Genomic DNA, 144,179 nt, shown 5'->3' on the forward strand with positions numbered 1-144,179 from the left:
AGAAAGATAGGTCATAAGGAAAACAAATCCAGAAATACAACAATACCCTGTGTTTGGCTGATTTAGGCAATCATGTCCATTTCTTCTCTTAAACGTCTCTCAAACTTCCACTCCTTTGCCTTAGTCACTTTACACACACAGGCCCAGTTCTGCAAACCTATGCACTCTACCTGAGGCACCTCCAGCTCCCCTTCTCTTAATTCAAGAGTAAAGAACCTCCCTCCTGGCTCCTACTCTTATTCAACTTACTTATCAGGGCTTGGGAGGCCAGTTTCACATCACTGCGAATTATCTTTGAAAGCCTCTATTTCCTAAACTGTGCAGAACTTCCTCATCTTAGCTTTGTCTCTGTTGTCTTGAACTATATTTGAGCCAATGAAACCAAGTTCAGGGTTTTTTTTTTTTTCCTGTACTTAGTCAAATCATGTGGCATGGTGTGTTACACGATAACCCCACTGTTCTGAAGCAATAGGACAACGCCCCTAAATGTCATAACTTATATCCTGCTAAGTTGTTTTATATACTTTATGAAGTTAAGAAATTCATCCAAAAACTTACTGAAAGCACATATAACATGCAGACAAATATTTAGAAAAATGAATAACTGATCAGCATAGAAAGAGGTAACTTTAAAAAAATGATAGCCTCTGGCCCTCTGGATCTCTACATGTTTGAATTAATGGAGCTTCTTTATGTGCCCTCTGAATGCTACTCTGGGGTCAAGCAGCTACTCTACACTACATCTTCCGGTGGCAAGGCGCAGGCCAGCTTAGAGACGGGCATGCCAGGCTCTGGCTGCCCCAGCAGCGGAAATTATTTTTTCTGTCCCAGATATCCCTGACAAACATAGTGCAGAGAAGAAGCAAGGCCAGTGGTGCCAAGGCCTCACATATCCGACTGAGTCACCTCCTGGGGCTCCTCAGTGCCAAGTTTCCACTGAAGAATAAGGGGATCTTTAGTTGAAGCTAAGAAAGAACTTGAGAGCAATTAATTCAGCCTTCCCCTTCCATGAATGAAGGTGTTCTTGCCTGAATTCACTGAAAATACAGTAAGAAAGTTCCTTTACCAATTTCATCCATGTCCCTACAAAGGACATGAACTCATCATTTTTTATGGCTGCATAGTATTCCATGGTGTATATGTGCCACATTTTCTTAATCCAGTCTATCCTTGTTGGACATTTGGGTTGGTTCCAAGTCTTTGCTATTGTGAATAATGCCGCAATAAACATACGTGTTCATGTGTCTTTATAGCAGCATGATTTATAGTCCTTTGGGTATATACCCAGTAATGGGATGGCTGGGTCAAATGGAATTTCTAGTTCTAGATCCCTGAGGAATCGCCACACTGACTTCCACAAGGGTTGAATCATTCTCAGTAAACTATCGCAAGAACAAAAAACCAAACACCGCATATTCTCACTCATTGGTGGGAATTGAACAATGAGAACACATGGACACAGGAAGGGGAACATCACACTTCAGGGACTGTTGTGGGGTGGGGGGAGGGATAGCATTGGGAGATATACCTAATGCTAGATGACGAGTTAGTGGGTGCAGTGCACCAGCATGGCACATGTATACATATGTAACTAACCTGCACGTTGCACACATGTGCCATAAAACCTAAAGTGTAATAATAATAATAAAAATTTAAAAAAATAAAATTAAATTAAAAAAAGGTGATATGAGAAATATGGAAGAGAAATGGAAAAGAAAGGGTGAGAGATTTGAAGAAAATCTTGCTGGGCTTTTGGTTAGAATTGTGTTATACCAGTAAAGTAATTGGAATAAATTGATACTTTATTGAAACTTTATAATACTAAGACTTTCCCACCAAGAACATGGTACTTTTTTTCCATTTATCCAAATGTTCATTTATGTCTTTCAGTAAAATTTTATGGTGTAACAAAAAAAAAAAAAAGAAAGCTCCTTTACCCAATTTCTTTATTATAGAGGAATCATTTTTAGGATAACAGCATTTCTAGGATGATAGCATAACTAGGGCCTGAGGTTAATCTTTAAAAACAAGAAAATGGCCAGGTGCAGTGGCTTATACTTGCCTGTAATCTCAGTGCTTTGGGAGGCTGACGTAGGAGATCACTTGAACCCAGGAGTTTGGGCCCAGACTAGGCAACATAGGGAGACCCTGTCTCTGAAAAAACAAAAACAAAAACACACCACCACAACAAAACAAACCAAACACATGTGCGCACACACACACACACACACACACGCACACACACACGCGCACACACACAAACCCCAAGAAAACAACTCATCACTTGTGCTTGTTATCCAACACTGAGACTGGGTACTAGCCACTTTTAGAGCTGGTGACAAGCTATAACCTGAGGGCACCCTGGCAGGTGACTATTTACAGGGAAGGGTTTAGTGCTTGAAAGAGTGGAAGAGCACATCCAAGACAAGCTAAAGGCAGAGGGAGTTCTAAAACTCAGGGTTCTGCCCAGCACTCCTGGGGGAACTTCACAGGCTTCACCTTCATGTACTTTGAAATCCAACGGTCCCAGCTAGTTTGGGAGCTCTCAGACAATACTGAATGTAATAAAATTCCAGCCAGAATGTTTTTCTGGCTTTGATTTATTTACTTTATTTTGGGAGGTGGAAGTGGAAGGCAGATGGAAGCTGGAAGTGAAAAGGCTGCTTTCGAGTGGGAAGCAGTTCCCTCCCCTATTCCCACCAGGGACAGTCCTATGTCATGGACATAAACCCCGGGAAGCAGCTGTGATCTCTCTTGGGAGAGGGAAAAGAGAATGGAAGTCTTCTGAGCTACAGCCCCAAAATACAAAATTCTCTCTAGGAAGGCAGCTTATGATGCTGCAGTTAAAATCTAAAGGAAGGAAACTGGATGTTTTTCTGAGTCCCAGCAGAACATCCTGGGCAGACTGGCATTGTTAACTTCTCTACTCATGGATGGGTCCCATCAACCCTCCTCTTGAAGCCATGCACCACTTGCATTAAGGACTTACCATGCTTGAGGGTCTTCTCGTAATCAACCTCATCCCTTTCTTCTCTCAGCAGATATTACTTTATTACTTATTCATGAAGAAAACAGATTATCTGGAAGGTTCTCTTTCAACTACCTCCCACCCATATGCTTACTCTTCAGGCCTTCAGTCCCAACAAGGTCTGTTTGATGTCAGTCCATAAACTCACATCCAGACAGCCACTTTCCTTCTTTTTGGGCTCTTTCCCCCGAAGAGATTGTAAATAGGCTCCAGTTTCTGCTACGTTAAAATGAGTCTATCTTGAGTCACTCTCCAGCTACCATCACAGCTCTCTTTTCAGATACTATTTTCTTTTTTTTGTTGTTGTTGTTGAGAGGGAGTCTCGCTCTGTCATCCAGGCTGGAGTGCAGTGGTGCAATCTTGGCTCTCTACAACCTCCGCCTTCTGGGTTCACGCCATTCTCCTGCCTCAGCCCTCAGAGTAGCTGGGACTACAGGCACCCTCCACAACACCCGGCTAATTTTTTGTATTTTTAGTAGAGATGCGGTTTCACCGTGTTAGCCAGGATGGTCCCGATCTCCTGACCTCGTGATTTGCCTGCCTCGGCCTCCCAAAGTGCTGGGATTACAGGCATAAGCCACCATGCCCGGCCTCAGACACCATTTTCTAAAAGTTATCTCAACTCTTACTTACTCATCAACCTACTGCAATCTGGAAACACCTCTTACAGTCACAGTCACAGCTCTTAAAAGCCAAATCCAGAAGACATTTTTCAGTCCTTATCTTACATTTGACATTTTTAAATGATGCTTTCCTGGGAATTTTCTATTCCCTTGGTTTCAGACCACCATACTTTTATCCCTCTAGTCATCCCATCCCCACCTCCTTTGCAAGAGCCTCTGCTTGGCTGTAGGTAAGGCTACTCCCCAGCCTGACCTTGGCTTTCTGCTCCTCTCATCGCGCACATTCTCCCTGATGACTTCAACATTTCTCATGGCTCAACTACTTCCTCCCTGTTAGTGGCACTGGCTGGACCTTCTTAAACTTCGCAATCATACATCGAATTATCTGCTGCTGTCTCCATACAGATATCGTCACAGGCAACTCAAACTAATGATGCCTAAAATAAACTTCCCTCCCCACCATGCCTAAATCCAATTCTTCATCTTAATGTGCTCTCTCTCAGGCATGGCAACATTATCCAAGCAGGCATGCCACAGCCTCCTAGATGGAGTCCCTGTCTCCAGCCTGGTCCCCTTCAATCAAATGCAACAGACACAGCCAACAACCGGTCTCTTTAAGGAACCTGCTATCATTACCCTGCTTAAATTCTCCACTGCACTGAGGACAGTCAGCATCCCTTAAGGTAACATACAAAACCCTACATCGTCTGGCCCCATCTTTTTTTTTGTTGTTTTTTTTTTGAGATGGAGTCATGCTCCGTTGCCCAGGCTGCAGGGCAGTGGAGCAATCTCAGCTCGCTGCAGCCTCCACTTCCTAGGTTCAAGTCATTTTCCTGCCTCAGCCTCCCAAGTAGCTGGGACAACAGGCGTGTGCCACCACGCTCGGCTAATTTTTGTATTTTTGGTAGAGACAGGGTTCCACCATGTTGCCAGGCTGGTGTTGAACTCCTGACCTCAAGTGATCCGCCCATCTTGGCCTCCCGAAGTGCTGGGATTACAAGCGTGAGCTAATGCTGCAGGCCCTACCTGGCTCCATCTATGTCCCCAAACCCTCATCCCTGGACACTTCCTGCCGCCCACTTTACATAGCCTAAGAGGGACATACAAACACAACACAGGCCTTCATCTCCGTGCTGCTGCTCACGCTGACCTCTGCTGGGAAGGGCTTCCCTTCACTAATGCTCACATCCTCAAACAACTCAGAAACCCTGTCCATACCTTCCTAGTCAACTCTCCTGCCTGGATCCCACACTCCTCGTCAGGGATCCTGTTATACATTCTCATTTACTCTGAGAGGATCATTTTATGAGCTCCTGTTTCTAACCTTGTGGAGGGCAGGGACTAGATTCCTACTCATCTTTATGCTCCTTGGGCCTCTGCCTAGCAGACATACTAGATACTTAATAAAGTTTAGCTAAACTGAGGCCTATAGGAGGGGCACTGTTATTCCTTACCTCTGATAAGGAACAGGAAGCTCAGAATGAGGTTACATGGCTTTAAAAGTCACCCAAGGAAAAGTCTAGGGGGAAACCTAGAATGCAAAAGCACACCAGCTAAAATAAGTCTTCTTGATAGCAGAAGGCCTCTCAGAGCTAAGCATGGTGGGAACAGGGAACATGTCTATGTTTTTCCTCTGTTACCCTAAGCCTGACAAAGTGTTACACAGTGCACAGCAAGTGCTTAGCAAACATGGGCTGGCTCACTATGATTGTGGAAACATCACTTTCATTTATAGACTATGTAAGAGTGGGTTTGCTTCTCTCCAGCAGATGGAGCTACAACCCTGTGTTATCTCCAGCTATGATCTGGGAACCCTGAGAGAAGAACCAGCCTTTTCCATCCAACCCTTGCCATGCTTCTTTTTGTCCTTTATCAGTCTCACTTAGAAACAGCAACAACAGCCGGGTGCAGTGGTTCATGCCTGTAATCTCAGCACTTTGGGAGGCTGAGGCAGTCAGATTGAGGTCAGGAGTTCAAAATCAGCCTGACCAACATGGTGAAACCTCATCTCTACTAAAAAATACAAGTTAGCCAGGCGTGGTGGTGGGCGCCTGTGATCCCAGTTACCCGGGACGCTGAGGCAGGAGAATCGCTTGAACCCGGGAGGCAGAGGTTGCAGTGAGCCGAGATCACACCACTGCACTCCAGCCTGAGCGACAGAGTTAAGACTCCATCTCAAAAAAAAAAAAAAAAGAAACAGCAACAACAAAATAGCAGGATAAATGTTTTCCACAGACTATTCTGAATGGACATAGATCTTTTTTAAAAAAATTTGTTCAATGCTCAATATACTTGCGTATCTTTTCCTTCCGGGACTTTAAAAAAAATCTGGGATAATTTCACCCAACTTGATTTACCCAATCTATCAAGTGCTAATCAGTGTCTCCACCTTTATATACTCTTCATAGGTCCTTGTTATGAAAGTCACTTATAACCCAAAATGTTCATCATACTCATCTCTATGTATATGCCCTATGTCACATGGGAAAACATTAGTTTACTAACCATCTCTCATTTAAAAACAAAACCCTTTGGGCCAGGCATGGTGGCTCACACCTGTGGTCCCGGTACTTTGGGAGGCCTAGGCAGGCGGATCATCTGAGGTCAGGAGTTCGAGACCATCCTGGCTAACACAGTGAAACTCCATCTCTACTAAAAATACAAAAAATTACCAGGCGTGGTGCTGCGTGCCTGTAGTCCCAGCTACTTGGGAGGCTGAGGCAGGAGAATCGCTTGAACCCAGGAGGTGGAGGTTGCAGTGAGCTGAGATCATGCCACTGTACTCCAGCCTGGCGACAGACAGCAACACTCGTCTCAAAAAAAAAAAAAAAAAAAAAAGTCTCTTTTGGCCAGGTGTGGTGGCTCACACCTGAAATCTCAGCACTTTGGGAGGCCGAGGTGGGCGGATCACTTGAGTCCAGGAGTTCAAGATCAGCCTGGGTAACATGGCAAAACCTCATCTCTACCAAAAACAAACAAAAATTAGCTGGAAGTGGTGGTGCACACCTGTAGTCCCAGCTACTTGGGAGCCTGAGGGAGGAGAATCACCTGAGACCGGGAGGCAGAGATTGCAGAGAGCTGAGACTATGCCAAGGCACTCCAGCCTGGGCGACAGAGCAAGACTCTCTCTCAAAAAAGAAAAAACAAAAAGCCTCCTTTAAAAAATGCATTTTGATGCCATAAATTTATCAGTTAATAGTTTTGGGGGCAAAAAATATTTTCTGACATTTCAATAAGAGCTATAGACAGTCCAGCATTAGTCATGACTCTGGACTAAGTCTGGAAATCTGGAATCTCTTCCCAGCTCTGGGAGGTACAAAGTTTTAAAAAATAAGTTAAGGTCAAAATGCTGGAAAACATTCAATTTATTTCCTTATTAACTCAATTGTTTACTCATAAACGACAGTAACACTTGGTGCTATGGGTCATGCACTGAGGTCAGAACAAGGAACAGAAGAAAATGAGGTAAATTGATAAATCTTTTTGCAGGCTGAGGAGAGAGAGAATGCTGGCATGCCTGCTCTGTGCTGGTTTTTTTTTTTTTTTTTTTTTTTTTGAGATGGGGTCTTGCTCTGTCACCCAGGCTGGAGTGCAGTGGCGCAATCTCGGCTCACTGCAAGCTCCGCCTCCTGGGTTCACGCCGTTCTCCTGCCTCAGCCTCCCAAGTAGCTGGGACTACAGGCACCCACCACCACGCCTGGCTGATTTTTTGTATTTTTAGTAGAGACAGGGTTTCACCGTGTTAGCCAGGATGGTCCCGATCTCCTGACCTCGTGATACGCCCACCTTGGCCTCCCAAAGTGCTGGGATTACAGGCATGAGCCACCACATCCAGCCCTCTGTGCTGGGTTTTATGATGTCATCCAATAACTCACAACTATGTAATTTATTTCCTTTTTACAGATAAAGAAGTGGGGGCTCACAACTATGTAATTTATTTCCTTTTTACAGATAAAGAAATGGGGGCTCAAAACTATGTAATTTATTTCCTTTTTACAGATAAAGAAGTGGGGGCTCAGAGCAGTCACGATTAACATGCCCCAAGTTATTCGTCAGTGAAGCGGAAATTGTGGTGTTCTTGTGTAAGTTCACAGTTTATACTTTACCATTATACTGTGCTCCAAAATATCTGATATTTACTTTCAAAGCATGTGTGGGAAGTTTACTATGACGATGCAGCGACATTGTCCAGAATCCAGTCCCTTGACTCTCAGGTCCCCAGAACACTCACTTCACGATTTTGTTGACCTCTTATGTCAACTTAAACCTAGCACTCTCTTGGCTGGCTTTCTCTGCTCTTCGTGGGCACTCCAAAGCTTCTGTACTTACATGCTACAATTCCAGTCATAGGAAGATGCTGAGTTCTTTAGTCCCAGATCCATATTCCTGAGAAAACCTGATTGCCTAGGCTCAGGTCATAACTCTGTATCTGTTTCAGTTGATTATGGCTGGGCCTACTGCCCCTCTGTATGGTGGCAAAAGTTCCCAGAGAGAGGCAGGGGTGACAGGGACTGTTGTCTCAAATGCTAGGCAGACATCTGGAGTGGTAACCACTACATCTGTTCACAGTGAGCACATCCTTGCAGGGAAACTGGGTTAATCATCTCTATTATTGAAACTCAGAGGTATAGTGTTTCTTCATAGGAATTTTCTTTCCTTATTTGAGATGGGGGTCTCACTTTGTTGCCCAGGCTGGAGTGCAGTGGTGTGTGATCTTGGCTCACTGCAGCCTCCCCTCCCGAGTTCAAGTGATTCCCCTACCTCAGCCTGCTGAGTAGCTGGGACTACAGGCATGGGCCAACATGCCTGGCTAATTTTTGTATTTTTAGTAGAGACAAGTTTTCACCATATTGGCCAGGCTGGTCTTGGACTCCTGACCTCAGGTGATCTGCCCACCCTGGCCTCCCTAAGTGCTGGGATTACAGGTGTGAGCTATCGTGCCCAGCCTATTTATAGAAATTTTCTATAGGTATATAAGTAATAATTTGAAGGTCACAACTAGATGCCTTTTCGTGTAACCGTATCTTGAATGGAACAAACATTTTCTTTCTACATAGAAATTATACATAAATAACCCAATGCTTTTTAATACCCATGAAAAACCATTAGCTCAAAGACACTTGCAAAATTGTATCAGGTTGTTTTCCTTGGTGTGTATTAAGTTTGAAGCAAAGGGGATTTTCAGATACCAAGACAAAGTAGAAGTCTTCCACCAAGTTGATATCATCACATTGCAATTTAATCATACGACACAACCAATTTTTTGATGTGTTATGCCATTCACCAAATACCAAAAATTTTTAGGAGAAACTTTACATCCTCAACTATACACTTCCAGCTACACCACCACCTAACATGGACTTTAAAAAGAATACAAAGTACGGTATGCCTTCTCAGTGCCTTGTTAGTAATTCAGTTACAGTTCTGCCAAACTTTCTTTAAAGGAATACAATTCTCAATCTTACACTGTTCAGAGCACAAGCATAGCTTATTGTATACAAGAGATGTGTATCAGTTCCCACTCCTCAGGGACTGTATGAATTTGGCTTTATTTTTATTTTTTTGACGGAGTCTCACTCTGTCGCCAGGCTGGAGTGCAGTAGTGTGATTTCGGCTCACTGGACTCTGCCTCCCGGGTTCAAGTGATTCTCTTGCCTCAGCCTCCCAAGTAGCTAGGACTACAGGCGCACACCGCCATGCCCAGCTGATTTTTTTTGTATTTTTAGTAGAACGGGGTTTCACCATGTTGGCCAGGATGGTCTTGGATCTCTTGACCTCATGATCTACCCGCTTTGGCCTCCCAAGGTGCTGGGATTACAGGCATGAGCCACTGTGCTGGGCCAAATTTGGTTCTTGGAAACCAAGGAGTTGATGTGTGCACCAGGCCCAGGGCTGAAGAGCTGCTTCTCACTAGATGCCTCTCTTGGTCTGGCTGCTGTATCCAGTCCTATCCAGGGTTAGCTCTGTTCCTCCTTCTTGTGGCATCTGTGTTTCTCTTTCTGCTCTGTCTCTCCCTATCTCCTAGTCCAAACATCCAGAGAAATTAATTACCTCCAGGAGATCGAGACCATCCTGGCTAACACGGTGAAACCCCATCTCTACTAAAAATACAGAAAATTAGCCGGGCATGGTGGCAGGTGCCTGTAGTCCCAGCTACTTAAGAGGCTGAGGCAGGAGGATAGCGTGAACCTGGGAGGCAGAGCTTGCAGTGAGCCAAGATCACGCCACTGCACTCCAGCCTGGGCGACAGAGCAAGACTCTGTCTCAAAAAAAAAATAAAAATAAAAATAAAAAAAAATTTATGACCTCTGCCCCTAACTGAACAAAGCCCTTCATCTAAGGCCAACTTTGGTTGTCAGCCTTAGCCAGACATCTGCTTCTGGTCAAATCAATGTCTTGTCCACAGGGAGGCCCAGTGCTGTTTCTAGTTTTAGCTGGATGCAGGGTGTCAGACATGGCAGGTACTACGGTCTACCTGGCGGGTATCAAAGAATTGGTCGACGTTCTCTCAACAACCTAATAGGGACCAATCATGTAAGGCCAGTAGTAAAGGAGTTTGAAGTTCCCTTTCAGGAACCAATTAACAACCCCAAAGAGACAGTGTCTAACATAAAAGAGCAGCCATAAAAATATACAGTTAAACATATTTAATAGAAATATTAAAATAATCATTACACTTCCTCTCATTGTGGAAACCAGGAAAGAATATGCCTTTTGTAATCAAAGTAATAATTTTTTATCATGCAAAAAAGTATTGTTATGACATTTGTTAAGTAGAGACTATATTTCAAAACAAGTTTATACAGACTTCAAAAGGTCTAAAGTCAAAGAGAAAGTGAAATATATTTAAATATGATTAGTTACATTGTATGCAGCTGGCACTCATATTCACAGTTTATAAAGTAAAAAAACTAAACTCTTCATGTCAGTTCTGAAATAGATGCATTTTCATTAATACATTCACTAGTTAGGTCTGTTCTTCTAAGACAGGAGGAAAGACAAGATATATGAGATATTTTTTAAAGAACAAACTCAACATATCCAGCAGCAAATTTCAGTTAAACTAAATTGGAAACCAATGTTCTGTGTAACCAAAGTGCAAAGTCAGTTCTCCAGCTCAGAAAGAACATTAAGAGTACAAACTGAAGGCTTAAGAGAACTTCAGAGAGCATACTGTGTGATTAACACATAAATATTAAAAATTATCCAATTTCTGATTTAAGAACCAAAATTATCCAATTTCTGATTTAAGAACCAAAATTATCCAATTTCTGATTTAAGAACCAAAATTATCCAATTTTTGATTTAGTTTTGATCTAGTCATTAAAACATATGCAGAGGTGTCAAAGGCAAGTAACATTACCACCTAAGGTTATTCAGAGGAACTGTGAAGATGTAGCACGGACCTCTAAGATGTCTTTCTAAAATCCCTTCTGATGGAAAGCTTATGGAACACTATCTGCCAAAAACACTGAAAGCACCAGTTTTATATTTAGATACAATGCTGAGTGATATAGTCACTGTTGTGATAGGTTTTTATTTGGGAAAATGGAGAGGATTCTGAAAACAGATTCATGGCTTGCATGCAGTGACACCATACCAAGAGCCTGGAGAAGCACCATGAAATCACCTCAACTCAACTCAAGTGGTGGGCCCACCTATTCATAGTCAGTGTTACACTAGCCAGCTCTAGGGCTCTGACAACATAATGAGTTTTAAGATAGTATAAAAAAAAAAGAACAGTTTATTTTAAAGCAAATAACTAAATTGTAGTTTAACTTAGCATAATTAACTGCAGCATATTTACTTCATAGCCCCTTAACATGTCACTTTTACCAATAAAGCTTTTTCATTCATATTCTAATCACAAAAATTTCTCAACAATTTATAACAATCTGTAAATCTGACCTTGCAATAAATAGTCATAAAACGTTATTTTTATTTTATTACTATTATTATTTTTAGAGACAAGGTCTCGCTCTGTTCCCCGAGCTGGAGTGCAGTGGTACAATCACAGCTCACTAGCCTCAAGTGATTCTCCAGCCTCAGCCTCCCAAAGTAGTGGGATTTCAGGCATGAATCACCACACCTGGCCTTGAAACATTATTTTTAAAGCCTAAATTCCAGTTGGTATGGTACCAAAATTTAGTTTAACTTCAAAATTCACAGTACTGCCGAGAAATGGGTGGGTCCTGAGGTTCCAGAGAAGTGGGGAGTGAATTCATTCCTGGTGGTTTTATTCTGGCAGCATGCATGGGAGATCACGAGTCAGAGGGCTGTGGCCTGGTTCAACACTTCAAGCTGTTGTACTTTTACTTCAAGTTGAAACTTTTAAAATACATCTGTCATATAGATGTACAAATATATGTAGATGCAAACATATATACACACTTTTTGACAAGAGAATGATGGTAATATACATGAACCATTTTTGTAAATAGATTCTATTTGGTTAAAAATATTCCTTCCATCAACCTATCGAAGTCCAGACCAACTATGAAGATAGGATGCCCATCCAGAAGAACAGGAAGCATTTTCTTCCTCACCTTTGGAAAGTAAAACAAAAAAAAAGAAAAAAAAAGAAAAAAGAGAGTATTAAAATTTCTCAATGTAAAATCTATATTTTAAAACCACTCTACAATATAAGCAAATAATGTCTTTTTTACTGATTGCATGCCTTTTTTGGGGGGGGTTCTTTTTTTTTGAGACAGGGTCTTGCTCTGTCACCCAGGCTGGAGTGCAGTGGCGTGATAAGACTTCAATGCAGCCTTGACCTCCCAGGCTCAAGTGGTTCTCCCACCTCAGCCTCCCAAGTAACTGGGACCAAAAGGTGTGTGCCACCATGCCTGGGTAATTTTCTGTTTTTTTGTAGAGATGCGGGTCTCACTGTTTTCCAGGCTGGTCTCAAATTTCTGGGCTCAAGTGATCCTCCCACTTCAGCCTCACAGTGTTGGGATTACAGTCACGAGCCACTGTACCCATCCATATGTCATTCTTTAGACACATTACTTACTAAATTTCTCTTTTTAAAGGATATACTGAATTTCCGGTTGAGCCAACTTAACAGCTAATTTTATATTTTAGCTTTAAAACATTGATAAGCAACATGAAGCAATCTAGAACTTAACATTTAAATGGCTTTATTAAAGAAATCCAGCTATGAAAATTATGCAGAAATGTTTATCTACAAACAATTCTACCAGCACATAAGAAATTCTCCCTCTATTCTGAAATACCATCTTCTCAGAACATACTTTGATGTTATGAATCAATGTCTGTTCTTGAACATTATTTATTCTTTCTCTATTAAACAATACCAAAATAAAATTTCCAGCACAACTAAATATTGTTGACAATAAGAGGATTTTAAAAAAAATTCTTTTAAAACAGAAGCTTATATACAACTTAGAATCTAAAACCAATAGATTTATGGTAAACCTTAAAACTGAACCAAAACAAACAAAAACCAAAGTTTTAATCATTTAAAAATCATGTTTATTGAGGTACAACCTACTTATAGTAAAACCTGCCATTTTCAGCATATAGCACTGAGTCTTGACAAATGCAGAGTTATGTACCACCACCGACCAAGGCCTGGCACATTTTTACCTCCTCAAAGTTCTCCCTGGCTGCTTCTCCCACTCCTGGGCAACCACTAACCTGTTTTCTGTCCTTATAGTTCTACTTTTCTCAGAGTGGCATGTAAGTAGAATCACACTGTACATAGTATTTTGAGTCTGACCTCTGTCAACTGGCATAATGCATTTGAGAATTATCCATGTTGCTGTACTGGCAGTGCATTCTTTTTTATTACTGAGCAGTATTCAACTGCATGGCTACACCAGTTTGTTTATTCATTTGCCAAGTGAAGGGTAACTGAGATCTTCCTCGTTTTTAGCAATTTTAAAGAAAGTTTCTATGAATAATTGTATACAGGTTTTTAATTAAATGTTTTGGAGATATAATTCATATACCACATAATTCACCTTTTTAAAGTGCATAATTCACTGGTTTTTAATATATTCACAAGGTTTGTACATAGGTTTTTGTGTGAATACTGGTTTTCATTCCTCTTGGATAAAGATTTAATTTGGTATTACCCTTCCAGACACCTTTCTGTGTTTTCATATGTATCTATCTATGTATGACAGTTTGACCTTAGGCAGAGTAGCATTTTCAAAATTTTACATGGGGAAACTTTCTAGAGTTAAAGCCATTTTATTTTTCTGTTCTGTCTGGTTTTATCTGTGTGTTATTTACAATCTGCTGCATAACAAATTACTACAACCTTAGTACCTTAACACATATTTATTTCACAGTTTTTGTGGGTCAGGAGATCAGAAATGGTTCCATTTCAAGGTCTCTCACACGGCTGCAATCAAGATGTTGGCATGGCTGGGGTCTCATCTGAAGGCTGGAGTGGAGAAGAATCTACTTCCAAACTTATGTGGTAGTTGGAAGAATTTAGTTCCTCAAGGCTGCTAAACTGATGGCCTGTGTTCCTTGCCTCTGGGATGGTAGCTTGCTTCAACCAAGTGTGCAAGCAGAGAAGACAGAGAGAGTCCGCTAGCAAGACAGAAGCCACAATCTCTTGTAATCTATCATTTTTGCTGTATTCTACTGGTTAAAAATAACTCATTAGGTTAAGCCTACTGGCTCTCAAGGGGAAGAGATTATACAAAGGCATGAATTTCTGGAGGAGGGAATGAGGGCAAAGAATTCTGAGAAGTCTGTCTTCCACAATCTGAAGAACTTCTAGAAAGTAGGAGGAAGCGATATTGCTTAGGGATGGACAACTTGGCACTGGTTGTGTTCCAAGTGAGGTAACCTTGTTCCCAAGAATAAAGAGAACCAGATGTCTGTAAATGTTTCCCTGAACTGAAATGCAGATTGTTGTATGTTCACCTGAAATGAATGGTGTAAGCTGAATATAAGATTTTTGACAAAATAAAAATTTTGCTGTGTTCTCAGATCTGGCAGGCTCCTGCCCTTGTGCAAACAATGTTCCTGGCAGCTATTCATCTCCTTAGGTAAATAAGAATTGAAGAAAAGCTGTGCTGAGACAGGGTGCATTTGCTCTTGCTTTGGAAGGTTGTTTTCTGATAAGGTTCTATATCCTCTGCAAATCAAATCAGGCACTTACAGTGTGAGTATGCATTCTCTTTCTGCCAGTCTGGAGATGATCAAAAAGCCTATAACAGCTCGGCCTATTTTCCTATTGGGTTGCTGGGCTTTTTTTCCTCTTTATTTACTTGAGAGTTTTAGACCTCTGTGTATGTATGGTGTACAAGTGACAATATTCAGATCTGTAAATTGTAACCCAGTCTGGGAGCAAAGAAGATACAGAAAAATGACTTTTACTTCCTGCTTGAGTAGTAAAATTGAGATTCAAATTTTGCATATAGAAGTACTATATGGCTAACTTATTTGGGGAGCAAAGCTGACTTACCATAAGTCTATCTCAAATAGAAATGAAACACTCAATTTGTGAAATACGCTGAGTTTTAATGCGTGTGGGGGCAGGGTGAATTAACATTTGCAATGCAAGGAGAGGAGCAATCTATACTTACCAGTGTCTATTTGACATTGTTTGGGGACTACTGCTACACTCTAAGTTATTTTACATTATAACGCAGAGTTGTGACACGCTACTCTGAGCAGCTCATGACATCTGCTTGAAATTTAAGTTGGGCCTCTAATATGTGTTTATTATAAGGACTTTGATGCTGCTTTTCAGAGTTGGGTAACCTACTTTACCCCCTAAGCTAATGTTTCCCAAATACACCCAAACCCACAGAAAGGAAAACTATTCCTCATAAACTTACAGCCAACATCATAAACATTTTATATCTAGAGCTGATGATACAGTCAGATATTTACCAACACTCATGTATATATGTAGAGTTTCAAGAAATAATTGCTTACCCTTACTAGATTCAACATATTCTAATGTTTGACATATTATTTTTATCTCTTAATTTTTTTTTTTAAAGATGGGGTTTTACTCTGTTGCCCAGGCTGAAATGCAGTGGCGTGACCAGGATTTTGACCAGAAGTTTGACTGCAGCCTCGAACTCCTTATAACAAACAATCCTGCTGCCTTAGCCTCCCGAGTAGCTAGGACTATGGGCACATGCCACCAGATCTGGCATATTTTAAAATTTTTGTAGACATACGGTCTCGCCATGTTGCCCAGGCTGATTCTGAACTCCTGTTCTCAAGCAATCCTCCTGCCTGGTCTTCCCAAACTGTTGGGCTTACAGGTGTGCATCACTGAGCCCAGCTTGTATTCTTTTGATTTAAAAAAAAATTCTGAATGTGATCCACCAAATTAATTTCACCATCCACTAATAGGTAGCAACCTGAATGAAAAATACTGTTATAAACTTTACACAAAACCAGAGATTATAAACATTTCCTTCCAAGGAAATGAAAGAGGCAAAAGGTACTTGTTTGCTCTGATGGGCCCTGTTTCCTTCAGTGCCAGGAAGAGTGGCTCTCAGACCTTTCTTCTGGTATCCCTCATGTATGCAGTGTTGGTTATTATTTTCAAGGCCTTGGTAACAAAATGCCCCTAGTGTGATCAGTCAGACTGACAGTCCGTATCTGTCATATGGTGGTAAGTTTCCTTTGCATGTCTTTCTTTCTTGCGTCTTAGATCTCTTACTTAGGAAATTTCCTTTTTGCTTGAAGTACATCATTAAGAATTTTCAATGAAGGCGGATTCTTAAAGTTTTTGTTTTCCAGAAGAGATCTTGGAAAATATAAAAGGTTGGCAGTTATTTTAGTACATGAGATAGTACTACACCAATGCTGTTGAGAAGTCTATTGTGAGGCAATGTGTCTTCTTTCTCTGGCTGCTTTTGAGATTTCTCTCTGTCTTTTTTAGGGGCAGTTTTACTCTTATGTGACTAGAAAAAAAAGATTTCTTCTTTTTTTTTTTAATACTGCTTGAGATTTTATTGGGTTTTTGATCCGTGGATAGATATCCTTCAACAGTTCTGAAAGATTTCCAGCCATTCTCTTCATATATTATCTGTGCTGTATTCTTTTCTCTCCTTTTAGAACTTCGATTAGTAAAAACATGTTTGATGTCTTTTCCCACTCTTGTTTTTTGTTTCTCCCATGCTGAATTCTGTGTAATTTCTTTTGAACTGTCTTCTAGTTTACATTCTTTTTTTTTTCTTTTTGAGACAGAGTTTTACTCTTGTTGCTTGGGCTGGAGTGCAATGGCACCATCTCAGCTCACTGCAACCTCTGCCTCCTGGGTTCAAGTGATTCTCCTACCTCAGCCTCCCAAGTAGCTGGGATTACAGGCATGTGCCACCGTGCCCGGCTAATTTTTGTATTCTGAGTAGAAAGGGGTTTCACCATGTTGGCCAGGCTGGTCTCGAACTCCTGACCTCAGGTGATCTACCCTCCTCGGCCTCCCAAACTGCTGGGATTACAGGTGTGAGCCACTGCGCCAGGCCTTACATTCTCTTTCTTAAAGAGAGAATGTAAGTATCTAAATCTGCTGCTAAATCATCATTGTTTTTCATTGTAATAAGGTCTCTTTTATGTACTCACATTGATAAGAGACAAGTAGTAAATAATCTTTAAAGCACAAACTAATTTAAATGTAAGTGTTTTCCTGTCTGTTTACAGGACTTAGCAAATGCACATCTTAGAGTTCTGGGTTTCTAATGTGTATCTCCTCTATGAAATTCTTTAAAAATATCTGTTATTGGTACCCCTTAGACTATTAGTCTCTTTTAGAACTTCTAAATCAATGGACCCTTAACTTATAGGAGCCACCTGGATGTTAGCAACATCTACATTAAACATGCTGAGTTTTTAAAAGAGGGCTGTTAGACATGCTAAGTATTTTGAGATAATACCATTGTTGTATTGAAAACTTTAATTTTAAAATGCAAACGTTCTTAAAGTCCTGGTTAATTTTATAACTATAAAATTAGTTATAACTTTGAGATTTCTGTCTTGTTTTTTATAGGGGCAGTTTTACTCTTAGATGACTAGAAGTAGATTTCTTCTTATTTATAACTATAAAATTAGGTTTACTTTTGTTAGAATAAATTAAAGAGAGTGAATTTGTAATTTGAATAACTATTTACTAAAAATATACAAGATGTATTCTTATTTGGGCCCTTGTGACAAAAATACTATTGTGGCCATAGAAATCTATCCTACAGTTTGAAGAACTGAGATTACTGTCAGTACTGAGAACATTCTACCTTCATCATTAGAAAGATTATGAAAAACCAGATTCAAACAAACTATCAATACTACTTATGAAGTATGTCTGTAAAAAAAATTAAGCCTGAGTCTTATCAGGCCTCTAGACCAGGGTTTCTCAAGGTATGGGCCCCAGACCAGAAGCATCAGCAACAAATTGTTAAAAATGCAGAATCTTGGGTCAGAAATTGGGGACCAGCAATTGGAATTTTAGTAAGTATACCAGATGATTCAGATGCCTGCTCAATTTTGAGGATGACTCATCAGTTTAGTTATTAGGATTTACAGGGGATAGGGGAACATGTTAAAGAGCACCAACTAGATAAGGTCAGTCAGTCAAAAGTAAGATGTCTGGACATTCTGGGCCTCCTGATGTCTTAGAAAGCACACAATACCATCTATGATGTATTTTTGTCCACCATCCCACCCAATTGCACCTGGATCTTCCTATTTATAGGCAATTGGAACAAGTTCAGTGTTACCCTGTAATGATTAAAACCCAAATATAGGACTGCTATAGCATAAATGACCACTTTCTTCAATTAATAAGTGGCACATTAAAAAATACATTTCTATATATAATTGTTATAGATAAAAAAATAACAAAATGGCCGGGCGTGGTGGCTCACACCTGTAATCCCAGCACTTTGGGAGGCCAAGGCGGGCAGATCACAAGGTTAAGAGATTGAGACCATCCTGGCCAACATGCTGAAACTTCGTCTCTACTAAAAATAGAAAAATTAGCTGGGTATGGTGGCATGCATCTGTAGTCCCAGCTACTCGGGAGGCTGAGGCAAGAGAATCGCTTGAATCTGGGAGGTGGAGATTGCAGTGAGCCATGATTGGACCACTGCACTCCAGCCAGGGTGACAGAGCAACACTACATCTCAAACAAACAAAAACACAACAACAAAGTAAAGCTTAAGGAACATCAACCAAATCCAATATATGAGCCCTATTTAGGATACTATAAAAAGACATTCACAATAACACAGGCAAAATGAACATAAACTAGGTATAGGTGACAGAGAAATCCAATAAACATTGAATTATTCACTGGGGAAAGAAATGATGTGTGGGATTTAAGTCTCTAACTCTCCCCTATTTACGCCAAAAGACTGTCCGTGAGTTGAAAACTATTAGAGATGCGTGACAACTCAAGAGAGATTATAGTGTCCTCCTTGTATGCTTGAAAATGTCAAAAATAAAAGTAATTTAAAACTAAAACAAAAACGAAACCATAATTCTTAAGATGCAGCTTGAATTCAGTTAACTACAGCAGTTGTATGTGAAGCATTTCAAAGAAGTTAATGACATCACAGTATTAAATCCATCTGACATGGAAACCAACTCTAACTACAACATAGGTTTTTGTTTTGTTTTGTTTTTTTTGAGATGGAGTCTCACTCTGCTGTCAGGCTGGAGTACAGTGGCGTGAGAGATCACTGCAACCTCCACCTCCTGGGTTCAAGCGATTCTCCTGTCTCAGCCTCCTGAGTAGCTGGGACTACAGGCGCATGCCACCATGCCCAGCTAATTTTTGTATTTTTAGTAGAGACGAGATTTCACCATGTTGGCCAGGATGGTCTCAGTATCTTGACCTTGTGATCTGCCTGCCTCGGCCTCCCAAAGTGGTGGGGTTATAGGAGTGAACCACTGGTGCCTGGCCTATGGCACAGTTTTAAAACTGCGTTTGCCTAGAAAGTGGATTGCTGTATATAGGCCAAGTGTTGGGCTATATGACTCCATTGTCTTAGGCTATTTGGGGTTGGAGGAAGGAAGAGGGGTGAAGTAGAAAAGGAACAAGCTAATAAATGTTTTTTAAAAAGTAGAATTTAAAACAAAACCACGTTCAGCTGAACACCAGAACTCAACACCAGGATAAAAATCCAATTTTCAAAGAGCTAGAAGATCAAGCTAAGCACTTACTGTATTTTGCTGAATGTTAAAATTATATAAATGTACTACAGTTGCCTCAAGATGTTAAAAAGTCAGCTTTTCAAATCTGGTCACGGCCTACTCATATGATAGACCCAATTCAAATGAGCAAAATTTAAAAGTTACACATACAGACAAATTCTCAACCACCAGGCTGTTTAGTTTAAGTTATAAGTCAGAAGTTCTAAGACTCTCCTTTTACCCACCTTGAGCAATCGCAGCAAGTTTTCCCTTTTCTTCAGGGCTGAGCTGCAACATTGTATTTATAACAGGAAGAAGTCTCTCTCTTTCACTACCTGGTTTCAAGAAAATGAACTGCAGCAAGACGTTCTTCAAGTATTCCAGGTTAGCTGCAGACTTCTCTCGCTCTTGATTCCTTTCCAATCTTCTTACTTCACTTTTGAGAAGCTGGTGTTAGAGAAATGAGTTAAAAATGGGCTTTAGGAGCTTCTGATTAAATATGGCAGACTGAACTCATGTATTTTTCTTCTCTTCCCCGCAAATTTCTCCCTTCCCTCCATATGGCAATAAAGGAAGGAATTCAGTTAACTACAGCAGCTGTATGTCAAGCATTTCAAACGAGTTTATGACATCACAGTATAAAATCCATTTGACATGAAAACCGGAACTCCAACTATGAGATAGTTTCAAAGCTGCATCTGCCTAGAAAGTGGATTGCTGTATATGAACCAAGTGTTGGGCTATATGACTCCATTGTCCTAAGCTGTTTGGGGTTGGAGGGAAGAGGGGTGAAGTAGAAAAGCAACAAGCTAATACAAGAGGAGAAAAAGTAGATGAGACACATCAAGAAATTCTCACGATAAACAGATGAAGAGGTGGAAATGAGTCAGTCCAGCAGCTTACCAAGTATCACTGACAAGAGGAGAGGATGCATCCTGTGTAAATACTGGGGTTCTTGTCTCAGAAGCACAGGGTATCATGGAAATTGGAGTTGAAAGCTGGGGAACTGATGGAAGATCTCCATGAGGAGCAACTAACTGGAGCCATGGGTTGGTACCAAGATGTTCCCTCTGCCTTCTACTTTCTATAGAAACTAAGCCAGTATGGCATGGGGCTCTGAAAATGGGCTGAGGGGAACATCTGTAGCCTCCACTAACCCCCTGCCCCTACCCTGTTCCTAAAGTCCCAGGCAGTTAAGACGTCCACAGTGAACGGCACTTAATCAAAAGTTCAGACACAGTGAAAATTCAGGAATATAAGACAATGTGAAACACTATCAGAGAAATGAGGCAAAGAATGATATAGAAAAGGTAATAGCATGTTCAAGTCTTTGAGGAAGATTTCCAGGTTGAAACCAAGCCATAGCTTTTAGTATATTTTCATTTTAGGTTAGACAAGAAAGTTAGAGAACTTTGTCCTCAAACCTAAGACCATTTAAAAAAGTGACAATAAAGAAGACTAAGAAATCATGAAGAGAGTATAAATTTATGAAAATATAACATTTGGCCAGGCATGGTGGCTCATGCCTGTAATCCCAACACTTTGGGAGGCTGAGGCAGGCAGATCACGAGGTCAGGAGATTGAGACCATCCTGGCCAACATGGTGAAACCGTGTCTCCAGTAAAATAAAAAAAATTAGCCAGGCATAGTGGTGCGTGCCTGTAGTCCCAGCTACTTGGGAGGCTGAGGCAGGGGAATTGCTTGAACCTGGAAGGAGGAGATTGCAGTGAGCTGAGATTGCACCACTGCACTCCAAACCTGGTGACAGAGCGAGACTCTATCTCAAAAAAAAAAAAAAAAAAGAAAATATAACATTTAAATAAGTCATTTAGGTTTACTGGGCTAGTTAGTGATTTGTTAGCTATGATAATGTTTTTATTAGTGGGAAAATGTTATTTTATAGAGATGCATACTGCAGTATTTAATGGTGGAATGTCATGATATATACAAGTTACTGAAAATAACTGAATTCAGCTTTAAAATAATCTGACAAGGATAGCTAGTGGCCTTGCACAGTGGCAGGACAGATCTATTAGGAGCAGCAAAGTACAGGGGAAAATCATGTCCTTTTCAGACAGCTATGAGTTTGAATTTTGTTCCACCATTTACCAGCTTCAATTTTTCTCTCAACCAGTGATGAGATTAAATAATATATGTAAAGCCCAGGGCCTGGGTCATAAGAACTCCTCAATAAGCAGTATGACTCTATTCTGAGGGGTGATTTATCAGTGAGCCAGGGTGGAAATACCTCATTTGAGTAATCCTCAACTGCTCTGCACCATTCCTAGATGTTTCTGGTGTCTACTTTAAACAGGAAAAACTTCCCATGCCACTTTGCCATCTCCACCTGAAAACTGTTTAGTAGTTCAGTACTATAAATATCAGCTGAATAATTTAAATTTACTGTTTATCTTTAGAATTCAAAGACTCACATCCATTTAAGTTTTATTTAAGCATATGTGAACAATGATTTGTGAATATCTCTCTAGTTTCTAAATCTATTACGGTTTCTTAGAAAAAGTAGGAATAAGAAATAATCTTTATGTAATAGGTGTAAAAGAAGTATTTTGGCTGGATGCGGTGGCTCACGCCTGTAATACCAGCACTTTGGGAGGCCAAGGCAGGTGGATCACGAGGTCAGGAGATCGAGACCATCCTGGCTAACATGGTAAACCCTGTCTCTACTAAAAATACAAAGAAATTAGCCAGGCATGTTGGCGGGCACCTGTAGTCCCAGCTGCTCAGGAGGCTGAGGCAGGAGAATGGCGTGAACCCGGGAGGTGGAGCTTGCAGTGAGCCGAGATCGTGCCATTGCACTCCAGCCTGGGTGACAGAGCAAGACTCTGTCTCAAAAAAAAAAAAAAAAAAAAAAAGGCAATATTTCTCACCATCAGGAATCTAATATAAAGATCAAGACATTATAGATGCATCTGCAATGTGAATTTTTCAACTTGGGTGCATGTGTACGGAGGGTCAAGAAAACCAAACTGGCAGTTTTCACGGTGGCCAGGTTTTCTGATCTCACCTTAATTTGCTCCATAAGGATTGCATTGGTTGCTTCTGTTTCCCGAAGCAGGCCATTTAAGTGATCTGCACTTTTTGTGGTGGAACTGAGCTTCTGAACCAACTCTTCTTTGGTAAATTCAGCATGCCATAATGGAGGCTCTGCAAGATGTTGTTCCAAGAATTAATTTTCAAAATCATAGATTACAGATGAAGATTCTAAGTAAGAAAAATCTAAATATGAATATCTTACTATGTGATATTTTATAGGTCTGCTTTCTTTGCCATTCATCTATTCAGCATACCTCAATCAACAGATTATATGTTGTAGGTGACACAAATAAAACAGTATCTCTGTTGTAAAGCATGTAATCTAACTGAATACAAGCCCTATGAGTCCCAGTTCTGAAATTTGTCAGAATTGTGTTTATAGACAGTTTTATTACACATCTTCTTCCCATCTATTAATATACCAAGATTTTATGTCATTTCACGTATAAGGAAAGCATTAACATTTACTGGTCACGTATCATGTTCCCTCCTAAGAATCTTCTATCAGGTGGGGTAGGTATCATTATTCAAACTTTACAGACGATGAAACAGGCTCACAGTTGACAGGTAATTTTTGCAGAAATCACAAAGTCAAATTGGCTTCTGGAGTCTGCTGCTGCTCTATCATGATGCCTCCATGTCACCACTATTAACTTTGCCTGAAGGAACCATGACTTGCAGTTTCTACCCCACGTGGTCAGTGACCATGAATACAAATGACCCTTACTCCAGGTGATCCTGAAGTCTCAGGAAGATGACAAACAGATTCCCCCTAAATTTTGAACAGTAATATTAATTACAGGTAATAACATATACCAAAACATCACTACAAAAATTTAGCATTACTTCATCAAGAGGAATAAACTGAAACTGTCAGTTTCTTGGAAGGGTGAGAGTATAGTTTATCTTGCTTTCTAATATCCACCACCTATTTGTGACTATAAACTTCCCACCACTTATTTATGGTTCAAGCCTAGGGCAAGACCTAGCATTTTATTTTAAAAAAGATTTGTTTAATAATTTTTCCATTTGGACAGTGTGATGGTTAATACTGGGTGTCAACTTGATTGGATTAAAGGATGCAAAGTATTAATCCTGAGTGTTGTCTGTGAGGGTGTTGCCAAAGGAGATTAACATTTGAGTCAGTGGGCTGGGGAAGGCAGACCCACCCTTAATCTGGTAGGTACCATCTAATCAGCTGCCAGTGAATATAAAGCAGGCAGAAAAACCTGAAAAGGCGAGACTGGCCTAGCCTCCCAACCTACATCTTTCTCCTGTGCTGGATGCTTCCTGCCCTTGAACATCAGACTCCTAGTTCTTCAGTTTTGGAACTTAGACTGGCTCTCATTGCTCCTCAGCCTGCAGATGGCCTAGTGATCATGTAAGGTAATACTTAATAAGCATCCATCCATCCATCCCATCCATCCCATCCATCCATCCATCCATCCATCCAATTAGTTCTGTCCCTCTAGAGAACCCTAATACAAACAGGTAGTGGAATATTGAAAGAAATTTTATTGGAGCAGCCCAAAAAAGTGTATGTAACTTAGAGTAATAGTAATTAAATAAGACAGTGAAATTAAATAAGAAAAACATATTTAGACAGAGTAACATACCAAGTTTAGTTGCGGGAGAATTAAGCAGCTGCTCTAAAGACTGTGTGTATGTGCTGGTGGAAGACACAGACTCAGTATCAGTTGTTTCCATGCCTTCTCCCTCTTCCCGGGTTACAGTGTGCATGTCTAGAAGTGGGAGGTCTGTGTTTCTCCTTTCTCGAAGGTTCTTCAAAGATTGTTGAGAGGAAACTGGGCCTATTAGATTTTTTTTAAAGGTTAAGTGTGAGATTGTTCAAAATCTATTGATTCGGCCTTACAGAGATACACAATAAAATGAAAATATCAAATGATAAGAGTAGAGGAATTAAGTAACTATAAGATAAGTGAAAGGTGTATGAAGAATTGCTAAAACATTTCTTAAAATTTAGTCATCAAGGCCGGGCGTGGCTGAAATCTGTAATCCTAGCAATTTGGGAGGCTAAGGTGGGTGGATCACGAGGTCAGGAAGTTCAAGACCAGCCTGGCCAAGATGGTGAAACCCTATCTCTACTAAAAATACAAAAAATTAGCCAGGCACGGTGGCAGGTGCCTGTAATCCCAGCTGCTGGGGAGGTTGAGGCAGAGAATTGCTGGAAACCAGGAGGTGGAGGTTGCAGTGAGCCAAGATCACGCCATTGCACTCCAGCCTGGCAACAGAGCGAGACTCCAGCTCAAAAAAAAAAAAAAAAACAAAAAAACAAAAAACAAAAACTTAGTCATCAAACTTTTAACTACGATAGTCATCTTAATAGAAGCTATAAATTAATTGCTACTAGCTAAGATAAACTGTTAGATAACACAGCTCATAATATAGTACTACTTATTTTTTATTAATTTAGAGTAGAGGGCCAAACTACTGCTAAATACTGGCCAAAATTAAAAAACTAGATTGTAGCAATTTTTCAGGATTAGGTATTTCAGATTGCTGCATACTTCTTGAAACATACTTGCTGAAATCTGCTTGGCAGACTCCTCAATCACTGCCCTTATACCTTTACCTCTGCAGCTTCTTAATTGTTGCTGCTCATACCTACAGTGCTCATACAGTAAGAGCCCAGAATCCAGGGCATGGAAATAATCAATTACATTGTCTAGCAAGACTTTCCTGTTTGCTGATAAACTGTAAAGTGTTTTTTTTTCTGAGACAGGGTCTCACTCTGTCACACAGGTTGGAGTGCAGTGGCACGATCTTGGCTCACAGCAACCTCTGCCTCCCAGGCTCAAGCCATCCTCCCACCTCAGCCCCACAAGTAGCTGGAACTTACAGGTGCATGCCATCCACCCAGATAATTTTTGTATTTTTAATAGAAATGGGATTTCACCATGTTGTTCAGACTGGTCTCAAACTCCTGGCCTCATGGGATCCAACTGCCTTGGCCTCCCAAAGTGCTGAGATTGCAGGGGTGAGACACCACGCCCAGTCTAAACTGTAAAGTTTATCAGGCCCTTTGACATGTATTGGTTTATTGACTCCCCAAAATCTGAAGTTCAGAGAAATTTAATGACTTTGCCCAAGGTCTCATAACTGAGTTAGAAACCAGAATTATAATCTAGATTTTTAAACTTCAGATTTCATTTATTTTGCATTTCATTAAGTTGCCTTAGTCCTGACTGCCCTTTCTGAAGCATTTTCCTGGGTTTCTGGTAAGCTGACTCCTTATTCCACTGCTGATTGCTAGATTACAATCTCTTGTGCGACCTTTGCCCTGGCTGATTACTTCCTTTGTTGATTCTTTGGCATATGTTAAATTCTTCTGAAGTTGCTTTTTTACCCTAATAAGTGACTGATAGCTGCTAATGCTCCAGTGACAATATTTCCCATGGGAAACCAAAACACCATCAACTTGCTACTAAAATACTGCATCATCATGGCTGACATTTTTCCATTTCTTCCTGGAAGCAGAATGGAAGATACTGGGTGCGGCTGAACTAAAACTCCAACTAGCTGTAAATGTGAAAGCAAAGAAGCTATATTGGTTATGCAATTCTACACATTCAGTGCCGCTTGAGTGTTTCTAAGTTCCTTGCTCTATCTAATGTTTCTATTTAAAAAGTAGACAAATTTGATGACTAACAATGGAGAACACGAAACAAATCTGGTGAATACTAGAATTAAGACGTGTCAGCCAGGCACAGTGGCTCATGCCTGTAATCCCAGCACTTTGGGAGGCTGAGGCGGGCGGATCACGAGGTCAGGAGATCGAGACTATCCTGGCTAACACGGTGAAACTGTGTCTCTACTAAAAATACAAAAAATTAGCTGGCCTGGTGGCAGGCACCTGTAGTCCCAGCTGCTCGGAAGGCTGAGGTGGGAAAATGGCATGAACTCAGGAGGTGGAGCATGCAGTGAGCCGAGATCGCGCCACTGCACTCCAGCCTGGGCGACAGAGCAAGACTCCATCTCAAAAAAAAAAAGACGTGTCATGAGACTGACAGAGCATGTTTAAGTCAGAGAAAAAGAAATACTCCTTTCCATTGAGGGTAAGGAATACGTCAAAGTCAGCATTCTAAGAGGTTATACAGGCTTCTGTAAGTATAATCAAGAGGGAAGGATTCAGATGATTCAAATATCTTTCTAGTAAGCAAATCCAAAATTCATTTATCAGATTTGACACTGGTGACACCTAGTAAATTTTCTTTCTTATGAATTTGTGAAGAATGTATTTAAGAGACATAAATACCTGAAAACATGAACAACTAATATTTCCATGTGTACATACATACTTCTTGTGGTCGGTTCATTCTTAAGCTGGAAGAGCTGTGCTTCCATCTTGGAGAGCCGCTGCTGTAATGTCTCCACTGTCTTTCTGTGCTCTTCCTGCAAATGTCGCACTTGATCTCGGAAGCTATTTCGAAGGACCTCGTTCTGGGATGTGAGCTGACTCACAGTCTGTGTATGTTCAGATTTCATCATCATGTTCTCTGATTGTATTGAACACAATCTGAAAGATGAGAAACTTAGTTACAGAAGATCTTTCAATTTTATATGCTGACTTAGCCTTTCTCAACTGGGTTCTGCAAGAGAATTAGCTCTAAGACCTCTACTGAATGTATGAATCAACTTCTCTCCTACATACCTACACTGTACTCATTGTGAAATAACTTGATGAGAACTGACACTGGCTGTCATCTAGTTCAAATAATCTGTTACACATTTCAGATGAAGAACTCCAGTTAAGAAACTGTGTTGTGTTGTCCAGACTAGGAACTTCTTTCATGGTTCATCAGAAAATAGGACTATATTTAAAGCATAAAATAATTATACTTTTAATTAGTTCACTTCTTCACATCATCGTATGTGGTAGCTCACATAAATGTAAGATTAATCTCCCTTTTATCTACTACCCTGAAAACATTAAAAAAAAAAAAAAACCCACACTCTTTTGATTTACTCAGAAAACTTTAGCGGACAGTATCCATTTTTGAGTCAATTAACATGAACCACAACAAACACAGACTTGGTTTACTATAGCTGTTTCAAATCTCACTGCACATGAGAATCACTGGAGTACCTTGTTGAAAATAGAGACGTCTAGTTTTCATGTTACACCCACTGAATCAGGATCTCAGTAGTGGTTCTAGGAATTCTCTACTTTTAAGTAGTTTTCAATGTGATTTTTATGTACTCAGCCTGAAACTAACCAGTGGGCCTACAATTCGGGAACCATCACTTTTAATGGTTTACCTGTAGTTTTCATGTTTTATATGTTTGGCTTTGGTAAAAAGTAAATAAATAAATAAATAAATAAATTTCCTTTTATACAGGGGATCCACAGAGTTCTCTCATAAAAATTAAAAAAATACAAAAGCTGCCAGAGAAAAAAGTAAAAGCCCCTTATTATTACTCTCATGCCTGGCAGGATAAAATCCCAATTCCACAGGTAGATAAACGTTGTTAACAGTTTAGTCTGTACTTTTCCAAGATATTTTTTCTACCTGCTACACATATGGGCACCATACAAGGTTTAAAACAGGGTTTAGTGGCTGAAAGGAGAAATGCAATAAAATACCATGTTTCAGGAAAGAAATCTTAATTACTAAGTTCATATTGATTAATGAATCTAGAAAATACTAGTGTATACACATTTCTCTGCAAGCATTTTGTTCAAACAATATCTACCAAGAAAGTGAAGGAAGAACCATCGGAGGTTACAAAAATAGTCTAAGCAGGATAAAAATTAGAGGTAGGGTAAAGTGTCTATTCTCAGGCAGTATCACTGACATTTATGAATTACCAATTTGAAAGCTAAATGCTTAAACCCCCCATCTGGAATCAGAATGATTGTGCTGACAGAAGTTCACTGTTCTGTCTCAGTTGTTACAGAGGTGTTTATATTAACTGTAGTCTCTGGGTAATACAGATATTCATTAGTTAGCCTAATTATCACATTCCTCTGGAACCATTTTCACAATCTGCTATAGAGAAAGTATGAATATTAAAACATTTTTTAAAAGTGGAGACTATATAAAGAGAAGGCTATTTCTTCATACTTGGGCACAGACAGTAACAATACCATTAGTTTTTAATATTTCTGAAGAAGAGGAAAGACTCCTAAAGATATCTCAAAATGCAATGAAAACTGACTGGCACATAGTAGGTGCTCAAAAAACACTTACTGAAAGACTGAATTACTTTAGAGGAATCAACAGTACTTTATTTGTGTTAGCAATGTAATTTGCAATAACTTTCCTAAAGAATAAGTGTTGGAGAATATCAAGCAAACATCACTATATATAAGATAATCTCATGGTAAACCCTGGTGATAGGCAGTTAGAAAACTGGTACATCTTCCCTGAAACTTTGGTTTACATGATTAACAGGCAAATTACACTGTTAACAGACAGAAGCCACAAAAAGCTAAACCTGCTTTCATTTTTCAGATCAGCATAAGATTAGGTATATATTATATAAGCAAATCTGTGATAAAATTATCTTAACACCCTTGATAAAAGATGCTCAATGAAGAATTCTTTTCCTCAGCCTAATACTCCTACTACCCAATTTCTTTATTACAGGAGTTGAAAACTTCTTGTTCACAATAATCTATTTATTTTGCCAATACTTCTAATGTCTATTTAAAGTATTATAGTGATGAACAAAATATGACAAATTGAAGACAGAATTGCAAAGATAAGTTGTATATTCTTTTTCAGTTAGCAACTATTTGGGTGTTTTCTTCTAGAAAAAAAATGCTTATGATTTGATACCTGGGTTGAAAAAGTAGCATGTTTTTGTTTGTTTTTTTAGAGAAACATCCTAGCCAACAAGGCTGTAGGAGACACAATACTGGATGAGCAGATAGACATTAATTGTTCTTAAAAATGCAAAATATAAAAGCAATGTAAAAGGCGAAGCTCTAAGGTAGATAAAGCAAAGTTACCAAGCCTTTAGAAATGTCTATTTTTTATTTTCTAATCTGCATTTATCTCAAGGATCAACATATTAGAAGTTTCAACAAAGAAATACATTGCTGTCTGGTACAGCGTTAGTGCTGCTAACAGCCTTACTTTTCCCGGAGTTCCGCCTCTTTGGACAGTTTCCTGCAGCATCTTGTTGTGCCTTTCTAGCAGTGTATCATGTTCAGACTGCAATGTTTGAAGTTCAGATACATTAATCTGTAAGTTATTTTGGCTATCTTGTAATTTCATTTTTAGCTGGTCAATCAGCATTTCCAGATGTTCCCTAAAACAGAAATACAGTTTTAAAATTTTTTGAAAAAGGTGAATTTGATTTTGTGGTTTCAAATATAGTTTAACCGTTCAACCTTTCAATGCCATACACTTGGATGATTCTAAAGGAAATATAATAGTCTGAAGAATTCAAGACTAGGATTAAATATAATACAAAAGATACTATAGCCAGATTTAAAATCTTAGGCACTACAGATTTACAAAAAATTTCTTCAAAATTTAGAATTTCATATTCAAAAAGGGGCATCAAAATAGCCTATTTTATGTTACAGGACTATGTCAGTTAAAGAAAAAACCTCACACTACTTTTTTTTTTGAGACGGAGTCTGGCTCTGCTGCCCAGGCTGGAGTGCAGTTGCGCAATCTCGGCTCACTGCAACTTCCACCTCCCAGGTTCAAGTGATCTTCCTGCCTCAGCCTCCTGAGTAGCTAGGACTACAGTCGCCCACCACCACACTGAGCTAATTTTTTATTTTTAGTAGAGACAGCATTTCACCATGTTGGTCAGGTTGGTCTTGAACTCCTGACCTCAGGTGATCCTCCAGCCTTGGACTCCCAAAGTGCTGGGATTACAGGTGTGAACTGCCATGCCCGGCGCACTCACACAGTTCTTAAATTGTTGTTATAAGAATGGTATGTCAGACCAAGTTACAGTGAAAGATAATCCCTGAAGAAAAGCAGGCCTTTTTAGACTTGGAAAAAACACTAGGTGGAAATAGTTAAAATCCTGATTCTGCCACAATGAGTACAATACACTATTAGTTTCTTTTTTTTTAATGTATATTATAAGAAAGTAGAAGGAACACAAAACATTTACATTCATATAATGTGAACTCAAAATTTAGGCATGGTCAAAAATGGCTCTTGAAAATGGTGACATTTATATTAATGAAATGTATCAGTATCTAATTTCCCCTTTATATAATGAGCTACTAGAAAGAAAATACCATGTTTCAATCTACAGTCTCTATATTTAATAGATTCCTAAATGAAAGTAACAGAAACATAAACATACAAAAATTTCAGAATAATTAGTCTTGTTTAGAACAGTAAGAGCCAGATGTAAAACTGCTTTGAATACTGAACCGCTCAACACAGATGCCATGGAATGCCCTATTTCTCTCTTACTCCCAGTACAAACAGGATCTGTATGCTAGTTTTAAAGCAGCATAAACAATATACCATTCAAATAGAACTGAAATGGTCATAAATAAGAAAAGTTTAATTCTAGACCAAAATTCAGTACTAAATTTAAAATTTTTGAAATAAGTGAAATATTTTAAAGCAACTTCTGTTTAACCTAAATTAATGGCAAATAAGTATACTTAGCATTTTAATTTTTACTTCTAAATTTTCAAAATTGGAAAAACAAATCATAATGTAATTTTAATGCCTGTATTTTCTACCATGACAAGATCTTATTAAGACAAGATTGAACTGTGAGCCTATTATCTCATATCCTGGCTTCACTGTGCACTTTAACATCTAATTTTAGAGTTTGCAACAGTGTCCTTTGTAATGAAGTTTCCCTGTTACTGTTTGCAGACACAGTGAAGCCAAGAAATTCTGTTCTCTTTGGTAACAATATACATAATTTCACAGTTAAAAATCATAATAGGATTTTAGGCCGGGTGCTGTGGCTCACGTCTGTAATCCCAGCACTCTGAGAAGCTGAGGTGGGTGGATCATCTGAGGTCAGGAGTTTGAGACCAGCCTGGCCAACATGGTGAAACCCCATCTCTAATAAAAATACAAAAATTAGCTAGGCATGATGGTGTACGCCTGTAATCCCAGCTACTCAGGAGGCTGAAGCAGGAGAATCACTTGAACCCAGGAAGCGGAGGTGGCAGTGAGCTGAGATTGCACCACTGCACTGCAGCTTGGGCAACAAGAGCGAAACTCTGTCTCAAAAAAAAAAAAAAAAAAAAAAATCATAATTGGATTTTCAATCTACTTGGTGAAGAACCTGCATTGTGGGAGGAAAACTCTGCATATTTAATTTAGACTTTACCTTTCTTGTTTAGCGCCCTCAGTTTCAGCCTGAGACACAGATTTATTTTTCTGTTGTTTTAGAACGTTATGAACTCGGACTTTGTAGCTCTCGAATTCAGAGGTCATAGTAGCTTGTTCTGCCTATAACATTTAAAAGAGAGAAACGTTTTCTATTGTAACAGGGTCCTTCTGTTTTCTTTCAGAGATTAACAAATTGAGATAAAAACGTGTTTTTGAAAATGAGAAAGATAGCTGACATTCTTTTTGGTTTCTTGATTAACCTTGCTAAAAAGCATACTTCTGTTGGCTTTACACTTAAAAAATTTTAATTGATACATAATTGTACATATTTATGGGGTGCATGTGATATTTTGATGGATGCATACAATGTGTAATAAGCAAATCAGGGTAATTAGGATATCCATTGCCTCCAACATTTATCAGGTCTTCATGTTGGGAGGCCTTACACTTTTTAAAGACCTCTCAATAATACATATTTTCTGATAAGAGATCCGTTTCTACCATGTCTTCTACCCTGGTAGATTAATTTACTAACCATACATTTTATAGTGACACTATGTACTTTTGGAACTTTATAAACATTTTCTCTTATGATATCTCCTCTTTTTATAAATTTGAGAAAAATTAACTCAAAGAAATTAAGTTATTTGAACTTCAGTTTTCAAAACAGGGTGGTTAAGTGTTAAGTTCTAGGTCTTCCACTTTCTTGAAGTGATCTGTAAACTCCCACAACAGTGTTGCCATGATTGCTTAAATAAGAGCTGCATCTAACACAACCACTGCACTGTGTCTGTTTTGGATGATGACAAGAAAGTAGGCCCCCCCACAGCCATGCTATTAAAATGTTATTTTATAATCATTTAGCCCTAAGAACTGTAACACTTTTCTAATAAAAAAAGCTTTATAAATAAGTGACACATAAATTGCAAAACAAGGTTGAAATGGAAAAAACATCATGTTTTTCCTTTTGGCAAAAAAAGTGATCCAAGTTACGATTAGGGTTGGCATGGGATTGGGGTTAGACCCAGATTAACTGAACAGGTCTTAATCTAATAAGTGCTCTTAACAACAAAATACTAAAAAGGGAGAGCACAGCCCTGGAGTAAACCAATGACTAGCGATAATAAAATCCTAGTGGCTTGCTGTGGCTGAAGAACGCACCTTGGCAGCACAGCTCTCTTCCTGTAGTGCTGTCACTCTCTGCTGGTATGCACTTAGCTTACACTGGTGCTGTTCCGCAGAGGTTTTCAGGTGCTCGTGGATTTTGTGCTTCTCTGATGTTATTTCAGCCAGCTGTATCTGGGGGTAAATCTTTAAATTTAGCTTTAGCAAATCCTATCTTCACTAGTTAAAGAGGTTTTCCTTAAAATACAAACTTTAGGTTTGAGACATAAGTACATATAAGGCATAATTAAGTAGTGAAATATTTTTATGTATTATTATTGAAAAAGTAGAGACAAGTAGAACATTTTCTCACTAAGCTATCTTTTCTTAAACCAACATCAATTCAAAAAAATGAACATCCCAGACTACATATTTAACATACAATGTTTAAATACTTCAAGACATTATATATATAAAAATATACACAAACATAGCAAACGTATAAAATCATTTTATAAACTGTTCCTTGTGACTGCAATATCATTAAGTTCAGATGCAGGCTTATTTTATTTTGCACTATTCTATAGTATATTACGAATTTCCAAATACGTGAAAATAATCTAGCTTGAGCTAACCAATATACTCCAGTTATATGCCAGATTTGATTTATTGTTGTAACTTCCTCAAAATGTTGAGGAATCTTTCTAGATATCCTTATAGGATAATTAATAAAATCTCTAAATGGTACTTCACTTCTACATGAAAAAACTTTTTTTAATCTTAAAAAGTAAAACCCTTACTTTATAGACTTCTACTTGCTGCTGGCTTGCCTCCAGCTCACCTTTTAAAGATGCTTGAAATATTAAGTGATCAGTTTCCTACAGAATGAGAATCTTGGTTAAATTTTTTTTAATGTTACTCACAAATAAATTATGAACAAGTACTAAAATAGGAAACTGAAAAATTAACGTACTGCTTGCTTTGAATCTGCCAGTTCCTTTTTGGCTTTCACAAGCAATTGCTTGATTTTGGTGTTTTTTTCTTCATATTGTTGTACTGAAGACTGTAATGAAGCTAGCACAAGAAATAATTTCAGCAGAAAAAGATGTAACAATTTTTATCAGTGAATTTAAATACATAAATATGTCTTCTTTGTATTGGCTTATCTTTAAGCCTGTTTTAGCTTTTTATTATGGAATACTTCAAACATATGTGACAGTAGTAACAACAGTGCCATAAACTCTACTGTACCCATCTCCTGGCTGTAACAATTACAACCCATAGACAATCTTAGTTAACCCAGACCAGGAAACAGCAAGGTACTTAAGAAATGTTGAAGTGAATAAATGTGGACTATAAACATCTTAATGGCAAATAGTTTTACACCCATTCTGGGTCCCCAGTAACATTTATCACTGTGTTAAACACCCGACTGACAGTGAAAGACTGGTGAAATAAACAAGTAATGCCCCCCACCAAATCAAGTTGTTATGATGAAATAATTAAAAGGTAAAGTGAATTTTCTTTAACTCACTTATTTCTTCTTGTAGGGTTTCTTGTTTCTGTTTTTGAATTTTTATTTCTTGCTCCAAATCTTCTATCTTGTTGTTTTTATTAGTTAACTTTTGATTTAGTTCTTTCATCAAACGTTCATAATCAGCTATTTCCATATTCATCAATGTGGTCTGTTGGGCATCCTGCACATTTTATAAGTAGAAGATTTACACAATAGTAGATCAGTTCATTTGTAAATTTTTTTTGTCATTTGTAAAATTGCTAAAATGATGCCACAGCAATAAATGGGTGCTTTTCTGTAATACTGAAATCGTTTACACTGTAACAAAGAAATGAGGAGTTGGATATTTTCTAGTTTTTAATTTCACAAAATATTTTCTAGTAGTTTAACCCAACTTTCTTAGTTTCATTTTATTTCATTATAACTAACTACAACTGACAGTTGTAGCTTGCGGAGCTCTTATTTATAAAATACTAATATGTCAAGTGGCTCTTATAGTACATTTCTTTTTAGCCTCATCTTTGAAGGAGTAAAGTCAGCCAAAGTTTTAAGTATAATACAAATTTCAAGCTTTGACATTAATTAAATCTGAATGTGTCATACAACAATCATGTATACAAAATGAAATGTCAAACCAAAATCTTGTAAATCAGGAGCCTAGATTCTTCTGAAAGGACTGGTACTTAGACAATTAAGTTAAATTTTCAATTTTTTGAGCAAATAATTTATAAAGCATTATTTTAGTACCACAAGTAACATTCTAAAACACTTCTTTTCAAAATGTATAGAATAGTTTAACAATGCAGGCTGAGTGCGGTGGCTCACACCTGTAATCCCAGCACTCTGAGAGGCTGAGATGGGTGGATCATTTGAGGTCAGGAGTTCCAGACGAGCCTAACCAAATTGGTGAAACTCCATCTCTACCAAAAATACAAAAAATTAGCCGGGTGTGCTGACGCATGCGTGGAATCTCGGCTACCTGGGAGGCTGAGGCACAAGAATTGCTTGAACGCGGGAGGCGGAGGTTGCAGTGAGCCGAGATCATGCCACTGCACTCCAGCCTGGGCCACAGCGTGAGATCGCAGAGAGAACAGAACAAATAGAACAACAAAACAGAACAATGTGAACATTACATCAATTTTCATCCTAGTGTTTTATTTTACCTTTTTAACCAGCTCTAATTCTTGCATGGTTTTCTGAAGCTGTTTCTTTTCCTTTTGAAGTTGTACCTGAAGTTCTTCAAGTTCATTTACAGTAGTGGCATGTTCCTGAAATTAAAAATAAAAACAACCCACACAACCCAACCAACATTAAAAAGGTATTTTTAAGGGGCTTTAAAATAAATCTGACAGCCTGGCGTGGTGTCTCACACCTGTAATCCCAGCACTTTGGGAGGCTGAGGCGGGTGGATCACAAGGTCAGGAGATTGAGACCATCCTGGCTAACACAGTGAAACCCCGTCTCCACTAAAAACACACACGAAAAATTAGCTGGGCATGGTGGTGACTGCCTGTAATCCCAGCTACTCGGGAGGCTGAGGCAGGAGAATGGTGTGAACCCGGGAGGTGGAGCTTGCAGTGAGCTGAGATTGCGCCACTGCACTCCAGCCTGGGCGACAGAGCGAGACTCCGTCTCAAAAAAAAAAAATAAAAAATAAATAAATAAAAAATAAAAAATAAAAATAAATAAATAAAATAAATCTGACATGCTAAAATACAGAAAGTTTGGGAATATTTCAATGTTTAAAACGTATACACCCCGAAATCACAGCATGGATTCTCAAATTTATGGTTGGTATTAAGAAATTAATGAACTCTGCTGTATTCATAAATGCTACTCTTTAGTAAGTCTTCCCTTCATTTAAATAATATTTTGGTAAATGCATCATATATATGTGAATCAATCTCACAGGATTGTTTTTACCTTTATCTTCTGTTCTTTCTGAAGTTTTTCAGCTTCTAATTCTTTGTCTATCATTGCTTTGGCTCTCTGGACTTCTAAAATCTGTACTTCTAATAATTTGGCATTAGACTGTAGTGTCTCAATACGAGCCAGGAGATCTTCATTATCAGAATTTATTTTTTCACACTGAAATGACAAATGATTCATTACTATAAACATGCAGAAAACATATACAGCAGAGGAAGAATGAACAGGTACATTAATGAGAATATTGGCATAGTGTGACAAATGAAGATTTCCAAGTCCATGCTACAGAATAATATTAAGAATCAGTTTTAAAATCTGTCATTGAAATACTAATATGGTAAACCTTACAAGAGATCAGGTTGCACTGGCAGAGCAAAGAGCAGAAATGAAAAACAAACAAACCCCCAAACAAACAAACAATTCTCTAGGGGAACTGAGATTAGAATAATAAGCAAGATAGTTGCTAGCTGTTTCGTCTTATTCTTCTCTCCTAAGTGGGAAGGAGGGTGAAGTGGGGGGGGAATAACTTCTGTTTCCGACTATATTTAATTTTTTATGCAAAAAGTATTGAGATTAAAATATACCTGTTATAGTTTTCATTTTTGGATTTATTAAAAAATTACCTGCAAAGTCGAATTTCTTAATTGTCTTGTAAGGTCTTCAATATGATGCTCAAAATTATCAGCACGTTCTTTTTCCACATCCAGTTGCTCTGACTGCTTTTCATATTCTAATAAAAGATTCTTCAATAAAAGAAGGATTTAACTTTGGCATATTATTATGCATTCAACAGGTCAGACTTCATCATCAAGCCACCTTAAGATTCATGAGTCCATTCCGGATGCTTAAAATATTTACCCAAGTTGAACAGAATACCTAACTGGCATTAGGTAATAAAATTAGCATATTTTGGGTAACTTTTAGTATTGGAGGGTGGGGGAAACATATGAAAGGAGAAGAAAATTTTAAATATAAACAATATAATAGCTCCAAGGTTAAATATTCTACTCATTAACAAAAATGAACTTCTGAAATGTAACCACAATTTAAGGATAGATAAAACGTTTTATAAACACAATTTAAGGACAGAGGATAAAAAGTTTAACCTGGATACCTAACTCTACCTGAAGAATTCTGATGAGAGAAATATTCCAGGCCTGACCTAATATAAGGTAAAGGTGCTAATGAAAGAACACTGGAAGACATTCATAGATTTAGTCTCTCACACTCTGCAGTGACACTTTCAGTATTTCCTGAAGAATCCAAAGCCAACTGAATTTTCTTTGATATTCCTAGTTGGCCTACTGAAGGACAGAATGATCAGACTTTTTTGCCACACACAAGCTAATTAGGTTATCCACCAAAATATGTAAATGAGATTCAGTTTCGAGATTGCATGTAGTTCTTTTTCTCTCTCTCTCCTTCCTTATAAATCCTGTTTTTGCCTTTGTTTCTGGAAAACTTCTATTTTCTTCCCATAAATGTGCCTGCAAAATTACTAGCAAAATGGTGTTTTTAAAAAATTTTTTAAGTTCAGGGGTACATGTGCAGGTTTGTTACGTAGGGAAACTTGTGTCACAGGGGTTTGTTGAACAGATTATTTCCCCATCCAAGTACTAAGCCTGGTACCCATTACTTATTTTTCTGATCCTCTCCCTCCTCCTACCCCTCCACCTTCTGTTAGGCCCCAGTGTCTGTTGCTCGTCTGTATGTGTCCATGTGTTCTCATCATTTAGCTCCCACTTATAAATGAGAACATGTGGTATTTAGTTTTCCATTCCTGCATTAGTTTGCTAAGGATAGTGGCTTCCAGCTTCATACATGTCCCTGCAAAGGACATAATCTCATATTTTTTTATGGCTGTGTAGTATTCCATGGTGTATATATACCAATTTTCTTTATCCAGTCTACCACTGACAGGCCCTTCGGTTGATTCCACGTCTTTGCTATCATGAATAGTGCTGCAGAGAACATACACGTACATGTGGCTTTATGACACAATGACTTACATTCCTTTGGGTATATACCCAGTAATGGGATTGCTGGGTCAAATGGTATTTCTGTTTTTAGGTCTTTGAGGGATCTGTTTTCCACAATAGCTGAACTAATTTACACTCCCACCAAAAGTGTAAGTGTTCCTTTTTCTCTGCAACCTTACCAGCACCTGTTATTTTTTTAACATTTTAATAGTAGCCATCCTGACTGATGTGAGGTGGTATCTAATTGTGGTTTTATTGCTAGCACACTGTTTATGTTTTCTTGCAAAGTTTATATTTGGAAGTTCCACTGAGATATTATGCGTAAAAGAGAAACGACATTAACCAAGAGGACTGTGAAGCCTGGCAGTGGCTTTCCTGAGGACCTGGACCTCTTGTGTCCTTGGCTCACCTCCAGAGGCTTCTCTGGTGTTTTTTTTTTTTTAAGATGGAGTCTCGCTCTGTTGCCAGGCTGGAGTGCAGTGGCGTGATCTTGGCTCACTGCAGCCTTCGCCTCCCGGGTTCCAATGATTCTCCTGCCTCAGCCTCCGGGGTAGTTGGGATTACAGGCATGTGTCACCACAACTGGCTAATTTTTGTATTTTTAGTAGAGACAGGGTTTCACCGTGTTGGCCAGGCTGGTCTTGAATTGACCTCAGGTGATCCGCATGCCTCAAGCCTCCCAAAGTGTTGGAATTACAGGCATGAGCCACTGAGCCCGGCCTCTGCTGGGTCTTGTGTGGCATTTATGCTCTTTTGGATCGTGCTTGCGAAATCTTTTTTTTGAGATGGGGTCTTGCTCTGTCGCCCAGGCTGGAGTGCAGTGGTGCAACCTCAGCTCACTGTAACCTCTGTCTCCTGGGTTCAAGCGATTCTCCTCCCTCCGCCTCCCAAGTAGCTGGGACTATAGGTGTGTGCCACTACAGCTAACTAATATTTGCAGTTTTAGTAGATGACAGGGTTTCGCCATGTTGCCCAGGCTGGTCTCAAACTCCTGAGCTCAGGCAATCTGCCTGCCTAGGTCTCCCAAAGTGCTAGGATAACAGGTGTGAGCCACCATGCCCGGCTCTTGCTTCCCAGATCAGATCCTTGACTAACGCACTTTTGTTTCTAATTCTCATTTACATATGGTCAATTATTTGACTCAACTGGTGGCTGACTGTTACAATCTGAATTTTAATTTTATAGTCTGTCCATTTAGTGATTTCAGTGGCAGAAGACAAGACTTGGGAATCTAGAATCTGGCTTATGTTCTATTTTTTTTGAGACGTTGTCTCGCTCTGTCGCTAGGCTGGAGTGCAGTGGCGCGATCTCAGCTCACTGCAACCTCCACCTCCCTGGTTCAAGCAATTCTCCTGCCTCAACCACCATGTCCAGCTAATTTTTTTGTATTTTTTAGGAGAGATGGGGTTTCCCCATGTGGCCAGACTGGTCTCGAACTCCTGACCTCAGGCAATCCTCAAGCTATGGCCTTCCAACGTATGTTTTTCTATGTTTATTTATGAGTTTGCTACTTCTTGGCACACATGCATACAGGGTTGAGGTATCACTAGGGTCTTTTCTTTTCCATAGAAAGAAGATTCTGTGCTTGTTTAGTATTTGGGTAGGCTCCTCTAGAAATCAGAGATATTTATCCTCTTAGTCTCTATCTGGCCTTCTTCATTTTTACTCATTCTGGTTCCAATTGCTGTCAATAGCTGTAAAAACTGAATTGCTATGCCAAGGCATAATAAATAATGGCTCCCTTTGGGAAATTCTGATTTTAATCAAGTATTATTCCTAAGGGGAGTCTTGGAACAAAAACGAATGCCATGCATACAAGAGTCTACTTTCCTTATGCAGGGTAGACACTTCTAAACATCTGAATAATTACAAATTATTGTCCCTCTAGAACTCCTGTGTGTTCAGATCTTTTAATAAACCGATACAAGTTATTACAAGTGATATGAACACTAAAAAACTAGCCAAATTAACAAACTCCAAAAATTACTCAGTATCTTTATAATGATGCATCCTGAAGAACCTAATAGAGCATAGGTATATGTGTTTTTTAAAGTGATAAACATTAATAAGCATTTCAGCACCTCTGGTTCTACCTTAAATCCTGTCACATTTTTATACGTAAGTTTATATTACATATGAAAATATGGTAATGAAATTTGAAAATTTAAATTTATACATGACAAAGAATTAGTATGCTTATATATAAAGATCTTATAAATCCATTAAAAAACCCATTTAAAATTTATATATGGGCTTCTTCATAAGAGCAAGTTACATGAGGAACTTGCTTCTTTACATTTTAAGAGACCCTATAATCTATTAATTTCTTCCAGAGGTAGACCAGACATATCAATTTCAAGTAGTTAAATCTATCAATCTTTTCCTTTGTAATTTGTTAAAATACTTTAGGTAGGGGTGCAGTGGTACAATCTCCGCTCACTGCAACTGCCACCTTCCAGGTTCAAGTGATTCTCGTGCCTCGGCCATCCGAGTAGCTAGGACTACAGTCACCATGAGTGTGTGTGCCACCATGCCCAGCTAAATTTTGTATATTTTGTAGAGACAGGGTTTCGCTGTGTTGGCCAGGCTGATCTCAAACTCCTGGCCTCAAGTGACTCACCCACCTTGGCCTCCCAAAGTGCTACAATTACAGGCGTGAGCAACTGCACCTGGCCTAAATTTAGTATCTAAAGTTTGAAAAAGTCTTTTGTATCCAGAAGTCAGTTAAAAAAAAGATCAAGTACTTCACTTCAGGTTTTTTAAAAATATTTTTCACAAAATTTTTTAACCCATCCAGAATACATTTTGCTATGTGGAGTGAAATAAAAACCTAATTCCTTAGAAGGAATGTCTTTCTTCATTGGTTTCTGTTTCAAACTTTACTGAGATGGTATAGCTTAGTTGATGAAACAATAGATCTGGAACGAGACTCCCTGAATTAAAATTTCAGCTCTGCTCTGTTACTTGTTCTGTGACCCTGAGGTTTCTTAAGAAATCTGAGTCTGTGACTTTGAGTTCCTTCATCTATTTATGCCTCAGAGTCCTCACTTGTAAAGTGTTGATGCTAATATACTTGGGGGTTGTTTTGAGAATGAAGTGTATTGAGATATGTAAAGTGCTTAGAAGAGAGCCTGGCACCTGTTTGTTGTTATGCGGAAGTATCTATCTCTTCTGCTACATTCATCTGTACCATTCTTGCATCAGAATTCTACCACATTACTGTAACTGTGATAAGTTTTAGTGTCTCTTTCATCAGTAGGATGTCACTTTTTTCTTTTCATTTACAAAAAATTTAGCTACTCTTGCTAGTTTTTTACTTAAAACTTAGAATTCTCTCAAGATCCAGCCAAAAAAACTCTACAATTTTTAACGAATTTGTCTTAGAATTTATAAACCAATCTGAGAACTGATAGTTCAAATAACAGTCATCCTATATAAGTTTTGCAGTTTTCTTCATTAAGTGCCAAAACTTCTCATTTAAGTGCTTCCTAAGATTGGATTTTATGGCTGCTGTGGGATTTTTTTTTTTTTCATCAAATCCTGCCTGATTACCACTCACTTTCTTCTCCCTTCCCACCTTACTTTTTTTTTTTTCTTATGAAGTATTTATTGATGATTCTTGGGTGTTTCTTGGAGAGGGGGATATGGCAGGGTCATAGGATAATAGTGGAGAGAAGGTCAGGAGATAAACACATGAACAAAGGTCTCTGGTTTTCCTAGGCAGAGGTCCCTGCGGCCTTCTGCAGTGTTTGTGTCCCTGGGTACTTGAGATTAGGGAGTGGTGATGACTCTTAAAGAGCATGCTGCCTTCAAGCATCTGTTTAACAAAGCACATCTTGCACCGCCCTTAGTCCATTTAACCCTGAGTTGACACAGCACATGCTTCAGAGAGCATGGGGCTGGGGGAAAGGCCATAGATCAACAGCATCCCAAGGCAGAAGAATCTCTCCTAGTCAGAACAAAATGGAGTCTCCTATGCCCACCTCTTTCTACACAGACAGAGCAACAATCTGATCTCTCCTTCCTTTCCCCATACTTTCCCCCCTTCTTTTCAACAAAACTGCCATCGTCCTCATGGCCGGCTCCCGATGGTCGCTGTCTCTTCGGAGCTGTTGGGTACACCTCCCAGACAGGGCGGCCGTGCAGAGGCGCTCCTCACTTCCCAGATGGGGTGGCGGCCAGGCAGAGGCGCTCCTCACTTCCCAGAGGGGGCGGCCGGGCAGAGGCGCTACTCACCTCCCAGACGGGGTGGCAGCCAGGCAGAGGCGCTCCTCACTTCCCAGAGGGGGCGGCCGGGCAGAGGCGCTCCTCACCTCCCAGACGGGGCGGCCGGGCAGAGGCGCTCCTCACTTCCTCCCAGACGGGGTGGTGGCCGGGCAGAGGCGCTCCTCACCTCCCAGACGGGGCGGCCGGGCAGAGGTGCTCCTCACTTCCTCCCAGACGGGGTGGCGGCCGGGCAGAGGTGCTCCTCACCTCCCAGACGGGGCGGCCGGGCAGAGGTGCTCCTCACCTCCCAGACGGGGTGGCCGGGCAGAGGCGCTCCTTACTTCCCAGACAGGGCGGCCAGGCAGAGGCGTTCCTCACTTCCCAGACGTTGGGCGACTGGGCAGAGGCGCTCCTCACATCCCAGACGATGGGCGGCTGGGTAGAGACGTTCCTCACTTCCTATACGGGATGGCAGCTGGGAAGAGGCACTCCTCACTTCCCAGATGGGGCGGCCGGTCAGAGGGGCTCCTCACATCCCAGACGATGGGCAGCCAAGCAGAGACACTCCTCACTTCCTAGACGGGGTGGCGGCGGGGCAGAGGCTGTAATCTTAGCACTTTAAGAGGCCAAGGCAGGAGGCTGGTAGGTGGAGGTTGTAGCAAGCCGAGATCACGCCACTGCACTCCAGCCTGAGCACCACTGAGCATTGAGTGAGCAAGACTCCGTCTGCAATCCCAGCACCTCGGGAGACCGAGGCAGGCAGATCACTCGAGGCCAGGAGCTGGAGACCAGCCCGGTCAACACGGCGAAACCCCGTCTCCACCAAAAATACTAAAACCATTCAGGCATGGCGGTGCATGCCTGCAATCCCAGGCACTCGGCAGGCCGAGGCAGGAGAGTCACAGGAGCCTGAGGCAGGGAGGTTGCAGCGAGCCAAGATCACGGCAGTACAGTCCAGCTTCGGCAACAGAGGGAGACCGAAAAAAGGAGAGGGAGACCAAAGAAGGGAGAGGGAGAGGGAGGGGGAGGGGGGAGGGGGAGGGAGAGGGCCCCTCTCCTTCATTATAAACAAAAAATTAGTATCATTTCCTAGCTAGGAGAAAAAACAGTACACCGTATGATACAGATTCTTGTTCCACTTCTGCTATTACTCAGTAAAGACACCTTGGGTAAATCAGATAGCCTCTCTTGGCCTCAGTTTACTCATGACTAAAGTCTTCATTTCTAAGGTCCCTTGGGACAATGACATTATCAGATTCAAAACAGAATAAGGCTCTATGTTCTACAGTAGTGTATAGGCACATTCGTTTTTAGGTCAGGGATTCCTAACCTAGAGCTCACAGAAACTATACGCAAGTATACATCCACTTTTAAGTTAACACTTCACATTTCTCAAAGACCGTATCTTTAAAAATAAAAGATTAAGAGCTACCTTAGCTAGTAATAAAACCGGTATACTTAAAAAAAATTCAGAGATTGTTACTTTATCATTGTACTTGTTTGGCATGGCTAAGATGTGTTACTGGTCACTAATGGTGAGATTTCACTTCCCTAACCTGTTCTTGAAGGCTTTCAACAGATCCCACTTCTTCTTCCACTCTAGTAGCCACACTTCTAAAAATGATCTGTGCAACACATATAATATGCAAGCCGTAGAATGCTGGCTGTTAAAAATGGGGTCCATTTTCAAATACAACATTTTTCTAAACCATGCACAAAAGAACAGCCCTACAGGGACACTCTTCCATATTGTATACATGCCGTTGCCACTACATTTGAATACTGGCAGACGTTAGTGGCTAAAGATAAACATTAGATAAAACATAGGTCTTCACTGAGCAGACCTGAAATAACAGAGCAATGAAGTACATTACAAATCAGCATCCCAGTACATTTTAAAAAAACAAACCAACAAGGGTGTCATGCCACCAGTCAAAAGGTACTTTGCTTAAACTGGCATTCTTTAACATGCATGTTGTAGTGCTAAGTACTTAATTTCATATAGCCACAGTTATTAATACTTTGCTAAGAGCTACCACCTGCTAAAAACTGCTGTTATCTCATACTGAGAATGCTAGTTCTATACCTTTGCTCTCAGGCTGTGAGGAAGGGGTGCTAGTCCAAAAGGCCATGGGATTAGATTTAAAAAGGCTAAAATTAAATCCTAGAAAATAAAGAATATTTTTTAACATTTTGGGAAACAAAATGAATATGCTTTTAAAACATAAAAAGCCAGAATCCCTCAATTTATACCACCAATCTGATTGTCTTACATATTCATTTATCCCTGTAGTTTCATTCTTTGCTCATTTAATAAATGAGCAAGACTGACATACAACATATAAAATGAGAACATCTCAATATCATGTTCTTTTTTTTTTTTTTTTTTGGAGACAAAGTCTCACTCAGTCAGGCTGGAGTGCAGTGGCATGATTTCAGCTCCCTGCTACCTCCATCTCCTATGCTCAAGCGATCCTCCTGCTTCAGCCTCCTGAGTAGCTGCTAATTATAGGCACGCACCACCATGCCCAGCTCATTTTTGTATTTTCAGTAGAAACAGGGTTTCACCATGTTGGCCAGGCTGGTCTCGAACTCCTGAGCTCAAGTGATCTGCCCACCTCAACCTCCCAAAGTGCTGGCATTCTAGGAGTGAGCCACCGTGCCCAGCCTCAATATCATGTTTTCTGAGTGACAAAAGAAACTGAACAAATGAAAATGAACACTTTAAAAAAAGACTCACATTAATGCGCATGATTCAAGCATGAGTCCGTATACTGTACTGAGTTCTTTTGCTCTGCCCTAGCATGATAGAAGTATCTTCCAGTTACTGAAACGTCTTAAACTAAGTTCTCTTGCTCTTTGAAACATCACCGTGAACTTATTAAGGGAGAAAAAAAAATTGCTCAAATATTTTGGGGGTGTTCACAAAGCATCATTTATATCCCAACATTAGTATCCTACAAAGAGTCTGCATCAAGCTAAACATTAAAAGAAAGAAAAACTGTGCTTAACTTAACAACAAAGTACTTACCCTTTTCTGGTGTTTTAAATGTGTAGTTGATTGAAGATTCTTCCGTTGGAAAGGAAGCAAAGAGATTTTTGACTTTGCTATCTGAAGACTGTTCCATATCAGAGTTCTTTGACAGTTCACATTTGTTAGGTTCCACTTTGCTTTCAGATCCACTCTGGGATACTGAACTAGTTTCACTATTGTTACTTTTCAAAGGTGCATTAAAACTAAATCCAGGAGAAACCACTGCTTTTGTTGTTGTTTCAGATGTGCTAGACACTTCAACTTCTGAAGTTGCATCTGCTACATCATCACCCTGAATAACATCTGTCCTCTCTCTTGTGGTTTCTTCTAATACAGCTACAGCAATTTTGCCACATGGTGACTCTCTGGGAGTGCTTGACCGAGAAACATGAGGTGTTATCAAAGAATCTTTTTCCTAGGCTGTTTTTGCTTCATGAAAAAAAAAATTTTTTTTTTTAAGCTTTCCAAAAAGAACATATTCCTATTTTATTTATTCTAATTTAATTACCCTTTTTTAAAAAATTATTATACGTTTGCTTTTATGGTATATGTGTGCAATGTGCAGGTAAGTTACGTATGTATACATGCGCCATGCTGGTGCACTGCACCCACCAGCTCGTCATCTAGCATTACGTATATCTCCCAATGCTATCCCTCCCCCCTCCCCCCTCAAAAATTTTCTTAAACGAGTCTGCAACATCCTGTAGTTTAAAACAAACAGCTAAATGCTCGACTTTTCTTTCTCCATCTGCAAAATCACATGCAGTCCACACCCATACTCTTTCTGTTCCTTTCATATTTTGCAAAGTCATGTCTGGAGTTATTCTGTGATTGGCACAAAGTTTTAATACTTGGTCACTTCTCATCACTATACGAACTTGCTTATTATCATAATTCTGTAAAATCTTTATATCACCAATGCCCCTTTCTTTCCATTGACCAACATCTTTATCATATCTGTAGAGTTTTGCCCTGTGACTAAAAACAACTTGTTCATTTTCCTCACCACTGGATACTTCAACTAGATCAGGTAAAGGAACAACAGGTTCAAAGTACTGTCCATCTCTCTCTTCTTCTTGAGTAACATCAGATTCTTCATCAGTGCCAACTGAAGTCCCACTCTGATTCAACTTGGCAGGAGACTTAGATGGACTCAAAGCAGATTTCAAACTCAAGTTAAATCCTGTTGTTGACTCACCAGAGTGGAAAAGATTTTTTCTCACAGGGCTACCTGCCAATGCAGAAGCATGTACTGAGCTACTACTAACACTATCATCCAAAGCATCTTCCCTTAACTCGTAGTTATCCCATTCTAATGTGGGCCCAGTGTTTTCAGGATTGGGTTTTATTGTTGTGTCTGAGGCACTGGCTGCATCTGTATCTGAACTCTTATCCTCTTCCTCAGTGACTTTTGTTTGATCATTTGTCAAAAATGTTTTGATATCTTTCAGTCCACTCTTCATTTCTTCAGCTCTCTGTATTAACTTGGCAGCTCTGCCAGTATCTACAAACTTATGGGGAGTTTGAAGTGGTACGTCTAACAGAAGCCGCTGGCATTCCTCAAATCTCTGCTTGAATTCTTCAGCCAGCTCTGGTGTTTTAAATTTTGCTGCCAACTGCTCTAGTTTGGCATCACCACCAGAGAAATCAATGGCTAACCAGATCCATGCTCTATCTGATCCAGAGAGAGGCTTCAGGTTCATTGTAGTCGTTATCCAATGATTAGCACACACTTTTAGTACTTGTTCTCTTCGCATCAGCATTCTTAGTTTGCCATTGACCTCATTTTTGAGAATTTTTAAGTTCCCCAAGCCCCTTTCTTTCCACTGACTTATCTCAGCATCAAATCTAAATAGTTTTACCCGCTGTGAATACAGAACTTTTTCATCTTCTTCTCCTGTTACAAGTTCTACTTTTTCAGGCATTTGAACTACTGGTTCAAAATGGATGTCATCGCTCTCCTCAGTCTTATAGGCATCATCATCTTTCTCAAAATCACCAGAAGTGTTTGCTTTATTGGCCATTTTACCGCATTGTGATGAGAATAATTTTTCTCCAGCACCTGAAAATCCCTTGAAATTGGGCTCTTTTTTGCCAAACTGAAATCCTTCTCCGGAAGTTGATTTTGCAAGATCTGCAAATGTAAGCGTGCTACTTGTTGTTTGGCCAACAATCACAACACGACCATTCTTCTGGCTACTAATATCCTGAGCCTGGAAGCCAGTATCATTTCCAAGAGGCTTTTCACTTTTCTTTTCTTGATTTCCTGGTTCCGAAATGCCAAACTTAAATCCATCAGCAGACACAGGGATGGAAAATCCTTCTTTGGTTGACTTAAATTCTGTATTAGAAGAACCCGGAAACATACATGAAGGTGAATTTTCTTGATCCACATGCCCAAATTTGAATCCTTGCTCTGTATTGCCAAACTTAAAAGCTTTTTCTGAGAAATTACTTTTAAATCCTGTTCCCACCTGACTTCCAGAAGAGTCATGCAACTTCATTTCTGAGCCCAACGTGAAAGCTGAAGGAGCTTCTGCAATAGGTTTATAAGTTGGTTTAGAGGCATCACAAGCCACACATTTTAAGAAAGAACTCTCATTTTGTACACAGCAAACACTACAGTCCCACTGTCCTTTCCTGATGAACAGTCCTTCAAATCCCCTCTTTGGAGCCTTGCTTATCTTGTTATCATGACTTGTGGGTTCTTTTACAATTCTGACAGCCTGATTTGATGCTGTGGCTACATTTGTTCCTGGGGCTTTTAAAATGCTCTGGGCTTCTTCAAACTTGCACTTAAAAAGTGCTGCTTCCTCAGGAGTTTTGAACCTAATAGCAAGTTGTTCTGGTTTTAGCAACTCATCTGCATAATCAAGGGCATGCCATACAAAAGATCTGTCTGATCCAGCATTTGGTGTCAATTTCATATCTGGACTGATGTAATGATTTGCACAGATTTTCAATACTTGCTCTCGTCTCATTAGAAGGCGAATTTTACCAGATGTTTTATGCCTCAGTATTTTTACATTGCCAATCCCACGTTCTTTCCATCCTTTGGATTCTACATCAAAACGAAACAATTTCGCGCGGTTGCAAAAGAATTCTTCTTCATCTTCCTCACCAGTTTTTACTTCAACCTTATCCGGAAGAGGTACTACAGGCTCAAAGTGAGGACCGTCATCATCATCATCCCCATGGGCACTTCCTCCATCTGTCTCCTGATTCTTGTTTGCTGTCTCTAAAGTGGGTGTTCCAAATACTGATTTCCCTGGACCATGGAAAGTAAACATATCATCACTTCGCCGAAAACCAGAATTCTTTTGCTGACTCGACCCCATGTTTTCTGTAAATGAAATTCCAGACACATTTTTGCTTCCAAAATTGAATGTATTTCGAGGCCCAATGGTTTGACCACCAGGAATTGGTTTGGGTCCACTATAGCCATCTCCTTGCAAGGGTTTATCTGAAGTCAGGAGACCTAAAAGGCTTTCACTGTTACAGTAAGCTGCAGGAGGGGGCTGTGTCACAACCTGTGGTGAGGAAAACGTGAAGTCACCATCATTTGATTTGAAATTTGAGTTAAATTTAAAAGGAGCTGGCTGTGTTGTGTGTGTTGGTGTTGGCAAAGATGGCCTTATTCCTTCACCCGGCATGGGCTGAACAAAATTAGTTTTCCCAAATTCTATAGCCTTAGATTCTGCAGATCTTGAAGCACGAGCTGCAACTGGAGGTTTTGTGAAATATCCTGGTTCTGGCAAAGGTGGATTTGTGCTTGTCTGTTGAACATTGTAATTAAAGGAATCATCACCCCTGGGCGATAGAATTCCTGTTGCAGGAGACTCAAAATGCAATGCAGGAGGACCATACATCTCCTGAGAGAACATACAAGCAGATGAGCTTTGCACTGGCGGTGTGTGCATCTGTTGCGGATAGGCATAAATATGCTGTTGGGGTGGAAGCCTATTCATGCCATAGACTGGGCCCTAAAAGACAGAAAGTTAAAACATTTTGTAGATTGTCTACAAAACTACAGATAACTAAATGCAAACCAATTCTCACAAACTTGAAACATGAATATGAAGTGAAGAAGATCTCATTAGGGGATGTAGTACACATCATTAACCCGTTTATGCCAGAGGCTGCAAATTTTCTGTGTGAAAAATCAGACCCTGGCAATGACCTTGAGCAGTAGGATATAAATAACTCCCATAAGCTTAGTGTTCCAATAATGGAGCACTAGGCATAAGTAGGTTAAGAGAAAACCACATTACTACAAAGATACTTGCATATATACTTGGCATATAATGAAAATTAATTATAGCATCTTAAAATCTACAGCTAAAGTCATAAAATAAATAGCTTCTTCATTCCTAAACAATTTATCAAATGATGTTAACAATAATGATGATGATGATGATGATGATGATGATAACATTCATTGAGCATTTATTAATGTGCCAGCTGGGCACTGTTCTAAGCACTTTACATTATTATCTCATTTTAATATCCCCAAAAACCCTATGAATTAAGGTATTATTATTATCCTCATTTTACATATGAGGCAACTGATGCATTGAGAGGTTAAGAAACTTGCCTGTGCTCAAAATAAGCAGAAGAGCAAGGGTCTAAATGCACCCCAACACTCTGTCCTCAAAGCTGTCACATTCAACTACCACTGTAATATTGAGTCTTCAATCAATTGTTATACATATAGCTGTATCAGGCCTGAAAGTACTTACCACATAGTGGGTCAGCAAGGGCATTACAGTTCTATTTCTGTTAAAACAGAATGATGAAGGATCCACCACCACCACTCCCATTTTTAAAATATTCTAAATATTCACACTTATTGTAACACAAAAATAAGGTGACTAAGAAGTATAATTTCTGTATTTGGAGATAAATTTAAAATATCTACATTTTAAGGGACATAAAAGTTTTAATACTGAACTACTGCTCTCTTGAATTTATTTGAAGGAACCCTAAACAATTTAAAAAGGAAATAATTATAAATGTATAAATTATTCCTTTGTTACCTTTGTGGGAGTAACATTAGCTGCTGGTCTGAGAAGATACCGGGAATTATATGCTGGTGACTGACTATAACATACTGAAGGGCCAGTAGTTGCAACTAAAAAAAAAAAAAAAAGAAAGAAAACACTGTTAAAGTCTATACTACAGTTAAGACTATCTAGGCAAGAGCTATAAATACAAAAACAATAGAAATTAAAGAAAGATTTAACTACATAAATTTTAAATTTCTATACATCAAAATACACCAATCAAGATTATCAAATGACAAACTAGAAAAAAATTGCTAAATATGACATGAAGAATAAGAGAATAGCATCACTGTGATCAACAAGAACAACTACCTCACAAGCATTCAAAAAGGAATAAAGAAGAAAGTAACTGTTGCCTTTTCTAAGAAAGATCAGTATGATGTGGAATTATGGACATTCAGTCACAGAAAGGACGTAAGGAACCAAGATGCCATCTGATGGTCAATGCATTTGAAGTGGGCCTAGAAAATCTGCAGAAAGACTAGGTTGTATTTTGTAAACTAAAGCTATTACTGAGAATGTTCAGCTCAAAAATCACCTGACAAATTCATGGAAAGGATGTCATAAACAACATAAAATGTGTTCCCTGGCTTAAAATAAAAAGCACATCAACACTCATGCTGATGTACAAACTATCTGCTCCCTCTGTTTTGTGTGTTTTACCAGGAAACAAAACGACTAGAAGGCACCCATGTTAACGGCAAAACTATCAATAGTCATTTGCTTGAACTGTTTTATGATAGTTTTACCAGAAAACAACCAAAAGACCTTTTATGCCTGTACATGGAAGAAGAAACAGAAACTGTGCCAAGAGGTTCCAAACAATTGCCTCTGGAAAGCATTGAAAAATCAAGACCGAGAAAAGGCTAGCCAGAAGCCCAAGTTTGATTTTGGAAACCTAACAGAGGTGAGGATAGCTATTTTGAAATTACTATGGGGAGGAAGCAGGCACAGAACACAGAACCACCTGACAGAAATGGCCCAAGAATCTTCAAGTCTTGCAAGATGTCTGTCTACATGAAAGCAAAAAGAAAAAATATAATTTTAAATTTAAAAAAAAAATCTTAGTCTGAAGTTTAAGTAGGGACTTTAATTGACTACTGACTCTAAACTGTGCGGAAAAAAACTAAAGAGCTCTAATAAATCTACTAAAAGTAATCTAATTTTTAAAAGCACCATATGAATAGACAATTTAGGAAAGAAATATAATAGGCCTCAAGGAACATGTTTTTGAAGTGAGCCTTGAAAATCCGCAAAATGACGAGGTTGCATTGTGCAAACTGAAGCTATTATGAGAATGTTCAGGTCAAAAAAATTACCTGACAAATTCATGCAAAGGATCTCACAAGGAACACAAATGTGTTCGCTGGCTTTTAAAAAATCACATTAACATTCATGTTGATATACAAATTCTTCTCCAACTGTTTTGTGTGAGTTTTACCAAGAAACCAAACAACTGGAAGGTACCCACGTTGAAGATGGCAAAACTACCAACAGCCATTTGCATGAATTGTTGAGCATGACTAGTATTAAAAAACCTTAAAAATTGATATCACTTTTGTTCCTACAAATTGGCAAAGGATTTTATAAACTAGTAAGTCAGCATTAGCAAAAGTGCGAAGATGGCACTATCAGATGCTAGTGGTAAGAGCACAAACTGAATATTTTGAATACCCTACAAAACTAGGACAGTGTCCTAGAATTTGTAATGGCATAAACCAGAAACAACATAAATAAAGGAACAGAATTTACAGTACTTCCATGTGATGGGATACCATGAACTCATTAATCTTCAAAAAACATTTAAGTTTAAAAATGCTCAGAACTAAAGTAACATTTAAAAAACAGGCTAGCTCATCTACACACAACATAATAACATGGTAACAATCTCATAAAAAATACTGTATGTATAGAGAAAGAACCAGAAGGAAATGCTCTCAAATATAAGAAATGTTAATAAGGTGGTTAGTTTTTAGTTTTCTTCACCCTGTTCAGTACTTCTGAGTATCTCCTATGAGCTCATTAATCTTTAATTTTAATCATCTTACTTTAAAAAAAACAAGGACCATCTTGATATATGTTTACTTTTATTAAGGAAAAAGAATCTATGAACACAGGAACAGAAATCAGGAGATCTTGGCTCTCGCCCTTTCAGTGCCCCAAAGCTGTTTTGTGAACCTGTAAATAATCCATTTGGAGTCTCCATATTTCTCAATTGTAAAATGAGGATGTGCTGCTTCTACACATTTCATAGGGTCATTGCAAGAATAAAATGAGACAATGGGAATGTTGTATTTACATGCTTGTATAAGAACAGAAGACCTTTTATGCCTGTACACAGAAGAAATGGAAACATGACCCACAAGGCACCAAATAACTGACTGCACACATCACTAAAAAAGCCCCAGAAAAGGCTAGCCAGTTCGTTTGTCCTCTTACAAGGACCTATATGATGTATAAGGTTTTAAGTAAACAAGGTTTGAACGTTAGACATTTCATATACTTATCTATGACTTATGACATTTAATAAGCTTGACTTCACAAAGATTTTCTGTTATTTTCCTTGTGTTGAGAAGATACTATCACAAAAGGCTAGTGGGGTTGCCTTAACTATATGAACCATCACACAAATGTGCTAATCTAAACTAGATTTTATTCTAAATCTTTCCTGGGCTAAAAAGAGAAGAAAAAAAAAAAAAGGGCACTACTACTACCGTTTCAGAAGTCTGTCGTACGTAAAAGGAACAATTTTGTTATTTCTGGCTGCCTGGGAGCAATGTATTATACTGGCAAGTGCTTTGGAGTTACACCACTGGAGTGTGAATCTTGGCTCTATCAATAACTAGCTGTATAATAATGAGTAAGTTACCTAACCTTTCTTGATCCCATTTCTTTATTTATAAAAAAGGGATTAAAATTACATTCACAAAGCACTTTTGCACATAGCCAACCCACAGTAAACACTATTAGTAACCTTAGTTCATTAACTGTTTACTGTATACTCTAATAAATGTCTGATACACACCCACGCCCACCTGCACATACACAAATGCTCATAGTAATTATGTAAGGCAAGTATTATCTCCACATTTCAGACAGGTTAACTTACACAGCTATTATAGTAAGTGATAGAGCAGAACTTAAAAACCCAGTATGATTCAGGTCCAAACTCCTTTTCTTTCTTTATATAACCATAATATTTCAAATTAAGTAAGATTTCCTATATAATGTCCTGCCTCTCATCATTATCATCAAAATAATTCCCCAGAGGTGTAGGTTCTTAATTAAGCATTTCTTAGTGCATAACTCTATCCACTAACATTTTTCAATTTAAGGAATAATCTCATCTCAGCTCATCTGAGGTGTGGATTAAGTGTTCTTTAAGCCTTTATATACACGTGATCACATACAGCTCGTTTTTTCTGCTTGGGGTTATAAAAATCTCCGTTAACACCAAATACAGCTTCTGAAGTAACATATAAACAGACGTTGACATGTATATTAACAAATATATATAAACAAGGTGATTTCACAAGTTATCTACTTAAAAGACGGAAGTAAAGTAGTTTTACTAAAATATGCAATTATCCACTTGCCAGCTCACCTGTTAGTGGAGCCCCATGAAATGTCTGTGACCCCTGATATCCACCAGGCACTGAGTCTGGTCCATAATTCTCTGTGGGCCAACGATGAAGGGATGCTGAGTTACTGCTATTTAGTTTCAACTCCTGCATTTCTTTCTATTGGAAGAAAAAAAAAAATCAAATAATTTTAAACATTTAATTATATCATGCCAGAAACAGTGCTGGGAAAGCTTACTCTTTTAAATTTAAATAACTGATTTTTTTTTTTTTTTTTTTTTGAGATGGTGTCTCGATCTGTCGTCCAGGCTGGAGTGCAATGGCACAATCTTGGCTCACCGCAACCTCCACCTCCTGGGCTCAAGCAATTCTCCCACCTCAGCCTCCCGAGTAGCTGGGATTACAGGCGTCAGCCAGCACGCCCGGATAATTTTTTGTATAATAGTAGAGATGGGGTTTCACCATGTTTGCCAGGCTAGTCTTGAACTCCTGACCTCAAGTGATCCACAACCTCAGCCTCCCAAAGTGCTGGGATTATAGGTGTGACCCACCACGCCCGGACCTGATTATATCTTTTGAAAGTTTCTATTTGCCAATGAGTTCTAGGTACCTGGTGCTGATTTTAAAATATGATTCTTAATTTGTTAAAAATTTATCTGCTCCCATTTTCATTCGTTAATACAAAACCTAATTCATTAACTCTCTCACCTAAACAAATAACCTCCTAAATGATCACACCTTCATTTCCATTCTGCACTTGCCTACATTAACCTTTCTGATGTTCACCTCCAGCCAAGACAATTCCCTGCTCAAAAAAACAAGTACCTAGAAACTAAATTTCTTTCCCCAACTTTCACAGTCCTCTAACATTACACTGACCATCCTTTCAGTGTGTTCTTTCTACACTGCAATCTGGACTACCTGACATTCCAAATCACCTCCCCAAATTAGCTTTTCACTTAACCCCGTGCTGAAACAAAATACAACTCATTCTCAAGGTGATGTTCAAATGCTCCACCAGGAAAGGGAAAAAAGTAACAGCTGCAGAGAAATTAATTATGTATATAATAATATGTCCAACACACTTAAACTCTTAATTTTTATACTATCTACACTGTTAGGTAAACAATATTAGTTCCTATCTTAAAATGAGAGAAAGGGATGCAGGGAATAACAGCTGGAATTTGAACCAGATCTGACTCCAAAAATGGTTTCTTAACCCAACTCTGCTGCCTTGACAAGACGGCAGATAGATACAATGCCGTCTAGTGTAGCTATGTGGCTACCTGATCTCTGCTGAAGAAAACTAAATGACAGCACCATACCCAACCCTAGAACCTACAAAACGTCCCCTTACAAAACAGACACTTAACAGGAAATTGTTTTTCCAAAGAAATTGTAGTGGTATCAGAAAACAGGTAAATTTTGAAAAGTTTCAAACTTCTCTGTATCAGCCCAGGAATCCGACCACTTCTAACAAGTGAGGTCAGGGACAGATCTAGCATGTCGGCTTTCTTTTTCCACAAGTGTTTCAAATAAAAATTTCCCAGAAAGACCTAACCATGAGGTCCAAAACCATCTCAATTTTCAAGCTAAATAAAATTTCCCCCACTCATCCATCTACAGTGCCTAGTCCAGATGCTACACATACACATCCAAGAAATAAGAAACTAGTGGAATCACCTAGAAAACTTTATGGTCACTGTTGGTATCCACACCAGAGCTTTGAATTTGCAATCACTGCTGTAACTGTAATTTTTAACATTCAATGTGATGAGAACTGGCTTCAATAATTCTCTCGTTTTTAAAGATAAGAAGCCAAACAGTCGCAAACGAAGTGACTGGCCCAAGATCATTAATTAATGGCAGAGTCAGTACTAGTACCAAGCTTTTCAAGCTCATGGACTAGTGCTCCACTATACTTCCACAGAATACAATGCTGGGAACCTGAAACCTGTGTGTTAAGTCAAAATTGTATGTAATTGTCATAGGCCACGACTACACACAATTAACATTCAAAATTTTTGTGCAAATTCAAAAATGTCTTCCCCACCAAATAGTATTCTCTTAAGTTGCAAATACTGCTGATCACACTGTAATAATCGCCACACATCAGCATATCTTTGATGTAACTTTAGCAGTATGAGTAATTTAGTTCTTGCCTGATAAGCATGAAAGAACCTACTTTTATTTCCAATTCCAAAAAAGTCAAGCTCCTTTGAACCCTATTGTTAAAATAAGATATATATACATAACTATTTCCTTACATAATTAAGTCAAATTCATATGGAAGTATTAAAATATAGTAGGACTTTTTGAAGCTCAGACCACTTTTCAATTCCTAGCTATACATTTGAAACACATGTAATCCACAGCTAATCTGGGAATGAACTCATAGACCAGAGTATGATTAGTACAGTGTAGCAGTTCGATCACTCAGGAAACTTCTCTGTGCCAGGAACTCTTATATTTTAAATAAAACAGTTTCTACCTTTGAAGGTCTCAAATTTTGTGGAAGATGAGGAGAGAGACACATAAAGTACTTTCAAAAATATGGTAAAGGGTTGGGCGTGGTGGCTTACACCTGTAATCCCAGCACTTTGGGAGGCCAAAGCAGGCAGATCACCTGAGGTCAGAAGTTCAAAACCAGCCTGGCCAACATGGTGAAACTCTGTGTCTACTAAAAACACAAAAATTAGCTGGGCGTGGTGGCGGGTGCCTGTAATCCCAGCTACTCTGGAGGCTGAGGCAGGAGAGTCGCTTGAACCTGGGAGGTGGAGCTTGCAGTGAGCCAAGATCGCACCATTGCACTCCAGACTGGGCAACAGAGTGAGACTCCATCTCAAAACAAAACAAAACAAAATATGGTAAAGGGTCAAGACCGAGGTATGTAGGCTGGGCACAGTGGCTCACGTCTGCAATCCCAGCACTTTGGGAGGCTGAAGCAGGACTGTTTGAGCCAGGAGTTCAAGGCCACCCTGGGCAACATGGCAAAATCCCGTCTCTACAAAAAATACAACAATTAGCTGGGCCTGGTGGCGTGTGACTGTCTGTAGTCCTGGCTTCGTGGCAGGCTGAGCCAAGAGGCTCTCTTGAGCTAGAAGGTCGAAGCCGCAGTAAGCTGTGATCATACCACTGTACTCCAGCCTGCACAACAGAAGAAGACCCTGTCTTTAAAAAAAAAAAAAGACCAAAATGTCCCCTTGCCATACTATTTGGATGGCAGGGGGACATTTTCACCAGCTTCAGAAAAAAAGTGAGAGAGTGGCCAGGGAAGGAATCTTGGAATAAAAAGTACAGCTAGAGAAATTAAGTGACTTACCTTAATGGCCTTTAGTTGTTGGCAAATCATTTTCAGTAAAGAATTCTGATCTTCTGCCCATCGAGGTGGTGTTTTGGGAGAATACTAAAAAAAAACAAAAATAACAAAACAGCATTTAAAACACTTAGAACAGAAACAATTTCACAATGAAATGATTCCATTCTTTCCTGTTTACCTTGTAACTTTTACTTGGTGATAGTGAATATTTGGTAGGAGATGGTGTAGAATGTTTTATTTCTGAATCTACATTTCGCAAAGAACCATTTTTATAAAGAGGACCTCCTTCACTATAGTCTTCGAGTTCCTGCATGACTGAATTAAGCATCTCTTTTACAGACTCCAGGGGCACAGGCAACTAAAAAGACATTAATTAAGGGCTTTTGTTTGCAAAAAATTCCAAAAGTAAAAACTCTAAAATGATATATTTTATCTTATTTACATTTTTGTCACTTTAATAAGCACTTTACACTTTAAATAATAATACACGTGAAAGTGTTTTTTAATTATCTTTTTTCTTTGTTTTTCTGTTGTTTGGTATTATTATTTTTATTTTTTTGTCTTTATTCTATAATTTTTTTCTTCATGAACACAGAAAAGTGTTGTACAATCTAACATCTTCTGATTCTAAAGTCCATGCTCTTTCTATTACTTCCGTTAACCATGATAATTGTAGAGGAATGTTAACTTGGAAAGCTTTTCCAAGTGAACAAAATAAGTTACTGATGTTTCCTAACTGATTTTCAATGGTGACAGAAATACAGATGCTACAATACACCAGACAACATAAATCCTAATAAAAGAGTAGTAACACAAATTAATCAACAAAACACTCAGAAGACTGAACATAATTTAACATCCTCATGACAATCTCAAACAGCTGACAGCAAGAAAACAAGGGCATTCATAATGGCTGATGAGGATGAGAAGAAATGCTCTTAAGTTGTCAGCAACAACTTTCAATTTCAGCAAAGTTCATTAAGAATCAGTCCTGAGGCTATATTTGTTTTGATTACACTGCTAAGATAACAAAATCAATGTCTTATCTTAGAAATCTTTTCTAATTCCCCAAGAAGTACTTTTTAAGAGCATATACCTAGATTCCCAAGTTTAAAAAGACACACCAAACCTAAGACAAAGCAAGCAAATATAAGCATTTAGACACACACATCCCTTCTGTGCATTAGTAACAACATATTACTGAGTATTTTTGAAATTACCAAAATATAAGACCAACGCAAAAACATTGACCAGTGGGTTATCAGTAAGAACGTACATACAACAACCTGCTACTTACTTTCTTGACCACTGAAAGATTTGAATCACTGTCATCTAAAATCTTTATTAGGTAATCCCTGGTCTTTCTCAGATAATTTTTGCATTCTTCTTGTTCTTCAGGAAACAGGGCATCATTTTCAATGTCTTCTGCCTTCCTGTGAAAAATCTATACAAATAGTGCTTTTATGAAATCATTAGGTTTTTAAGACAAAAAACTTTTAGCTTGGCCAGGCATGGTGGCTCATGCCTGTAATCCCAGCTACTCGGGAGCTGAGGCACAAGAATCGCTTGAGCCTGGGAAGCAGAGGTTGCAGTGAGCCAACATTGTGCCACTGCACTCTAGCCTGGCCAACAGAGAAACCCCATCTTTTAAAAATAAATAAATAAATAAATAAAACTTGTAGCTCAAGTACCACATCTACTTACCAGTGCGAGATTCCAATAAGAAACAATGCTTTTTATAGATTCAAAAGCAGTCATAGCATCTTCTATATTTCCGTTTACTGCATCCAATATAGCAAAAGTTATGTGTGCATCTTCTTCATATTCAACAATTTCTGATGCCTAAACACACAGAATAGTTTTTAGTCAAATTGTTTATACTCAATATAAAACCCAAATGATTTTCCAAAGATTTTATGTGATCTTAAGAGACAAACATCTCATTACTCTTCTCTGTCATATCTTATTTGTGAGAGCTAGTGAATTTAGAGAACAAGATTACCATTAAATAACAAGGCAATTAATTTAAGCAGTTTATAGCTCAATGTCTTTGTTTATAAACTGGAAATTCCCATCTCCAATAAATTCATAAAGGAACTCTGTTACCTGAATGTCTACACTATGAAAATGTTTAAACAGAGGATCAATAGGTTCAGGAATACTGTTCTTCTTTTTTATTATCTTCAACAATGGCAAAACTTTCTTCCAATAATGAACACTTCTCCCTATGTATTCTCGTTGATCATAAAAAGAATTAAGATCGCTGCCCTAAAAAAGAAAGTTAAAAGCACACAACTTTAAGGAACACGCATGATTAGATCTAAAGTTCATTTACAAGTTGTAAGAACTGGCTAAAATTTCAAGTCAAAACCAAATGGTACCTCAATAGTCATTTGTTCAGCTTCCAAATACTGTAATAACTAAACCACCTTAATACCAGTGATCATTCTACACTGACTTTTTTTTCTTTTTGAGACAGAGTCTCGCTCTGTAGCCCAGGCTGGAGTGCAGTGGCGTGATCTCGGCTCACTGCAAGCTCCGCCTCCTGGGTTCACGCCATTCTTTTGCCTCAGCCTCCCAAGCAGCTGGGACTACAGGCGCCTGCCACCACGCCCGGCTAATTTTTTTTTTTTTTTTTGTATTTTTAGTAGACGGGGTTTCACCATGTTAGCCAGGAATGTTCTCGATCTCCTGACCTTGTGATCTGCCCACCTCGGCCTCCTAACATGCTGGGATTACAGGCATGAGCCACCGCACCAGGCCTCTACACTCAACTTTTAAATGCTTCTAATGATACCACCCTAACGTAGCAATCCAAACTACTTTTTAACAGTTACCATTTTTAGATAGCTGAAACCTGCCTCTTCTGTAGTGTCAGTTTGTTCAAAAGGCTGACCATCTACACCTAATGGTGACACAAAAAACACCTTAAATATTTAGAAAGATCTATAATGGTCTTACCTACAAAGCCTTGTGCTAATTTTTTTTTAATTTTTCAGGCTGAATAATTATCAGAACTTAATTATTAAGGAATAACAGTAACAGCTCAGCTAATATGTAACATTCACTGTGTGCCAGGTACTGCTCCTCTAAGTGCTTATATTTAACTACATTAACTATTTTGCAGCAATAAAAAACACATCTGTCATAATATGACCAAGCTGCTGTTTTCAGAACAAAAAAACTTTCAATGAAAAGTTCATGATTTTAAAAAATTAAGGTAATGTTCTTTAAAAATGCTTATACTTTAAAACTCACCATTTTCTGAAGGCATTTTGCCCAATGTACAAGCAGAGCAGGTTGAAGGCCATGTTTTTCCTGGGCTCTTAGAGTGTTTATTTCATGCTGAACAAGAAGTCTCAATTTTGCTGAGTTTCCAGGTCTAAAAAATAGTTCAATTTACTAAAATTGCTTTCTAAATACACAGTTCAGCGCTTACATACATATATGTTAATGGGTCACATGACAAATTAAATCTTCACATGAGGATTAAATCCCTGGTAAAACCTATGCACTAAGTGACAGCAATATTTTTGTTTTACTACTTACACTGCTTTTCTGTGAATCAGAGTACAAACCGCATCCCACCAAGATTTTTGTCTTTCTGTACAAAGCTGTTTACACACAGGAAGGGGCAGGCATAACGGCTGATAGGAGCTGTGGTGAGAATTACATTTCTCCTTCAATTGTAAGTGGCTGGTATATACTACTCCAAGGAGAAATACCTGTTTTATTTAAGGAAAAGTTAAGTTAGAAAAAAAAAATTAAACAAAATTCAGAATATTTAATTTGTTAAAATCTTTGCTTACTTCAAGGTCTAAAATACATATTGATTCAGGTGCATTTGTTTCAAGCCTTGAGGTTTCCTGGGGCAAACGATGGAAAAGCTGTTTTAGCCATTTTCGGATTCCAGGTAAAGCAGGCAATGAATTCCACTGTAAGCCAAGCCAAGTAAGGTGCTGAAGACTACCATTATGTGCTCGAATAGCACCTGAATTCAAATTAAAAAATTGGCTTAAGGGTTTGAAATTTTTCTTTGTGCCATTAGTTTTGCCAACATAAGCAATTCACATTATATATATCTTAATTATATAACTGCTTTTCTATATCAAAGCTGGAGAGAATTCTATGTTAGGCAAAATCTCATGTTCTTATTAAATGCATTCTCACTTGATTATTTCTAGAAATTTTAATAAAAATAGTAGTGATGAAGAATGTTTAAGTCCATCTTAAAAAATGACACTGACTAGAACTCAATAAACCAAAATCAACTGACAAAAGCCAAATAAAGAACACCTAACCTAATAAGAAACCCCAAAACAATGGGTTTTCCTTTAAGTCATTAAAGCAATGGAACATCACTATATTAATCCATCAGTACAGTAAAGAAATCTGTTTTCCTATAAGAAAGTCAATACTGAAAAGGTTATGCGCAGTCAGGAGTTCGAGACCAGCCTGGCCAGCATGGTGAAACTCCATCTCTACTAAAAATACAAAAAATTAGCCGAGCATGGTGTCACGTGCCTGTAGTCCCAGCTACTTGGGAGGCTGAGGCAAGACAATTGCTTGAACCTGGCAGGCGGAAGTTGCAGTGAGCCGAGATTGCGCCACTGCGCTCCAGCCTGGGCGACAGAGTGAGACTCTGCCTCAAAAGAAAAGAAAAGAAAAGAAAAGAAAAGGTTATGTGCTTCTGGAAGCATAAAGAGGTATAATCTTTCTGTCATTTTGGCAATTTGCAAGACTTAAAGATGTTCATGTCCTTTGTCTCAGTAATTCTGTTTTTAGGTATCTCTATGGAAATAACTTGCAATGAAGACACTTTTTGTTGAAGTTTTTATCAGAGTATGATTATTAACAGTGGAAAAGTTGAAAACAACTTGGATGCCCAATAACAGAAAGTAGCAAGCAAATTATGACTACTTCATAAAAAAGATTCTATTGCCAATAAAAGTGATATTTATAGTTTTAATACAGAGACTATGGGAGAGAATTCATGAAGGAAGCAAGATAAATCATACATAAACAACCATTTAGATGAAAAATATGGCCAGATGCAGTGGCTCATGCCTATAATTCCAACACTTTTTGTTTTTGAGATGAAGTCTCACTCTGTCGCCCAGGCTGTAGCGCAGCGGTGTGATCTTGGCTCACTGCAACCTCCACCTCCCGGGTTGAAGTGATTCTCCTGCCTCAGCCTCCCGAGTAGCTGGGACTACAGGCACATGCCACCACGCCCGGATAATTTTTGTATTTTTAGTAGAGACGGGGTTTCACCATGTTGGCCAGGACGGTCTCGAACTCCTGATCTCAGGTGATCTGCCCGCCTCGGCCTCCCAAAGTGCTGGGATTACAGATATGAGCCACTGTGCCGGGCCCCATCCCAACACTTTGGGGGGCTTAGGCGGGAGGATCACTTGAGCCGGGCGTGGTGGCGGGCACTTGTAATCCCGCTACTTGGGAGACTGAGGCAGCAGAATCACTTGAACCCGGGAGGCAGAGGTTACAGTGAGCCGAGATTGCACCACTGAACTCCAGCGTGGAGGACAAGAGCAAAACTTGGTCTCAAAAACAACAACAACAAAAACTACATGCCACCCCCACAGCACCACATTCAAACTCCCCCCAGCCCAACCCACACACGAAAGGAATACAGGAAAATATTAAGTCATTATTTCTGGGTAATAAGATTATGGGCAATTTATAAGAATTAAGACAGAGACCGTTTCCTCTGAAACATATAACTTACCAACATCATATCTAGCCAAATCTTCAAGCTCTGGTTCTTGTACATCAATGTTTCCAATATCATCGCTACCAAGAAAAGATGTATCCTTAGGTGACTGACTAGAAAACAGAGCATCATATAATGCAGACTGCCCGCTTTTGTTGGCAAAAGATTCAACAACCTCTTTTAAAAAATCTTGCTTGCCACAACTTAAGTTTAGCAACATGTGCCCTGAAAATAAAATTTATTTCCATCACTTTAAAAATACAGATTGTATTTGCTCACATTGTCTCATTTGTATACCCAAAGGGGAAATAACATGATTATTGCAGACCTAACCCTCCAACCCAAAAAATACAGCTGGACAACAAAACGGGTGCTTATGTAGAAAATGAAAAGCGTACAGGTTTAATATTCTCAGTATCTACAGAAGACAGCAGAAGGGGGAAAAAAGACAGGAATGTGTATGGAAAATGCCAAACATATTTGCATTTTAGATGAAAAGGTCTGGATTTAAGTGGCCATAGGAGAACAGGGACAAGCTCTTATTCTCTGATCTGATACACTGATTTCTAAATCTGGCTGATCAGAATCCTCCTTTAAACAGCTTTTAAGAATTATTTCCGGCTGGGCACGGTAGCTCATGCCTGTAATCCCAGCACTTTGGGAGGCCAAGCTGGGCGGATAATGAGGTCAGGAGATCGAGACCATCCTGGCTAACACAGTGAAACTCCGTCTCTATTAAAAATACAAAAAAAAAGATTAGCCGGCCATGGTGGCGGGCGCCTGTAGTCCCAGCTACTGGGGAGGCTGAGGGAGGAGAATGGTGTGAACGCGGGAGGCAGAGCTTGCAGTGAGCCAAGATCACACCACTGCACTCCAGCCTGAGCGACAGAGTGAGACTCTGTCTCAGGAAAAAAAAAAAAAAAGAATTATTTCCAGGCCTCGTTCCCAGAGATTTTTATTCCATATGTTTACAGTAAGCAATCAAAAAACATAGTCCTCGGATAAAGTACTGATACATGCTATAACGCAGATGACCCTTGAAAACCTTGCTAAATGAAAGAAGCCAGTCACAAAAGACCACATACTATATGATTCCACTTACGTGAAATGTTCAGAATAGGCAAACCTACAGAGACAGATTGGCGGTTGCCAAGGCTGAGAGGTTTGAGTAAAATGGGGAGTAACTGCTAATAGGTACGGAATTCCTCATGGAGTGATGAAAATCTTCTAAAACTGATTGTCGTGACAATGGTAATACTCTATGAACATACTAAAAGCCACTGAACTGTACACTTTAAATGGGTGAAGCGTATGGTATACGAATTCTATTTCAATTGAACTTTTTTTAAAAACCGTCCTTCGAGTTAATTCTGCTGGGCAATTAGGTTTGGTTACCACTACACAGTTGTGTCTCAGCACACTTACAGAGGCACCCTCGGGATGCCCAGATCAAAGACATAAAAAAATATAGGCCATTTTTATCTAACTGTGACCATGCAAAGGCACTTATGAGAGCCCTGCAAGGGTAGAAGAAAAAGAGAAAAGGAAAAAAGTAGAAAGTCACTTTAAGGATTGAAAGCCCAACTCCCACAAAAAAAGTGGGCTATGGAATAAAAAAGCAATGTGAGCTTTGGCCAACAGCCTAACTATATACCAAAGCTTATAATAACTTTGATTTAATATTACATCTTGCTCTTTACAAAATTCATCCAATTTTATATCAAAACTGCTCCTTATAGAAAGCATTATGTTTCTTCAGTTCACTGCTTGATTCAATGGCCACCTAACTACCTTAAAGTTTGTATCTTAGCAAAATCACAGGTAATATGCAACAGACCTTTAGGATTCATCCCAAGCCAAAAATGGGGGGAAAAAATCCACAAATTCCAAGAGCCTAATATAAGGTAAGTATATATCTTCTATCTTCCTCACTATCCTCTCAGCTCTTTAAGACAGATCCATATCTTCTTCATCTTTATATCCCCACAGCAGTGTTTTTAGAATCAGCTGGTGTTAAATGGTTGGCAAATCAATAATTATACTTAGTTCAGGAAGTGACTAAATATTCAGGATAGAGGCTCTAGCAGCCAGATAAAGAAAGAGTTAAGAAAACCTCTCCACCTAGGAACAAACAATATCAAATATTCATGTTTTTTAAAGAATGTGCTATTTCTTCGCATCTCTTCCATACCTATTGCTCTTAACTGATACGGCAAAAAGAAATAATTTTGACAAATTATCTCCTGGACAGATGAAGATTTTATCATAAGATATGCCTTAACAGAAATTCCTTTTTCTTTTTAAATCAAATTAGTTTCATATTACTATTACCTGATTGGCTCAGTCGGTCACAGGCCATCATTTCCAGCAGATTTTGTCCAGCTTCACCTTTTATTAATTTAATCTTTGGTCTTGGAACCTAATAATTTTAGAATCAAAAATCTTAATTTCATGATACCCATACTTCTAATAGTAACATGGTCTTATCTATTACACTGTACTTTTTTTGATAATGAATAAACAGGTAACCATTAATTAAACTGAATTGGAAAAGACTGCAAAAACTGGGAACCAAGGAATTTATATAACCTATGAAAGACAGGCCAGGTACAGGCGTGGTGGCTCACACCTGTAATCCAACACTCTGGGAGGCCAAGGTGGGCTGATCACTTGAGGTCAGGAGTTTGACACCAGCCTGGCCAACATGGTGAAACCCAGTCTCTACTAAAAATAATTTAAAAAAAACAAAGAGCCAGGTGTGATGGCACACATCTATTAATTCCAGCTACATGGGAGGCTGAGGCACAAGGATAGCTTGAACCTGGGAGGCAGAGGTTGTAGTGAGCCAAGACCGTGCCACTGCACTTCAGCCTGGGTGAAAGAGCGAGACTCCATCTCAAAAAAAAAAAAAAAAAAAGAGCGGCCAGACATGGTGGCCCACACCTGTAATCCCAGCACTTTGGGAGGCCAAGGTGTGGGGATCGCTTGAGCCCAGAGTTCAAGACCAGCCTGAACAACACGGTGAGACCCTATCTCTAAAAGAAGTTTTTTTTTAATTAGCCAGGCGTGGTGGCACACACCTGTGGTCCCAGCTACTCAGGAGGCTGAGGCAGGAGGATCACTTAAATCCAGGAGATCAAGGCTGCAGTGAGCCATGATCATGCCACTGTGCTCCAGCTTGGGAGACAGAGTGAGACCCTATCTCCAAAAAAAGAAAAAAAAAAAAAAAAGCATACACAGAGCAGTTCTGAGAAATTAGTTTCTACTAAAAGCACATTCATGTTACAATCAGAGAAATGGAAATTTTAATTACATTACTTTTCTACCCTGCCTAAATAGGACAACAGCAGATGTTGTCCTATCTGAGTAGATATGACACCCTACTTTAAAAAGTACAGGTGAAATGACACTTGGAAATGCCACGTTGTAGATAACACATTTTCAGAGTATGGATAATATGGGATAGCACTGGAATAAATGGGACAACCAGGAAATTAAAGAGATCCTAATGTAATAACCTGTGAAAACAAAAAAACATGATGAATAGAATGGCGAAGGGAAGACATGACAGCTGCCTTCAAATATTAAAATTATTTTATAAAAGCAATCATCAAAAGAAGAAACAAGACCAACAGGTAGAAGGCTTGAAGAATATTTTTATTCTATATAAGGAAGTACCAAGAGCCAAACCACCTAAAGATGCACTGGGCTATCTTGAAAAGTAATGAATATCCATCACTGAAAATGTCCAGTCATAGGCAATGCCCACTTACTAGAAACATGCCAAAAGTAACTATATGGGTGACTAGAGCATCGGCTTTTAATTCTATCACCACTTTCTTAATTGGTGGTGGAAATGTAATTTGATACAACCTCTTTAGGGTTAGATATTTGGCAGCAGCTCTAAAAATTATAAATGCACAGATATACTTTGATACTGCAATTCTTTCAGGAATTCATGGCACAAGTTAATCATTGCTAAATTACTTGAAGTAGCATTAAAAAAAAAAAGTAAAAGCAAGCTAATGTCCTGGTTTTAGGACCCTGGTTTTAAAAACTCCAAAGCTACAGTACATCCACACAATGGAATAATATGCAAGCATCCAAACTAATGAGAATGCCCTTTATATATACTGACATGGAAATATCTCCAAGATACAGTTAATGGAAATAAAGTAAATGCAATCTTCAAATGTTTTCCTCCTTCTTTTAAAGACAGGGGATGTATGTGTGTTTACTTGGAGATGCATACAACATTTCCTGAAGAATACACAAGAAAGCAATAACATTAGTTTCTTTGGGAGTGGAGAAAGTAAATAACTAGGGAACAGAAAGGAGTCTTCATAGCATATTCTTAAGAGCCGCCAGAATTTTAAACCATGTATATATAATTCTTTCCAAACATGCTCATTTTTCAAAATATATGATTTATGAACCTAAAAGCTTCTGATTTTGAATTTTAGAAATATTCGTATCGCCTATCCTTTTACTCACAAGTTTTCTAAACATCATGTCAAAGTTTGTCATCTATATGTTGAAAAGAGCACACAAAATAAGAAACAAAATGTTGACATCATTCTTTTTGTTTTCAAACTGACCTCAATTCATAAACCCGGCCTCTTTTACAAAATTATTCAACAGTTGAATTTGTGACCAGTTAATTAGTTGTGAATCCACTCAATCAAATCATCTCAATTCACTATTTCCTTTTTTTTTTTTTTTGAGTTGGAGTCTCGCTCTGTCGCCAGGCTGGAGTGCTGCAGTGGCAAGATCTTGGCTCACTGCAACCTCCGCCTCCTGGTTTCAAGCAATTCTCCTGTCTCGGCCTCTCAAGTAGCTGGGACTACAGGCACCCGCCACCATGTGTGGCTAATTTTTGTATTTTTAGTAGAGATCGGGTTTGACCGTGTTGGTCAGGATGGTCTCGAACTCCTGACCTCAAGTGATCCGCCCGCCTCAGCTTCCCAAAGTGCTGGGATTACAGGCATGAGCCACCGCGCCTGGCTATTTCCTCATCTTAACTAAAAGGTTTCAAGATACTTTGTTAAATACCTAGCTGCAATGCAGATGTACTTACTAGAACCACAGTATTCCTCTGATTAAGAGTCTGAAAATCTTGCCATAAAAGTTAGCCAATTCTTAAATACCCAAATGCCAGCACATAACCTACATTTTATGCTTATAATCATTTGATCATTAAGCTTTAAAATAAACTGATAAAATAAAATACAAGCATCTAAGATGTTTCTATTATATATTCATTCTACAGAAATATGTGGTAGTTAAAGACTGAGGTAGGTATCTCTGTGCTGAAGTGGAACAATGAAGAAACATTTAGAAAAGCAAGGCATCTGGCAATAGGTAAAGCACACCCACATTGAGGCACAATATTTTTTAAAAGCAGAGAAAGAATGTATTGCACATTTGCATATGCAAAAAATATTTCTGAACACCCAAGAAACTCCTAACAGTAGTTGTCATCTAGGAAAGGAGACCTGAGTGAATGGATTAAGAGGGAAACTAACTTTTTATTATTAAAAGTTCACAGTCAGGTGTGGTGGCTCATACCTGTAATCCCAGCACTTTGGGAGGGCAAGGCAGAAGGATCACTTGAAGCCAGGAGTTCAAGACCAACCAGCCTGGGAAACATAGCAAGACCTTGTCTTTACAAAAAATTTAACAATGTAGCCAGGCATGGTGGCAGGCACCTGTAGTCCCAGCTACTGAGCTGAGGCTGAAGCAGGAGAGGATCGCTTGAGCCCAGGAGTTTGAGGATACAGTGAGCTATGATCATGCCACTGCACTCCAGCCAGAGCAACAAGAGTGAGACCCTGCCTCCCAAAACTACATATCAAAAAATTTTAGGCTGTGCACAGTACCACCTATAATCCCAGCACTCTGGGAAGCTCGAGCCCAGTTCAGCGTTACAGTGAGCTACGATTACGCAACTGCACTCCAGCCTGGGTGACACAGCAAGACTCTAATAGACACACAGACAGATAAATTTTAAAGTTTCCATTAAAAATAAGAACTATTGGCAGGGCGCGGTGGCTTATGCCTGTAATGCCAGCACTTTGGGAGGCCAAGGTGGGCGGATCATGAGGTCAGGAGATTGAGACCATCCTGGCTAACATGGTGAAACCCCATCTCTACTGAAAATACAAAAAAATTAGCCGGGCGTGGTGGTGGGTGCCTGTAGTCCCAGCTACTCGGGAGGCTGAGGCAGAAGAATGGCGTGAACCCAGGAGGCGGAGCTTGCAGTGAGCCGAGGTCGTGCCACCGTGCTCCAGCCTGGGCGACAGAGTGAGACTCCATCTCAAAAAAAATCAAATAAATAAAAATAAGAACTATCAGTTACTTGAGAATTTCTATAAGAACCTTTTAATGTTTGTATTACCTAGTGAAACCTCACTAAATCCATTAATTTTCACTAATCCATTCCTTATGAACACAGAAGTTTCTACTGAGCATTTTAAATATTAGTACTTAACATGTGAACTCTCTATCAACGGTGTTTTCAAAAGATTTACAGGCCGGGCTCGGTGGCTCATGCCTGTAATCCCAGCACTTTGAGAGGCCGAGTCGGGTGGATCACGAGGCCAGAAGATCGAGACCATCCTGGCTAACATGGTGAAACCCCATCTCTATTAAAAAATACAAAAAATTAGCCCGGCATGTTGGTGTGTGCCTGTAATCCCAGATACGTAATAGGCTGAAGCAGGAGAATCACTTGAACCCAGGAGGCACAGGTTGCAGTGAGCTGAGATTGCACCACTGCACTCCAGCCTGGTGACAGAGCGAGACTCTGTCTCAAATAAAAATAAAAAGATTTATATTAGGCAGGGCATGGTGGCTCACTGCCTGTAATCCCAGCACTTTGAGAGGCCGAGGCGCACAGATCACCTGAGGTCAGGAGTTCGAGACCAGCCTGACCAACATGGAGAAACCCCGTCTCTACTAAAAATACAAAATTAGACGGGGGTGGTGGCGCGTGCCTGTAATCCCAGCTACTTGGGAGGCTGAAGCAGGACAATCACTTGAACCTGGGAGGTGGAGGTTGCAGTGAGCCAGATCACGCCATTGCACTCCAGCCTGGGCAATGAGAGCAAAACTCCGTCTCGAAAAGAAAAAAAGATTTATATTAGAAGGAGGGGCCTTCTCTAAAAGTAATGAATCCTTTTTTTCCCTCCCCAAGCAAAAAATCCTTCTCTAAAATTAACAATCATTTTTCTAAGCCTGGTTTAATGCTTTTTTGGAAGACTGCTTATTTCTTTTCCTTTCAAAAGTTATGCAAGCTCATTAAAAAAAAAAAAAGGCCGGGAGTGGTGGCTCACGCCTGTAATCCCAGCACTTTGGGAGGCTGAGGCGGGTGGATGACTAGGTCAGGAGATTGAGACCATCCTGGCTAACACGGTGAAACTCCGTCTCTACTAAAAGTACAAAAAAAAAATTAGCCAGGCGTGCTGGCGGGTGCCTGTAGTCCCAGCTACTCGGGAGGCTGAGGCAGGAAAACAGCATGAACTCGGGAGGCAGAGCTTGCAGAAAGCCGAGATCGTGCCACTGCACTCCAGCCTGGGCGACAGAGCGAGACTCCGTCTCAAAAAAGGCCAGGCACAGTGGCTCGTGCCTGTAATCCCAGCACTTTGGGAGACCAAGGCAGGTAGATCACGAGGTCAAGAGATTGCGACCATCCTGGCTAACATGGTGAAACCCCGTCTCTATTAAAAATACAAACAATTAGCTGGGCGTGGTAGCACGGGCCTGTAGTCCCAGCTACTCAGGAGGCTGAGGCAGGAGAATCACTTGAACCCAGGAGGTGGAGGTTGCAGTGAGCCGAGATCACGCCACTGCACTCCAGCCTGGCGACAGAGAGACTTGGTCTCAAAAAAAATAAAAAAATAAAAAATAAGAAAAGGTTTTATGTTTTCAAGATTAATAGATATACTGTTACACATACACAATACAGTCATAAATGTTATATACATGTTTTTCAATTAACATGTTAAATTGCAATCATATTCTTCTATCATAGGTTACAAAGCCACTGCCCTACATCTACTTATTAGGATTTTGTCCAAGTAACACATCTTTTTGAATCAAGCTTTACCCATAATACAAGATTACATCTTTATCATGTTCCCAAAAATGGCAGAGTAAAAAGATTAAACTCTTCAAATGTGTCTACAAACAAATCATGGCAATGCAGGCTTTCAACAAGAGTGCATTCAACATCCCTGTTTCACCAGCCTCACCAGTATTGTGTATGCTTAGTTATTTTCCACTGTATCAAATTGACTATTTCATTTTAACTTTAATTCCACAGGTTTGTTCACATACTGTCATTACATACCAGAGCACACCTTCATTTAAAACACATCAAGACTCAGTGAAATGTCAATTGCTCCTACAAGTGGAAGACTTACCTGAAATGCTATGAGATAGCACAATGCAGCCAGCTCAGAAAGAGCTCGCCATTGAACATTACTATGCTGACCCATCTTCAAAAGCAGAGAACCAGCATGCATGTAGAAATGTCCTTTCATTTCTAAGAAAGTAGCTGACAGTTCATCATTTCCACCCAAAGAAGATTTCACAGACTGAAGAGAACTACCAAAACTGTAATATGAAAATATCAAACAGATAATACACACTTACTGCACTGTGAATAATCATGGTTTATTTAATTCAAAACAAAATAAACATTTTATTTCAAGCTTCATCTTCCACATTCAACTTCTAATAATTCTTATTCCCCATGTTATAAATTATGAATCATCTAATGCTTATTTTTATCCTGCATGCTTCCTATACTTCATGCTTAACCTCTCAAATGATGTCTTATTCCCAGTTATTTCCAGCCCTCCAATCACAGGATAAATATAAGATTAGTGATTATAGGTGCACATTTCAAAATAAACCAGGAGAAAATTGGGAGACTATTTTGTAGCTTCTTCCTGATCATATAATTTCATTATTTAATTAACAGTTGTAATTTCTCAAATTAGACATACCATTTCCAAATTACAAGTAAATAACTGACAGGTATTTGAGTATCAATACAGTAATTGCTCTCTTTACTACACAGATCATTACAGTGTTAAATAAATTGTCTTCCTTTTTTTTTTTTTTTTTTTTTGAGACGGAGTCTCTCACTATCGCCTGGGCTGGAGTGCAATGGCACGATCTAAGCTCACTGCAACCTCCACCTCCTAGGTTCAAGTGATTCTCCTGACTCAGCCACCTGAGTAGCTGGGATTACAGGTGCCTGCCACCATGCCCCGCTAAACTTTTTTTATATTTTTAGTAGAGACAGGGTTTCACTATGTTGGCCAGGCTGGTCTCGAACTCCCACCTCATGATCCACCCGCCTCAGCTTACCAATGTGCTGGGATTACAGGCATAAGCCACTACGCCTGGCCTATTATTTGTAATCTATATTCTAAATTAGTTCTTCTAAATCCTAATGTTTCTCCAAATCCTCACTTTGGAAGAAAAGTAAAAGCAAAAAGCAAACACTTAAACGTGAAGCATGATTTTAAAGTGGCTTATAATAAAGCAGCCAGAGCAAGTGAGGTCTAAAGATCTCTGAGGGTGCTCAAAAACCCCTTCAGGGGATCCATGAAGTTAAAATTACTTTCACAATAATACCAAAAAAAATTTATATTTTACATATTCATTTTCTCATGTATGTAGAGCTGAGTTTTTTTGTTTTTGTTTTTGTTTTTGGAGACAGAATCTCGCTCTGTCACAAGGTTGGAGTGCAGTGGCACAATCTTGGCTTACTGCAACCTCTGACTCCCAGGTTCAAGCAATTCTTCTGCCTCAGCCTCCCGAGTAGCTGGGACTATAGGCGCGTGCCAACATGCCCGGCTAATTTTTTGTATTTTTAGTAGAGACAAGGTTTCACCGTTGTTAGCTGGGATGGTCTCGATCTCCTGACTTCGTGATCCATCTGCCTCGGCCTCCCAAAGTGCTGGGATTACAGGCCTGAGCCACCGCGCCCCACTGAGCTGAGTTTTCTAGAAGCTTCATGACATGTAATAGTTTTACAGACTGAAAGAGGAAGTAAATGAGAATCTAGCTATGTTCTATTAAGTGAGACATTAAAAAGATTTACAAAAATGCAAAAACAATGACACTTTTCTGACTCGTTTTTTGCTGTTGGAAAATAATTATTTTTCATAAAAAATGCTATTATTGGCCCTGCGCGGTGGCTCACACATGTAATTCCAGCACTTTGGGAGGCTGAGGCGGGTGGATCACCTGAGGTCAGGAGTTCAAGACCAGCCTAGCCAACATGGTGAAACCCCATCTCTACTAAAAATACAAAAAATTAGCCAGGTGTGGTAGTGGGCACCTGTAATTCCAGCTACTTGGGAGGCTGAGGCAGGAGAATCGCTTGAACCTGCGAAGCAGAGGTTGCAGTGATCCGAGATCACACTGTTGCACTCTAGCCCGGGCAACAAGAGCAAAACTCTGTCTCAAAAAAAAAAAAATAATAAAGCTATTATTATTAACACACAATAGGGCTTATTACATTTTTAATGGATTACATATTTTTTATTTCTTTTAATTTCTAATGTAATAAACACTGATAGAAATAACCCACATACAGCCGGGTGCAGTGGCTCAGACCCGCAATCCCAGCACTTTGGAAGGCCAAGGCAGGCGGATCACGAGGTCAAGAGATTGAGACCTCCCAGTACTTTGGGAGGCCAAGGTAGGCGGATCAAGAGGTCAAGACATTGAGACCAGCTGGGTGCGGTGGCTCACGCCTGTAATCCCAGCACTTTGGGAGGCCAAGGCGGGCGGATCACAAGGTCAGGAGATCAAGACCATCCTGGCTAACACGGTGAAACCTCATCTCTACTAAAACTACAAAAAATTAGCTGGGTGTGGTGGCGGGTACCTGTAGGCCCAGCTACTCAAGAGGCTGAGGCAGGAGAATGGCGTGAACCCTGGAGGCAGAGCTTGCAGTGAGCCAAGATGGCGCCACTGCACTCCAGCCTGGGCGACAGAGCGAGACTCCGTCTCAAAAAAAAAAAAAAAAAAAAGATCGAGACCATCCTGGCCAACATGATGAAACCCCGTTCCTACTAATTAGCCAGGTGTGGGCTGGGCATGGTGGCTCACGCCTGTAATCCCAACACTTTGGAAGGCCGAGGAGGGCAGATCATGTGGTCAGGAGATTGAGACCATCCTGGCTAACACGGTGAAACCCCATCTCTACTAAAAATACAAAAAAATTAGCCGATCGTGGTGGTGGGCGCCTGTAGTCCCAGCTACTCAGGAGGCTGAGGCAGAAGAATGGCGAGAACCTGGGAGGCGGAGCTTGCAGTGAGCCGAGATTGCGCCACTGTACTCCAGCCTGGGTGACAGAGCAAGACTCTGTCTCAAAAAAAAAAAAAAATTAGACAGGTGTGGTGGCGGGCACCTGTAGTCCCACCTATTCAGGAGGCAGAGACAAGAGAATCACTTGAACCCAGGAGGCAGAGGTTGCAGTGAGCCGAGACTGCGCCACTGCATGCCAGCCTGGTGAGAGCAAGACTCAGTCTCAAAAAAAAAAAAAAAAAAAGAGATTGAGACCATCCTGAACTCCGTCTCTACTAAAAATACAAAAATTAGCTGGGCGTGGTGGTGTGCGCCTGTGGTCCCAGCTACTCGGGAGGCTGAGGCAGGAGAATTGCCTGAACCCAGGAGGCGGAGGTTACAGTGAGCCAAGGTCGTGCCACTGCACTCCAGCCTGGTGACAGAGCAAGACTCCATCTCAAAAAAAAAAGAAAGAAAGAAAAAAAAGGAACCCACATACAAAGATCTTTGATGTCCTTAAGAAAAATGTAAAAAGAACTTGGGACCAAAAAATTTGAGTATACAAAGAATACAAAATAAAACATCCTACATGTTTTCTAAAATAATCTTAAAGTTATGTTAGTTCTTTTAGATACTGCTTTTACCCTACCAATTTAGGACACTATGTACTTTTTCAAGAAAATTACCTACTCCCTGCACTCAGTGAAATGAACTTCTGTCCTTATACCAGATGGGGAAATAAATTAACTTCCAAACAAATGGACAGCCTAAACTAGCAATCAGTAAACTTTTTCTACAAAAAGGAGGAGAATACTAATCTGGCTTTACAGGCATACAATCTCTGCTGCAACCACTCAACTCCAACCTTGTAGTATGTAAGCAGCCACAGACAATACATAAACAGAGGCATGCTGTATTCCAATAAATATTAACAAAATTAGGCAGGGGCCATATTTGGCTCACAAGCTCTAATCAACCCCTGCTCTAAACTAACATCTTTATACAAATCCAAGTGATGTTTTTGTTCAATGGAATTTATTTTCAAAATGGAGACACTGGTTTTCAAAATCAAAATTTAGGAAAAAAGGTAAATCACATAGTTGAGTTCTTTTGTTTCTTAGCTAAAACAGTATTCTCTGAAATACTAGTGATGCTAAGTGCTTATACTAGTACATGTGAACCTAGCCATCTGATGACAGATGAACTTTAATTTTCACTCAAGATTATACTATTATAAAAAATAAAATATGAAATAGCAGTTAGAACATTCATTTTAAGCTTGACTATGACAAAACTGAGTATTTAACCATGAGGCTAATTTTAATCAAGCTTGAACTATAAGAGTTCTCTAAAAAGGAAAGTCATATAAAACCAATTAGAACTTCCCCATAAAAGAAGAAAAATAAGATTGCCTCCTAGTGGTTCACTGTATTAACTATAACTCCTAGATACATTATAGAAATAATGATTCAGTAAAGAAGTTTAGAGCAATGAACTTACTGCAAAAAGAAAAACTGCAATTTATACTAAAGCATTCTCCTCAAAGTCAACGTACCTTTCCAGTAATTCTCTACTTTCCTGCACATCTCTAGTGGAAAGCGTAAGAAGCATAAGATTAGCATAGGCCAGCAGTAAGTCTGTATTGGTTGCTCGCCAGTCACTGTTATCAGACTCCAAACACTGTAAAGACTCCAGATATTCCTATTTTGTGGAATGAACAGTAAGTTACAAAACTTAATCAAATGTTAAGAAATTAACCATTTTATGCCTACAAATTCCTTTTCTCACTCCAACCACGTTTGTAAAACTATATTGATTTTTACATCAACCTTAAAATGAAAACACCAAAAATATATACAGTTATCATAGTTATCTCCCCAATCTTCCCATTATAAATTTAACTGATCCTGGTAAAAATTTCATTTTATAACTGTTCTACATAAATAAAAGAAATTTAAGTCCAGCAGGGCACTGCTGCTTTAGTACAAAAAGATGTATGCTAATTGCCTACATAGAAATGTAAAGATCCAATAGCTTTTATCTACCTTAAGGGTCTGTACAACACACGAATTCCATTCTAAACTTGAACGCAAAGCTGTGTTCCTCTCTGCCTCATGGCAGTGGGCCACAGCATCCTTCAATCTTTTATTTGAGCGATACAACTCCACTAGCCGGATATTCACATGGACGTCATCAGGTCTTACATAAAGTTCTGACTGAATCAAGTCAAAAAGTTTATTCCATCCATCTTCACCTTCACAATCTAGAAGCTGTTCCTATTTAGAGGGGAAAAAGAAAAATTATTAGAGTAACACTTGTGCAATTTTAAACAAGTCATGCTCCCAAAGAGCACCATTCCACTATGTCTAGTTTTATGATGATGCCACCAAAAACACCATCCTATATACCTTATTCGTCCCTTCTGAGAGTTGCTTACAACCCAGAAACTAAGCCTCAAGAACTGTATGTGAAGAAAAGCATCTGTGATTACTGCAGTAGCTCACACTCTCTTCAGAGACTACCACGACTATTGCCACACATCCCTGTCCAACTGAGTCACCACCAGAAGCCTAGACCTCCCCAGTCAATCCTCAGCAACAAGGTCTTTATCTTCAAACTGCTCTGTATCTCCTTAAATCTGACTCAATCCTGCATCCCCTCTCTTTCCACTGTTCTGTTACCTTCATCATCATCTCAAAGCACTGTCATCACCTCCTGACCTTAAATGAAGACAGTATCATCTCAGGATAACCCCCACTACCATGATGGCTTTTTCTCTCTGAACTTACATACAAGGAGAGGAAGTAGGGTTTGTGGCCACTCACTTCTCATTTGCGATGCTCTTCCATCAGCCTCTCAAGAAGCTAGGAGCACAGGCATGCACCACCATGCCCGGCTAATTTTTTTTTAATGTTCTGTAGAGATGGGGTCTTGCCATGTGGCCCAGGCTGACTACTCAGTTCCTTAATCACCTCATCTCCAGTGATGTTATCCTCCACTCCAACCTCAACCATCCACTTGCCACTGACACAGGTCTTCAAAATCTGTATTTTGGTCATACCACCGAAACCACCGTGCCACCCTTCTTATTCTTCCACCTCACTGAGGGCCTACATACCCTTACTTTCAGAAATATACTTCTCCACCACATGACAAGTTCCCTTCAAGACAATAACATCATCAAGTTTTAAACACCTGTAAACACATATAAATACACACACTTTCTTCTGTCAGGCAAAAAATGCTATAATCCCTTATATCCATAATTACTGTTTGCTTACAGATCCCTTCAACTAATTCCCTCTTTTCCTCAGAAGAATCCTCTGAACTGGTTTCTGTGTGCTTAGATTTGGGAAATCATAACCCCAAGCTAACTGATTTCATTTTCGTTATCTCAACCATCAAACTGGTGCTGCCTAAAACAAAATATCATTTTAGTACTAACAGACTCACTTTCTCCACTCCCTGACACTTCACACCTCCTCCTATTTCCTCAACTTCCCCATACCTTCCTTTGACCCTCACTTTCAACCTATAATCTAGATTCATCCTTCACTGAGAAACTTGATGCTATCACACATAAATTCCATTTTACCTTACCTACTTAAACTCGTCTTTCCCCAACTCTCAAGACCAAGCCGCCCATTAGTACTCTGTATTTCATTCCCCTCTCTCCTTTATCAATTTCTCCTCTTCTGGATGAGATGGATGATACCCTGGCCTCTCCCTATTGCAAAAGCCCTAGTCTTTGACTCTATGTTAAAAATTTTTTTAAAAACCACTATGAGTGCTTTTAAAAAGTTCTATCTCAAACTTGAGAGAAAAAGCCTTCTCAACAGTAATACTCTCATTCATTAAACAAACGTCAGAAACTGTTTACCTTAGCAAGCCTTAAATTTTAGGAGAAATGGAATTACTTTGCATGACAGTTATAAATCTCATGGATTTCAATTCCAAAAAAAAAAAAAAATCTGATACAGGAAAGGTGTAACAGTGCCTTCAAGTTATTAAAGAAAATCTTTAAAGAATGCTTCAAAGTATCTAACTTGTTATACTGCAAGAAAAGAATCCCCCTATCATTACATATGTTCTTTAACACTACCGACACCAGATTAACTGAATTGCCACGCCCAATATGGGAATTATGTTTGAGGCATAACTCCTAAGAGAGTAAAGAAATCTGCACAATTAGACCTCACGTTTTAGACTAATATTTAAAATCCAGCTGCTTATTACTGGGGAGAAAAACTTATCAGTAATTTTTATCTTCGGAAGCATTTTCAATGCTTTTTCAGCTTCAAAAATCTGTACGTGACTGTTCATAGCAGTTAACAATAGCCAAAACCTAGAAATAACCAAAATGCCCCTCAAAAGTGAATGGTTAAGGCTGGGCACAGTGGCTCACACCTGTAATCCCAGCACTTTGGGAGGCCGAAGTGGGTGGATCACCTGAGAACCCAGGAGGCAGAAGTTGCAGTGAGCCGAGATAGCACCACTGCACTCCAGCATGGGCGACAGAGCAAGACTGTCTCAAAAAAAAAAAAAAAAAAAAAGTGAATGGTTAAATTGTGGACCATGAAATACTACTCAGAAGTAAAGGAACCAACTATGGATATACAAAACTTATATGGATCACAAATGGTATTATGCTGACTGAACAAGCCAACCTCAAAAGAGCACATGCTTGGCCGGGCACGGTGGCTCACGCCTGTAATCCTAGCACTTTGGGAGGCTGGGGCGGGCAGATCACATGAGGTCAGGAGTTCAAGACCAGCCAGGCCAACATGGTGAAACCCTGTTTCTACTAAAAATACAAAAATAAGTGGGACATGGTAACATGTGCCTGTAGTCCCAGCTACCCGGAAGGCTGAGGCAGGAGAATCGCTTGAACCTGGGAGGTGGAGGTGGCAGTGAGCTGAGATTGCGCCAGTGAACTCCAACCTGGGCAACAGAGCAAGACTCCGTCTCAAAAAAAATGAAAAAAGAAAAAAAAAAGTCACACACTTCATGATGACATTTACATAACATTTTGAAATCACCAAAGTATAAAGATGGAGAACAGATTAATGGTTGCCAGAGGTCAGGCATAGTGAAGAGAAGTAAGTAGCATGACTACAAAAGGGGCAGCATGAGGAAGATCTCTGTGGTAATAGAGTAGTTCTGTATCTTGACGGCAGTGGTGGTATGAATCTACACGTGATAAAATGAAAGAAAACTATACATACACATTGTACCAATGTCAAAATTCCTGATTTTGATATTGTGCTTTGGTCAGGTTAAACAGGTTGAGTATCCCTTATCCAAAATGCTTGAGACCAGAAGTATTTCAGATTTTGAATTTTTTCAGACTTTGGAATATTTGCAGGATACTTAGCAGGTAGAGCATCTCAAATCTGAAAATCTGAAATCCAAAATTTTCTAATGAGCATTTCCTTTGAGCACCATGTCAGTGCTCAAAAAATTTCAGATTTTGGAGCATTTAGGATTTCGGATTTTAAATGCTCAACCTGTATAAGCACTGGGGAAAAATGAAGTAGCATATAGGATCTTTCTGTACAATCTTTGCAACTTCCTGTGCAAAAAAATCTATAATTATTTCAAAGTTAAAATTTTTTACATTTCTATCAGAAACATATATAATGGGGGTAGGAGGAGGCTAAAGGCAAATATACATTTATAATTTAATATTGTACATACACAATAAAGTATACATTAATATATAAAACATTACAATATACATTTTAAATGTTTGCCAAACATAGTTGTGTAGATTTTCTCCAGAACAGTTACTTAGTAAACTATATTTTACTCTATAAAGAATATCAGGACCAGTCAACACACTAGCAAGAACTTCCTACCATTTTTAGTAATTACGTCTTATATACTAGAGAAACCACCTTTTATCTTTTGCTTGAAAACCTTACTATCTCAAAATACAATCCCTTCTACTTTCAGACAATAGTTATTAGAAAACTCTTCTTTAAAATATCCCTAAATTGTCATCCTGTAGGTAATTTTCACTTAAAGAAGCAAAAATTGGATACCAGACAGAACTTAATGTAAATCTTAGCTCTACTTAGTTTACAGCTACTAAACTGTAAAATCCCTAAAATATTAATTATTTCAGAAGGGTAAATGAGATGTCACTTATAAAGTATAACTATGCCTAATAAGACAGTAGATGCTCAGAAAGGTTTTAATACACTTTTTAAAAGAAAAATTTTAAAGGAAACACAAACACCTGGGCTTAAGGTTTGCTATTGAAAAGTAATTTAAACTCCAAATATTAGAAATGGTTATGTCTTTTCTCCCTTTATGTTTTGTTTGTTTACCTTTAGTTTATAAACTGCAGGACTTCCTGGGAAAAGTTTAGCTGCTCTTTCAACCCAGTATTTTGCTCTTCCATCAGTAACATCATTTTTACAAAGCAATTTTGCAATCTTCAACACAAGATCTTTTTGTGTTGGGTTTAATTCCACTGAACGCTAATATCAGAAAAGAAATTAAAGATTAGTAAATAAATTGTATGTATGTATGTAGGAGTATATATACTTATATATAAAGGTTAAAAAATGATCACTCCAACCCTTAAAAAATTCTACTTCTAGAGAAAACATGTTACTTCAAAGGTGTTAAAATAAAAGTGTCTTGGAATTTTCTGGAAATGAATCAAATAAAAATTATATTTGTGTCATTCGAATGCAAAAAACACAAAAGAACACCATTTCTGACCGTGTTAGACTTACAATTTATAGGTGTTAAACAATTCTATAGCTGTTCCAAGCTGTGTCACGTAATGTACTATGATACCAATGCCTGTTTTATGATATTCATAAAATATATTTGACTTACTTATATAAATTTCTCTGGGCATCATGTGTTTGGCTATGCAAAGGCTATATTTGAATCCTATAACTTACCCTGTAACATTCAACGGCTTTGTCTGTGTTTTCTTCTAATTCATAAAGAAGACCCAGAAATCTATGAGCTTTGGGATCCCTCTCTTGCCCATTAATGTAAGTACATATGTATCTGTTTTTTAAAAGTAATACAAAAGTAAATTAAACTTAGAACTGTACTTTTAAATGCTAACCGAAGAATACATCTTAAACCAAAGCAACCACTAAACTCGTTTATATTGTTACTCAAAACTACCACTATTTATGCAGATAACTCAAAAGTATTCATAGAAAGAAATGGGTAATACTTAAAAACACGTACATAGAGTTGACCACATACTAATTTTACCATTAAATGTCACATTTACCAAATTTTTCTCCAGTGTTATCCACACATAAGAAATGAACATATAAATTGCTTTTTCTTCCTGATCACATTTTAATAAAGCACTAACAGTTTTGCAAATAAATTAGAAGTGATTATAGTAAACATTTTTAAAGTTGTCATAATGCAAAATACTAAACAGCAACAATTTCCCAAACAAAGGGAAATACATTTACCCTTTAAGCAAGAAAGTAATTTCTAACAGTACTATATCCAGCTAAAATCGAACAGAAGAAAAATTACTAATTACAGTACCAAATACAGGAAATTTCCATTTCTCAAATCAAGTAACAACTAAAATAAGTAAATATCCTCTAGGTTCCTTGACAGTATTACGATCAGAGAAATTAGGCCAGACCTAAACTAAGGGATTAAAGTCTCACAGTAAAAAGGTACAAGAGTTAACAGTCACAGTGCTGCTAGTTACATAATTTATGTACCACCATTTTCCTTTCTTACCAGCATTTCCATCTTCCTTTGGATGCCTTTAAAAGCCTGCCTCCCAGCTGGAAGCAGTAACACACACCTGTAGTCCCAACACTATGGGAGGCCGAGGCAGGCAGACAGCTGTGCTCAGAAGTTCAAGACTAGCCTGGGCAACATAGTGACACCTGTCTCTACCAAAAAATGCAAACCTTAGCCAGGTATGGTGGTGCGCATCTGTATCCCCAGCTACTTGGGGCGCTGAGGTGGGAAGATCTCTTGAGCCCAGAAGGCAGAGGTTACAGTGAGCAAAGATGGAGCCAGCTGCTGCACTCCAGCCTGAGCAAGAGAGACAGATACTGCCTTAAAAAAAAAAAAAAAAAAAAAAAAGCCTGCCTCCCTCTTAATTTCCTGCTTTAATCCACTCCAAGTCAGGAAATCAGAATCACCAAGCTTCTTATCCCTAGGATAGAGACTTAGAGCATCACATATTGTGTCAATTAAAGATCTTTTATACAAGCTATTCTCCTGCCTTACACTTACAGTTTAATTTTTTATTCATTGCTATTTTTCATCTGATTAAGGTATCAGATATTTAACCAAAAACAAATTAAGATATAGGCATGGTCCTCTTTTACTCCAACAGAAGACAATTTTTAGAAAAAGTGTTTTAAGCCAAACAATTTCTTGCCCTTGGTATAAACAAGCAGCAGCATGCAGAAAACACTAATTACCGTTTCAATCTCAATGGAATCTAGGCTGGTCCTTAGCATCAGTCTGAGTGATAAATCCCTTATTCCAGAATACACTTAGGAAGAACTACTAAGAACATATTTTTACCTATTTCAAAGAAGAAAATGAGAAAACGCATTGATTTTTAAAAAACGAATACATGTTACAGTTTGTACTTACTTTTTAGCAAGATCATATTCTTTAGCTTCATAATACAGCTTTGCAAAATAGAATCCTTTCATTGACATCTAAAAAAAAATTAAAAGTGGTTTTACTTTTCATACAGAAATATTTTCCAACATTTTTTCAAAAGCAGTAAAAACCTGTCCTAAGTTTATGTTCAAATACGCCATTTTCATTCACTTAAAAGTTTTTTTTAAAGCCTGACAAATGCATAATTCCATGTTTTATAATTTCCTATCACAAAACAAAAAATAGAGCTGGGTGCAGTGGTTCATGCCTGTAATCCCAGCACTTTGGGAGGCCGAAGTGGGCGGATCACCTGAGGTCAGGAATTTGAGACCAGCCTGGCTAACATGGTGAAACCCCGTCTCCACAAAAATACAAAAATTAGCCAGGCATAATGGTGGGTGTCTGTAATCCCAGCTACAGGCTGGGGCAGGAGAATGGCGTGAACCCGGGAGGGAGAGTTTGCAGTGAGCCGAGATCGCGCCACTGCACCCCAGCCTGCGGGATAAAGCGAGACTCCGTCTCAAAAAAAAAAAAAAAAAAAAGAAAAGAAAATGTCTAAAATGGGAGAAAGGGAATTAAAAATAACAAAAGTATATATGTGTGTTACTCAGAAGTATATAGATGTAAAGCGCAGAAAAAACAACTAACAGCTGTCAAAGGTGCCTGCCTGTAGTCCTAAGTACTCAGGAAACAGAGGTAGGAGGATCATTTATGCCCAAAAATTTGATGCCAGCCTGGGCAACACAGCAAGACCCTATTCTAAAAAAATAAAAATAAAAATAAGAGCTGTCAAGTAGCCTTTGAGAAGTAGGAATCAGCTGCAGAATAAGAAACCAACTTGACAGAACATAGAAAAACTAAACAGAAGCCATCTGGAAAAAGAAAAACTAGAGAAAGAATTATTTTTTTTTATTTTTATTTTTTGGAGACGTAGTCTCGCTCTGTCACACAGGCTGGAGTGCAGTGGCGCAATCTCTGCTCACCACAACCTCTGCCTCCATGGTTCAAGCAATTCTCCTGTCTCAGCCTACCCAGTAGGTGGGACTACAGGTGCCTGCCACCACGCCCGGCTCATTTTTGTATTTTTAATACTGACGGATTTTCACCATATTGGTCAGGCTGGTCTCTCGGCCTCCCAAAGTGCCGGGATTACAGACGAAGAATATTTTTAAGAAAGGCAAAAGCACAGCCGCCAAAGCTCACCCCGGAGCTGCGTCAGTCCCCACTGGGTTCCTCCAGGCCAAAGAGTTAAGACCTCCGTCGCAGCATATAGAGTAAATGTCCAGGACATGGGAAGAAACCCGCCGATATAGCACCCGGGTGCCCAAGCCCCCGAGAACTAGGCCGCGCCGGTACTACGCGGCGCGCCATCGGCCAGAAAGCCTGGGCCAGGGCGGGCCCACGAGCGAGCACCGTCGGGAGCCAGCACCGTCGGGAGCCAGCACCGTCGGGAGCCAGCACCGTCGGGAGCCAGCACCGTCGGGAACAAGCCGGGAGAAAGAGGAAGCGCCGGCGCCAACGGTCTCCCGTCCACCGCGGTCCCCCAAGGACTCTCCCTGCGCTTGCAAGCGCCACGCCGCCCACAGGACTGCGCTAGCCGGCCGGCGCCTCAACAGAGCGCGCCAGGGAGCAGCGCCCGTCGGGAGCCATGACGCCTGAGCCGCGCCAGGCCGCCGCCCGGCCAGGTCGAGGCCGTCGGTCTCTTCCAGACCCACTCACCTTTCTAGGCGACGGGGCGGAGCCCTGCACCCAGGCGATGTACCGCTCCACGTCGGCCTTGCTGCGCTTCATCGCGCCGCCAACCTGGCTGCCGAGCCGCGTGAGACCAGCGCTCAGCCCCGCAGCAGTCGCCACTTGGAAGAGGAAAGCGCCTGGAAGTCAAGGACGCAGCTACGTAGCCCGCAGAGGACCATTGTGACGAACTTGCGTGCTGCGTCATCACTGTGCGTCACATTGGCGACGTCGGCGCTCGAGCTGCACTCCGCAGAGCTCTTGGCAGCGCCCTGGGCTCTGAGGTTGTCTTGGCAACCCCGGATCAGATTTCGGCCACCAGCCTCCACAGCCTAAGGTAGATTTCCAGCAGATAACAATTTGCGTGATGGGCTCTTAAGCGTTTTGGTCACTTGTTCTAAATTATAAGTGCGCAATGCATTGGAAGAAAAAAGCACTCAGGCCAATTTGGTGAACGTCTAAATTGGAACAACGTTTCTGGAGATGACTGGTTAAATACGTTGCATCGGACATGTGTGAATACTAAAGCATACATTTTTAAATTCATATCTATTAAAAGAAATGAGGGTCGGGGGTGGTGGCTCACGCCTGTAATCCCAGCACTTTGGGAGGCTGAGGCAGGCGGATCACCTGAGGTCAGGAGTTCAAGACCAGTCTGACCAACATGGTGAAACCTTGTCTCTACTGAAAATACAAAAATTAGTCGGGCATGGTGGCGTTCACCTGTAATCTCAGCTACTCAGGAGGGTGGGGCAGGAAAATCGCGTGAACCCGGGAGGCAGAGGTTGCAGTGAGCTTAGATCACGCCACTGCACTGCAGCTTGGGTGACAGCAGGCACGCACCACCATGCCCAGCTAATTTTTGTATTTTTAGTACAGACGGAGTTTCACCATGGTGGCCAGGCTGGTCTCAAACTCCTGACCTCAGGTGATCCACCCACCTCAGCCTCCCAAAGTGCTGGGATTACAGGCATGAGCTACTTCGCCTGCCCTATGTTTTGCTTATTAATCCCTTGTCAGATAGATAGTTTGCAGATAATTTCTCCCCTTCTGTGGGCTGTCCTTTCACTTTGTTGATTTTTTTCCTTTGGGGTGCAGGAGCTTTTTAATTTAATGTGATCCCATTTGTCCATTTTTGCTTTGCTTGCCTGTGCTTTTGAGGTATTACTCAGGAAATCTTTGCCCAGACCAATGTCCTGAAGAGTTCTCCCAATATTTTCTTGTAGTAATTTCATAGTTTGAGGTCTTAATTTTAAGTGTTTAATCCATTTTGATTTGATTTTTGTATATGGTTAGAGAGAAGTCTAGTTTCATTCTTTTGCATATGGATATCCAGTTTTCCTAGCACCATTTATTGAAGAGACCATCCTTTCCCCAATGTATGTTCTTGACACCATTGTTGTAACGAGTCCACTGTACTGTGTGGATTTGTTTCTGGGTTCTCTATTCTGTTCTAGTGGTCTATGCATCTGTTTTTATGCCAGTACCATGCTGTTCGATTGCTATAGCTCTGTAGTATAATTTGAAGTCAGGTAATGTGATTCCTCCAGTTGTGTTCTTTTTGTTCATGATAGCTTTGGCTATTCTGGGTCTTTTGTGGCTTCATATAAATTTTAGGATTATTTTTTCTATTTCTGTGAAGAATGTCATTGGTATTTAATAGGGATTGCGTTGAATCTGTAGATTGCTTTGGGTAGTATGGACATTTAAAAAATATTGATTTTTCCAATCCATAAACATGGAATATTCTTCTATTTATTGGTGTCCTCTTCAATTTCTTTCATCAGTATTTTATTGTTTTCATTATAGAGGTCTTTCACCTTTTTGGTTAAGTTAATTCCTAGGTATTTTATTTTATTTGCAGCTACTGTAAATAGGATTACTTTCTTGATTTTTCAGATTTTTTGCTGTTGGCATATAGAAATGCTACTGATTTTTATATGTTTATTTTGTATCCTCCAATTTTACTGAATTTGTTTTTCAGTTCTAATATTTTTTTGGGGGAGCAGGTCATTAGATTTTTGAAATGTAAGATCATATCATCTGCAGACAAGAATAATTTGACTTCTTTCTTTCCAATTTGAATGCCCTTTGTTTCTTTCTCTTCTCTGATTTCTTTCTCTTCTCTAATTTCTGTAGCTAGGACTTCCCCAGTACTTGTTGAATAACAGCAGTGAAAGTGGGTATCCTTCTCTTGTTCCAGGTCTTAGAGGAAAGGCTTTCAGTTTTTCTCCATTGAGTATGATATTAGCTGTGGGTCTGTTATATATGGTTTTTATTATGTTAAAGTATGTTCTGTCTATATGCAGTTTTTTGAGAGTTTCTTTTCATCACAAAATACATTGATTTTCCTATCTCAGCCTCCTGAGTAGCTGGGACTACAGGGGCATGCCACCACACTTGATTAATTTTTTATTTTTAGTGGAGGTGGAGTCTTGCTATATTGACCAGACTGGTTTCAAACTGTTGGCCTCAACTGATTCTCTCACCTTGGCCCCCCAACGTGCTGGGATTACAGGCATAAGACACTCACTGTGCCTGGCCAAGATGTTGAATATTATCAAATGTTTTTCCAGCATCTAGTGAAGTAGTCATATCATTTCTGTCCTTTATTTTGTTGATATGATGTATTACATTGATTGCTTTGCATACACTGAGCCATCCTGGGATAAATCCCACTTGGTCATGATAAATGATCTTTTTTAATGTATTGGTGAATTTGCTTGCTAGTATGTTGAGGATTTTTGCATCAACGTTTATCAAGAATATTGACCTGTAGCTTCCCTTCCCTTCCCTTCCCTCCCCTCCCCTCCCCTCCCCTCCCCTCCTCTCTCCTCTCCTCCCCTCCCTCCTTGCTTTATATATCTGGGTGCTCTAGTATAGATGCATATATATTTGTAATTGTTATAGTCTCTTGATGAATGGACCCTTTTTCATTATATAATGATCTTCTTTGTATTTTTTATAGTTTTTGTCTTGAAATCTATTTGGTATGATGTAGTATAGTTACTTTGGCTCTTTTTTGCCTTCCATTTGCATAAAATATCCTTTCCCAATCCCTTTATTTTCAATCTATGTGTGTCTTTATAGGTGAAGTCTGTTTCTTGTAGGCAACAGGTTGTTGGGTCTTTTTTTTTTTTTTTTTTTTTTTTTATCTATTCTGCCACTGTGTCTTTTGATTGGAGAGTTTAGTCCATTTATATTCAATATCATTACTGAAAAGTAAGCACTTAACTACTTCAATTTTGATACTTGTTTCCCGGTGGTTTTGTAGTCGTTCCTACCTACCTACCTTCCTTCCTTCCTCCTCTCCCCTCCCCTCCCTCCCTGCCTCCTTCCCTCCTTCCTTCCTTCCTTCCTTCTTGTGAAGGTGATTTTCTCTGGTGGTATGTTTTAATTTCTTGCTTTTTATTTTTTCTGTATCTGTTTTAGGTTTTTTTATTTGAAGTTACCACAAGGCTTGCAAATATCATCTTATAATTTACTATTTTAAACTGATGAAAACATAACACTGTAAAAACAAATAAGCAAAGAGAAAACTAATAAGTCTACACTTTAGCTTCATCTCCCCACTTTTTAACATTTTGTTTTTTCTGTTTATATCTTATTATATTGTCTATGTCTTGAAAAACTGTTGTTATTTTTTGATAGGTTCATCTTTTAGTCTTTTTTTTTTTTTTTTTTGAGATGGAGTCTTGCCCTATCGCCCAGGCTGGAGTGCAATGGCATGATCTTGGCTCACTGCAACCTCCGCCTCCTGGGTTCAAGCGATTCTCCTACCTCAGCCTCCTGAGTAACTGGGATTACAGGCGTGTGCCTCCACGCCCAGCTAATTTTTGTATTTTTAGTAGAGACAGGGTTTCACCATGTTGGCCAGGCTGGTCTCGAACTCCTGACCTCGTGATCCACCTGCCTTGGCCTCCCAAAGTGCTGGGATTACAGGCGTGAGCCACTGTGCCCTGCCCTCATCTTTTAGTCTTTCTACTCAAGGTATGAGTAGTTTACACACAACAATTACAGTGTTACCATATTCTATGTTTATGTGTGCAGTTACTATTACCAATGAGGTGTTTTTTTAACCTTCAGATGATTTCTTATTGCTCATTAATGTCCTTTTCTTTCAGATTGAAGAACTCCCTTTAGCATTTCTTGTAGGACAGGTCTATTGTTGATGAAGTTCCTCAGCTTTTGTTTGTTTGAGAAAGTCTTTCTCCTTCATGTTTGAAGGATTTTTTCACTGGATATACTATTGTAGGATAAAAGCGGGTTTGTTGTGGTAGTTGTTGCTGTTGTTGCTTTTCAGCTCTTTAAATATGTCATGTCACTCTCTCCTGGCCTGCAAGGTTTCCACTGAGAAGTCTGCTGCCAGATACATTGGAGCTCCTTTGTATGTTATTTGTTTCTTTTTTCTTGCCACTTTTAGTATTTCTTCTTTATCCTTGACCTTTAGGAGTTTAATTATTAAATGTCTTGAGGCAGTCTTATTTGGGTTAAATCTACTTGGTGTTCTATAACCTTCTTGTACTTAAATATTGATATATTTCTCTAGGTTAAGAAAGTTCTCTGTTATTGGCTGGGTGTGGTGGCTCACACCTGTAATCCCAGCACTTTAGGAAGCTGAGGCAGGTGGATCACCTGAGGTCGAGAGTTTGAGACCAGCCTGACCAACATGGAGAAACCCCATCTCTACTAAAAATACAAAATTAGCCCAGCATGGTGGTGCATGCCTGTAATCCCAGCTACTTGGGAGGCTGAGGCAGGAGAATCGCTTGAACCCAGGGGGCAGAGGTTGCGGTGAGCAGAGACTGTGCTATTGCACTCCAGCCTAGGCAACAAGAGTGAAACTCCATCTCAAAAAAAAAAAAAGAAAAAGAAAAAGAAAATTCTCTGTTATTAAGAAACAATACAGTATTATTAAGAAACAATACAAATAAATGAAAGGAAGACAGGAATGATTTATTTCATGGTTCTGTCAAGTGGGAAGACATGAGTTTATGTATTTAGCTTATTGGTAGAATACATGAGTCAGGCTAGGCTTGGTGGTTCATGTCTGTAATCCCAATAATTTGAGAGGACCACTTGAGACCAGGAGTTTCAAACCAGCCTGGCCATCAACATAGTGAGACCCTGATCTTTATTATAAAGAAAAGATGAAAGAGATAAAGAAAAGAAAACGAGTCAAAGTGAATGGAAGAGGTATAAGTGGAGGAGGATGAATTCAGAGTAAATATGTCATCTAGGAAATCCAGGTCCCCGCAGTGCTATGTGTAGCTACGGGCAGAGATGACCAGAGCTGAGTAGAGGAAGCTGCATTCAGTTCCCCATGAGAAGTAAAACAACATTTAGAGAAAATTACAGAGGATGACAGAAAGATTTTACAGCAACTTAAGAAAAGCAAAAAGACAAAATGGTTCAGAAAAAAAAAAAAAAAAACAAAGAAAAATCTATAAGGAGCTGATAAAAATGTGCCATAAACTAGATGTGGAGCTGCTCCAGGAAAGAACCAATAATATACCTAAAAAATGTTTGTAGTATTTGAAGTTCATACCTTAGAACAAGCTTGCCCAACCCACGGTCCGTGGGCCACATACAGCCAAGGACAGCTTTGAATGTGGCCCAACACAAATTCCTAACCTTTCTTGAAACATGGTGAGATTTTTGTCATTTTACAATACAGCTATAGTTAATCTTAGTGTATTTCATGTGTGGCCCAAGACAATTCTTTTTCTAATGAGGCCCAGGGAAGCCAAAAGATTGCACACCCCTGGCTTAGATGATATTATTTATTCAACACCATAGATATGTATGTGTGTGTGTGGGTGTATATATATGTATATGTGTGTATGCATATACATATGTACCATATATATATAAAATATATATATCATATGTGTATCTCCTGCTTCTAAGAGGGAGGAACTTTTCCAAATAGAAACAACATAGATGAAATGTAATTCTTATCCTAACCATGAACAAGCAAGCTTTTTTGGAATTTTTGAGTGGATGTAATTTTATATTCCCCTTTATCAAACACTGACCACAGGGAATATTCCCCTCTAATAAGCTTCTTTTGTAGCTTTTTTCTGAAAAACTGGACAAATGTAATGTGGGAGTCAGACAGCATGTGTCACTAAGCTGAGAGCAGTGACATATGAAGGTGACATTTGCATGTCCTGGCAGCATTGTCCAGCAGAGGCTTCCTTTCTTTGGGGATGGACCCTCCCTCCTCACCTGGAGCAGCTCCACGTCAGGCATGTGGCACGTCTCCCACAGCTCTCTGTACATGTCTTTCATCCTTTCTAAATGTTGGGTCATTCTCACTTGACTGTCTTGTAGTTGTTGGAAAAGCTCTTTTGCTTCTCTGTCCAGTGCCTGCAGATGCAGTTGCTTCTCCTCATCGAGAAATAGAGGCATCTTTTGATATTGAATATTGATTATCACCTTACTTAATGACACATAGTTCTGCGGAGACATTTGGTTAAAAGGATTACATACTCTCACTCTCAACAGAAAACTTCAAATAATTATATGCTGGGTGTAATCAAGCAATCTATAAACTTTCTGCCTCACTCTTGCAAGGAGTCTTGAATATTTGTTATTTCTTTCTGTCTGTCTTTTTCAATGTTCCTGTTCTCTTTCCCTCTTTAAATCAAAACCTGTATAAAGACTTCCAGTTTCTCTTCCTGAGATGCTTCTTCACAGTTCTTACTGAGTCCATTATTTCCTCTATTAATCTCCCTTTTAGGATTTTTCCATGTCTGATTCGCCTAAATGTTAAAAAACATTTAGCCATACGCCATATTATGCAGATTGATTTTTCCTTTTACTATATTTTTACTCTATATACTATTTTATATACTATTCTATTTCTTTCCTCTTCCTCACACCCAATCTTGGTGAAATGTCTCATGTCCAGTGTCTGAAAAGGTTTATACCAACCTTCAAATTTGAACTAGAATACATATCATGCCATTTATCCAATAAACTAGAATTAATTTGGTTAGCTTGTGTGGGCTTCTCTATTTGCAATTCCTGTGGGCTTCTCTATGTGCAATTCCTATTATATCAATTATATCAAACCCCCTCTCTACTGACAATGCAAAAAAAAAAACTAGCCAGAGACAGAGCCAGACTCCTTTCAAAAAAAAATAAACAAACATAAAACTTCTGTTTTGAAGAAACCTAATCATCTATGTTAACACCCACCTACGCCCTGTGAAATGCAATCAATTAGAGGAAACGGATGTGGTCTTCACAGATTTATAAACGGACACTTCAGGAGCCAAGCTCATTCTTCTCCAGAGCCCACAGAGTAGCTTTGCAACTGGCTTTGGGGACTTCCGAAATCTACCAGCACTGCAGTGAGACTCTCATCCGTGAGCTCAATTCATCTGATTCGACAGCAAGCTTTGGTGAGAACACAGATATATTTCTGAGGTAAGTACACAGTTTCCAGAGTAGGAGCTACTATTAGGTTACAAACCAAAACAAAATTTGGGGACTTTAATTTATCTGCAAACTTAGATTATTTTTAGATGAAATGATCTCATTTTCTGAGTTTTAAAAACGGCTCCATTTCTTTATAAAATTATTTTAAACATAATCCATAGGTTTATGGATTAAACATGGGCCACCATGTTCAGCTGTTTGTTTGTTTGTTTGTTTGTTTGTTTATTTTGAGTTGGAATCACTCTCTATCGCCAGGCTGGAGTGTAGTGGCGCTCTTGGCTCACTGCAACCTCTGCCTTCCAGGTTCAAACGGTTCTTCAGCCTCAGCCTCCAGAGTAGCTGGAAATATAGGTGCCTGCCACCACGCCCAGCTAATTTTTGTATTTTTTTTAGTAGAGACGGGGTTTCATTATGTTGGCCAGGATGGTCTCCATCTCTTGATTTTTTGATCCGTTCACCTCGGCCTCTGAAAGTGTTGGGATTACAGGCCTGAGCCACTGCGTCCGGCCTTTTTTTTTTTTTTTTTTTTTTAATTTATATAAGTATTTTTAGAGACAAGATGATCTAGACATTTTGCCGTGTCACCAGGCTAGTGCTCCTGAGCTCAAAAAACCTGCCTGACTTGGCCTCCCAAAATGCTGGGATTACAGGCTTGAGTCACCTTTCCTGGCTTGGTTTTTATTTTTATTTGTATTTTAGCAAAACATACATTTAAAATGCTGACTTACTGTCTAGTGCCTAGTTTTTTGTTTTTGTTTTTTCTTGGGGGGGAGACAGAATCTTGCTCTGTTAGCCAGGCTGGAGTGCAGTGGCACAATCTCGGCTCACTGCAAGCTCCGCCTCCCAGGTTCACGCCATTCTCCAGCCTCAGCCTCCAGAGTAGCTGGGACTACAGGCGTCCGCACCACTCCCAGCTAATTTTTCGTAATTTTTAGTAATTTAGTGAATCCCTATCTCGGATTCACTATGTTAGCCAGGATGGTCTTGATCTCGTGACATCGTGATCTGCCCGCCTCAGCCACCTTGGCCTCCCAAAGTGCTCGGATTACTGGCGTGAGCCACCGTGCCCGACCTCTAGTGCCTATTATTGCATGATACTTACTCCTTTCCTGACTGTGTGAAAGAGTCATGATAATGCTTCAATTATCATTATCTTTTTGTAAATTTAATTAATTGTCTTTTAAGGATGTTGTAATATTAACCAGTACATCCCCAAATTAACAGACTGTCCAGGAACAGTAAACATGCCAGAAAGTTTTTGTTGATTAAATTAACATAGCAGCCTAGAAAAACAATGATTCTTAGCTTTACCTTGGAGAGGTACCTTACCTTGATTTGACTGTTTTTCCTTGGAGAGTAAAGGCTAGCTTTTTCTGATTTGGGTCAAAGTATGAGTTCTGCTCTAACATTTTCAAGCAAAGTCCTTCTGGAAAAGTCATTATGGATGGTTGTTATAGTTAAATAAAATAATGAGAGTAGAAGAGCTTAGTTAGCTTTCCTTCTCTAAACCAATCACCGGCAATTAAGAGTGTTACTGATTTTCAGACCATTCAAGACTCAAACCTTGAGTTTACAGGTTGATGAAACCCTTGAAGCCTAAGCAATTTGGTGGACACTAACACCTCAAAAAATCCGACATTCTTCCATGCAAGAAAGTAGAGTTTGCAAATCTAGGTCATGTGTTGATTGGAGAACAGTCACTTTTTCTAGAGGTTGATGTCTCTTTGTGCCTTAGTTTTCTATTTTTCCTATTTCTGTCGTTGCAAATTAAAGCCTATACTTCTCTAGAAAGAAAGGATATTATTCGATCACGAACTGATTCAAACTTTGCTCAGATCTTTGTCTCTCCAGGGTAGAAGCTTAAATTCTTGTGGTTTTCTTTCCTTAGGAAAATGGACTCAGACTTCTCACATGCCTTCCAGAAGGAACTCGCCTGTGTCATCTGTTTGAACTACCTGGTAGACCCTGTCACCATCTGCTGTGGGCACAGCTTCTGCAGGCCCTGTCTCTGCCTTTCCTGGGAGGAAGCCCAAAGTCCTGCCAACTGCCCTGCATGCAGGGAACCGTCACAGAAAAAGGACTTCAAAACCAATATTCTTCTGAAGAATTTAGTGACCATTGCCAGAAAAACCAGTCTCTGGCAATTCCTGAGCTCTGAGAAACAAATATGTGGGACCCATAGGCAAACAAAGAAGATGTTCTGTGACATGGACAAGAGTCTCCTCTGCTTGCTGTGCTCCAACTCTCAGGAGCACGAGGCTCACAAACATTATCCCATCGAAGAGGCAGCTGAGGAACACCGGGTAAGAGATAGCTGTGTGATCACCTGAAAGCTGGAGGATGGCAGAGTTAAAGAGATTAGAAGGACGATGAGAATCACGGTGGTTACTCCATTCTTTACTGAGTGCCAGGTGCTGTTCTAGGTACCAATGATGACATTTTGAATAAAATGTGCAACTCTACCTTCCTTCATGGAGCTCGCACCCAAAAAGAGACTGATTAAGTACATGTCATTCTTATTGACTCTACAGGTCAATGCTAATGACATTGAAAAGCTACCAAAACTACCAGTGCAAAGAAAGGTACTTTGGAAATATATTTAATATTACTGGACAAATGAGTATGGGAATAGCACACTACAAAATCAGGGGCTAGCATAGTGGGTTCTGAAGCAGGATGTTTCCCTGAACTAATTTAGCTGGGTTACAGGAAATCTTCACTCTTCAGTTCTCTAAACTGTTCTACATTCTGAAACCTCAAACTGAAAAATATCAATTAAGGATGAGCAATGAAAAATTTTGTTTTTTTCTCCTCCCACTAATGTATTTATCTATTATATCCATTGCCTGCATATACCACTCAGATTGTGGAATCTTTGGTATTTGACTTTCTGTTGTTCAACCTTGTAATTCTTTTGCAGGAGAAACTCTTAAAGCAAATGAGGATTTTATGGGAAAAGATTCAAGAAAATCAGAGAAATCTATATGAGGAGAGAAGAACAGCCTTCGTCTGGAGGGTAAGTATGAGACCGTGAGTCCTCCTGACCAGCTTGAGACAAGCACGCTGACAACATTTATATTAGCAACTTGAGTTGAAATTCTCGTATGCCAGATTTTGTCATGTGTTTATTCATAGGCTGGAAAACAACCAGACTGTTCAATATAATGATTGTTCAGGTTTTCTGTAAATGCTTTTCAGATAAGTAAAAAATAAATATAAATTCTGAAGGGCAAGCATGTGCTCAAAATTAATAAGTATTTCAGACAGAGTTTTCTGTATAATATGAATTATGAAATATTGATTAAATAGTATATAATTGAGAAATCAAGGCATTGATTGGTGAATATGATATTGTCCAAGGGGAAGAAACCGGGTGGGAACAGTAATTTAAGAAATGTGCCTGTGCTGGTGAAATCTGATAGCGAAGGACCCACATGATGCCAGTCCAAGTAGGAGAAAATGCAACATGATGAAAAGCTGAGGAGAAGGGATAAAAAATGACTGGGGGAGTGAGAGGATAAATATGTCATTATTGAGAGGAGAAACACAATGGAATGGGGATTCATGTTCTTAGAATGGCAGTGCAATACAGAGTCTATGGATTTGACAGAAGAAAGATAGGAGACAGAAAAGAGGTAGTCGGTTTGACAGATGGGGGTTACATTTTTTACAAGATCCTTTTTGTGTGATGGCTTCTGATCCCGATTATAATATACTAAAAACATTTCTACTAAGAGTGATTGTTCAGGCTGTGAAGTACAGAGATTTGAAACAACAACCTAATTGAGTAACAAAGATTATGTGTATTATTCATGACAATGTAACAACCAATCATAAATTTTAGTTGTTTTCTAATTGTATTTCCGATTTGAGAGGACATAGATTTAAACATTGAAATTTAAAGGGCTTTTTTGCAGGTGTTTGGGAATTGATGAATTACATAAACTTTGAAGGAAGGTCTTGCTTAACTCATCATCCTGTTTGTAAAGGATGGAAAATAAAAGAAGGAATGAGGAGGATGAATTTGTGGGTTCTGCGAGGTGGAAGTAGGCCTGGGTATATAACCTACAAAATTCATATCCCTACAGGGCGATGTGGTTTTACGGGCACAGATGATCAGGAATGAGTATAGGAAGCTGCACCCGGTTCTCCATAAGGAAGAAAAACAACATTTAGAGAGATTGAACAAGGAATATTGAGAGATTTTTCAGCAACTCCAGAGAAGTTGGGTCAAAATGGATCAAAAGAGTAAACACTTGAAAGAAATGTATCAGGAGCTAATGGAAATGTGTCATAAACCAGATGTGGAGCTGCTCCAGGTAAGAACGGAGGATGCCCCTTGAGACACTTTGTGTTAGCTGACCTTTACATCTTTGCCTTCCATTGGGTACCAAAGACATTATTTCTTCATCTCCTGCATTGATGGTGAGAGTCATTCCCACCAGTTATAGAGATAAACTGTAACTCCTACCCTAATCATGGAAATAAAGCTTTATGGAATTGTGCAACTAGATTTCCATACAACATTTTCTACCACAAGCTTCCTCCTCCAGCACATTTCATTAAAACTCTGGAAGAAAAAATTTCATGTGAAAATTCCATGTTTAACTCCAATGGATAATACATAGAAATTATGGAAAAACTGACATTTCCTTCTTCCTCCTTTTGGGAAGTCCTAGGTTTGAAATGCTCTTGATTTGAGCCACATTACACTTTGGGGACTAGCCCTGAAAGAGACCACACTGTAGACAGCTGCAGCAATGCGCAGTCACTACTCACACCTTTCTCTCTCACTCAAATTTAGGGTCCTGAATTTATCAGAAATTCATACTGTCAATAGGTCTTACTGGTATAATTTTTAGAGATGACAATACATTTTAAAAGAGTTGCAGTGATACTATGTGGTAATTCTAAAGTTTTCAAAACCTGAAGACCAGATAGGCAGAATAACAACTGTTTTTGTGTGTTTATTTTGAGACAGAGTCTTCTTCTGTCACCCAGACTGAAGTCCGGTGGCCCAATCTCAGCTCACTGCAACTTCTGCCTCTTTGGTTCAAGCAATTCTCCTGCCTCAGCCTCCCTAGTAGCTGGGACTAAAGGCATGCACCACCACACCCCACTATTGTTGGTTTTTTTTTTTTTTTTTTTGGATTTTTAGTAGAGACGGGGATTTGCCATGTTGTCCAGGCTAGTCTGGAAGTCCTGACCTCAGGTGATCCACCCACCTTGGCCTCCCAAAGTGCTGGGATTACAGGTGTGAACCACCTCACCCAACAAGAATAACAACTTTCTAAATAAGTAAATTTTTTTTCTCTCTCTCTCTCTCTCTACAGGATTTGGGAGACATCGTGGCAAGGTATGTTTTCGGCCATCAGTGCAAACTGGAGCACAAGGCATGCTATGAAAAACAGGCTGTTTCCAACAAAGTGAAAACATAATTTACTAACACCATAATGTGTCAGTGTGATTGTGTGTGTATGTGTGTGTAGTCACGTGTTTGTGTGGTATGATAAATGTTACCTATGCCTTTTATCAGACGTTAATCTTTTCTTACTTTCCCAAGTGACTCAAGGGGTTATGTTTTGAAGAGTGCAATGCAGAGATTGCTAGAATACAGTTGCCTCTTTTTATGATTCAGAATCATAATTAGAGATCAACTATTTGGTGGCAGATAGGGAGAGAGGCATTTATCTTTCAGTGGCAGTAGGTTAGAAATGGAGTGAATAGTTAGAAAGATTCCCTAAGAGCCACAAACCCATCCTAGCGTTGTGGAGGTACATTACAGTATCAGAAATGGGTTTGAATGAAGCATTTTCTGTTGGAATCTGTTTCTTAAACACAGACATCAGAAACTTAACCAACTCAACCTACTTCCTTGCAGGAGTGAGTCTGTGCTGCTGCACATGCCCCAACCTGTGAATCCAGAGCTCACTGCAGGGCCCATCACTGGACTGGTGTACAGGCTCAACCGCTTCCGAGGTGAGTGTCGCCCTCTTGGTGGGATCAACGTGCAATGCCTTCAATTATGGTTTTCTATGGGCAGCTTTCCCAGTGTAATGATCTTTCATCTAGAAGAAGAGAATAGTCTGTGAATAGGTATTTATATTTATAGTTTCACTATCATCAAACAGACAAAACTAAATAAAAGCTGGTGAAATGTAATAGGAATCAGCCATATAACAAATTTCTTAGAAAAATAAAACATGCAGAAGGGCTCTTTAGGACTTTAGGAACCATTCTCTGATACAATTTCATGTATACAATTATGACATGAAGCATACAGAACTGAATTCAGGACATTTCAATTTCAAATTCAGTGCAGTTAATGACTGATTTGAGTGACAGTTTTTTTTAATACATTTCAGGTGAAGTTTCATAGCATTTATAATTTTAATCATGTTTTTAATCAACTAAAGCACACATGAGTAACTTATATAACAATGCAAAAACTGAGAATCTGTGAACAATAGGAACATGATTTGGTGGTTGATGAGGTCTTAGATAGAACTCCAGGATAGATCATGACAAATCCAGCAGGATAAAAGAAGTCTGTGCCTGAATCTGGCATGAAAGTCAGATAATTCTTGCAAGGAATCTTCACTTTTCAGAAGGCAGATTCAGATTTTGTCTTTAAGTATGAATTTGCTAGCTTAAGTCGCAGATCATAATATTTCTGGAAAGTGATAACTTTTTTATTTGGGACTAAGAATGTCTGCCCACCTCATCTCCTGTCCAAAGCCTCCTGCTCTGCCCTGACAGAGAAGAGACAATGAAGGTTAATTTTATTGCTATGGACTTGGCTACAGCGCAAGAGCTTCCAGTTTTCAGTTGTTATGAAAGGTCGCTAATGAGACATAGACATGACCTTCCTCCCCTTTATACTTTTTGAGTTTATAGAAATTGTGATCATCATAGTTTAGCCGTTTATTTGTGCAGATCACCTAACACCCTTTGATTCCAACATTTTTCCAGACAGAATTTTCTTTCTAATCTTGACCTGTGTTTTCTAGTGAGAATCTCTTTCTTATCTGAACATAAGAATTTATAAACTGCTTTTCACTGGAACATTCTCTTTTTTCTACAGTGGAAATTTCCTTCCATTATGAAGTAAGCAATCACAACATCAGGCTCTTTGAAGATGTGAGAAGTTGGATGCTTAGACGTGGATCTTTGAATTCTGACAGATCTGACTATTTTGCTGCATGGGGATCCAGGGTCTTCTCCTTTGGGAAACACTACTGGGAGCTGGATGTGGACAACTCTTGGGACTGGGCTCTGGGAGTCTGTAAGGATGCCTGGATAAGGAAGAATAGCACAATGGTTAAATCTGAGGACATATTTCTTCTTTTGTGTGTGAAGATGAATAATCATTTAAGTCTCTTGACCACCTCCCCAGTGTTTCCTCACTATATAGAGAAACCTCAGGGCTGGGTTGGTGTGTTTCTTGATTTTGAAAGTGGAAGTGTGAGTTTTTTGAATGTCACCAAGAGTTCCCTCATATGGAGTTACCCGGCTGGCTCCTTAAAGTTTCCTGTCAGGCCTTTCTTTTACACTGGCCACAGATGATCAGGATTAAGAAAACTTACTGTTTGGGAACTCCATATACAAGGGAGCCCTTCACTGTTGATATAAAGAAATCATACTGTTCAGGCTTTTTTCTACTTCAGTGTCACTTCATTTTATTGCTATTAAATATAAAATTTGTAAAAGGCAAGACTTTTTGTACATTTTCTTACAATTAAAATAATCTCTTATGGCCCATTACCTAAAATACGTATTGTGATTTTCAAGTGTTTGTGAATTTATTGGATGGAATTCTGGAAATATGTGTGTGTGTGATTCCAACTTAATGATCTCATTCAGGAACAAATTTTGCACATCATGGACAGACGGTGTTTTGTACAATGAACTTGTAAGTGTGAGAGTTCCCTCCTATTAATACAGTAAATTCTACACCTCATCACTTTGGGGGGGAAAATTTATTTTACACAGAAGTTTTCACTGAATCTTTGGGCTAGAACAGGAATTTAACAGTCATGCATCCCATGGCAACAAAATACATTCTGAGAAATGCATTTTTAGGCACTTTTATCATTGTGTGAACATCAGAACACACTACAAAAACCTACATAGTGTATCGATCTACAGACATAGGCTAATGGTACAGCCTATTGCTTTTCTGAGAATTTGCCAGCAATGTCTGAGCAAGAACCAAAAGGGTTGAACCGACATTGAATTCTGTAGCTGTTTGATAAAGCAAACAGCGTCACCCACGGAATAATAGACAGATGTGCAGACTGTCTGCTTTAAAATGTGTTTGTATTTCCAAGTCACACAGACTGTGAATTCTCACTGATAACCTAGAGACCAGACATAACCATCACCTCATGTTACATTGGAAACATATTAGTATCAGGTAAAAATAAATAAATAAATAAAAAATAAACAAATTAACTAAATTAAACCAAAACCAAAAACAAAACAAACAAAACCCAGTTCTGATGAAAACCCAGTTTATAGTGAGTCCATTGAGTCTGTCTACCCACCAAATGGTCATTTTCATGATCACTGATTAAATAATGGAAACATTCTACTTCCAGTCCAGCAGATGATCCTGGCTGATGTCTGAGGTTCCTTGCTTGGGGCTGTTACCTAGAATATATTCAAACGACCTCTCCAGGTAGCCGCTTGGGCTTGCTCACAGCATGGTAGATAATTTTCCACACTGAAGATTCCCATAGAGTCAGGAGAATTGTATACTACCATTATTCTACAGAGTAAAACATCAGCCGTAGTCACAACCCTACACAAAGTAAAGGGACTAGAACACACACACAGCAGTAGCAGTCTTGAAGTTACATCATAGAAAAACAATGTGGGATGGAATATATAATTTAGCACTCTTTTAGAGAGAGTGGGGGAGGAATATAACCTACTACACCTACTCTTCCTAAGAAGTGGACATTGAGGATCTATATCCAGAGACTGGGGGTCCTGTAAAACATGAGATCCAATGAGCCCCTTATAGAAACATCATTCAAGTTCCAGATTCCTGTAAAAGGGCAATTGATAATTGATCAGGTAAATATTTTTTGGAAATTTTCTTCAAGATTTGGTATCAACTGGACAATCATTAAGAACACAACACAGCAAAATCACTGACGAAAATGCACACGACACTGGAGTAGACGGGGGGAAGGGGTGGTCCATCTCCTTCAAGATGACCAGGGACAGACACAGTAATTCTAGGTCAGTGAGATAAAAAAGGTCAGGGCATCTTTGTCAGGAACCGCCTTCTGATATCTATATGCGGCTGCAAACTATTCATGTAGGCCTTCTGAATGCCTTGTACTTCCCAAGATTTCTTGATGTTAAGAGCCACTGACTGGGCTTCATAGTACATAGAATACCTTCAGCATACAGGGTGACAAAGTCTTTCCCTCAAAAGCCAGAAGTTCAGAAACCTGTAACCGAGTCATCCACGGGACCTTACGAGTAAGTGTGGGCTGAAGAGAGAGACACTGGCTTTAACCTCAGATAAAAGGTATTCCATTCTCACTGCCTTGTAGCCTCTCATACTCAGAAAGGAAGGTGAGGCTAGGTCCTGACTATTCATTCTTCCAGACTGTGAAAGTTTTTGATGCTGACTCAGAGAAATGTCCTCTGCTTACTAAAATCTAACGTCTATTAACATTCTGCTGCAAAAGAGATAGGCCTTGTCTTGTCACAGTCCTCTCAACCTGTGCCCATATGTTCCACTCCTCTGGCCCTTACTGAACCATGATGACTGCCAGAATCACTCTGAAATTCTTCTGCCCCTGTCCGTCTTCTGGCCCAGTTCTCGGAACACAGGTCCCTGTCTATCCGCTTTCCAATGATCTGTCCATGCCCTTCAAATTCACAACATAAGAAAAGTTGATCATGAAAATATCCCAGAATGGGAAATACAGGTTCCCTGTTTTGTCTGAGACCAGCAATGCAGATGCAGGATTCTAGGGGAGGAGGAGAAAGCAAAAGTTGATGCCCTTGAAACTGCTCAGTCACATCCTTGTGACATCTAAAAGGGTAAAAGGTATTCAGGGTTAAATAATTGGAACAGAAAGAGGACAGTCAAGTTCAGGCATATACGGAGAAAGAGAGCTTCTATCAGAGCCTGACACCAAGTAAAACTCTTTCTTTAATGGAATGCACCCATAAATGTGTCAGAAAAATAACCCTTGGTGAGGAAAAGCAAAGTTGTAGAGAACAAGGGATAAAGAAGACAACAAGCAACATTTCCTGCCTATTTCAAAATAATTCTTGAGTGCTTACATTTCCTGGAATTGCCATGAGGCTACTGTGTATTATCACCCACTGTGAAAAGGTCAGCTGAGAGTAATATGGTATCATGGTTAAGAGCAATGTCTTGAAGCTAAATTTCCTGGGTTTGATTCCCCAACTCACTGCTCATAAGCCTCATTCCCAGAACAAAGTGCCTTTCTCAAAGCCTTGTGCGTGGGTGTGGGGAGTATGGGTGTGTTAGGCATATTTTTATATAATATAGTATTTGTATATTCACAGTAATTGTGTGTGTGTGTATTTGTGTGTGTGTGTGTATATATATATAAAAATATATATATGTGCTGGGATTATAGGTGTCAGCCAATGCGTCTGGCTTACTCTCACTTTTAATTATTGTCTTAGAAGCATACATGATTCAATTTGTTTTTCAATTCACGAATATATCTAATGGTTAGAGATGTATTTTTTAACTTAACTGTCATGTTTTGCTGATAATAAAATTATGATATCTTTATTTCTATTCAACCCTCACATTATTTACTTCTTTTTCTTGTCTAGTTGCATTGAAAAGGACATCGAGCAAGATGTTGAACACAAGTGGTGATAACAGGGCTTATATCTCATTCCCATTCCTAAGTAGAAGCTTTCAAATTCTCTGTTAAGTATGGTACTGGCTCTAAGTTATTACCTTCTTATTAGAGAAAGTTCATGGCTATTTAAGTTTTTTTAATAGTGCTTTCAAAATTGTACATGACCATTTTATTGTATCAAATATTTACTTCCTCTTTTTACAGGAACAATAATATGTATTTCATCCTGTTCATGTGGTGAGTACTTATTTCAATTTCTGATGTTACATTAGTCAACCTTTCTAGAATAAGCTCCACTTGGAGATGATATGAATTTATCTCTCACAAGATTTGATTAGCTAGCTAACTTTTTTGAATTGTTGCACCTATATTTATTTTAGAGTCTGTTCTGCAATTTGCATTTCTTGTAACACACTTATCAGGATCGAAGATCAAAATTATATGTTGGAGCTTGGCACAGCAGCTAGAGCCTGTCATCAGAGCCCTTTGGGAGGCCAAGACAGGAGGATCACTCGAGCCTAGAAGTTTTGGGCTTCAGTGAGCTATGATCTTGCCATTGCACTATAGCCTGGGCAACAGAGAGAGAAGCTGTTTACAAAAAGTAAAAGAAAAACACAACAGAAAAGCAAAGTTACGAGTTGGGAGGTATTACTGCTTTTTTCTGTTCTCTAGAAGGGTTCGTCTAAAAGTGTGTGATTTTTTTCTTAAATGTCATAAATATTTCACTGAAAAAGATCACCGGGTTTTTCATTGGGAGAAGTTTTGTTTTTTAAATAATAGGGTAAATTTTTAGAATCTACATCATGTCTTAGATTTGTCTATGATTTCTTCTGTTGGTTTTTGTCAGATATGTTTTTCAGGGAAATTTCTCATTTCATCTAAATCATTAAGTGTATGAGCATAAAAGTCGTCTTAAAATCTTCTTATTAACATATTCATTTGTGGACGACCTAAGTGTTTGCCTATTTATTTTTGATTTGAACCCCTCTTCTCCATTTTTTAATTGAGTCTTACTAAGAATTTATCAATTTAATTTATCTGTGTAAAGAGCCTACTTTTGGCAGGTGTGGTGGCTCACACCTGTAATCCCAGCACTTTGGGAGGCCGAGGTGGGTGGGTTATTTGAGGTTAGGAGTTGGAGACCAGCCCAGCCAACATGGTGAAACCCCAACTCTACTAAAAATACAAAAATTAGCCAAGCGTGATGGTGTGTGCTTGTAATCCTAGCTACTCGGGAGGCTAAGGAAGGAGAATCACTTGAACCTGGGTGGCAGAGGTTGCAAGGAGCCGAGATCGCACCACTGCACTCCAGCCTGGATGACAGAGTGAGACTCTGTCTCAAACAAACAAAAAAAGCATACTTTTGACTTCGTTGATTTTATCTACTGTATGATTTTTAATCAATATTCTACAATTATTTTATTTTTTTTTAGATTTTGGCATGAATTTACTTTTCTTTTTTTTTTTAATATTATAGGTTTATTTAAAACTTAATTCTCACCTTGAGTATGCAAAATACAAACTCCACAAAATGTTCATTTTACTTTGTAGTTTACAAATATACAAAATAGACGTTTGCTTAAATTTATATTACATATTTATTAAGGCAAGGAACTATATAGAAAAACACATTTGTTCTGCTTAAGGCATACTTGGGAATAAACCATTGTACAAATTATTGCACATCTGAAACCACAGTGCATAACAGACTGTCTGCATACAAATGCTAAAGAAGTAAACCAGGTATATTACCTGACTTAGGTCATAAATGTAGATCGGAAGACAAATATAGATTTTCCTTGTCAAAGTATGCAGCAGTTTGAAAACTTTGGCTTCCTTGTTTGGTACCTTTAGAACCAAGACTCACCAAGCACCATCATTTAGGCTATTTAAACATGTTTTCTGTACCTGAATTTCTTCCTCTGCTTCTAACATCAATGGCTTTTAGAAGGTAAAGAGAATACAAGGTGATCTTTTATGCTTATATTGCATCAATACACAATTCAAGGGAATTCTGGTCTTCCCTCCCCCCAACTCACGGATATAATTTATACCCTGATATCCACAACTTCCAGTCACCCCCTTGGCATTTTGTAAGTCCAGGAATATTCAGGTTGGATTTAGAATTGGAATGATAGAAGATCCAGTCACAGACCCCATCTATTCTTTGAATTCCTCATTTTTCCTGATTATCCACCCACAAGATGACTCAGTTGGGAACTTGACCATGATTGTAGTGCTTTCTGGCTGGGCTCCTTCCATCATCGGGAAGACAGTGTGAAAAGTAAAAAATACTGAATTCTCTTCTGGCAGTGTGGGTCATATCCACTGTCTGGGATTTAAAAATGCCTCTTCATGTGTAAGGCAAGGTGGTCCGACCTGGAAAATGCTCGGTCGCATTTTTGGCACTGGAACGGGCGGTGCCCAGTGTGTTTACGGTAGTGCCTGGTCAGTTCATCTGAGCGGGCGAATTTCCATCCACAGCCGTCCCAGTCACAGTGGTAAGGTTTCTCACCTGTGTGGGTTCGCAGGTGTGCCTTGAGATGGGAACTCTGTGTAGGTTTTGCCGCAGCCCGCGTAACCACAAGTGTGGGTGGCGGTCCTTTTCCGGGGCCACGATCGTCTTCCCCTCTTTGGCTTGGGCTCCTCCGGCATGCACGAACCGGGTGGCATGAGCTCTTGGTAGTGGAGCGGCTGCATCTGGTCGGGCAGGAAGGATGGGTAATTGGGCCCCGGGTGGGGATGGAAGCCGGGGGGAAGCGGCAGGGCAGGGTGACAGTCCCTGCTGCTCAGCACTGCCTCAAGACCCAGGGTCGGGGTAGTCCTGCTGGGGAGCTGCCGCCCCAGGGGGAGGTCGTGTGCAGCCGGCCGGTGGCCATTGCTGAGAGGGAGTCCAGCGCCCGAGTGGGTGCACGAGGAGACCGCCTCCCGCTTGATCTTGGGACACGTGCGCGGCGGCCCGCCGTTGCAGGGCGCCACCACCACCGGGTGGCTGCCGTCAGGGCTGCCTTTGCCGACGCTGATGACCGACGGGCTGCCGTACTCGCTGCCAGGGGCGCTCAGCGACGCCTTCAGCACGAACTTGCCCATCAGCCCGCCACCTGGCGGCTGCGGCTGCTGCGGCGGAATGTACACCGGGTCCAATTCTGGCCGCAGGAGCTCGGCCACGAAGCCGCCCGAGGGGCTCACGTCGTTGATGTCCGCCAGGTTGAAGGGAGCCGTCGGAGGGGGAGCGGACTCCCTGCCATCAAGAGGCCTCCGCCCGTCCCGCCCGGCGCCACCCCGGGTCGTTCCCGGCCCGGATCGGATAGGTGAAGCTGCAGGTGGAGGGCGCGCTGGCAGGGCCGCTGCTCGACGGGGACGACGAGGAGGAGGCTGACGCTGACGAGGACACGGTGGCGGCCACTGACTCCGGAGGATGGGTCAGCGAATTAGAGACGATAAAGTCCAGGTCCAGGAGATCGTTGAACTCCTCGGTCTCTCTCCGAGGTAGGGGCGCCAGGTTGCTACCGCCGCAAGCGGCACCGGCTCCGCCGCTCTCCAGGTCTGTGGCCACGGTCGCCGCCGCCAGGTCATAGGGGCGGCCGGGAAGCACCGGGGGAAGTCGCTTCATGTGGGAGAGCTCCTCCCGCCAGCGGTTATTCGGGGCACCTGCTTGACGCAGTGTCTTCTCCCTTCCCGCCGGGCCAGACGCGAACGTGGAGAAAGATGGGAGCAGCGCGTCGCTGACAGCCATGTCAGACTCGCCAGGTGGCTGCCTCATTAATGTGGGGGCCCAGAAGGTCCTCGGGAGCCCGAAGCAGCTGGGGCACCCGAACCCCAAAGTCAACGAAGAGAAGAAACGAAGCCAAAACCCAAAAACCCAAATTGGCTGAGATCCTTCTTCTTTGGATTAAATATAAATTGGAAGCGTCCTTTTTAAAAAGTTCCTTTGTATACAAAAGTTCTTAGAAAAGTTGTAAACTCAAAAATAGACAATCAGCAAGGCGAGTAAGTAGGTCTGGTGGCCGGGCTGCGCTCTCTTCCCCTCAGCAGCGTCCCCCACCACTGTCGCGGTCGCCTCGAGTGCTGCCGTGGGCGCAGGGGCTGTGGCCGGGGCGGTGGGCGCAGGGGCTGTGGCCGGGGCGGTGGGCGGGCGGTGCCGCCAGGTGAGACTGGCTACCGTGGCGCGGAGCTGCGAACTGGTCGGCGGCGCAGGGCGCGGAGTCCGGAGAGTTGTGTGGAGCGCGCGCGGCCATGGGCGCGGGGCGCGGGCCACGGGCGGGTGGGAGGGTGGGGGGCCAGAGGGACGGGGAGGGTCACTCGGCGGTTCCCGGTGCCTCCGCCGCCCGCCACCGCCTCTGCTCCCCGCGCGCCCGCAGACACGTTCGTTCTCTCTGGTCGGGGAACTGCCCAATTTACTTTTCTTTATCTGGCTCTTTGGGATAGACCTTCATTTGTAAATAACAGATGAATATAATGCTATACATTTTCTTCTTAATATTGTTTTAATTAAATCTCAGAAGTTTTCTTTCTATATATCTTGAATATTATCCCATGAAAAATATATTCATTGCTTTTCTTTAATTCATGCATTTGCAGAGAAACTGTAAAGGAAAGAGAAGAAAATACTTTTTCAAACCTTTATTTTAAGTATAGCAATACATGCGCGGGTTTGTTACATGGGTAATCTTGTGTCATCAGGGTTTGTTGTATAGATTATTTTATCAACCAGGTCTCAAGCCTAGCACCCATGAGTTATTTTTCCTGATCCTCTCCGTCTTCTAACCCCCACCCTCCTATAGGCCCCAGCGTGTGTTGTTCCCCTCTATGTGTCCATATGTTCTCATCATTTAGCTCCCACTTATAAGTGAGAACATGCACTATTTGGTTTTCTGTTCCTGTGTTAGTTTGCTAAAGATAATAGCCTCCAGCTCCTTCCCTGTCCCTGCAAAAGACATGATCTAATAATTTTTTATGGCTGCATAGTGGGAATACATTTTCTAGTTACATTATAAAACAATAAGAAACAACTGAAATTAATTTTAATAAAAATTGTTAACCAAATATATCCAATATGTTTCGACATGATTAACATGACAAATATTAGTAAGATATTTTATATTGTTACTCTTTTGTTGTTTGTTTTGAGACAGGCTCTTCCTCTGTCACCCAGGCTGGCATGCAGAGATGTGCATTCCAACTAACTGCAGCCTCAACATCCTGTGCTCCAGCAATCCTGCCACCTCAGCCTCCCCAGTAGCTGGGACTACAGCTGCTTGCCACAACACCCGGGTAAATTTTTTTTGGTAATGATGAGGTTTCACAATGTTGACCAGGCTGGTCTCAAACTTCTTGAATCATGAAACGTCCCACTGCAGCCTCCCAATGGGCTGGTATTACAGGCACGATCCACTGCACTCTGCTTTCTTACTTTTCATGCTAAATTTTTGAAATTGTGCACTAGAAGATCTGAAGTAAGAGAAGTGTTAAAAAAGATGAGGCCCCCAAATTGCAAGAACCACAGAGAGTAATAAACTGTGGTCCAAAGGTAATCAGACAGATTTAAACTCATATACAGAAAAACCAATCTAAAAAGAAAGGAAACATTGATTATAAAGCAAGATTCTTGACTTGGTGATTGCAGACTTTGTGATTAGCAGTTTTCTATAATGGTAAAATTCAGGTCAGGCCATGAGAGTGGAGGCAGAGATACAATAAAGGAGAAGTTCTTTCAACCAGACCTCACAATCTAGTAGAAGTAGCAGACACACTAGTAAAGCAACAATCCCAGTACAACATGGAAACTGCCACAAATATCTATCTATTGGACATATAGAATTAAAGATCAAATCGTTTGCATGAGTCTTGAAGAATGAATGGAAATTTTCCAGGTGAATAAACAGTAACAGTTGTCCAGGTTCAGACAAACGCCTGCATAAGGGAGAATTTTCTGTCTAAGGTGGTTTTCAATACCTGCGATTCTCGGCAGATGAGCAATGCTTTGATGGTCCAGAAAAAATCGAGGGGTGAGTTAAAAGTGTATTTGTGGAATGCAACTTTTTATAAATCCAAAAAGTAACTTTTAAAAGGAGACTGTGGATGGATTTCTGAATCACAAGTAAGGGAAACTCTGTCAGAGAGGACTTCCAACTGGACAATTTCAAATGAGGAATCCTTAGCTCATTTGAAATACCAAGGTCTTAGAAAAAGAGAACAGAGGCCATGGACTGGAGATGAGAGTTTGTGTTTTAAACAGGGTGGTCAGAAAATGCCTCAATGGAAAATTAATATTGAGACAACGTCTTGAAGAGGAAGGCAAACACAAGTGTGTGTGTGTGTGTGTGTGTGTTGTGTGTGTGTGTGTGTGTGTACTTAGAGAGAGAAAGAGAGGGAGGGAGAATTCTAGGTGAAGAAAACAACATGTGCAGTAATATTGAGTTTGTGTTTATTTTGAGGGCTGAGGAACCACAAAGAAGTCTATGTTTTATGTTAAAGTCAGTATTAAAGGCAACGGAAAGAAATGAGATTAGAGAGACAAAGAAGGCCAGATCATAAACGAAGCCTTATTAGCATAGGTTTTGCTTGGTGAAATGCATTGAGCTGAGCATGCTAGTCTGAGGCTATTTCACACGTGATGAATTTAAATAACTTGCCCCAAATTTCAGAAATGAAAATAATTATTTCCTTTCTAGTCAATATAGCTCTAGAGTCTAACTATTAAGCAGGAACTGTCTTACTTTTGTATAAATATGGGTTGGAAAAGAGGAATCCAATTTGTTTTTCTTCTTTATGACTATCTTAGAAAAAACACTTTATCATGAATAAAGTGAATATATTTGGGTAGATACATCTATGTTGGTTGATCTTCATGCAGAAAAGAAAAAAGAGTAAAATTTCATATAGTCTGAGAATTGGCAAGACCAAGAGTTAAAATATGGGATGTTCAAGAGACAAAGAGGAATCAGTGAGATTCAATAGGAGATGAGTAAATCGGTTTTGTTTTTGACTAACCCATTGTTACTGCAGGATTATGTGAATTTAAAGATAGAAGCAATCAGAGCTGAATATCAGAAGATGCCTGCATTTCTCCATGAAGAACAGCGACATCATTTGGAGATGCTTCAAAAGGAGGACAAAGACAATTTTTAGCAACTCAATAAAAGCAATGCCAGAATGGCCCATGAGAGGGAGATTTTAAAAGGAATGTATGAGGAGCTGAAGGAAATGTCCCATAAACCAGATGTGGAGCTAATCCAGGTACTGACTGACCATGGGGTATCAGGATGTGGAACATTCATGTGCACAGGTGTTTTTCCTCTTTCCTGAAATGCTTTCTTCCCTGTATTTCCACGACTTCTTTCCAGAAACACATTTCCATAACTCATGCTACTTTGTGGGTAGAGTATAGCCCCTCCAAGTGATTTTACCGGAAAAAAGTTCCCTCTTACTTTATCCACCAGCAACAAAACTTTGTGGAATGGTCAAGGTAAGAGCCCTAATAAATATTCCCCATCTACAGTCAATAATATATTTTGGCTTTTTGAACATTTATAAAATAGTGAGCAGTTCATTTACATTAGGTCAATCTGGAGACATGGCAAGACTGGGAGTTTGGGGAATCTAAATATTATTTTTCATCCACTCACATTTATAATAGGGCCTAGGGAAGATGACTGGATAGGTTCTTCATAGTTACTGCAGAAGATAGACTCTCTGGACCTTTTCTCCCTTCACTTGTGTAAAGAATGTCTTCAAGACTCCGACTTCACTAGGACATTAATTCATAACAATATGAGAGACAAGGTTTTTCATTAGAGAAGAAATATAAAATGCTTTCCAGAAGGGAAAATGGCAGGAAAATAATATTTTCAGAAACTGCCTCCAGATCTCACACTGAACTTAGTGGAAGACTCATCTTGCAGAAAGCACAAACGCTTTCTTTTTTTTTTTTTACAGGTGTTTGGAGACATATTACCCAGGTGCGTGTGTACCTGGATTTTAGCAGGTGTTCTTTCAGTTTCCACAAATATTAAACAGGATCTACTAAAGCGAAGGCATACATGATCAAGATATTAATATTACTTTTTCCTGGATCTACTTTCGCTCCCCCACCTTATGTAGTCATCTATTATGTTGCCATCCTCAGTGATTTTACTGGACAGATGCAAAGAAAGTATCGGAAAAAAAAAGGAGAAGAAGCAAACACCAATACATAAATGAATAAACAAAAAAAGAATGAAAGAAAACAAGCTTCTCAATTTCCAATTGTTTTATACCTCCAAATCCTGGATAGGTGAAAGATAAAGTGTTGTTTCCTGGATGGTGGGAAAGTCACCAGGGGAAGCAGCAGGAGAGAGAAGGGGAAAGTATTTTAGAAGTGAGAAAGTGTTGATGATTTGTTGTTTACATATATATATATATACACACACACACATATATATACACACACACACATATATATAATCAGCTGATGTGCTGAAAAATAGATTAAACAAACTGTAAAGTGTTAGTGCCAGAAAAGCCTGGCCCTAAAGAAGAAGAGCACACTGACAGGCACCAGCAGATGCTGGCAGCCATTAATGGTACAATGACGTGGAAATCAGCTGAGAGCTCTTGGAGGTGAGCCCTGCTGCTGAGACGTTTTACTGCAGGGGAACACCACCTTCCCACTCCATCCCCCTCCTGGCACACTATTTATCTGCTGAAAGCTGCTTTCACCAATCAATAAATCTTGCACTCATTCTACAAGCCCACATATGATCCGAGTTTTCTGGCACACTAAGGCAACAACCCTAGGATACAGAAAGCACTCTGTCCTTGCAAAAAGGCAGAGGGTCTAATTGAGCTGGTTAACACAAGCCATTTGTGGACAGCTAAGCTAAAAGAGCACACTGTAACACAAGCCCACTGGTGCTTTTCTTTTATAATACTATAAAATCTAAAACTTAAAGAAATGTCACTTTTATTTACTACTATACTCCAGGAAATAATAACACTTAATCGGTTAATATAATGTCTAGGACATAATGGATATGCAACAAATATTTCAATATTTAAACTTAAAAATGCATAAGAGAGATTTGAAAGCTTTGATGTTAAAGATAGGAGCATTAATTTAATGGTTTGCATTTTTTAGGAGTTTAGGTTGATGTGAAAACAAATTAAATTCTAGAAGCTTATTTTTTTATTATTATTATTATACTTTAAGTTTTAGGGTACATATGCACAATGTGCAGGTTAGTTACATATGTATACATGTGCCATGCTGGTGTGCTGCACCCATTAACTCGTCATTTAGCATTAGGTATATCTCCTAATGCTATACCTCTCCCCTCCCCCACCCTAAACCTCATGCATTTTTCATTTTTTTAGAAAGTTTCCTATGTTTGTTAGGATGCAGGGATTATAGAGAGTGTATTAGCACAGAAGCCTAATGTGTGGGTGTGTGATAAAGTCATGGTGGTTATTCATTATTTATTTTATTTTATATATATATAAATACATATATAAATATATAAATATATGTAAATATATATATAAATATATAAATATATGTAAATATATGTATAAATATACATAAATATATATAAATACATATTAATATATAAATATATGAATATATAAAATATATATCAATATATAACAATATATAAATATATAGAAAATATATATAAATATATGTATGAATATATATTAAAATATGTATAAATATATATAAATATATATAAATATATAAATATACATAAATACATAAATATATAAATATACAAATATATATAATATACAAAATATCTACATAAATATATAAATATATAATATATAATATATATAAATATATATGAAAATATATATAAATAAACATATGAATATATACAAATATATATAAAATGTATATAAATATATAAATATATAAAATATATAAATATATATAAATATATATATATATAAAAATATATATAAATATAAAAAACATATAAATATATAAATATAAAAATAAATATATAAATATATATAAAATATATATAAATATATATGAATATATGTAAATATATAAATAAATATGTAAATATATATAAATACATGTGAATATATAAATATATAAATATATATAAATAAGTATATAAATATATAGATGTATATAAATATATAAATATATAGAAAAATATATATCTAAATATATAAATATATATCTAAAAATAAAAATATATAAAAATATATAAACATATATATAAATATATAAAAATATAAAAAATATATAAATATATAAATATATAAATATAAAGGTACATAAATATAAATATATAAATATAAAGGTACATAAATATACATATATAAATATAAAGGTACATAAATATACATATATAAATATATAACTATATAAATATAAATAAATATATAAATATATATAAAAATATATAAATATATAAATACATACAAAAATATATATATATAAATATATAAATATACATACATATGTACATATATACATATAAATATACATATAAATGTATATGAATATATAAATATATATAAATATATAAATGTATATAAATATATAAATATGTAAATGTATATAAATATAAATATATAAACATATAAATATATAAATATATGTAAATATATACAAATATATAAATAAATATATAAATATATATAAATATATAAACATATATAAATATATAAATATATATAAATATATAAATATATAAATATATATAAATATATATAAATATATAAATGTATATATAAATATATATAAATATCTAAATACATAAATATATAAATATATATAAATATATATAAATATATAAATACATACAAAAATATATATAAATATATAAATACATAAATATATACATAAATATATAAACATATATAAAAATATATATAAATATATAAATATATAAATATATACAAAAATATATATCTATATATAAAAATATGTATAAATATATAAAATATATATAAAATATATATAAATATATACATATACATATATAAATATATACATATACATATAAATATATAAAGATATACATATATACATATATAAATATATAAATATATACATATAGATATAAATATATAAATATATACATATAGATATAAATATATAAAGATATACATATATACATATAAATATATAAAGATATACATATATACATATAAATATATAAAGATATACATATATACATATAAATATATAAATATTTAAAAATATATATAAATATATACATATATAAATATATAAATACATATAAATATATACATATACATATATAAATACATATAAATATATAGATATATAAATATATAAATATATACATATATAAATATATACAAATATATACATATATAAATATATATAAATATATACAAATATATACATATATGAATATATAAATATATACATATATAAATATATACAAATATAGACATATATAAATATATATAAATATATACAAATATAGACATATATAAATATATATAAATATATATAAATATAGACATATATAAATATATATAAATATATACATATATAAATATATACAAATATATACATATAAATATATAAATATATAGATATACATAAATATAGAAATATATACATATATAAATAAATGTATAAATATATACTATATAAATATATATAAATATATATACTATATATAAATATATAAATGTATATACTATATATAAAGATATAAATATATACTTTATATAAATATAAATAAATATATATACTTTATGTAAATATAAATATAAATATATATAAATATAAATATATAAATATATATAAATATAAATATATAAATATATATAAATATAAATATATAAATATATAAATATATATAAATATAAATATATAAATATATAAATATATATAAATATAAATATATAAATATATAAATATATATAAATATAAATATATAAATATATAAATATATATAAATATAAATATATAAATATAAATATATAAGTATATATAAACATATATAAATATATATAAATATAAATATATAAGTATATATAAACATATATAAATATACAAAAATATGTGTATAAATATATATAAAAAATGTATAAATATATAAATATAAATAAATAAATATAGATATATATAAATATACATAAAAATGTATATATATTTGGATAGAAAGATAGACCAAATTTTTAAAATGGAGACAGGGTCTCACTATGTTCCCCAAGCTGAACTCATACTCCTGGGCTCAAGGGATGCTCCTCCCTCAGCCTATGGAGTAGTCAGGAATATAGGAGCTGGCCACCATGCCTGGCAGTTTGTTTCATTTTAATTTAATTTAAGGTCATCCCCCAGGCCATAAGAGAAGGGATGGGAGGATAGAAGAACAAAGTGTAGACATATACTCCCTACTTTCTATTCTCATTTCACCATCATACAATATCCCCTTGGTTTTTGTTTTAATAATTGTTCTGCCACAGTTAATTACACATTTACTAGTGTGTTTCCACTATCAAACACACTTCTTCAGTATACTGTGGAAATTAACAAATGCTTGTTAACAGAAAAAAAACAAAACTTAAAGCTTGGTCAACATCACTGTCTTCCATACCTGGGAATGAGTGTTGCTGTGGGGCCTTGAACAAGTCTCCTCAAGGTAGGGGGCTAAACTTGACTTTCGAGGTAGGGCTTAGACACCAAACCAAATTGAGGATTAGCTAAAACAGGGACCAGGCAGAAGCAGCTTTCCAAAATACACGCCCACCAGTGTGCCATAGCAGGTTACCATTGCCATGCCAACACCCAGGAGTTTTCACCCATTCCATGGCAATGACTTGACAACCCAAATTACCCTTTCTCTAGAAATTTCTGCATAAACCCCTTAGTCACCCTTCATCACCGCATTTCAACTGTTTACACACAAACACAATTTAAAGTTTTTTATGGCTTGGCATGGCGGCTCATGCCTGTGATCCCAGCACTTTGGAAGGTAGTGGCAGGAAGATTGCTTGAGGTTTGAGACCAGCCTAGGCAATATAGCAACACCCCATCGCTACAAAATATATATGTATATATAAGCCATGCGTGGTGGCTCACACCTGTAATCTTAGCTACTCACAAGGCTGAGGTGGGAGGACCCCTTCAGTCCAGGAGTTTAAGGCTAAAATAAGCTGTGATTGCACCACAGCACTCCAGCCTGGGTGACAGAATGAGACCTCGTCTCAAAAAAAAAAAAAAAAAAAAAAGTTGTACGTGAATATATGTTTACAAAAATGCCTGCTTTGTTCCAGACATGGATTGTTGTGCTCTGGATATATGAAGTTCTTAATATTCTCCTTACATAAGAATAAAAGAATTAATATAAACAAATATTTTTCTGTAATAGAATTAGGAAATTTTCCCCAAAGCATGGATAGCATAATATGATAGAAAATATTAAAGGATAATGTCAAAAAACGTAAGAAGATTAGTGTCAAGATTCACATGCTAATGAACTTTCATTATTTATATATTTGAAACAATTGTGTCTTATTTTTCTTCTATAAGGTTGATTTCGAAATTTTCAGAGGATGGCCAACATGTACCAGTAAAATAGGAAGATTCTTAGTGATAAGAAAATATAAAAAAGGACTTACAATGATGGAGACTGTCAGGAATTAAATTGACATATATATTAAGCTACTCACTAAGAATAAAATGATTTCCATCTCATTTACTGTAGAAATATACAAAACACACATTATAAAGAGGAATACAGATGATAGTGCAAATTTTTATAATAAATTGAGAAACCTATGTTAAAACAAAAAAGGAAAGAAAATATCTTGGATTATAAACAAGAGATCAATTGTGACTGATATGTAAAGAATTTGTATCATCTGTAATTTATTCAGTCTCATAAAACTGAGGGTACATTTCTCTCAGATACTCAGTATCAGCGAAAACCTCTCATGGGATCAGTTAGGGCACAGGCTAGTTTACTCTAATAAAGATCCCAATTTTAAGTAAATGGGGGCTATTTTTTTTCATCTACTTATCTAAATAGAGGAGGTAATCAAAAAAATGACTATTACTTTCAACAACTGGATTTCATCTCTATTTGCAAGAAAGTGAAATTTGTTGCCATCTGCTGTTCAGCAAGAAAACTGAAAAACCATCCTGAGCAAGAGGACCTGAATGTAAGGAGATGACATGGTGCTTTCTACAATACTTCTGTTCCCATCCTCTTCCTTCAAGCTTAGGCATGCAGCACACTGAGCTGCCAGATGTATCTGGAAATGCTGAGTACACATTAAATATTTATTTTTATTTCCTTTATTTTATTTTATTTATTTTCTATTTTTATTTTTATTTTTTGCCAGAGACAAGGTCTTGCTATGTTGCCCAGGGTGGTCTCGAAGTCATGAACTCTAATAACCCTCCTACTTCAATCACCCAAAGCTTGGGATTAGAGGCATGTGCCACTGTGTCTGGCCTTTTCTTTTTCTTTTTTTTTTTTCTTTGATTTAGAAGAAAAAAATATTCAATGACAGACAGAGCAGAAGAAATACCCAGAGCTTGTGTTCAGTAAAAATCAGGTGATCCTTTACTAAAGAGTTGCTTTTAGTTCGAACTGGGAATGAGTATTCAGGAATAAGTACACTCTGCTTTTCACCACTGTCGAGGTGTCCAGTGTTTCCCCATTCAGCAACTGGCTAACTAAGGATCATATGGAAAGAAGGATCTTATGTGTCTTTTAATCTCTTAAATTGATGGCTAAATCAAGGTGATTATCCAAATTATGAAAATACTTATCAGCAATGCTTCCTTATTCTTTCTGTCTGTACTACCTAGACTGCTTAGTTAACTTTCTCTCTTCTCCTCCCACACATTTTTTTTGTAGCACTTTACTAAGTAACAGGAAAACTCTATCACCTTCTGAAATTTGTGTCTCTCCAAGTGATCTCACATTGTGGAATTTTACCTTCTGGGCTTTCAACTCAATTTTCCTTTCTGTTTCCACCTAAAGTTCCTGAGCATTCTCTATCGACACTAAAATTTCCATAAGCAACAGCCATTACACTCTCAATATTACCTTGTTACCAATTTTGTTTGTCATTGATTCAAAGAAAATTTTATAGCTAATCTTATTTAGCTTAGATTTACTTGTACATACAGGTGGTATCAGCCACCAAGGACATTTAAGATATAGGTTGGTAAATTTTCTCAGCCATTAAACCAAAAATTTATTACATTCTTCTGTTTTGATAACTTCTATTATAATTATTATCACCTGGGATGTTCCTAAATTGAGAAATAAAATTAAGGTAAGACACTGGGAACCTTGCCAGTTATATCAGAAACCTAAGATTCCTTCTCACCTCTTGAAGAGGTTATTGATCCATTTGCCTTGTCACATTTTGGGGGGCAGAAGTAAAATTCTTCATAGAAATAAAATTAAAAACTGATGTGGAAACATAGCATGTGTGTAGTTCAAACCAGAGAAGTGATATGAAATTTTAAGGAAGAGTATACAAAATGGGAAGAGATCATAGTCTATGATGAAATTCTGGGAAAGCCATAGCATAAAGGTCACATCAAGGAATATGAGCCCAGGAAGGAACTAAGATGTGTTAACCATGTAGTTAAAAAAAGAAAATTACATGTTGGGAGGCTGAGGCAGGCAGATAACTTGAGGTCAGGAGTTCGAGACAAGCCTGGCCAACATGGTGAAACCCTGTCTCTATCAAAATTATGAAAATTAGCCAGACATGGTGGTGGGCATCTGTAATCCCAGCTACTTCAGACACGGAGGCTGGAGACTTGCTTGAACCCAGAAGGTGCAGGCTGCAGTGAGCTGAGATTATGCCACTGCACTTCACCCTGGGTGCCAGAGTAAGACTCTGTCTCAAAAGAAAAGAAAAGAAAGGAAAATTATTTGTGGCAAAATCAAGCAAATGCATAATAGTAGCATACATAGAGTTCTTGTCTTGTGTTCTCCATTTAGCCAGCATAATTTAATTTATCATTTCAACTAACTATAGTTGATGATGCTGCAGACTCAGAGAGGAATGTCTACCCGGGTGTCCTCCTGTGAGCTTTCCTTTGACTCATTGTTAGTAACCAAAAATTCAAGATTATATAAAATAAAGTTACTGTTATTAGACAATAAAAATTCTACTGCCTTCAAATCAGAAAATGTTATTTCTGTTCTCAGTTCAACTCCTGATTGTGTGTGTGTGTGTGTGTGTGTGTGTGTGTGTGTGTGTGTGTGTGATTTTGGCCAGATTTTCTCATATCTCTTTGGGTTTTCTCATTGTATATTTGAAGATATGAGAAGACAATATTTTTGCAAATTTAGCTAAGTGATCAAATTGGCTTCTATCTGTGATTCAAAAATCAGGAAATATCTCATCCAAAAATAGAGAGTTTCTATGCTGGGTATGGGACAAGAGCCAGTTTTTGTAAGGTTTCTTGAACAGGAGCAAAGAAACAAAATAATACAACAAATGAAATGGTTAACATCAGGTTACTCTTCTTCCGTAGATGAAAGAATAGAAGACTTCTTTATCATGCTGGCTAAAACTGGCCTGTTTTGGCGTTTGGCTATTATGCATCCATCCTGATTTTTTACTAAGTCAGGTAAACAATGTAGTTAAAAATTCAGGGATGCAGAACTTTAGCATGAATAGCTGCATTTTGATTTGGTCTGTTGGGGCATAGTCCAAATAAATGGCATTTTTTTAATTTGAATTAACAGAATGTTTTTACATTTATCTCACATTTCTATAGTATTTTAGGATTTAATTTTCTATCCTTGATATTCATCTGAGGTTTTCTTAAAATGTCTGAGGACAGTCACCTAATACATATTGGAATTTTATACTTCTAACCTTTCTAACTTTTAGGAACACACATGACCTTATTTTATAGGGGGAGCTTAAATTCATTATTTTATTACTTTTGAATTTCAGAAAGAAAATATCTTTCTTTCTGAATTTTCTGGGAGATAGGCAGAATAATCTGGGAGATAGGCAGAAAATCTAGAGACAACTGAGAGAAGAGGGCAATATGATCACAATGTGGAAAAGAGATCAGTGGCAATTTTTTTCTTTTAATCCAATCTTGGAACCAGATCATTTATTCACTCACGCATCCTTTAATCCCAGCCACTTGGAATTCCCTTGTGAGTCTCTTCCCTCACCTGTAGTTTATTTCCAAACATATTTGGGAAACATGCACAGAGAACACTATGTTACCCTAATCCTATTAATAAAACAATCACTTTAATAGGAAGGAAGAAGCCTATAAGAATCAAAAAGGACGATCAAGACAAATTTCTGTGATTTTTTTTGTAGCATCGTGCATGGAGGATCCACATGGTTTCCACAGAGCTGGAGTCATTCAGGGAAGCTTCTTATATCAAGAGTGGTCCAGAAGAATTCTACCAAAGATTTAAGAAGTGTTTTTCTGCAACTCACATCTTCATAAGTGTAAAGGGTAAAGATTCTCAGAATACAGTTCATGGATATCTGATTCTTAACAGGTAAGACAGATACTGTCCAAGAGCATTTCCAACAGGATAATATTGAGTAGTGTATCCTTACATGCACCTGGAAAGCCAGGAATTAGAGAAAAGTATGAAGATGAGAAAGCAGTGTCATCTGCTATTTTTGCAGTGATGGTACAAGCTCCAGCTTACCAAACTATCAGTGGGCAGCATACTGCCATTACTCAGTGAGGAGCTTTAGAACTAACTAGTAATGATACTCTTGGTGCACAGGGACTGCAGAAAAGATAACGGACTAGAGGAGCTACTCTATTGCTGGTGACATACACAGTGCACTATCTAGAGACCACTGATGGGCAGAGAATGCTAGCAGCCAGTAACCAGGTTGTGGTACTAGCTGTCACAGAAAATGTGCCATCATCCCAGATTGGCATCCTCTATCAGCATTGTTCCTGAAGCTGGTAGGGCATCTTTCCCAGGTCCAACTGCTCAGCTTTTCAAAAGGCAGTGGAGAAGAGAGAGAGGCTGGCCCGAAAAGAAACAATGAAGCATCATGAGAATATTGTAGAAAGTATAAGGAAAATGGGAACAATTTAGAAAAGAAACTGCAGAACTTGGAAAAGTAAACAACTCTTTCATTAAGGACATAAATTCACTTAAGAGGTTTGTTATTGGAAAAAATAAAATAGATTATGTTTCAATTTATTTGTTGTGTTTATTTGCATGGCAAGTTTCCTGACATTAGCTTTATTGAAAGAGCTGTTTGTTCTGAAGAAAAGCAGCAGGAGTATCTCAGATTAGTACTGAAAAGCAAGGATACCATAAGGAAGAGTTTAGATTATGACAGGAGCTTTGCTTGAATGCTGAGTTATAAAATCTGGTCAGGCAGTGGTGTGCAAGATGTTCCATAGGCAGAAAGAGGCAACAGCTAAGAGATTAAAATAATTTCCATCAAAAGGAGCCTTGATTGTTAGTATAGGATACAAGTAACAGACAGAGAGATGGAAGTAAAAACAATACAAAGAACATCTCCAGCCAAATATTTCAGATATCACCATCTTATCCCTCAAAAGTACTTATCTAGGCCAGGCACTGTGGCTCACACCTGTGATCCCAACACATTGAAAGGCTGAGAGCGGGGGATCACCTGAGGTCATCAGTTCAAGACCAGCCTGGCCAACTGGTGAAACCCTGTCTCTACTAGAAATAAAAATAAAAAATTAGCCGGGCGTGTTGGTGGGCACCTGTAATCTCAGCTAATTGGGAGGCTAAGGCAGGAGAATTGCTTGAACCCAGGTGGCAGAGGTTGCAGTGAGCCGAGATCGTGCCAGGGCACTCCAGCCTGGGGAACAGGGCAAGAGTCCATCTCAAAAACAAACAAACAAATGAAAAACCTACTTGTCTAATGCAGTCCCATCTTCTCCAACCCAGAGTGTGTGAGGCGTGGATTCCTTATTTTGTCCTAAGCATTTGGCTGCATAGCTGAGACAGCTCTTCCTCTCAGTTGTGCTCTATGTCGTTGTTTCTCTGCTGTGATATCAATTGTGGGTGTCAGTTCGAGTGCAGACTTTCATGCTTGACATGGGTGGCACTTTGTGGTATGTGTGATGGCAGATCCTCATCAGGACACAGATTCAGAGTTAGTTTCTCAGAAAATGAAGATCTCAGAGGGAAGAGCTGTGACTAAACTAGCCCCGTAAAATTTGAGAATCAGTCAATTACTCTGCAGAAAAAGAAACACACCTAAAATTTCACATGGAATTGTCTTCATTGACAAGTTTCTTGCCATATTTTAGTTTAGAAACTGTACATATGAGTAGGTGACTCTAAAGTAATGGCAACAGTAACAAGAAGTTGATAGTATTCCTAAATATAGAAAACAGCATTTTGCCTTTGTGGAAATAGAAGAGAGGACATTTGCACAGAGGTGCGCCAAGCACCATCTGATGAGGGATGGGCACCAAGATTGGAAATGGTTACAAGGAAATATATAAATAGCAATAGATAATAACCACTTTTAATTTATTTACCAATCCCCCAATTTAGTGAGGTGTACTTTGTATGTAAGATCTAGTTTTGTGATTCTTATTGTTGAAATCAAAGAAGGTAAATGGTTTTGTATCTGAATTGATGAAAACTCGAGCAGTTGCAGCTAACTTGAGTTTGGTAAAAAATATCCAGAACCTGAACTGATTCTGTTAAAGCAGGAGGTCATATTTGAGAGGTCACTATAGACTCTGTATACAATCTGGACGGATGTTTTGGGGCCAAATTTTGTATTTCTCAAAAAGCACAGTGGCCTCAATTAACATCAGAGGATCTGAACATATCTGCTCTGCTTTTTGTCCTGTGTGAGATGTTGTGAAGTGGAACAAGGAAGAAAGAAAGAGCACAGCCATGAGCTACCATGGTAAGTAGCGGCCCTGAAACCAGAGCTCTCCAGCACAGGGCTGGTCCTTAACAATGAAATACGAGCTAATACTGGGTGTCTAATTTGCAAGAAGAAGACCAACATACAAAGAAAGAGCCTTTTTATTAAGCATTAGGGGTTATGACAGAAATAACATTTTTTCTAGAAATGATGAGACAGAAGCTCACCACCAAAATTACTCATGCAGGGAATATTGCCATAATAACCAACGAATGCATGTTTTACATGTTGGGAACAGTTATCTTAGGACTTCTTAATTTTCTTAGGACTAGCACCAGAAAAAAGCAAAAACATCTGGAAAAGGCTGAATAAAAATTCCTTTCAAGGCCAGACATAGTGCCTTATGCCTTTAATCCCAGCACTTTGGGAGGCTGAGGTAGGAGGAAGGCTTGAATTCAGGAGTGCAAGATGAGCCTGGACAACACTGAGATACTCTATTTCTATAAAAATATTTTTTTAAAAAATTAGCCAGGTATGGTGGCACACATCTTTGGTTCCAGCTACTTAGGAGGCTGAGACGGGAGGATCACTTGAGCCCAGGAGTTTGATGCTGCAGTGAACCATGATTGTTCCACTGCATTCCATTCTGGGCAACAGAGCTAGAGCTTTTCTCAACACCAACTAACAAACAAAAAAAGGTATTTTATTTCACTACAATATTTTATTTGTATATATTTACATGTGCACATATATGTGTGTGTGTTGATATATTTTAGAGTAGAAGACAAACTTTAAGTCACTAGATGGATGACAGTTTGAGCTTACATCCCCAAACTGTAGCATGTGTTAGAATTATCCCCAGGGCTTGCTTTATAGATATTTCTAAACCCCATCATATAAAGCTTATTGTAACTACAGACATCTAAATAATTATTTATGTTAGCTCTATAAGAGATGCATATCTGAGAGTATATTCTTATAGAAGCAAAGATTTCACTTTCAATAGAAGCTTATTCTCATTAACAAATTGCCATAAAATGTTTTTTTAAAAGATGATAATTTTAAAAATAATATCAGCAAGCTTTTACCATTAAAATCTCCAAGGGATTTAGTCCTTTTGATATTTTCCTGTACATGTTTTTGTCTATATCCACCTTTGTCTATATTTTTTAAAGTTTTTTCTAAAATAAGTCATATTTATTTCTTGTATTTTAAAGCTCAAAATGTATTTAAACATTTTATTAATTTAGGCTCTTTTAAATAATATCTTGTTATTTGATATGTTCAGTTAATTACTAGTTGGTAACTTTAGACATAAAGTTTTAAATGGCAGAAGTCTATTTTATAAATGATGAAGCCTGAGGTTGTCAAACCCTAATTTGATCAATGCACAATTTATACATGTATCAAAATATTATATTGTATGTCATACATATGTGCAATTTTTATATATTGATTAAAAATAAAAATTTAAAAATTATTCAAATAAGTTGTCATTTAAATAAAGGTTTTTTTGATTAGCTTGAATTTAGTAAAAATGCTTTAAATAAAATCACCTGAATATTTTTTATGCACAGTACCTACTTCATTTCCCTGAGTTTAAAATTAAATCATCCATAGGTGCCAGACATTGAGGCTCTACTTGTCCTTTTCCAAAACCATCCATCATTGTCATTAGCATTTTGATCTTCAAATCTAAAGACTGGTAGAAATTGATCAGTACTGAAGGGATTTACATGTCGATGAGCCAGGTGAGATGGTAGCAGATCCTAGATTTCAGTGAAGAAAGGGCAGAAATTATCAAAGAATGAAATGGTGTATTCAAATCTCATATAAAAATACAATCAGATGTGGGAGCAGAAATGAAAGTAGACTTGGGGCCCCAGAAAATCAAACATTAATTTGCCACGTGGGTGTTGTTTAATAATCAATGACAAAAGCCAGGCATGGTGGCTCACACCTGTGATTCCAGCACTTTGGGAGGCCGAGGTGGGCGGATCACCAGAGGTCAGGAGTCTGAGACCAGTCTGGCCAACATGGTGAAACCCTGTCTCTACTAAAAATACAAAATCAGCCGGGCCTGGTGGCACATGCCTGTAATCTGAACAACTCGGGAGGCTGAGACAGGAGAATCCCTTGAACCTGGGAGGCAGAGGTTGCGGTGAGCCGAGATCATGCCATTGCACTCCAGCCTGGATGACAGAGGGTGACTCCGTCTCAAAATAAATAAATAAATAAATAAATGACAAGATAAACCAGCACTAACCACAACTAGAGGGTGTTTGTAGAGGGTTATTTACAGAGATTAGGAATTGAGTTGATGTAAACAATGGTGGAAAGGTAAATCCTTTCATTTGTACTCTGTACTGCAGAAACCTAATAAGGGAGGGGCTTTAAGGATCCTATAATACTTTGGCCTCCAAAAAGCAAGGATTATTACTTATAGAGGCATTTGGAATTTGCTAGACTGTGGAAATCTCAGAGAATAACATCTGTTATCCAGAAAGCCCAGAGGACACCCAACTCCTGAGCCAAATGCATGAATTTCCTGCAAGCACTGTTCAGACCAGTTATAGAATATTCAGGTGAGTATTTCCTTTAATTTTTTTCTTTGTGTATAAAAATTGTGAACTTCTGGGCAGCAGGTCCTGGATATTTTACAGTTTTATCTATAGCATGACATCTAGAATTTAATTGGAAACGTTTATTGTAGAATATGAAAAGTTCTATGTTGACTGTAACTTCAGGTTGTATGCAGCCTTGGTCCTCTGCAAAGTTTTCAAAGTGCTCAAAGGCACTTTTTTATTTTCCTAATATTCCACTGAAGTTTTTATTTATGTAATGGTATTTTTAATTTACAAAATCTATTTTGTTGTTTGAATGTTCTTTTCAAAGCCTCTTGTTATTTTTTGAGATTTTTACTCTATAAAATAGAAAACATGTGACTTTGTGAAGGTTATACGTTTGTATTTCTTTATTTATTTTTATTTTTTACTTTTTATGTCACAAAAATTAAAAAAATAAAAATTAATAAAAATTAAAAACTAAGAATTCATACAGCTTCACAAAGTCACAGGAGTCCATACATTATGTTTAAGATCAAAACTTACCCTCAAATGATTCAAGGATAAAAGGATGTCTTAAACTTCTAAGTATTTTACAAGTGATGATGATAAAAAGTAAAAAGTAAACAAATAAAAGATGTATTCTAACACAGAAAAGGGAGCAATCACATACAATTGACAAGGTTAATTTTTTTGAGGCAGGGTCTCACTCTGTTGCCTAGTCTGAAGAGCACTGATACAATCAAGGCTCACTGAAGTCTTGCCCTCCTGTGCTCAAGCCATCCTCTCACCTCAGCCTCCAGAGTGGCTGGGACTACAGGCACTACGAGTGTGGGTCTGGCTACATTTTTGTTTTTCTAGAGATGGGGTCTCTCTAAGTTGCCCAGGCTGGTCTCAAACTCCTGAGCTCAAGCAATCTTCCTGCTTCAGCCTCCCAAAGTGTTGAAATTACAGGCGTGAGCCACTGTGCCTGGCCCTGTATACATTCTTAGTTTTTCCCGGCTTCTTTCTTTCTTTTTGTAAGAGATGGGGGTTTCTCACTTGTTGCCCAGGCTTATCTTGAACTCCTGAGTTCAAGTGATCCTCCCATCTTAGGCTCCTAAAGTGCTGGGATTACAGGCATGAGCCTCCACACCTGTTTGCAGTTTTCTCACGGAAGTAATACAACAGCAAGCATAAAATGACCTCATAGAGATTCAAGGAGAAAAATAAGATATTAATAATAAGTGTAAAACATTTGCATATTAGTTTGCTGGGGCTGCTGTAATAAACTATCACAGATGAAACAGTAATTTGCTCTCTCACATACTGAAAACCTAAAACTTATAATCAACACGTTGACAGAGTTGGTTCCCATTGGGGATTCTGAGTAGAAATCCAGCCCCTCCCTGTCTACTAGTTTCTGGTGGCTGATGGGAACATTTAGCTTTCATTGGCTTGTGGCAGCATAGCTCCAGTGAGCTCTGTCTCCACATGACTGTTGACGTGTCTCAGATCTTCCTTTTATTTCTTCTATAATGATAAGAGTCATCGGACTTAGGTCCCACCCTAAACCCAGACTAATCTCATTAGGAGATTACCAAGGTAATTACATCTGCAAAGATCCTATTTTCAAAAGGTCATATTCACAGGTTTCAGGGGTCAGGACTTAGACATATGTTTTGGGGGGCCACACTCTTTAACTGGCAATTTGAAAAAATGTCTGGCTCATAAAAGAGCCACATAACAACAAAAACACAACTGTATTTTTATTTTCACTGCTTTATACACATCATCCTAACATTTACAATTGGGAAGACAGTACTTCTTTTCCTAAATTCAGATTCTGAGTATTCCACATCTCTTTTCTAACATCAAGTCTATGTGACTTCTCCTTTTTCTGAGTTAGAATACATCTTATATTTATGTATTTATTTTTTATAATCATCACTTACAATATATTTGGAAGTTTGACATCTTTTTATCCCTGAACCATTTCAGAGTATGTTTTGATCTTAAACACAAAGTATGAAATCAAATGTTTTTTAATTTTTTTATTTTCCTTTCTGAATGTTACTTTTTTCTTAATTACTCTCCCGTTATACTATTAAGTTTTTTTTTTTTAGGACACTAATGAAATGACTTTTTTCAGATTTTTGAGGTTAAAAATTCAATAACTTTCAAGTTTACCCTCTTCTAAGTTTTTCAGTTTATTTTAATGCTTTTTTATAAATTTTAATTTTTTATTTATATTTTCATTTATTATGAACAATTTTCCAAAAGCCTTTTTCACATAATAAATTTGATATATGAGCTATTCTTTATTTTATCTTCTACCTCAAATATGGACTTGAATTATTATTCAATATTTTAAAACATTTTAATCTATATATTAAGGAATTTGTGTTTTGAGGCATGTGATATTATAACATTCTTCATACTTCTAGTGAATTTTTAACATCATTCAAAGGCTACATCCTTCTATACTTTACTGAGAATTAAAAATAGTTCTCAAAAATATTCTCACATATTCAGAAACTCATTCTCAGAATTTCGACCTCCACTGGCATCTTTTTTTATTATTATTATTATTATACTTTAAGTTTTAGGGTACATGTGCACAATGTGCAGGTTAGTTACATATGTATACATGTGCCATGCTGGTGTGCTGCACCCATTAACTCGTCGTTTAGCATTAGGTATATCTCCTAATGCTATCCCTCCCCACTCCCCCCACCCCACAACTGTCCCCAGAGTGTGATGTTCCCCTTCCTGTGTCCATGTGTTCTCATTGTTCAATTCCCACCTATGAGTGAGAGCGTGCGGTGTTTGGTTTTTCAGCTTTTCATGTCCTTTGTAGGGACATGGATGAAATTGGAAATCATCATTCTCACTGGCATCTTAACTCTGTTCTCTTTCCCTTCTAATGCATATTTTCCCCTGAAGGCCCCATGTTACACTCCTTATGCACCCTCTATTTAAGATCTGGTTTAATTTAATGTTGTATGTATTTGTACACAATTTTACTGAAGTTAGGATTTGTCTTAGAATAGAAGACTATCCTAAAAAGACTAGTGAAAGAGTTACGAGAATTTGGAGAATTAGTTGGGAAATCATGCCCCAGAGGAATTACTTTAGGCAAAAAAAAATTGGTGGGGAAAAAAAAAAAAAAAGCAGTAGTTATCAGATCTGCCATGTTTTCAAGTTCTATAGTGGAAAATGCCAGGTATTTTGGAGGCACTTTCCGGAGGAAGCCAAACTTCCACTGAGGCTTAAAGATGATGAACACTTAACCAAATAAAATTGAAATGTTTTATAATTGCCATTAAATCCTTGATATTTAAAAGGAGAAGCAGTATGGTTCACTAGAAAGCATTCATTCCCATGCATGGGTCCTGGAGAATCTTTAATTCAGTCTTTTATCACAGGTTCACATTCCCTCATAAAAAGGTAACAGTTGGATGCATGTCTGGAGGAGCTCTTGGGCTTGTCCTATTGCATCTTTAACTTCTCATCTGCAACTTTAGCTATGGCCATTTGGGCTGTGCTTAGAAAACGGCCATACTCAGGGCACTGTAGAATGAACAGTCTTTCCCGTTTAGGCATTTCTCCTTCCACTTTAACTTTTGACTCTGTCTTCAGGGCATTTCTGTTCTATTAAGCTTCCTAAGTGATGAGTGGTCTGGTGTTTGCCTTATGCAACTCAATTTAAGATCAGTTCATGTGAGATCTGGCAGAAAGAAGGCTGGGGTGGAGTGTGGAGATATTGAATATTGCACATGTAGCATATGAAAGGCAAATATGGATTTTAATTCAGAAATGGGCTATATTTTATTTATATCGTTAAGAGTAAATTAATTATACAAGGGATGTATGGCAAATAGGGTGTAATTTTTTTCATCAATCCCAATGAAGCAGAGTAACTTTCCTTTCTTTCTCCTCAGAAATACAGAATCACACATACTGCAGGACTTCCAGAAAGAAATCATCCACTGACTCTTAAAAGTAAGGAACTCTGTGTTCTTACTCTGATGTCTACATAACCGGGATCTTATAAGTAAGCCAGAGACATCAAAATGGCTTTGCCTAGAAGCCAAAGCCATTGGTCCAATGCAGACGTCTTGAGGTTACTGGAATGCATGGAGAATAATCTCCCATCTGATGACAACGGCACGTTCAGCTCAACTCAGTCACACATGGACTGGGGAAAAGTAGCTTTTAAAAACTTTTCTGGTGAAATGTGCAGACTCAAATGGTTAGAGATTTCTTGCAGCTTGAGAAAATTCAGCACTTTGAAAGAATTAGTCCTGGAAGCTAAGAAATGTGTTAAAAATACAAACGAAAGCCAAAAAGGCAGGAACCATCCAGACTTTCCAAAGAGGCCCCTTACTGCTTATATCCGCTTCTTCAAGGAGAATTGGCCCCAGTACTCCCAAATGTACCCTGGGATGAGAAGCCAGGAACTGACCAAAATCCTGTCAGAGAAATACAAGGAGCTCCCAGAGCAGATGAAACAGAAATATATTCAGGATTTCCAGAAGGAAAAGCAAGAATTTGAGGAAAAACTTGCTCGATTCAGGGAAGAACACCCTGACTTAGACCAGAAGGGCAAGAAATCTGATATCTCCAAGAGGGTTCAAACCAAAGTGCAAAAGAAGGTTCAGAAAAATATTGAAGAAGTGAGGTCTCTTCAAAAAACAGATCGATTTTTCAAGAAGGTAAAATTTCATGGAGAGCCTCAGAAACCCCCCATGAATGGATACCACAAGTTTCACCAAGATTCCTGGTCAAGTAAGGAGCTGCAACATTTGTCCCTGAGGGAGTGCATGGTAGAGATTGGCAGACGCTGGCAGCGCATCCCTCAGAGCCAGAAGGATCATTATAAGAGCCAGGCTGAGGAGCTGCAGAAGCAATACAAAGTGAAATTGGATCTCTGGCTCAAGACTTTGTCACCTGAAGATTATGCTGCATACAAAGAATCGACCTATGCTAAGGGTAAGAATATGGTGATGACAGGAGGTCCGCAGTCCTCATCAGCAAAGGGTCTGCAAGAAGGGTTTGGGGAGGGGCAGGGGCTCCAGGCTGCAGGAGCAGATGCATCACAGACTATTTGGGTAAACTGCCATGTCTCCATGGAACCAGAAGAGAACAGGAAGAAAGATGGCGAAGAGGAAGAAAGCAGTACCTCTTTAGACTGCAGTAGTGGAGAAGAAATGGAAGTTGATGTCTGAGGGCAGTGACTCTAGTGCAGCTTCCTCAGAGGACTTCTAAATGGGACTCTACCTGACTCAGACTCCGCCTGACTCAGACTCCAGGGTCAGGCAGAGTTTCTCCACAAAAGCCCATTCATGCCATTCGTGTCAAGGAAAAGGGACTCTCCTTCTGCCTCTTTTTACTTCTTTGCTTTTTTTTTTTTTTTCTCTTTTCTGCCTTCCCCGCTCTCCTCCTCTACACAAAGTAGGAGAGGTTGGAAAGAAGCAACTTGGTGCAGCACCCTCTTACATCAGGATTACAAACCTGGGAGGGACTCTTTGGGGAGAATAAATATAAGTTTCAGCCAATACCAACCTTATCCTTAAAAAACAGGCAAATATCCTCCCTTTCCCAGTGAATTCTCTGCAATTAATGCTTCTGGAATGAAGCGATGATTAGGTGTAGGGTACACACTGTATTAGACTGAATATTTCTGAAGCAAGAAGCTTTGCTTTACTCATTTTTGTTCTGCTAAAGGCAGTAAGAAGACACCCATGAGCCTGGGACCCCGACCTTCCCTGTGGAAATGTTTTTCAGGACTCCTGCACTTAATCTAGGGTTGGGGATATTTGATGAAAGGTGGGGTAGGTGTCTTAAGAAAATTGTTGTACTCTTGATATCTCTCTCCTCCACTCCCCGAAGTAAGGAGTTGGTCACTCGCATGCCTGGGAGTAGGCAGCAATATTTCTATATATATATCTGACTCTTAGCTTTCATTGAGACTTTTCTTTCTCATTTCCAAAAAAAAAAAATTGAAAATACAAAATAAAAACTTACCTATTTCATCTGAATGAGCTCCCCCACAGAATCCCTTATGACATTGGGTACAGCATCTCTAAGTGCCATCTGCATTTATTCTTGAAGCTCCAAATATTTTCTCCTGATTCAGGTGCAAGTGAATCTCACCTTAAGCACTCAGGATTGATAGAAAGATGCACAGAAAGACACATATAGATAAATACACTATTCTGTTTCACTATCTTCTCTATGAATTCATGCACCAATATAACATTGTTTTAATTTTTTTTGGTTTACTAATATGTTTGAAAATCAACCAAAGGTTAGTGCCTTCTCAGTATACCTTTATCCTCTTAAACATTTCTGGCTATTTTCATATTTTGTTCTCATGAATATAAGCATTACAGAAGTAGTTGTATACTTTTTATATGAAAACCATTGACTATCATGTGTTTATTTTGTCCCTAGATATCTTAATAAATTTTTATTTATAAGTTTTTTCTAGGTAAATAAGTTTCAGAGAATAATGAAAATATTTACCATTTTATACCTCTAATTTCTAAATGTATCAGATTAAAATATCCAGGAGAATATTAAGCAATAATAAAGTAATATGTTCTTTGCTTGCTTCTGATTTTCAATCTAATGCTTACAGAATTTAAAATCATGAAAATTATGCTGATGTGTATATTTGAAATAAATTATAAAAAAAGAAAATTGCTATTTACTGTTATTATTTGGTTGACTTTATAATGTTTATCGATTTGAACAAATTTATTTTGTTAAATTTATCATATATTTATGTAATTTTTCCTTAGTGTGTTAGTCATCATCCTTCAGAGAAACAGTAGCACCAACATAGAGAGAGAAACAGAGTGACAGAGAGAGAGATAGAATAATACAGAGAGGAGACAGAGAGAGACAGATACGGTGTCTTGTCACCCAGGCTGCAGTGCAGTGGTATGATCTGGGCTCACTGCAACATCCACCTCCTAGATTGAAGCAATTCTCCTGCCTCAGCCTCCTAAGCAGCTGGAATTACAGACACCTGCCACCACACCCAACTAATTTTTGTATTTTTAGTAAAGACGGGGCTTCGCCATGTTGGCCAGCCTGGTCTCGAACTCCTGACCTCAAGTGATCCGCCCACCCAGAAAGACTAATTTTATTATGAAGAATTGGCTCACAAAATTGTGGAGGCAAAAAATACCATGATCTGCAATGTGCAAGCTGGTCACTCAGGAAAGCCAGAGGTGTCATTCAATCTGAGTCTGAAGGCCTGGGAACCAGGGAAGCCAATGGTGTCAACCCCAGTTCAAGGGTAGGAGAAGATAAGATGGGATACTGTACTAGCTTAAGAAGTGAGGCAGGAACAAAAGGGTCAAACTCCTCTATCATCTGCCCTTCATTCTATTCAGGAGCTACTGGGGAGAGAAATCTACTTTACAGAGACCAATTCAAGCTGACACATAAAATTTATCACACTTTCATTTTCTTACAGATTCTGGGGATTTAGGCATTTTTACCATTTTTTCATGAATTCTAGATGGCTGATGGGTTGAATTTATTTAGAAAATGTATTTGCATATTATGCCCATTGTTTCGCTTCAAGTTTGCAAAATTAACTTTAAAGATGTGATTCTTTTTACTTCCAATTTAGAAGATACTGTAAGTCACATTTTCCACTAAGTGGTAGTAAGGCCTATAGCTCAGGCTAGACAGTGAGATGTACAAATGCAGTTGGGGCTTTGCTTGTGATTTTAAATACAGCGTTTTAAAATTTATTCAGCCCCAACTCTTTTTTAAGGCGTGCCCTCCTTGTGTGGGACACACAGATGAAAGGTACAATTGTTGACTTCATGACACTCAGAGTTAAAGATGGTATTATTTGGTTTAAAAAGGTCAAGTACTGACAAATAGAAACTGAACTTCTGAGTTTGCTATTATAATAAAATATCATTGGTTAAAATAATGATCTCTTTGCTTTTCTGTTACCTCATCTATACATTCTTGAAGTGGGAATAAAATTACAGTGAGATTAGGCCAGGCATGGAGGCTCATGCCTATAAGCCACCTTACAGCACTTTGGGAGGCTGACTCTGGCAGATCACTTGAGGTCAGGAGTTCGAGACCAGCCTGGCCAACATGGTGAATCCTCCTCTCTACTAAAAATACAAAAATTACCCGGGTGCTGTGACACTTGCCTGTAATCTCAGCTACTCGAGGCTGAGGCAAGAGAGTTGCTTGAACCTTGGAAGTAGAGGGTGCAATGAGCCCAGATCATGCCACTGCGGGCCACCCTGGGTGACAGAGTGAGACTCCATCTCAAAACAAAACCAAAAACAAAACGAAAAAATTACAGTGAGATTATATATAGGTAAAAGTTACACTTAATGCTTATAAAGTACCTATCTCACAGTAGATTTACAGAAAATGTTAGGTTGATTTTCACATTTTTTTCTCCTTTATTCCTTTTTTCATCCATATTTCTCCTTTATTTAATGCCAACAAAACCTTTAATTAATGCATATGACATAACAAGATATATTACATTCAATAAATAAAAATTCAATGAATGATACTTGTCTGCAATGCATAAAGACCTGCACCCTTGCTAGAATTTGATCCCAACTTTGACCTAAGTACCAGAAATTTTAAAAAATAGTGTTGTTGATTCTATGGGTGTGTGTATATGTATGTGTGTGTATATATATGTATGTGTGTATGTATATGTATACACACTATATATATTTGTACATAATAATGGGAGATCCTTGAATGCAATGCAATTGATAGAAAGTACAATACAATTTTTTAAATGTAAAAATGCTTCTGCAAGGCAATTAAATCAAAATTTATCCTTGATAAAACAAGTATTAATTCAAAAAAGAAGTATTGGAAGTGGAAGTGACGTCCAGACAGAGGAAACAGCATACCTAAACACTCGAAGAGAAGAAGGCCATGATGCCTGTGGAGAAGCTACTTCTACAATTCTTTTGTTCTGGTCTTCTGTTACACACAGCTCATGGAACCCGCTAAACACACTGAGATCCAGTTTAGAGGCATTCCTTGTTTACACATTTTAAAAATTTGCACCTTAAAATTCTGAAAAGATAGAGAGGTGCAGTATACTTTCAGACCATTTCCAAACCTCTAAAGAAAAACAGTGAAAAACTAGAATAACAAAATTAAAATTCACGAACAATATCTACAACAACACTGAGTGACAATGTACCCTACAAAAATCCCAAATGTGAATAGTCACAGACAAATCAGGTGCAACAGCAATATCCATGAGGAATCAGAATCCTTTCAGGATGATGCAGAGAGGGTGAACAGAACACATGTAGATTTGAGAACTCCCCAAGTCAGCAACAAGGATTCATTAGAAAGTGTGCAAGGTAATTAAAAAAGAGCTGCTGAAACTGAGTAAGGTGGGAGTTTGCACACATCAATAAGCAAGAGTCCAGGATAAGACAAAAAGAGGCTGGGAGCACATGGCTTCTACAGCTCTTAAAATAACCAGCCCAAATTCTTCCATGATCAAATTCCATACTGAGAAGAATATACTGGGAGTAAACTACATATTAAACAAGGCTGACACAATAGGATAAAAAAAAGCGAAGGCCCCAATAAAGTAAGTGGAGACAGAAGCAGAACCAGGACAGAGCAAAAAGTCAGTGCTCTTATTATTGAATACCTTATGGAATCAACAGGAGAGCTCTAGAGTCAGGATGCTAGGAAAGCTATCTTGACCGATCTTTACCTTATAAAAGTTCAAGTTTCATTCCATACAAATAGCATCAATAGGACATGCTTTTGTTGTTATTCTTCTTTGTTTCTTATTTAAGGAGAGGGCAGAGAGAAGAAAATGCCTTTCCAAAAATAGTATACCTTGATATGACTGTTCATGAAGTAACATCTAGTGTTCTTAAAAGAACCTTAGTGTCAGGGCTACAGTGAGCTTATATTCTGCAGCTGCAACCTGGAGAGACATGCCTCTGGGCAGTCCTCTCTGTTTCCTGCCCAGTAGAATCTCAGCTCCACCTCACTGGATCCAGCTCCATCACTGTGCCTGGCCACCTCCAGCTATTCCTGAAGGTCAATTTCTGCAGTATGTCCTGATCCTCTCCTCCTCCAAACACCCCTCTTGGTCCCTGCAGTATCCCTCCAGGACCCTACCTAGAAGCCTTTTTGCCTGTCCTTGCTCCATAGCACCTCATCCAGGAATGTATTATGAGCCTGTGTGGTGGCTCACACCTGTAATCCCAGCACTTTAGGTGCCCCAGGCAGACAGATCACTTAAGGTAAGAAGTTCCAGACCAGACTAGCCAACAAGGTGAAGCCCCCTCTCTACAAAAATATAAAGATTAGCAGAGAGTGGTGATGCATGCCTGTACTCCCAGCTACTTAGGAGGCAGAGGCAAGTGAATAGCTTGAACCTGGGAGGCAAAATTTGAAGTGAGTGAGATAGCAGCACTGCACTCCAGCCTGAGCAACAGTGATGACGAGTGAGAAAAAAATACCATAGGTAGAGCTAGAAGTACATATCTATCTACATATCTATGTATCTATGTCTTTAGCTATATATAATATAGATGTATATTATACATATACATGAATATATGTGTTATATATTGTTTAATATGTAGTTTACTTCCAGTATCATATATAACACATTACATATGTGTGTATATATATATTGCATATATGAGAGAGAGATCTGAAATGTATAGAATCCCTAATAACAAGCAGCTACCACCCCCATCTTTCACAATGGCTAATTACTTGACTGTGTGATTTACTCTCAGATATGGTACTGCGGACCACGAGCTGTCTCCAGCAAATTAGCAGCAAATTCAAGTGCAAGTTTTTGGCTTTAGAAAAAGTTTCAATTAAGTCAGCTACACTTGGGAAAGGAGGTTAGGAATATGCACCCAAAGGGTTGATCTTAACTATTCCTTATTACTAATGGGAAAATTCTGGAGATGAATGGATGTTTAGGGTGGCTGTCTTGCTCTGACAGGAGTAGGGATGGGGGATGGATTTCTCCTCTATTCCTCTTATGTTAATAATGGCGGGAGATTTTGGTTACTGGGAATAGTATCTGCATGAGCTGGATAAAGCGCAAGCACTAAAGGTCTTGGGAGGGTAAAGAGAGGGGCTGCAGGGGCTGCAGGGAGGAGGAACTAAGGCTTTTTCAGAGAGTGTGCAGAGAGAAAGCAGTCAGCTTCTCTGTCCATCATCCACAGCTCCAGGGTTAAAGAAAACTCTGCTTTCTCCCTGCACATTCTCTTTGTATCTGTAAGAGAAAGTGGATGGGTTAAATTAGTGATCCGAAATGATTATTTTCCAGAAAGACAATTGAACCACTACCGAAATATATAAAGGCAGCTGGGGCTTTGCAAGGCCACCCAACCCAACCTCCATATGGGGGAATGAAAGGGGACCCAGTTGTCCCCAATTCTGGAGCTTTTGGGTTAATCAGGAAAGTGCCAAGGAGGCAGTGGAGGGGTGGGGTTAAATAAAACACCTTCTGTAATCCATGTATTAATGGGCCAGGCTAGGAAAGAAAAACTGGTAAACATGAGTTGATAGAAGAGAAATAGGAGAGAAGGTTTTATTTTATTTTAAAAAATAATTTTCAGAAACCAAGTTCCTATGAGTTTTACAGAAGAAAGGACTAGAAATAATAGGAATAAAAATATGTGTGTTTAGCAAAGGAAGTTCATGGTCAGATAAAGAATGTAGTTCAAAGGATGTTGGTGGTGAGATGAAGAACATGGTTTGTGTAAACTGTTGGGTATGAAAGATTTCATTGAATTGAAGAAAGATGGAAAGTTTCACAAATGAGTACAAAGAACATACTCATGTGGTCAGGAATATGCTTTGTTATGGACAAAGGAGATAGCACAAAAATCAAGCGAAGATATTGGGTCAATGTAGCTATTTAGTTTTATTTCAAAACAGTGGGAGTAAATAAAGTAGTTTTTAAAATTGAGAGAAAATAACAAAGATAAAGCAAGAAGAAGAAAATGAAAGAGAGGAAATTAACATTGGAAGGCAATTGTCTGTTGAATAATGTCTCTGAGAATAGCATGGAAGTCAGCTTCTATGTGTAGGGCAAAGCCTTAGAAAAGAAGAAGCAAGTTGCACTAATGGGGTCAGGCTCTGGTTAGCAGGTAGTTTTTGAACTGCTAAAAGAAAAAATTTTGGAAACGTCTTATGTCATTCTATGAAGTAATATTCGCTGTTGTTTTTGAGAATAAAGACTCAGCATACAGGTAAAATATTTGAGAATAAAGAAACCAAACAGATTTAGTAATAAGGCTTTTGTGTATTATAAGATAATTAATTATCAAATCATAAGTTACCATTTTTAAATCAAATGTAGATACTTGAGGGCAAAGAGTTGAAGGCCAGATTTTGACTTCTGGTGCAAATACATATATACATACATACATAGAAAAGAAAGAAAGAAAAGGAAGAAACAAAAGAGAAACCAGTCTCTAATTTTTGGTTCATTCATTGCAACAAATTGCTAAATACCTTAAGATAAAACAAGAAATAAAAAGGCATGAATAAAAGTAGACTATGTGTTCCAGTGATTTCATTATTACTTCAGGGTCATATGAATCTATGGAGGAAGATGATCCATGCTGTGTATTGCAGAGTTTCTCATTTGTTTTATGAGGAAGAGGAGTGTCACTTGGAGAGACTGGAATAGGAAAGCAAAGAGAAGTAAAGACAGTGAAGACAGAATGAAATGAAAGGAGAAAGCCATAGGAGGAATGTATAAGAAACTGAAGGAAAGGCACCATAAACCAGACCTGGAGCTGCTCCAGATTAGGACTGAGAACAAGAGAGTCCACTGGGAAAAATGACCTCATTCTCTTTGCCTTCTGTGATGTGTTTGGAATGATGCTTGAAAGTGAATTGCTTGTCTAGTAACAAAAGAGACAAAGACAGTTGTTCTTGATCCAGGAGCAAAACACAAACAAACAAAAACAGTAGGAAAACACCCAGAAAAAAATTTCCTTTCAAAATTCATTCAATTGCTGAAAAACTGCAGTAAAAAAGTTTATTTGAAGCTTTTTGAATTTGTATTTAAATATATTCAGATATTTAGATATTTGAGAATCCATGCAATATATTTCCTCAATGGCCATTTCCTGGATACCAATTGGTATAAACTTTGGGTTCACCCATCCTTAGGAATCTAATAAATTAAGCCTTCACTATGAATTTTGTGATGAATGCTAAGACTTTCTCTCTTCTTTCTTACCTAATTTTAGAAATGTGTTAGAAAGGTAAATTTCTTCTTATATTCAAGTTTTGAGAACTGTAACAGTGATCAGTCTAATACTGAAGTGGGAACATAATTTATTATGAAAATGTACCCTCCTTCATAGTATATTTAGTCTTCCCATTTTCAAACGGTAGAAAGGTTTTGTTTGTTTGTTAGGCAGGGCTATTATTGTCAAGGAACTATAGAGAAATCACATAGAGAAAATTACCATTTCCAATTTTAATTTTCAAAGTGTATAAAGAAATTGACATAATGGCCCCAAATTATGCCAGGACTTATGGGGGAAAGGTAAGTATTTCTGACAGCGTATGGTGAAAGCAGGGTGTAAAGAAGCAAAAGAAAAGACCCTCAAGGATTTGGGGCTTCTGTAGGTAGGAGATGGCAGATTCCAACTTCAAATGGAAAGACTATAGGGTGCACTTAGGGAAGCTGGGTCCGAGGAAGCAGGATGCCTACCTCAGCTAAGCTTGTCAAGCCCCAGCTTGTGGTTACTGACACTCAGTATTACAGTGGTGCATAACAATACACAAAATACTTTGTATAATCATCCATGATATCAAAAACATTAGAGGAATATTTATAACAACAGCCACAAAGTAAACTGGCAACTAATTTCACTGGATTTATCCCTTTCTCAAGAGATACTCTGGCAGAGAATTCTCACAACGAAATCTTTCAAAAGCATATGTGGATTTTCTTTTACTTTATTATACCTATGCATGCTTCAGTGAAAAATCCATAAATCTGAGACAAAGTGGTTATTTAAAATAAGAGTTATCATTTACATTATTTTTCTGAAAATAAGAGCAAGCTGCTTTTGCTACTCACTTTGAATTATTAAAAATTCCACAAATTTAAATGTTCTAGGGAATGTGAGCTTAGCAATAATTTCTGTTCTTTATATATTCCAAAAAATATTGTAATTTTTCCCCATTTTTCTGGTTCAGGATTTGCTTGTTATAAATATGGAGTAACCCTTGAACATCAGTAAACTTCTCGAGTGTTCCTGCTGTCCTGACCCATATTTCCAGTGACAACCTGACATATGTAGACACTATGCAAAGCCCACATCCATTAGACATTTATAACACTATGTTTTCATGTGACTGTTTTCTTATTTCTGCAGCACATATTTCCTGGGATAATAAAATAACCACTTGTTACATCCCCCTTGTTTGAAGTTCTGAAACAGCTACTCTTTGGTTCTGATGATCTCAACATTGCCCCAACTCCAACAGAATCTAAAGTGTTTTCTTGATGGCAAGCCCTGCCATTCACTTTTGAAGATATTACTGAGAGGTGGATGTTGGGCAGTCTTGGAACTGGGCTGTTGGATTTTGCAATGATTCTTGGACAATGAGAAATGACATGCTGGTTAACTCCAAGGAATTTTTTCTACATTTTGTGTCAAGAAGGCTACTGGTGTCATCTCAAGACCTCTTCCCCACTATTACCTCAGTATACAGAAAGGCCACTAGGCCAGATGGGGTTGTTTCTAGATTATGAGTCTGGCATGGTAAGCTTTGTTAATGTGGCCAACAGTTTTCTCATTTGTAGCCTCTCGGGTTCTTTCCCTTACACTCTTGGACGTTTGTTTTGCTTTGCTTTGCACTCACAGAATCAGGGATAGGTCGGTAACATGACTAAAGGTATCAGAAACACCATCTTCTGAAAATGCTAACCTACTGACTACTTGATTTTCTTTATCTGTTTCTATAAAATTTGTACCATTTTTAAATTGTGGAGATATATATTTGTTTTGATTTTCATTAAACTACTCTCTCTTAGAATACCACACATGTCTTTTTTTTTATGCTGTATCTTTTTTTTCCCTTGATTTCCAAACCAGCCCAGGTAAATGAACACCTGCGTGTGTTTATCCAAACTGATGGGTTAATGCAAGAGCACAGGGTTCTTCCCCCTGAACTGGAATTTTCTTTTCCCTGTTCCACATCTGCTGAGTCACATTTCATCAAGTGTAAGTTCCAACATTTCTTCAGGGAATTCTTTCTTTAGCTCCTGGGCTAGATTAGGCTATTTGTTTTAAAGACTCAGAAAACCTTACACTTTTCTTTGTAAAGCTCACAATGTAACAGTAGGCTTCTTTTCTGCTTTTCAAATTACAAGAAAAGGATTGTGTTTGTAACACAGTTATATTCCAAGAAAGTAGACAATGGTTAAGATATAACTGATATTCAATAATTGTCTGTTTGAATAAAAGAATAAATGCACAAATTAATTGAGGAAAACATATGATACAACTATTTAAAAGGCTACCAAATTTACCCCTGTATTCCTATTGATTTTGGCTACTGAATGTAACCAAAATCAACAAGGATACTGAGAAATATTATTTAATGAAGATATAAATTGTACACTTATCAGATTGATAGGCTCAGTCAATTTTCTTTAGCTCAGGAACAAACTATTGATGGACGCAGATCTTAACAGAATGACAATGATACAGATAAAAAGACTGAAAACCTGTTAGATTTTAGTAATTTCACTGATGGCATCCTACAGACAGTTACCTGGGAACATGTCATTACCAGAATAGAAAGTAAGACTCACTTTTTGCTTCAGAAAATACAGAATACTCAGAAGCCTCATTACACTTTAATAAAATTCCAAATTTATTAAGGTCTTTGAAATTTTTAAGATACATTTGCAGTAAAATATCCTTATTATCAGAAATACACATATTTTGGTCATGTTAACTTGGTATGAAGCCTTTCCTTAAGTATCGACTGGAAATTGATTCCAGGACTCCCCACAGATACCAAAATCTTGGATGCTAATAATCCTCGGATGTCCTTACATAAGATGGCGAAGTATTTGCATGCAGCCTAAGCACATCCTCCAATGTACTTTAATTATCTCTAGATCACTTAAAATACTCAATGCAATGTAAATGCTATGTAAGTTGTTGTTATACTGTATGACTTAGGGAATAATGACAAGCAAAAAAAAGTCTGCACATGTTCAGTGAAAACGTAATCATTCAATTTTTTTCCTGAAATTTTTTAATCCATGATGAGTTGAATCCATGGGTGCAGAACCCTATCATATGCAGGTCCAACTGTATATCAAATATCATATTTAATGGTGTATTTTCTAGTATTTAATTACTGGCAATATGGCACACAACAAACATATCAAAAGTTTCTGGTATGTGTTTTTTGAATTTATTTAAAGCAATAAAATAATGCCTCCTTTAATGAGGATTGCTGAGAACAAAGTCTAAAAAAGGCTGACTCCATCTATAAGGAGTAACTCTGATCTAAAAGTTTAATGACAGAGAGGATCTCTGAGTTGTTATTCCACTGGATGTGGGACATAATTGTCAACTTCCTGATCTGTGAAAACAGTCTCCAAGCCACACACACATTGAATGGTAAAGGATAAAAATCTAACTAACTAGGAAGGCTTAGGCACAACTTTTCAAATGCAGATTTAGGTAGAAATAGAGAAAAATAGATATGAATATTGCTGAGCTTCATGTTTAGCTGAATTCATAGTAAATATTTATCATCATGAATATGTTCATCTCAGAAGCCAAAAGCATACCTACTCTCACAGGAAGGTTGCATATATATACATATATATGTGTGTGTATATATATATGTATATATATAAAATACATATATTTCAAAGCAGTCATTCATATATATTTTTTTCAAGTAGTAAGCTAATTTTCCAAGGACTATTATTATATATACATAAAATATACATATATACATATATACATGTATTTTATATATATATATATATATATATATATATATATATATATATATATATAGTCCCAGCACTTTTAGAGGCTGAGGTGGGAGGATCACTTGATCCAGGAGTTGGAGAGAAGCCTGGGCAACAGGGTCTCTCCAACAACAGCAACAACAAAATTACTCAGGCATGACAATTCGGCCTGTAGTCCAGCTATTTGCAAGGCTGAGGTTGGAGGACTGCTTGATCTGGGGAGGTCGACTCTGCAGTGAGCTGTGATCTCACCACTGCACTCCAACCTGGGTGACAGAGTGAGAGCCTGTCTCAAAAACAAAACAAAACAAAACAAAAACAAAAAGCTGACTATATTTATCCATTCTTCCTTATTGCTCTAATAGCTGTATTCTAATATACAATGAGATTATATACAAGATGAGGATGGTTAAAAGAGTATAATGCTATTAAAATATAAATGACTACAGAATTGTATGTTTGCATTACTGCTGTCATTGGAATACAGATCCTGTCACCTTGGTAGTCAGCATAGTACCCAATAGGTAGTTTTTAAAAAATATATCATTATCATTTATTAATGTGGAGAACAGCCTTCCAAAGACGGCTCCAATGTCCTTGTCACACAGAGGCAGCAGTCATCAGGAACTCTGCTGGCCAATGCTTTAGGTGCCTGTCTACAGGGAAGACATTCTGAAAAAAAAAAGTCAGGAAACTTCAGGAAAAAAAAAAAAAAAACAAATCAAAAAGTATAATAATAATAAATTTTTTAAAAAAAGAATTTTCTCTAAAGAAAAAAAAAAACCACCACCAACAAAAAAAACACCTTTTCTTCCAAAGTAAGTATTTTCTGACACTCTCACCTTCAGGCTGTTGCCCCTGTTGGAAGTGAGAGAGTGACTAGTTACTGGCAGTGTGACACCATGAGCACGCTCCTAGGCTAATGGAGCTGACGGAAGAGCTCCCTCCAAGACAGGCTCCCTGCAGCCCTCCCCTTTCTTTCTTCTGAAAATGTGTATCTTTCTTTTCAAGCCACGACTTAAAGTCTTATTTTGTTCCTACTCTTAGAAACAGTCAAAAAGAGCCCTATACCAGCCATTTTATGAATCCATGTAATTTTAAAGCAGAGGGATAGTAAGGCATTATTTGTCTCTCTGGTCTTGGTTCCTTTTCTGCATCCTGCAA

The 144,179-nt window shown here is 38.5% G+C and overlaps 3 protein-coding genes, 1 long non-coding RNA gene and 2 pseudogenes across 10 annotated transcripts; 3 read left to right on the forward strand and 3 right to left on the reverse strand.

The window, feature by feature from the left end:
* The first annotated feature begins 7,648 nt into the window (after positions 1-7,648).
* On the forward strand, positions 7,649-14,623 carry LOC134737841 (uncharacterized). Its single transcript, XR_010123218.1, has 2 exons — positions 7,649-7,733; positions 13,971-14,623. It is a non-coding gene; the product is annotated as an uncharacterized LOC134737841 (long non-coding RNA).
* A 4,024-nt stretch (positions 14,624-18,647) lies between these two features.
* LOC129030498 (GRIP and coiled-coil domain-containing protein 2-like) lies at positions 18,648-42,878 on the reverse strand. Its single transcript, XM_054475881.2, is given in 15 exon segments — positions 18,648-18,772; positions 20,031-20,232; positions 22,811-22,950; positions 24,456-24,650; positions 27,159-27,376; positions 29,943-29,966; positions 29,968-30,117; positions 32,137-32,258; positions 33,300-33,437; positions 34,043-34,120; positions 34,216-34,316; positions 34,777-34,939; positions 35,922-36,026; positions 36,682-36,846; positions 37,311-42,878. Coding segments are annotated over 14 exon segments (1,800 nt in total). The 5' UTR covers positions 36,736-36,846; positions 37,311-42,878; the 3' UTR covers positions 18,648-18,662.
* Positions 42,879-43,457: 579 nt separating this feature from the next.
* On the reverse strand, positions 43,458-85,466 carry LOC129030495 (E3 SUMO-protein ligase RanBP2-like). 6 transcript variants are annotated; one of them, XR_010123217.1, is made up of 21 exons: positions 85,261-85,466; positions 83,530-83,597; positions 81,831-81,942; positions 81,243-81,395; positions 76,956-77,186; positions 76,466-76,611; positions 72,024-72,216; positions 65,932-66,019; positions 63,616-63,825; positions 61,679-61,860; positions 61,419-61,594; positions 61,128-61,251; positions 59,976-60,137; positions 59,574-59,711; positions 59,167-59,313; positions 58,048-58,227; positions 57,873-57,956; positions 54,574-54,709; positions 50,943-51,037; positions 45,904-49,889; positions 43,458-43,929 (listed from the first exon to the last, which is right to left on the reverse strand). XR_010123217.1 is itself a non-coding variant. In XM_063649089.1 (20 exons), exons 1-20 carry the CDS (start codon positions 85,330-85,332, stop codon positions 46,536-46,538), a joined length of 6,051 nt encoding a protein of 2,016 aa, XP_063505159.1. In that variant the 5' UTR covers positions 85,333-85,466; the 3' UTR covers positions 44,903-46,535. The 6 variants fall into 6 exon arrangements, 4 of the variants coding, with proteins under 4 accessions (XP_063505159.1, XP_063505160.1, XP_063505161.1 ...); XR_010123216.1 differs by lacking the exon at positions 43,458-43,929 and adding an exon at positions 43,962-44,497; XM_063649089.1 differs by lacking the exon at positions 43,458-43,929 and having other exon boundaries at positions 44,903-49,889.
* A 7,049-nt stretch (positions 85,467-92,515) lies between these two features.
* LOC129030500 (tripartite motif-containing protein 43B-like) lies at positions 92,516-100,480 on the forward strand (annotated as a pseudogene).
* Positions 100,481-105,764: 5,284 nt separating this feature from the next.
* Positions 105,765-107,841, reverse strand: LOC129030502 (Krueppel-like factor 4; annotated as a pseudogene).
* An 18,044-nt stretch (positions 107,842-125,885) lies between these two features.
* On the forward strand, positions 125,886-131,294 carry LOC129030504 (putative upstream-binding factor 1-like protein 6). Of its 2 annotated transcripts, none has more exons than XM_063649123.1 (2): positions 125,886-126,001; positions 129,904-131,294. In XM_063649123.1, the coding sequence occupies exon 2, from the start codon at positions 130,036-130,038 to the stop codon at positions 131,188-131,190; it is 1,155 nt and encodes a 384-aa protein (XP_063505193.1). In that variant the 5' UTR covers positions 125,886-126,001; positions 129,904-130,035; the 3' UTR covers positions 131,191-131,294. The 2 variants fall into 2 exon arrangements, with proteins under 2 accessions (XP_063505193.1, XP_054331869.1); XM_054475894.2 differs by lacking the exon at positions 125,886-126,001 and adding an exon at positions 129,179-129,185 and having other exon boundaries at positions 130,022-131,294.
* Positions 131,295-144,179: the final 12,885 nt, after the last annotated feature.

The sequence above is a fragment of the Pongo pygmaeus genome, chromosome 12, assembly GCF_028885625.2.
Source record: "Pongo pygmaeus isolate AG05252 chromosome 12, NHGRI_mPonPyg2-v2.0_pri, whole genome shotgun sequence".
Taxonomy (NCBI): domain Eukaryota; kingdom Metazoa; phylum Chordata; class Mammalia; order Primates; family Hominidae; genus Pongo; species Pongo pygmaeus.

Bases quoted from the DNA above. Each gene is read 5' to 3' on its own strand.
- LOC129030495 (XM_063649089.1), bottom strand. From the start codon at position 85,332: ATGAAGCGCAGCAAGGCCGACGTGGAGCGGTACATCGCCTGGGTGCAG. The intron at 61,861-63,615 runs GTAAGTTATATG...ATTTGAATTCAG, and splicing joins TTTGGCTAGATATGATGTTG to GTGCTATTCGAGCACATAAT. The intron at 51,038-54,573 runs GTGAGCTGGCAA...TTTTTTTTTTAG, and splicing joins TCATGGGGCTCCACTAACAG to TTGCAACTACTGGCCCTTCA.